The sequence below is a fragment of the Vigna unguiculata genome, chromosome 8, assembly GCF_037176805.1.
Source record: "Vigna unguiculata cultivar grain cowpea cultivar isolate G323 ecotype 2 chromosome 8, ASM3717680v1, whole genome shotgun sequence".
Taxonomy (NCBI): Eukaryota; Viridiplantae; Streptophyta; class Magnoliopsida; order Fabales; family Fabaceae; genus Vigna; species Vigna unguiculata.
The window spans coordinates 39586702-39690312 of NC_140799.1; the positions used below are offsets into that span (position 1 = coordinate 39586702).

The following is a 103611-nucleotide window of genomic DNA, read 5'->3' on the forward strand; positions in this document are numbered from 1 at the left end:
CATAAACACCTAATTCAAGATTTTTGTAGGTTACGATTACAAATTCTTGCTAAGGCAAAGAGGGAAATAAATTACTAAACAATGATGTTTTGATAGTTAAATTCTTCGCGATATATATGAAATAAACGTTTGATGTTACAAATAACAACTATTAAATATTTTATATACCTTAATCATTACATATTCTCCGCACACATTAATTGCATGTGGGAAACAAAATATTAAGAGCTAAAAAAATTTATTCTACTAATTTTTAAATAGTGAACTTTGAATGTAACTTTAACCTTATAAAATTTACTTGTAAAGTAAAATTTACATTAATTTATATACTTTAAATTCATTTTTTTAGTTGATGTTGGATTTCTAACACATCTTCTAATGCTAAAACATACACATCTCAAGTGTGATTGTGGTATTAAACATTAAACATTAATAGATGATCCGATAGGTCTTTTAAATGATAAATATCATTATAATAGACTTTGAATCTTATACTATATTGAAGACCTAACCATAAAATCTTTACTCTTAAATAACTATATTATTTATTTTATTCTTGTCTAAACAAAATTAAGACTTAAAGAAACTTAGAATTTAACTCCATGATCAAATTCATTTATCAAAAGAAATGTTTTGTATTCTATCTCGATACAGTCTCAACATTGGAAAACAAAACGAGTAATATTTATGGAATATTGTGATTAAGTAAAATAAAAATAATTATAAAAAACTTATATTAATTAAAAAAATATTGGTTATTATATATATTATATATAGATATATTAATTTTTCTTTTTGAAAAATACTCTGAAGATAAGAAAAAAAAGATAGAATAAGATAAGATTGATTTAAGGAATTTAATCATGACTTAAAAGATAATTAATTAATTAATTAATAACATAGAGAAAGGGAGAGAGAAAGAAAGAAAAAAAAAAGAGAAAGAGAGAAAGAAAATTTGGAGGAATGGTTCCAAGAAATTTTATCTAAAGTATTGTGGGTATCTTACAGTAATCAACCAGGTAATTGAGAATGAGATTAAACTCTTCTAATATTAATTTTAATAAATTTGTATGTGTTTTATTAAAGTTTTTTATTTTAAAATATATATTATTTTTTTTACTTTCAATTAATTTATGTTTAATTTTATTTTTTATTTATTTATACTTCTATTATTCAATTTATCTCTAAATGCATAACAAGAACTGTCTTTTATAATATCTCTTCGATATATAATATATATGGCAAGTTTATTAAGTAAATATAACCGGACCTATCTGTTAACAGTTGTATTATTGTTAATTAAAATTTTAGAAAGTAATAAATCTATTAATTTCTTTCTTGATATATTTAATTTAGTCATTAATGTAAGATTCTTAATTATCCAATAAAATTATTTTAGTAAGAATTAATATTTTGAAATCATTAATTTTAGTAAGAATTGGTTTTGAAATTGTGCGTACGCACGTTTTTTCCTATTATTAATATTATTTTATTAAATTTTAAAATATTTAAATTATATTTATAACATTATTAATAAATGATTTTAGTAATTTATTTACATATTGTTTTTTTTTTAATTTTACTAATAATTGTTTTAATTGATATGTATATAATATGAAAAATAGTTTTAAAAAAAATATATAGCAATCATTGGTATATTAATTGCACAATTTAATGTCCATAGACTAATTGTAGTTATTATTCAGTTATATTATATGTGTTTGTACATTAATATATTTGCAAAATAGGTTGAGTTTGACCACAGTTTGTAAACTCGTCCAAAATAGAATGAATCTCCTAATTCACACATTTCATACCATAAGTGTAAAACTTTTTTTACCATCTTTTGAGAACCTATGAGTTAATTGTTGAGATCCTAATAATAAATTTATAATCATAAGTCACTTATATAATAGATCTATTTTTAGTTAACAATTTTAAAAAGTAATACATTTATTAAGTTTTTCCTTTAAAATTTATTTTTCTTTTAAAAAAATCATTCATCTCATAAGACAATGTTAAAAAAACCATTTATTAATTTTTTCTTTATATGTTTAATTCAGTCATTAATGTAAAATTCTATCTAAATTTGGAAGAAGGGTTCTATGGAATTTTAATTATCTAAAGTATTGAGCTGGTATGTTATCTATAAATTTTTTATATCGTAATTTTATTTTAAAGAAACCATTTTTTATAGAAAATGTTTTCATGAGTTAAGAATTGAGTAACTAATAATAAATTTAAAATCACAAGTTACTTGCATATAAGAGATTTTGGTATTATTTCTATTTAAAATTTTAAAAAGTAATAAATTTATTATTATTTTTTCTTTGTATATTTAATTTTTCTTTAAAAGAATCAATTATCTAAGTGAAAAACACTATAAATATAACATTTTTAGTGTGTTTTATCCATCCAAATCAAAATATCAATAAATCATTGAGATAAAACAAAGTGTGAAAATGAAGAGAGTGTCTACATCAGTTTTTGGTTTGGTAATTGTGTTACTCCTCACAGTTGCAGCCATGAAACCAGTGAATGGGTTCAGCTGTGTGCGGGCAAAACTCTCATTGCTCTCATGCTTACCTTTTCTCACTACGAATCAAGAGAGCCCATCAAGTGCTTGTTGTAATGGGGTGAGGAATGTGAGAGCTTCAGCACCTACAAAACCTGAACTCCGTGAGGCATGTAAGTGTCTTAAGGCAACTGTCAATGAAACTCTTAACCTAAACAAAGACAAAGCTGTTCAACTTCCTAAATTATGCAATGTTGATGTTGGTTTTCCCATCTCCAAGGACATTGATTGTAACACGTAAGAATTTATTTATATATATATATATATATATATATATATATATATATTAATTTATACATACTCATAGCCCTCCTTCATTTATATATATTTGTTCACATTATTTTTTTCAGGATCTCTCTTTGAGCTAAAGTTTAAGGATGAAATGGGACATTGAAAATGGTTGATTATGCTTGGAAATTCCTTTCTTTTTCATGAAAAAAAAAGATTGTTTATTCAATTCGTGTGGAATAGACTTTTGTATTGAAAGTAATTATTACTGAATAAATATATCGATTGATGGTAGTCTTCGTTGTTTTAATGTTTGAGATATTCCAAACAAAATAATAAAAACTATATGCAATAAATTTATTAAATAAGTTTTTGTTAAGTATTACTGTGAGTTTTAATAGCTAAGCCGAAAGCTTAAAATTCATTATTCATTAGTTATTATTTGAAATTTTATTAAAATATAAAAATTCAAAGTATGATACAAAACTTATGATAAAATATATATTTTATGAAATATAATGAAACTTATCTATTATGAAATATAGGGAAGATGTGAAATCAGCTGATGAAGATGTTATTAGGTTACATGATTATGAAAGAAAAAAAAAATCTTAAAACAAATTAGTTAGTAAATAAATGTGATAGGCGATTTTGAACAATAACAAAAAAATGAGTATACCCGCAAATTAAGAATACATTGAAAACTTAACTTGGATATATGTAATTTTACTTTTTATTCTTTTAATCATTGTGATGATAAAGTTAGAGTGCTACTTTAAACCCGGATATAGCCTACTTCTCATTCATAACACATTTATGTTAACGTGATCTCATTAATTATGGCTCTATCGTTTCCATTAACATGTTTTCAGAAATTTTCATGGATTAAATTTTTTTATTGTAAGAATTAAATATGTTTTTAGTTTTTTAACTTTTAATAAAATTTAAAATTATTTTTTTTTGAAAATCTAAAAACAATTTAGTTCTGTTTTAATAATTTATACATCCGATCTAAACATATATAAAAATAATAATACTTCTTATGAATAACTTTATTTTAACCAAATTTATTGAATTAAAAATATATTTACTTTTACTTCTCTCTTTATTGTTTTTATTATTTTATATGTATTTCTTTAAATTATAAAAAGAAGAGTGTTTAAAATAATATAAAATAAAACGAAGTAAGATAAACATTTAAATTTTTTTTAATAAATATATAGTAAGCTAGTATATTTAAAAAGAATAAGACTTATAAATAGTTTAACCTAACATTTTCATGAAATGAAAATTCATTTCACTTCTATATATTTATTTAGATTTTTTTTAATAATTGATATAGCTTATTTATATTTTGTAAAGTGTAATTTTGTTTTTATGAATTTCACTACTAAATAGATAAAGAAAAAAAAAAGGAGAAATCTCTCGGTTCAATCTAAATTTTATAAACGTAAATGGTAGATTTATATCTTGTTATGTTATATTACACAGATATAATTATTTGTGGTTTTCTAATGTTTTATGAAAAAAAAAAATCTAAATGCAAATAAGGTCTTTGGAAACTTCAAAAAACATTTTCTATTTTTTTTATCTAATGGATAAAATTATTAGCAAGACGATATAAAATAATTTTGTCAATGTATTTACTCCTTATTCCATATAATACTTTGTTATCACTACTTAAAGATGAATTTGATCTATAAAGTGTATCATAATTCAGATAAATAACATAATAATTTGAATAGCTAACTTTTTAAGTAATGATTATTATTTTACTTAATCTTCTAATTTAACTTGATTATATATATATATATATATATATATATATATATATATATATATATATATTAATAAAATTTCATGTAATGATAAAGAACATAACATGATAGAGATGCAAAAGTTGATAACGATATAAGCTTATTTTGAATGCATGAAACAAACACAAATTGTAGAAGTGACAATTAAAACTTATGAAAGCAAAATTACAAGTTTAAATAAAAACAGTTCATGTCAAGGTTAAAATTTGCCGAGTACTATATCAATATATCAATATATCAATATATATATATATATATATATATATATATATATATATATATATATATATATATATATATATATATATATATCAATTGTTATCTTTTTATTTATTTACACTTATATTACTCGATTGGGTTAAGTATCTTTTTATTATTTAGATTTTAACGTGAATTTGAAATTCATTAAATTTTGATATGTTTTATTTTTTAAATTTTAAAAATGAATGAATGTAATCATTTTAATTGATATTGAAGCAAAAAATGATGTAAATAACTCAAATGTTAGCAAGGACATTAAAATGTAATATAATTAGGTTAAAAAAACTATATCCACTTATTTTTTAAAATTTAAAGTTTGAACATTAAAAACATATCAAAATTTCGAAAGCAGACAAATTTCGATTCCATATCAAAGTTCATGGAGTATAAAGATAGTTAACCCTATTCACTTTATTTTTAGTTCCACACTCATCCTAATTATCTATTTCAATTAATTTATCTCTAATTGCACACAAATTTTATTCTCTTATTTTATTTTATATATCTTTAGTTATCCACGAAGTCCTTTCTTTGAATTTATATTTTTATTATTGTATTGGTCGATGACATTCTAATCATACCTAATTTTTATTTAAGGTTCTCACTCTAATTTATTTATTTATTTTAAACATTGTTCTCTTATAATTCAAAAAATACATAAAAAATAACAAAAGTAAAGTAAATGTAATTTTTTTTATTCGGTGAACTTAATTAAAAGAAATTTGACTATATATTCTATTATTATTTTATAAGCTTCATATTTGTTTTGGTGGTGTATAAATTATTAATAAAAGAAAATCACATGTATTTATAATCATCACATTTTGTGATTATTGAAAATCACATCCTCAATTTTGTTGGTAAATTATTTCAAAAAAATTAACTTTCTTATATTCTTTTTATTTAATTATATTTTAAATAAATTTTACTCCAAAAATCGTAATTTTATTCTAAAAGAACCATCTTTTATGCAAAATTGTTAGAAGTGGATTTTAAGCTTAACTTAATCCCACAAAAGTCTACCATGTTAGAAGTAGGCTTTAAGTCTAACTCAACCTTAGCAAACCGACTTGTAAAGTGAGGTTTGCATCTCACTTATATATTGTGAATTGACCTTATCTCTAGTCGATGTGGGACTTCCAACAAAAATGGTTGTCTTCATTGGCGGAAGTATGAAGGGACGGGGGGAGCCGTGGCTCCCCCAACCATTTTTTTTTAATTTTATTTTCTATGTATTTAAAAAATAATTTTTATAAATTTTTATTTTATTTATATTAATTGTTTTTTATTTTATTTTATTTTTTATATATTTAAAAAAATATATTTATATATTATTACTTTATTTATATATTATTACTTTATTTATATATTATTACTTATTTATATATTAATTTAGTTTGAAAAATCTTTTTTAAAATTTAAAAATTATGTTTTTTTTTCTAATATAATTTTTTAAACTTTTTTATTTAGTTTCTCTCTTCCGTGCCTTCATCTCTTTCTCCCGTTTTATTTTCATTTGAATTTTCACCATCAATTCTTTATTATTTTCAAAATCAAATTGCACTACAACAAAATTGAAGAGTTAAGGAACATTTTGGACCGAACAATTTCTTCTTTTGAGTAAGTTCATCTTTTCCTTTTTATTTTTGAAGCAATATGTTTCTCTATTGTATGTGACTTTTCTACGCTCTAGACATATCTCTATCTGTTAGAGATTATAAAATCATGCTTTAATTGTTGATCAAACTCTTCTTTATGTAGATAGAGCTATTTTAGGCTTTGAAGTTGTGTAAGGGAAGAACAATATTAGGAATCCACTCTAAGATAAGGGAAGCTAATCATTTAGAAGTTATTAGTTTTCTTAAAATATTGAGTCTTGCTTTTAAGATTTAATTTGGAGTATTCATAATTTTATCTTTTTGTAAATAGGTGAGAGGTGAAAATTTTATATTAAAAAAAAATATGATAAAGAGTAAAAGAATTGATTCTTTTTCAAGAGGAATGGTTGTGATGAAGATGAAAAAAAATGCATCTACGTCATCTAAAATTGAGAAACTTCATGAGAATCCAAATATTGAAGAAAACGAAAAACAACTCTCTAAGGTTCCTAAAGTTACATATAATGAATTTGAAAATACTTTAGAACGTGATCCGGGAAAGCGTCTTCAAATTTGGCAATACCCACCAAATTTAATTGATGATGTACAAATGACTTATCTAAAATGGGGTTCATATCAAATGCGTCTAGAAAATTATTCATTGTTATATTGTTTAGATTCTATTGTGATGAGTGCTTATTTTGAATAAAAAAATGATGTAAAGAAATTGATTTTTTTAATTAAAAGAAATTGATTTTTTTAATTAAAAGAAATTATTTTTTTAATTAAAAAAATAATTTATATATAACAAATATAATTTGGCTCTCCTAGAATTTTTGGTCAAGTTCCGTCACTGATTGTCTTAGGATCTCTTTTTCAAAATATATATGATAAGTTTCTCAAAGTAGATCTACGCAACCTATATATGTTAAGAGTTGAGATACTAATAATTTTGAAATCAGAAGTCACTTAAATATAAGAGATCTTGGTATTATTTTTAATTAACAAATTTTAAAATTAATAATTTTTTTTTCTTTATATATTTAATTTTTTTTCAAAAAAACTCATTTATCTCATAAGACAAGGTTAAAAACAATCATTTATTTATTTTTTCTTTATATGTTTAATTTAGTCATTAATGTAAGATTGTTATCGAAATTTGGAAGAAGGATTGTATGATATTTTAATTATCTAAAGTATTGCGTTACCCTCTAAACTTTTGTTATCGTGATTTTATTTTAAAGGAACCATCTTTTATAAAAAAAAATTGTCTTATAAATTCATAATATCATATCATTTTTGAAAAACACATTCTGAGTTTTGTTGGTAAATAATTTCAAAAAATTAGTTATTTTATATTCATTTTATTTAATTAATTTCAAATAAATTTAGCTTAAAATTTTGTTTAATTTTACTTGAAAATTTGTAATTTTATTTTAAAGAAACCATATTTCATGGAAAATGTTTTCTTATAATATCTCCCGGATAATATATATGGTAAGTTTGTTAAGTAGATAGATCAGACGAATGAGGTAAGAGTTGGGACACTAATAATAAATATGAAATCATTTGTCACTAGCATATAAGAGATTTGGGTATTCTTTCAAATTAAATTTTTTTAAATGTAATAAATTCCTTAATTTTTTTCTTTGTATATTTAATTTTTTTAAAAGAATAATTTATCTAAGTGAACAACGTTCATGTAAACAAAACTCACAACACTATAAATATAACATCTTCTAGTGTGTTCTATCATCCAACTCCAAATCAAGAAGAGGAGCGAGTCATTGAGATAAAACAGAGTGTGAAAATGAAGAGAGTGTCTACATTAGTTTTTGGTTTGGCAATTGTGTTACTTGTTACAGTTCCAACCATGAAACCAGTGAATGGGTTCAGTTGTGTGCAAACAAAGCTCTCATTGCTAACATGCTTACCTTTTCTCACCACGAATTAACAAAGCCCATCAAGTGCTTGTTGTAATGGGGTGAGTGCTGTGAGAGCTAGCACCTACAAAACCTGAACTTCGTGAGGCATGTGAATGTCTTAAGGCAACCGCAAATGAAAATCCTAACCTAAACAAAGACAAAGCTGTTCAACTTCCTAAATTATGTAACGTTGATGTTGGTTTTCCCATCTCGAAGGACATTGATACGTAAGAATTCTTTTTTACATTTATATTTTTATTAATTTATACATACTCATAGCCCTCCTTCATTTATATATATATATATATATATATATATATATATATTTGTTCACATTTTTTTTTCAGGATCTCTCTTTGAGCAAGAATTTGAAGATGAAATGAGACATTGAAAATGCTGGATTATGCTTGAAACTTTCTTTCTTTTTCTTAAAAAACTTAGATTGTTTACTCAACTTATTTCACACAGGCATTTGTATTGAAAGTGATGATTGTTGAATAAATATACCTTGTGTTGGTATTCTTCATTGTTTTAATTTTATAACTTTACAATTTTATCATTATATCGTCATATATAAAGATGACAAATAAATTCGTTCTCGTAAGTATTGTCCAAATCCGTTTCCGTTTTGATTGGGAAAACTCGCATTAACTAAGTATAGGTACGACAAATGTCTGGCGTTTTCAATTGGATACAGGGATGGGGATATACATATATATCTACTACTACTACTACACACTTTTTAATTTTTATTTCTTCTTATTATTTGATTTGTCATGAAATTTATCCGCATCTCCAACATATTTTCTGTCTTATCTCAAGTTGTATACAATTCAAATGATGTATGTCAATTAAATATTTTTTGTCTCACATTTGAATATTTTTACTCATTTTTAATATTTTTATTTATTTTATATATTTTTTTCACATAAGAATGTTTAAAATTGTCAATTTAAGATTTCAATAGCATAAACCCTTCATTTACTAGGTAATATAGAACATTTATCTTATTTATTCTATTATTATTAATTGTTATTTCAGTTGGAACACTCTTTTTATTTCGTTAAAACAAATTTCGTTACCAATCAATCATTGACTAAATTGATATATGAAAATTTTTCTTAGATCTCTAAGGTATACCCTTAATTATACAATTATTTTCCTTTGTGCGGTTTCATTCAATGGTCTCTCAAATGGTTTTTCAAACACACATTTGATCATTTTTTTTAATATTTTTATTTGTTGTTAATTTTTATAATGTAGAATATTATTTTGATATTTTTTATATAATTAACTTTATTTTCTACTCATTATCATATGTGTTATTTTATCACTATAATTGTATAAATAAATTTAATTTATTATATTATAATAATTTAATGTAAACGCCATGAGTTTTTTTATCACCATCCAACACATATTAAAATTCAAAAGATGAAAGATTTATGTTAAAATTTTATTATTATCAGTTCAATCTTCTTCTTTTTTGTGTGATTTTGATAAAGTGATGTAATATAATTTTTATTTGTGTATGAAAAGAGTGATTTTTTTAGAATTTAACAAATTGAAGTAATAAACATTTAAAATAATTTTTAATTTTAATTTTAACTTTCCTTTTATATTTTTAAAAAATATTTGTATATTTTATCAAATAGGTTTCATTAATGTTTGCAACTTTAATAATTTTTTTTTGATTCTGATAAAAAAAATTTGGTTTTCTAATTTGAAATATATATAATTATATTATAATTTGTTTCTAAATATTTGATATTTAAAATAAAACATTTCTTTTAATATTGAATATTAATAATATTATGTTTCTTTTACCGTAATCTTTATTATTTTATAAAAATTAATTAATTGATATTGAAACAATAAGAAAGTGAGTATGGGTACGAGTACGGACATATAGCTGTTTTTCGGTGATGATGAGGATGAGACAAAAATTTGATACTCATTGGGTTTGAGAATAAAGATGATTTTTTTTTTCTGAGGATGAGTATAGGATAATGAAACTGGTCCATGTCCTGTCCTATTGTCATCCTTAATCATATTGTTATATTGTTATCGTCATATTATTATATTGTCATAATATCATATTGTCATATCATCACAACGATATTTTATCATATTGTTATATAATCATGTTGTCATATCGTTATAATGTCATATCATTATATCGTCATATTGTTATATTATTATATTGTCATATTGATTGTTATATTGTCATATTTTTATATTATTATATCGTCATATCGTTATATCGTCATATCATTATATTTTTATAAAATCATATAAAATTTTAAAATTATAAATAATAAATTATAAACTATAATTTATAAAATTTTAAAATAACAATTATATGTGACAACAATTGAGCAAGTTGATATGATAAGATAATAACCATGTCAGTTACTTAACAATCACATCATTGATCTATCAAAAGAAGTTAACAACCGACATTCAATTAACAAACTTAAATTTATTGACTACTCATTATACTATACATATTTATTAGGGAATTAAAAGAACTATATTCATTCATTGTTAAAGTGTAGAGAACTATATTCATTCATTCATTCATTGTTAAGTGTAGAGATCAAAATATATGAAACTTTATGCACAATCGAATATCAATTTCATGTCAAATTTTAGGACATAAAAGATATTTAATCCTATATTCAATTTATCTCTAGTTCCACAAACATCTCGAAGATTTATTTTATTTAATTCATCTTTAATTACGCATTAATATTTTAATTTATCTATATACATTCTGATTCAATCTAATTTTTTATTTAAAATTCTTACTTTCATCTATTTTATTATATTATTTTTAACATCGTTCTTTAATAATTCAAAGAAATATATAAAAAATAACAGAAGTAAAGTAAAAGTAATTTTTTTGGGTGACTTGATAAAAGAAAGTCAACTATATATTATATTGTTATTTTATAATTTTTATATTTCTTTGGGAGGTGTATAGATTATTTGTATAGGAAAAATCACATGTATGGATAGTTATCACATTTTTGTGATTCTCGAAAAATACATCCTCAGTTTTATGTGTAAATAATTTTAAAGAATTAGCTTTTTTATATATCTTTATTTAATTACGTTTTAAACAAATATTACTTGCAAAAATATTTAATTTTATTTGAGAAATAAAAAATTTATTTTAAAGGAACCAACTTTTATGGAAAAAGATTGCCTTATAATATCTCTAAGATAATATATATAATAAGTTCCTCAAGTAGATGTATCCGAACCTACGAGTTAATTGTTGAGATCCTAATAATAAATTTAAAATCATAAGTCACTTATATAATAGATCTTGAAATTATTTTTAATTAAAATTTTTAAAAAGTAATAAATTTATTAAGTTATTTCTTTATATATTTCTTTTCTTTTGAAAAGATCATTTATCTCATAAGACAATGTTGAAAAAACCATTTATTAATTTTTTTTCTTTATATATTTAATTCAGTCATTAATGTAAGATTCTTATCCAAATTTGGAAGAAGGATTCTATGAAATTTTAATTATCTAAAGTATTGCTGGTATGTTATCTATAAACTTTTGTTATCGTAATTTTATTTTAAAGAAATCATCTTTAATAAAAAAAAAAAAAAAGTTGTCTTATGCGTTCATAATATCATATCATTTTTTAAAAATACATCCTGAGTTTTGTTGACAAATATTTTGGAAAAATTAGCTTTTTTATATATTTTTTTCAATTATTTTTATATAACTTTTTCTTAAAAATCTGATTAATTTTACTTGAAAAACCGTAATTTTATTTTAAAGAAACCATTTTTTATGGAAAATGTTTTCTTATAATATCTCCCAAATAATATATATGGTAAGTTTGTAAAGTAGATATATCCGGACAAATGAGGTAAGAGTTGGGACACTAATAATAAATTTGAAATCATTTGTCAATTGCATATAAGAGATTTGGATATTGTTTCAAATTAAAATTTTTAAAATGTAATAAATTTCTTAATTTTTTTTCTGTATATTTAAATTTTCTTTAAAAGAATCATTTATCTAAGTGAGCAATGCTAATGTAAACAGAGCCTCCAACACTATAAATACAATATCTTTGAACGTGTTCTATCCATCCAAATCATAATATCAGCGAATCATTGAGATAAAACAGAGTGTGAAGATGAAAAGAGTGTCTACATCAGTTTTTTGTTTGGCAATTGTGTTACTCCTCACAGTTGCAGCCATGAAACCAGTGAATGGGTTCAGCTGTGTGCAGGCAAAGCTCTCATTGCTCACATGCTTACCTTTTCTCACCACGAATCAAGAGAGTCCATCAAGTACTTGTTGTAATGCAGTGAGCAATGTGAGAGCTTCAGCACCTACAAAACCTGAACTTCGTGAGGCATGTGAGTGTCTTAAGGCAACTGCCAATGAAATTCCTAACCTAAACAAAGACAAAGTTGCTCAACTTCCTAAATTATGTAACGTTGATGTTGGTTTTCCCATCTCCACGGACATTGATTGTAGCACGTAAGAATTCTTTTTTACATATATATTTTTGTTAATTTATACATATTCCTAGCCCTCCTTCATTTATATATATTTGTGCACTTTTTTTTTTTTTCAGGATCTCCCTTTGAGCAAGAGTTTGAGGATGAAATGGGACATTAAAAATGCTGGATTATGCTTGAAACTTCCTTTTTTTCTCATAAAAAAATAAGATTGTTTACTCAACTTGTTCCACACAGGTATTTTGTATTGAAACCAAGGATTATTGAATAGATATTTGTTTTGTTGGTATTCTTCATTGATTTAATGTCTGAGATTCCCCCGCCTAAATAAAACAATCAAAATTAAACTATTTGCAGTTAAGTTTATGATAGGTATTATTATAGATTTTGATAATTATGTTTAAAATGTAAGGTTAAAAATATAAAATATAAAAAATAACACTAAATTCATGATATAAATTATATTTTATGGAAGATTGTTTACTAAACTTGTGTGGAACAGGTATTTGTATCAAAAGTAAATGATTATTGAATACATATTGTTTTTGTTAGTATTCTTTACTGTTTTGTTGTTTGAGATTCGTCCCCTAAATAAAATAATCGAAATTAAACTATTTACACTTAAGTATATATTAAATATTATTATAAATTTTAATAATTATGCTTTAAATTTAAAGTTCATTAAAAATAAAAATATAAAAAATCATACCAAACTCTTAAACACTCAAAATCGGTAAGAATTGTGTATTATTGTATGCAAGTGATAATATATGCAAGTTGAGCCGAGAATGCACACTTATTATTATGAATTTGAATATCTATGCTAATAGTTTAAAATTCATTAATCATTGTTATTATTTAAAAACTGATTAAAATATAAAAAATTCAAAGTATTAAAATCATTCCAAATTCCCGATAAAAAATATATTTTATGAAATATAAAGAAACGTATCTATTATAAAAAAAAAAAACTAAATAAATATATGGTAAAGTGAAATCAGCTTATCAAGATGTTATTAGGTTACAAATGATCATGAAAGAAAAATCAAGAGGTTTAATTTTCTTAAAACAAATTAGTTAGAACACCGATAAAAAGTGAGTACACCTGTAAAATAATAATAACTTCAAAACTTAACTTAACTCGGTAACATCCGATTTTAGTTTGGAGAATGCTAACGGGTGTCCTTAATATATTGGTTAAGGAATAACTAATGTGTTTTAATTTTTTTTTTTTATATTGAAAGTGAAAATAATTAAATATATTAATTAAAATAGTATAAATACATATAACAAAATTTATAAAGACTAAAATACTTAAATTTTTAGACAATAATTTTATGACACAAAATAATGACTTTAAAATTTTTAAGGTCTTTACTAAAAAATAAAAAATATATATCTACTTTAGTTATTTTTTTATGTAAATTTTTAGATGTTTAACGCTATTGTTTTACTGATTTTTCTTTTAATTAAAATTTAATTATGTTTAATTATATTTAATTTTTAGCAACATTAAAATATAGTTATTTTATTATTTAATTATTTTTTTAATTTTTATTGGTGAGTATTAAATAAAACATTAAACACACTGTAAAATATTTATGGACATTTTTTCTTTTAAATAAAATAAAATAAAATTGAATGAATGAATGATTATTAGGTCAGATTTTATTTAATATTACACTTAAATATATAATTTTATAAAATTCGATGCATATTAATCATTCTTAACTAGAATACACCATTGTGATAGATAAACCACCGAAAACTAAGAGTGCCACTTTAAACCCAAATATTGCCTATTCTCATACACAACACCTTTATGTTAACATCATCCCAACTCATTAATTATGACTCCTTCTTGGTTCACTAACATGTTTTTAGACATTTTCAGGGTTAATTCTCTTTGATCATTGAAAATTTAGAATACTACTATTTCAAATTTATGGTGTCAATGATCAAACTTTGATAAAAATATTTGTGATATTGAACTTTGTTATAAAAGACCATCACAAAATCCATCAATTACATCATACTATCAATTTATTTATCACATCATTAATAACACTTAGAATTGTTATAAAAGAATATTAATAATTGAGTTAAAAGAATTATATCTCTTATTTTTAAGTTTAAGAATTGTTCTTATGAGGTCAAAGTAGTCTGGTGGTCATGAACAAAAGAGGGGGAAGATGTCTTCAAAAGACACTTCAATACCAAAGTCAATATGAGGTATTATGAATTAATGTCAGAAAGAATGTAATGTGTCATTTGTAAATAAAGTGTGTCCTTTATATTAGAGTTCATGAGCCTAACTTAGTTGGGCTTTGGTTCAATTGACCTAATTACCTACTCATCAGACTGAGTTAATTAACCTTGAATTTATCTTTTTTGGGATGATGATTATACTGACTTGACATATAGATATGATCCGAATACGTGCCATCCTTCAGGGTCGACATGTATTCGGTTGGGCTGTGTATATTAAAGGATACCTTGGTCGTGTAACCCCACTAGCCCTCAAGATGTGTACTCTTGGGATATTTGTCTGTGTATATCTATTTATTTTTAAAGTTTAGAAATTAAAATATATGAAATTTTGGATAAGAATGAATTTCAATTTCATACAAAAGTTAAAAGAATAAAAACATTTATAACCCTACTCAATTTATCTCTACTTTCACACTCATCGTAATTATTTATTTCATATAATTTATCTCAAATTACTCGATAGTACTTTAATTTATCTCCAATTAAATATAACTCATATTTATTTATTTTATTTCATTTATCACGCACGCACGAATCTTTCTTGATATTTACATTTTTATTAGGGTTAAATATGTTTTTGGTCCCTTAACTTTCAGTGGATTTTGGAATTTGTCAATTTCGAAACTATGGACCAATTTAGTCCTTCATCTTTCGAAATATGTAAATTTAGTCCTTTTAATCAAATTTCATTATATTTATTTGATGTTTCGTACGCATTTCATGATTGTATTTGAGTTGTTTATACTGTTTGACACATTTTTGTTTTAATGTTAAGTCAAATACTATATTGAAACGCGCTTGAAATGTCAAATAAACTTAACAAAATTTGATTAAAATGACTAAATTCACGTATTTCAAAAAATGAAGGACTACATTGGTTCAAAGTTTCGAAATAAACTAATTCCAAAATTAACTAAAAGTTAAGGGAACAAAAACATATTTAACCCTTTTTATTATTATATTGAATTATAACATTCTAATTCATATATGATCATTTTAAAATTCTTGCTCTGATTTTTTTTAACATCGTCCTTTTATAATCCAAATAAATATAAAATATAAAAAAATAAAGTAAAATTAATTTTTTAGTATTATTTTATACTCTTTATATTTGTTTGGGTGGTATATAAATTATCATTGAAAAACACATCTCAGTTTTGTTGGCAAATAATTTTTAAAAAATAGCTTTTTTATATTGGTTTTATTTAATTTATATTTTAAATAAATTTTACTTAAAATTTTGTTTAATTTTACTTGAAAAATCGTAATTTTATTGTAAAGAACCATCTTTTATGAAAACATTGTCTTATAATATCTCTTAGATAATATATATATATATATATATATATATATATATATATATATATATATATATATATATATATATATATATATATATATCAGAGATTTTTGTATTCTTTTCAATTAAAATATTTTAAAAGTAATAAAGTAGTTAAGCTTTTTCTTTAAAAAATTATTTCTCTCATATGACAATGTTAAAAAAATCATTTATTAATTTTTTTCTTTATATTTTAACCCGGTCATTAATGTAAGATTCTTAGTCATTAATGTAAGATTCTTATCTAAATTTGGTAGAGGGTTCTATGAAATTTTAATTATCTAAAGTATTGCTGGTATTTTATCTATAAATTTTTGTTATCGTAATTTTATTTTAAAGAACCATTTTTTAAAAAAAATAGTTGTCTTATAATTTCATAATATCATATTTAAAAATACATCCTGACTTTTATTGATAAATAATTTCTAAAAATTAGCTTTTTATATTCTTTTTATTTAATTGTAATATAAATAAGTTTTACTTAAAATTTATTTAGTTTTACTTGAAAAATCGTAATTTTATTTTAAAGGAACCATTTTTATGAAAAAAAGTTGTCTTATAATATCTCTTTGATAATATATGATAAGCTTCTCAAGTATATCTACTCGACCAATAAGTTAAGAGCTGAGATACTAATAATAAATTTGAAATCAAAAATTACCTGTATATAAGAGATTTTGGTATTATTTTTAATTAAAGATTTTAAAAAATAAAAATGTATTAATTTGTTTCTTTACATATTTAATTTTTCTTTAAGAGAATAATTTATATTAGTGAACAATACTATCATGAATAAAGCTCACAACACTATAAATATAACATCTTTCAAAGTGTTCCATCATCCAAATCAAAAATAACAGTGAATCATTGAGATAAAATACATTGTGACAATGAAGAGAGTGTCTACATCAGTTTTTGGTTTGGCAATTATGTTACTCATGACAGTTGCAGCCATGAAACCAGTGAATGGGTTTAGCTGTGTGCAGGCAAAGCTCTCATTGCTAACATGCTTACCTTTTCTCACCACGAATCAGCAGAGCCCATCAAGTGCTTGTTGTAATGGGGTGAGTGTTGTGAGAGCTTCAGCACGTACAAAACCTGAACTTCGTGAGGCATGTGAGTGTCTTAAGGCAACCGCCAATAAAACTCCTAACCTAAACAAAGACAAAGCTGTTCAACTTCCTAAATTATGTAACGTTGATGTGGGTTTTCCCATTTCCAAGGACATCGACTTTAACACGTAAGAATTCTTTTTTTATATATTTTTTTCTTAATTTATACATACTCATATCGCTTATTCATTTATATATATATTTGTTCACATTTTTTTTAGGATCTCTCTTTGAGCAAGAGTTTGAGGATGACATGGGACATTGAAAATGTTGGATTATGTTTAGAACTTACTTTCTTTTTCATGAGAAAAATAAGATTATTTACTGAACTTGTTCCACAAAGGCATTTGTATCGAAAGCAATGATTATTGAATAGATATTTCTTTTGTTGGTATTCCTTATTATTTTAATGTTTGAGATTCATCCATCTAAACAAAATAATCAAAATTAGTTGGCTTATCAACTTTCAAAAAAAGATCATAACGGTAATAACAATGCATTATATATTGAGGACCTGCGGTAAAACTTTCAACTTGATCTAACGATTAATGAAGCAGGAATTCAAATGTTTTCGAGATGACTCAGAGTTGAAAAATTCACAAATTTCAAGTCATCCCAATGTACCAATTTATCAAATTTTACTATTAACATGTTTTATACAACTTAGCCACTCAACTTAAAGAAACAATGCAATTTGAGGTTCAAAAACACAAATTTATTACACAACCAAAAATTAAAAACAAAAATCAACATAAAATAGCTAAAATTAGCTCTCATCACTTTAAAGAAAAAAGTTCTTTCACACCTTCCCACGTATTCCTACAAAACCTAATTACACCTACAAGAATACCATTTTCAAGTTGTAATTCTTGAAAAAAGAGGTAGAATGGAAACTTGCTCTACTCATGAAGTTCATCGGATAGAATGGAATAGCTTTTCGAGATGACTCCAAAGGTTTACTCTAATCAAATAAGAGATGAAAATAGAGGTGAGATTGGAAGAAGGAGATTTAGATGAACCGGAACAAGGAAAAAGAGTTTTGAGCATGTGTACAAGAGGAGGGGATTCTGTTTTAATTTTAAAAGGAGTTTTACAATATATATATATATATATGTATATATATATATATATATATATGAACCTTTTATAATAAGTGTGATTGTTATTAATGATGTGACGAATAAATTGATAGTATGATGTAATTCATGGATTTTGTAAAGTAAATGCTATTTGTAAAAGCTAAAGTCCTTCTTAAAATATGTGTTATACAAACAATTATTTTATAACAGGAGTTTATGTGAATCGTGTGCATATTATCAGAAAGAATCCAATGTTTCCTAGTGTAACTTCAATGTTGTTCCGTTGCTACCTCCTCGTTCGTGTTAAGAAATAGTGAAAAATATGTACTAATTTTGACTAGGTAGTTTGTTGTATAGTTTTGTAATATATTTTAGCAGTTAAATAAAAAGTGTCATTTATTAAAAAAAAAAAAAGTGATTATGATTGTGGAATTAGAAACGATACTTCCTAAATTTAATTATGTAATTGTAGAGATTAAGCGGTCTTAGTTCATAAAAGTAAATGTTTAAAATCTGATGTTGCGACTAAATTACACTAAAAAAACATAATTATTTTTAATCGGAGTTATTTTTAGCATTTCTGATAATTTTAACTCGGAGAAATAACTTTACCTAAGAATTTTCCTAAAATAATCATCGTGGTTAACATATTATTTGAGATTTCTAACAACTTTGGAACTAGCGCAGTTTATTTGGGATTTACAAAACCCTAATATGATTTGGGTGTTTCAGAAACCTGGGGGTTTCATTGCTAAGTATTCTAATCAAACACAATCTGACATTAGTTGATTAGTTAAAAATATAATTATGTTTATTTGTTTTTTTTAACTATTTTTTTTATTTTATCTTTATTTAATTTTGTATTCATGTACATATGTTGTAGGTCATTTTGATATTTATTACAAATAACTAAATATTAATAATTAAGGTAAGAGAATAAAAGAGGGGAAGTGTCTCATCCCAAACTCAGTCCGAGATATTAAGAATCAATGTTAGAAAGAAAAAATGTAACATGTATTTCTTAAAGTGTATTATTTATATTAAGATTCATGGGTCTTATCTAGTTGGACTTTGGTTCAGTTTACCTAATTACCTGTTAATCGGAATGAGTTAATTAATTTTGGATTTACTTTTTTTGAATGATGGTTATACTAACTTGGCGTACTAGTATGATATCAGCATGTGTCATCCTAATGGGTTCACATATACTCAAATGGGTTGTGTATGTTAAGGGGTACCTTAGTGGTGTAATCCCACTAGCTTTCAGGCTGGGGTATTTTGTTCATCTTTTAAATTTATGAATTAAAATATATGAAAGTTATGAATAAAGACGAATTTCAATTTCGTATAAAAGTTTGAGGAGTAAAAACTAATTTATCTTTAATTACTAGTACTTTAATTTATCTCTAATTACATATAACTTATTTATTTCTTTGATTTCATTTACTTATGCACATATCCTTTCTTTAAATTTATATTTTATTTCATTTATCTCAAGCTATGCACAAATCTTTTCTTTAAATTTATATTTTATTATTATATTGGTTTATCACATTCTAATTCATATATATATATATATATATATATATATATATATATATATATATATATATATGATAAGTTTCTCAAGAAGATGTACTACAAGAAAATGTCTCATTAGTAATCAATTTAAGTGACCAAAAGTTGTCAGTTACTATAATGACTAATTTAGATACCAATTTACAAAGTAAAAATTATTGATTACTAAAATAGTTACTATTATGAATAAATATTATAATCGATCACTAAATTGGTTTTTAAAATTAGTTACCATGGTTTTAGTTACTAAAGGAAATTGGTTAATAAACATTAGCTACCTAGGTTTTGGCTAACAAAATGACTTAGTTACTAAATTAGTCTCTAATTAATTAGTGACTAATTTAGTGACCAATTATAATTTTTTATTTATAATATTAACTATTTTAATAACCAATAATTTTTAATTTTATAAATTGGTATCTAAATTTGTCACTATAGTAAGTAACAACTTTTGATTACTAAAATGGGTTATTAATGAGATATTTTATTAAAGTGATGTATAAGGACCTATGAGATAAGAGTCGAGATTTCAATAATAAATTTTAAATCATAGGTCACTCGTATAAGAGATTTTGGTATTATTTTTAATTAATTTTTTTTAAAAGTAATAAATTTATTGAGTTTTTTCTTTAAATAATTAATTTTCTTTTAAAAAAATTATTTCTCTCATTAAACAATGTTAAAAAAATCATTTATTAATTTTGTTTCTTTATATGTTTAATTCAGTCGTTAATGTAAGATTCTTATCTAAATTTGGAAGAAGGGTTTTATGAAATTTTAATTATCTAAAATATTGCTGGTATGTTATCTATAAATTTTGTTATCGTAATTTTATTTTAAAGAAACCATCTTTAAAAAAATGGTTGTCCTATAATTTCATAATATCATATCATATTTTAAAAATACATCCTGAGTTTTGTTGATAAATAATTTCGAAAGATTAGCTTATTTTTGTTCAATTATTTTTTAAATAAATTTTACTTAAAAATCTAATTAATTTCACTTGAAAAATCGTAATTTTATTTTAAAGAAACCATCTTTTATGGAAAATGTTTTCTTATAATATCTCCCAGATAATATATATGGTAAGTTTGTTAAGTAGATATATTCGGATGAATGAGTGAGGTAAGAGTTGGGACACTAATAATAAATTTGAAATCACTTGTCACTTGAATATAAGAGATTTGGGTATTATTTCTAATTAAAAAAATTTATAAGTAATAATTTTTTTTAAGAGAATCATTTATTTGAGTGAATAATGGTAATGTAAACAGAGTTCACAACACTATAAATATAACATCTTCCCTTGTGTTTCATCATCCAATTCCAAATCAAAAACAACAGTGAATCATTGAGAAAAAAACAGAGTGTGAAAATGAAGAGAGTATCTACATCAGTTTTAGGTTTGGCAGTTGTGCTACTCGTCACAATTGCAGCCATGAAACCAGTGAGTGGGTTCAGCTGTGTGCAGGCAAAACTCTCATTGCTGACATGCTTACCTTTTCTCACCACGAATCAAGAAAGTCCATCAAGTGTTTGTTGTAATGCGGTGAGGAATGTGAGAGCTTCCGCATCTACAAAACCTGAACTTCGTGAGGCATGTGACTGTCTTAAGGCAACCGCCAATGAAACTCCTAACCTAAACAAAGACAAAGCTGTTCAACTTCCTAAATTATGTAACGTTGATGTGGGTTTTTCCATCTCCAAAGACATTGATTGTAGCAAGTAAGAATTCTTTATATATATATATATATATATATATATATATATATATATATATATATATATATATATATATATATATATATATATTTATTTATTAATTTATACAAACTCATAGCCCTCATTCATTTATAAATATTTGTTTATATCTTTTTTCAGGATCTCTTCTTTAGCAAGAATTTCAGGATGAAATGGGACATTGAAAATGTTGGATTTATGCTTGGAACTTCCTTTCTTTCTCATGAAAAAAAATAAGATTGTTTACTTAACTTGTTCCACAGATGCATTTGTATCGAAAGTAAATGATTATTGAATAGATATTTATTTTGTTGGTATTCATTTCTTCATAGAGTCTCTTGGTATTTAATTATGATGTATGGTTTTACCACTTGATATCTCCAACACATTTACTAATTTGTTGTATGATATACATCTTGAGCATAAGTCTATAATATTAATCAATGGTCTTATACGTTATTCAAACAACAAATTTCGATAGATTTTGTAGAAACTTTGATACTATTTTAAGGAGTGAACTTTAATTCTAACATTTTTATTTTTAAATAATTATATTATTTTACCTATACCTCATCAAAACAAGAGTTAGAAAATATTAGACTTTAACTTTGTGATTAAATTCATATATCAAAATAAATGTTTTGTATTTTGTCTAGATAAAGTCTTAATATTGAAAAGCAAATAGAGTAATTTTTAAGAAATATTGTGAATAAGTAAAATTAAATAATGATAAACATAAATAAGAAGAAAACAAAATTTAAAAAAGGATATATTAATCAAAAAAGTTAATTGACTAAAAAAATACTAATATTAATATATATATATATATATATATATATATATATATATATATTTAAAAATGTATTTTTAAGGTATCTTCTGAAGATAAGAAGAAAAAAAAATCAGATAAGATAAAATTGCAATTAATGAGTGTAATCATAACTATACTAATTAATTAATTAACTTATTCATTAATTAACTAATTAATTAATTAACTTATTTATTAATTAACTAATTAGTTAATTAACTTATTCATTAATTAACTAATTAATTAATTAATAAGAGAGAAAGATGGAGAGGGGGAGAGAGAAAGAAAAAAAATGTAAGAGAAAGAGAAAGAGCAAAAGAAAATTTAGAGGAAGGTTCTAAGAAATTTTAATTATCTAATGTATTGTTGGTGTGTTACCCTAATCAACGAGAAAAACATTAAATAACAACTAACTTTTGATATTACAAATAATCGATCATTATAAATACTAATTTATAAAATAAAAATTATTAATATCTAAAGTTGTTTGTATTATGTATAAACAAATATAATTATTGTGTGAATTAGATTTTAATTTAGTCTCTAATATTAGTTATCTAAATTTTAACTTTTACAGAAATTAATATATAAATTGATCTTATTGATTTGAAAAACACATCCTTAGTTTTGTTGGTAAATAATTTCAACAAATTAGCTTTTTCAAACAATTATTTTTATTAATTGTATTTTAAATAAAGTTTACTTAAAAATTTGTTTGATTTTGGTTGAAAAGTCATCATCTTATTCTAGAGGAAGAAAAATGTCATCTTATAATATCTCTTAGATAATATATATGATAAGTTTCTAAAGTAGATGTATCCGAACATGAGTTAAGAGTTGAAATACTAATAACAAATTTGGAATCATAAGTCATTTAATCTTATATAATTTATTAATTTTAATATTATTTTTAATTATAAATTTATTAATTATATATATATATATATATATATATATATATTTAATTCAGTTATTAACGTAAACATAGGTCACAAATTACTATAAATGTAACATCTTGGAGAGCATTACATCCATCCAAATCAAGATCAAAAATAGAAGTGAATCATAGAGGTAAAGCAGAGTGTGAAAATGAAGAGGGTATCTGCATCAGTTTTTTGTTTGACAGTTGTGTTACTTCTCATAGTTGGAGCCATGAAGCCAGTAAATGGCTTTAGCTGTTTGAAGGCAAAACTCTCACTGATAACATGCTTACCTTTTCTCACCTTGAATGAAAATAGCCCTTCAACTGCTTGTTGTAATGCGGTGAGCAATGTAAAAGTTTCAGCACCTACGAAACCTGAACTTCGTGAGGCATGTGAGTGTCTCAAGGCATCGTCTGATGAAATTCCTAACCTAGACAAAGATAAAGCCATTCAACTTCCAAAACTATGTAAAGTTGATGTGGGTTTTCCCATCTCCAAAGACATCAATTGTACCAAGTAAGAATATCTTTTTTTATATATTTTCTTAATTTATACATACTCACCAACATAATTCATTTGTTTTTACTGACATTTTTTTTCTCAGCATCTCTCTCTGAATAAGAGTTTGAGGATGAAATGAGACATTGAATATGGTGGATTATGCTTGGAACTTCCTTTTATTTTCATGAAAAAAATAAGATTATTTACTCAACTTGTGTGGAAGAGACATTTGTATTGAAAGTAATGATTATTGAATACATTTATATATGTTGTTGGTGGTATCCATTTCTTCCCAGTCTCTTTGAATTTAATTATGATGTATGATTTTAATGTTTTGATATTTTTTTAAGACAAATTAGTTAATAGATAAATAAGCGAAACGATTTTCAACGGTAATAAAAAACGATTCCAACGGAAAGATGTAATTCCACTTTTTATTCTTTTAACCGCTTTGATAGATAGACCACCGAAAACAAAATGCAACGTATATGTGGACCACACTCCAATTGAAAAATAAGAAGTCATTAATATTCATATACAAATAATTAATTTAATAAGAAAAACTTCACTAAAGATTATCGGTTATTTTGATCTAAAAAAATTATTCTTAAATAACCGAATTATATCCTACAAAGACTTTCAAAAGAACTTACAACACTCAAAGCCTTCAATTTCAAGGATATTCGTCCTTTCTTAATCAAATAAAAGTTGTGTCTACAAAAGATATTTTGATGCTAAAATTAGTCAAGTGCGTCAGTAAATAGTAAGTACGATAATTAATAAACTAATTAACATATCTCGTAAAATGTGTTAATTATATTCTTGTTCATAGGTCCTTACCTAAATGGGTTTGGGTCACGTGACCTAATTTCCTGTTAATCTTGAATTATCATAATTGATTGTGGATCATTGTGACTAATATATTTAGTGCGATGTCATCTTGGTTGAATAGGTAGAGAGTGGGTTCATGTTGGCTTAGTAGTCTGACATGTATTCGACTAGGGAAAGGTCCCTTGTTGTCATGGTCGAGAATAACTTGGACTTGTACATTACACTAGTCTCGGAGCTTTAACATGCTACATGTTGACTTACTTGCAATGAACTTTGTGATGTTATGTAGGAAAATTATAGGACAAAAAATAAATTCGCTTGGTTTTAAACTTAGTATAACTCAAAGTCATGATTCTATTTGGTTTCTACAACCAACAATATACTTTGAGAATATACAAGAAGATAAAAGAACTTCAGATTGGATATAAAATTTTATAAAAAAATTAGAAGAATATTCTCGGATGTCAATGGAATTGGAGAGATAAAGATTAAAAAAAATCGATCTAATTTAAGTCAAAATATATATGGGATTTCCAAAGTTATTAATAGAAAGTACAATAGTCGGTCGTTAATCCTAGCCTCACTGGATACTCGGTTCATTTCTTATTTGTAAAAAAAATTGTATTTTTCTTTTTGTTGTATGACTCTATAAGTATAAAACTTAATATATTTTATACAATAATATAATTAGTGAAGCTATATCAACTTTTTTTTTTATGAATAAATAAATAAATGTTTGATATCCACAAATGCTTAAAAAACGAGAAAGTAATTAATTAAAAAATATTACATATATATATATATATATATATATGATGTGTGTCTGTGTTTTTGTGTGTGTTAATTTTTATGATCTTCTTTATTTATCTACATTTATATTATCTAACTTGTTTATAATTAAGGAATCCCATTTTTCTTTTTTAATGTTAGAATTTATGATTGTTTTAATTTTTTAACTTCTCACATTTATTGTTATTAAATTTGTAAACGTGGTGAAGACGAAGTAAAGTGAAAATAATAACAAAAAAGTAAATAATTTTGAAAAAAATAATTAAAAATATAAATATTAATTATTTGTTAATGTAAGTGTTAAAAAGTTTCACTAAAAGATTTTTCTGATTTTACCTTTTATGTAAGAGATGAGAAAAATTAAGATAACGAGAAAATGTTTTGTGTTTGGATTATATGATGAATTTACTTGTCCTTTTTGTATTTTAATTTTAATTATTTATTTATGTAATAGAAAACATATAATAATGAAATATTAAATTAAAATACTTGATTTTATTCATTATTTTCATATTTTTATTTTATTAAAATATAAAAACATACTAATAAAATATTAGTGATATAATAATTTAAAATTATTAAATGTTTTTTACATTTTATATTTGTAACCATAGGTATTAAAAAATCATAATTGATTATAGATTTTTATATAATTGATTAATTTATGTTTTTTTAATCGATTGTAAAAGAAATATATAGTTGAATTACATATTTTTCTTCACAAATATGCTCGACATATCGTGGAAAGTATTATTAATATATACTAATGTAATCATGTAATAAAGCCTAACTAGTCATCAATAAAATGACAGTTTATTTAGATTGGATTTATTTGGATTAGGCTCATGAATTATTAGAAGTAAGTTTTAAGCCTAACTTACTTAGACTTAAAAGTTATTTCTATTATGGTATTAGAGTTAAATTAGAGTCTATTATAACGAGTTTTGTTGGATATTTTGTTTCATCCGATATCGGGCCACTAATGGACCGCCCACTAATTTTTTGTTCACGTCACGAGATGAATATACCTTAGCGTATGGGGGGTGTGTTGGAAGTCGACTAGAAATAAGACCAGTTTTGTGGGATTGAATTATACTTAAAACTTACTTGTAACATGAATCTCGAATATTAAATAGAAATGGTTCACATAATTAAATGGAAATAAATTATATAAAAAAACTGAATAAAAAATACCAAGAACATATATAAAAAGCACATTTATTAATCACCAATTCCAACATAAATGTTTGTTGAGAGAAGTTCAACAAACAATCTAATTATTCTGTTACAAAAATAGAAAAATCGAAGCATAATCCACCGTTGCTACCATTGAATGTTGTGGCTTAAAGTCTGAAAGAAGAAAAGAAAGGAAAAGCAATGTGAAGAAAAGCAAATGAATGAAAATATTAAGATGAACTATGTATAGGTGAAAAAAGAAGTCTTACTTTTCGCACTCCAAGTCCTTGGAGAAGAGAAAATCGACAGTGATTTTACAAGTTTTGCAAAGATTATTGACTCTGTCTTTGTCTAGGTTAGGAACCTGAGATGCTCCTTCCTTAAGGCACTTACATGCAGCTTTTTTTTCTTCCTTCTATGAGTTTGGTCAATCCTTGGCAGCAAGGAGTTGAAGGAGTATCAGTTTTCTTGGTCAGAAAATCTAAGCATGGCGCCACTAAGGATTTTTCCTGGTCACAGGTTAAGCCCTTCGATGCCTCTTTGGCCGCAACTGTGAAAACTAACACAACTAGTAGAGTGAAGAATGATACAAACACAGACTTCATTTTGACACAAAGGGTTATCTTAATGATTCACTCGTGTTTTGATTTTGGATGGATGAAACGTTGAGGGAGATGTTGCATATTTATAGTCACATACATGGTACATTTTGAGCTTTTATCACGTGACCATTGTTTATGACTATTAATCACTTCTTGTTCTTTTCCTTTCTTGTTCTTGGAATATGGTCCACAAAATCACAAAATAATATGACAAAGTATGAGTTACGTTTTGTTACTTGTTTTATGGTTAAAGTATTACTTTGGTCCTTGATTTTGTTAAGAAATATGAAATGGGTCCTCCAATTGATTTTTGTCTCAATTTGGTTTCAATTTTTTAAATTTAATTTGATCTTTTTCGGTTAGTTTTCCATAAACGGTATTAAATTCTAAAAAATCACAAATTGACATGTGATACTGACTTTAACATAGTTTATGAACAACTAATGGCAATACCCAAATAGAATCACTTTTAAAAAATCATGATCAAATTGAGACAAAAATTAAACTAAAAGATCAATTTTACACTTATTGACATTTTATTAATTTTTTTATTTGTTTCAATGGTTTTGACATGTAATAATTTTGTTGTCATTAACTTTTTCTTTTGTTTTCTCTGGATGTGGTAAAGATCAATGGCGGATCTTCGTCAAGATTTATGGAAGAGTCAAAATAATACATTCAAAATTTATATATTTAATATTATTGTTACTAATTTAATAAAAATGAATATATAATTTAGTAAACTATAATTATGAAAGAAATTACACATATATAAAGGATTGCACATCGTTTTTTCATATTCTTGAACTCATTAATAATTGAATCATAATTAAATTTTTCAGTTATATTCTTTTCAATGTAAATAACCATATTATCTGCAACATATTCATCTTCCATTTTTATTAATGTGCATAGATAGATTCAAAAAGCTCTCACAAGCTTTTGTTTCATTGTTATACGATGAGTAATCATATTGTCTTGTTTTCATTTTCACCGGTAATTTCTCTTTTATCATTTTTAAAAAATAAATTTATTCACTTGTTTTTCATCAATATACCTATTTAAAAAAGAATTTATCATAATCTAATCAAAAATTGATAGACATAATTACTAAAAAAACTATGATAATCAAGTTATAACTAAAAACCAGTTACAAAAAATCACATAATACATTACTTGTTCTTCTATATTCATAAGAAATGAATATAAAAAGGGTCATGAGATAAAAAATAATGTTAAATATTAAAAAAATATTTCACTATCAAGTGAGACAAGAGAGTTACTTTTGTTTTCTTTAAGAATATATAAAAAATGAGAATAAAAAATAATGAGTTTTGGTCTAACTTTTCTTTTTTTCAATAACAAAGTAACAAAAACACGTGTCTAAACGTGAAAGATGAATACAAAATGTAAAAAACTTAAAAGATAATAAAAGAGAAAATAAAAAATATCTTAATAATATTTTTCTTTATTATATTTGATTTTGTTTATTTACTAAATTAAACATTTATAATTTACAAAGTTTGAGGGGATTGTGGTGCACACCTACTCCTTCTAGAAGTACCCACAAAACAAGATAAATAATTAAAAATCAATAAAATAATAAATATAATAAAATCATATTAAATTATTATATTTTGTAAATTAATTAATTTTAATATATTTTTATTTTGAAAATAACTTTTTTTATAATAAATTTTATAATTTTTAAAACAACTTTATTTTATCATGTCAAAGAAATCATTTACAAATTTTCAAAAAATTTTCTTATTTCTCTTCATCTTTCCTTCCATCCAAATAACCATACTTTCTCCGCTCATTTTTACTCTCTTCAATTCATCCTACAACAAGCTAAATAAAATGTTTTCTCTCATATCTTAATTTTTAAAATCTCTTACATAGAAGATAAAATTAGAAAATTCTTTTAGTTAAAATTTTAATACTTATATTAAGAAATAATAAATATTTGTATTGTTAATTATATTTTAAAAATTTATTTCTTTTCTTTGTTATTCTTTTCACTTTATAAATTAACAATAAATGTTAGAAATTAAAAATAAAAATAAAAAACCACAAATAATTCTAACCTCATGAAAGCAAAATGAGATACAAACATAATACATTCATTCATTATCTTGTCTTGTCTTGTTTTGAACATCTAGAACTCCTTCCAAGAAAACAAACAAAAAAGTTTGAAACATAAAAAAGAGAGAATTATATTTTAACTCTCATTTTTTATTCTCTGATGTAATATAGTATGGATCATTGATTTCTTTGAAGAAAATGGTAGTAATACATTAAGGACAATAATACTTTAATTCATTTTTTTATTCATTTTTAACTCACCATTAGGTCATCATATCACATCATTACAAATAATCAAAATAGATGATCTAATAGTGATTGAAGTAGTGAGTTAAAAATGAGTCAAAAAAGTGGGGTTAAAATATCATAATACGAACATTAATCAATGACTTACACTAAATCACATCAGAACATAAAAAATAAAAGTCAAAAAATAAGAATTTTGGATCAAGCGTAACTCATACTTCATCTGTGGACCATACTCCAAGAAAAAGAAAAGAACAAAACGTGATTAATAGTCATAAATAGGTGACGTGATGAAAGCTCCAAATGCACCATGCATGTGGCTATAAATGTAACATCTCCCTCACTGTTCCATCCATCCAAAACCATTAACACAAGAGTGAATCAGTGAGATAAACCTGTGTATCAAAATGAAGCCTGTGTTTGTATCATTCTTCACTTTACTTGTGTTAGTCTTCACAGTTGCAGCGAAAGAGCCATCGAAGGGCTTAACCTGTGACCAGGAGAAAACCTTAGTGGCGCCATGCGTAGATTTTCTGACCAAGAAAACTGATACCCCTGCAACTCCTTGCTGTGAAGGGTTGAAGAAAATCATAGAATCTTCACCTACAAAGAAAGAGAAAAAAGCTGCATGTAAGTGCCTTAAGGAAGCAGCATCTCAGGTTCCTAACCTAGACAAAGACAGAGCCAATAATCTTTGCAAAACTTGTAAAATCACTGTCGATTTTCTCTTCTCCAAGAACTTTGAGTGCGAAAAGTAAGACTTCTTTTTTCACCTATACATAGTTCATCTTAATATTTTCATTCATTTGCTTTTCTTCACATTGCTTTTCCTTTCTTTTCTTCTTTCAGACTTTAAGCCACAACATTCAATGGTAGCAACGGTGGATTATGCTTCGATTTTTCTATTTTTGTAGCTGAATAATAAGATTGTTTGTTGAACTTCTGTCAACAAACATTTATGTTGGAATTGGTGATTAATAAATATGCTTTTTATATGTTATTGGTATCTTCTATTCATTTTAATATATGTTCTTGGTATCTTCTATTCATTTTTTTTATATAATTTCTTTCCATTTGATTAATAAATTAAATTATTGGAATATAAATTAAAATAATACATTAATCACTGATAAATTAGATAATATAAATATAGATTAAGAAAGAGGTTCAGAATTAAAATTTAGTTTATTATGTAAATATAATTAACTGAATTTTAAAAGCATCAAAATAGAAGAATGCGTGGGTCAAAATGAATAAAGTATTAATGAAAAATATGTAATTCTATTGAGATTATAAAATATATGTCTATTAAGATTAATATAAGAACTGTTTAACTTTACTCCTCTTAAATTACTTATTGGATTGACATGCTATAAATAAAGCGTGCTTTTGGAAAATTAAAATTTTCTATAACTGTGTATCTTACATTTTCGTCATTTTTTTCTCACAATTTTTTAAATTATAAATTTATTTATAAGTCAAATTTGTTCTTTTTTTTTTTTTTAAGTTATGATTGCAAACATTAAAAGGTTGTGTTTGTATCTTTTGAAATACTACTTAAGCACACATATATGTAAGAAATACACACACAAAAATAACGAAATAAAAAATGGAAAACGAGTTTAGTTTTACACAAAATACTTTTCACACAATATCAAGCAAATTCGTGAAGAAAGATATGTAATTCAATTATATTTTTTTTATAATCGATATAAACATAAATATTAATCAATTATAGAAAATCTATAATCAGTTATGATTTTTTAATACCTATGCTTACAAATATAAATTAGTAAATACATTTATAAATTCTAAATAATTATATCATTATTATTTTAGTATATTTTTATTTTATAAAAATAATAAAAATAATAAAGTATTTTAATTTAATATTTCATTACTATAAGTTTTATATTACATAAATAAATAATTAAAATTACGATACAAAATTGACAAATAAAATAAAATGATTAATTTATTATTTTATTGATATTTATATTTTATATTATAATTAAAATTCAATAAAATATTTCATATTTTATTGATACTTTATTTATTTCTCTAATTTTCTTAGGGAAAATTTGTAAAAATGCAAGTAGAATCAATTCTCAATCTTTTAAAAACACGAGGAGAAGAGTAAACTAAGAACACATATTCAAAACTTAAGCAAAAATCTTGGAGATAAAATCATGCCACACAATCCCAACAATTATTGTTTCATTATATAAAATAAACTTAATATTGTTTTTTATTTCTTTAACTATTGTGTTTGCGTAATTCTGGTATGAAAATTTTCAATTGCAAAAATTGTTGTAAATTATATTTCTTTTATTAACTGTATTCTTATTTTCCCTTAAAATTTAATTATTTTAAATTATATATATATATATATATTGTTACAAAAAAAAAAATATATATATATATATATATATATATATTGTTACAAAAATATTTGTAAAGACATACAGAATAGTTAAGAGAATAAGTGGTTTATAATCTATTCCTTGAATATTTTATTATTAAAATAGAAAGTTTATAAATAGAATTTTTGATTATTCAAATAAATGATCATCTCACTAAATTTTTCTCTCATTTTTTCTCACTTCTCTATAAGTTTTGTGAAACATCCTTTTATTTTTCTAAAGATTCGAGCTTGCCATAGAAATTTTGGCTTTGAGCAGAACAATTCTATCTAATAAGAGTTCCATATGAGTGGTTTAATCTTTAATCATTCCCTTGAGTTAATTTTGAAAAGTTTTGCATGCATCATTTGACCAATTTGAGATCAAGATGAATGTTTTGTTTGTCTAGAATTATGAAAGTATATGCTCAAATCATTGATATGAATTTTTTGTATCCATGTATTTTATCTTGTGAGAGTAAGAGTTTTTGAAGCTTAGGTGAGTTAAGAGCTTTGATTCACATAAAAAAATATTATGACATGAGAAATATTAAACACTTATTTTGTTATTGTAATATGATTAAATTAATGAATGAATTGTTGAATGGCATCCATTAGATTGAATGGATGAGAGACGAAAATGTACCTTTGAGTGGATGTTAAATATGTATGAGTTTTTGGAGTTAAATAAAATAAGTATAAATTTAGGATAATATGTTTATAATAATGTAAGAATTTATTATGGTTTTGTCTTGAATATGTAAATTTTTTTGGTCATGTATAGGATATACTATGAACTTTTTTAATTAGAAATATGAAAGAAAATATTGGTTAACAAAACTGTTATGATGTTTTTTTAGTAGTTATTTTAATTTTATGAAAAAAAAAGATTTATTAAAATATGAGATTATAAAATATTTAAAATAAGTGGAAAAAATGTTTCTTGTCCCTCAAGTTTAACCTCAATTTGGAAATGGTCCATAGTCAAAACTTGGTCATTGTTTAGTTCTTGTACTTTCAAAATCATTATTTTTAGTTCCTAGTTTTAGACAACGTTAAAAGTAACAAACGGCGTGCCAAGTGTTATTTAATTTCTTTTATATAAAAAAAAGAAAAACTAGCGTATGCTAGACTGACACTTTTCACACAAATTGGAAAAAATATTATTGTTGTTATTATTATATAATAATAATATTATTAATATATTACTATTATTATTATTCCATGTGTAGAAACTAAACTGTGACCAAATTTCAATCAGGAATCATTTTCAAATTAAGTTTAAATTTCAGAGATCAAAAACATATTTTTTCTAGTTTTTGTAAAATAGCTTTTCTTTGTATAAAAGATTAAATAACTTGTGGCACACTATTTATTATTTTTAGTGCCGTCTAAAAATAAGATTAAAAATAATAATTTTATAAATAGAAAGGACCAACGATCAAATTTCGAATATAGACCATTTCAAAATTTGAGTCGAATTTGAGGGAAAAAAAATCATATTTTTTCCTAATTTTATATTTAAATTACGTCCGTTGAATGCTATCTTATATCTTAGGATAGCCACTATCATAACGTTTGCAAGGGCAGCTTTTTACATTAAAATTGTTTTTAAAAAACATATTACTACAATTTTAACGTTTATTATTTACAACTTTTAAACATTGTTTTATATAGTATATTAAATGGTAACTGTTGTGACAGTTCAAATAAAACTACCATATTATATACTATATTTTGTAGTGTCAAGATTTAAAGTGATATGTGAACCTGCCATATAAATAAAAGATTACGTTTATAAACATCACTATACAAATAAATAATCATTACTATATACACGATTTTTTTTTTTAATATACATTACAAGGGCGCAAAGGATGTTTGGTAATGAGTGCTAAGAAGACATAAAAAGAAAGAATTTTATATATTGTTACATAATTTTATTTCTTGCTATGTTTTGTATAAAAATATAGATATGTATGTTCAAATTTCTTACAAAGAAAAGAGTATAACTATTTTGAAAAATTATTTCAGGAGAAATGTAAATATATTTTATAATGCTTTTGGGAATTAATAATAGTAATTTAACTTTAATTTATTTAATTTAAATATATATATATATATATATATATATATATTTAATGAGATGAAAAATATTGATTATGATTTTATTATTTATATTATTATTTTCCGTTAAAATTTAATTAATTTAAATATGCGTATATGTTTATGCGTCTACTTAAGACATGTAATTTTTTAATATGTATTTTTAACTACTATATTATAAAGCTATTAATATATATATATATATATATATATATATATATATATATATATATATATATTAAGATAACATGAGATTAAATAAATGTAATACCTTATAAATCCGAAAAAGATGACTTTTAAAGAGAGAAGATAGTAAGGACAGATTAGAGAAGTTATATATATATATATATATATATATATATATATATAGAAATCAAATAGATTGATTATAAATGAATAAAAATAATTAATCATTATTTTTTTATAAAGAAAATTATAATTTATTAAATGAGGTTTTAACTCATTAATTATCATTTTTAATATCAATAAATATTAATAGACACAATAATATTTTAATTAAAATTTATTCTAAAACATAAACTTATAATTAATTTAATAGAACTATATTAGTAATAAAATATTTTTTGGAGGTATTTTTTTAAACATAATTTTATAACTAATTTAATAAAGATATATTAGTAGTAAAAAAAATTGAAACCTGTTTTCTTAAACATGATTTTATAAGACCTAAAACGAGGACTTTACTTGCTTTATGTTTGAGTCAAACGTGAGTAATAAATTATAAAACAAACCACAAATTCAAACATCAAGAAAGCAAAATGAGATACAAACATAATACATTCATATTTTATCTTGGGACAAGGATATTTTGACTACTAATTTTTGACAACTTTTTCTTACAACATGAGATGTCATCTTCTAAGTGGTTTCAAGAGATTGAGAATGAAAAAATGGAAAATCACTTAGAAGATGCCACCTCATGTTGTAAGAGAAAGTTGTCAAAATTTAGTAGTCAAAAAATCATTTTCCTTGTTTATCTTGTTTTATCTTAGCATCTAGAACACCTTCCAAGAAAACAAACAAATAAAAAAGTTGAAACAAATAAAAAAGTGAAGAAAATGTAACTCATACTTTATCTTGTTTTATCTTAGCATCTAGAACACCTTCCACGAAAACAAACAAAAAATAGTTGAAACAAATAAAAAAAGCAATGATACTATGACTTTCATTTTTTGACTCTCATATCTTATTCTTTGATGGGACTTAGTGTGGGTCATTGATTAATGTATCACTATATTTTCTTTTGAAATAATCAATGATTCACACTAAGTCAGGTCAGAGAATAAAAAATGAGAGTTAAAAAATGGGATTCATAGTATAATTTTCCTAGAAAATAAAGAAAATATAACTCATACTTCATCATATTATTTTGTGGACCATACTCCAAGAAAAGGAAAACAACAAGAAGTGATTAATAGTCATAAATAATGGTAACATGATTAAAGCTCCAAATGCAGCATGCTCGTGGCTATAAATGTAACATCTCCCTCAGAGTTCCATTCATCCAAAATCAAATCACAAGAATTGTTAACGTTGTTCTATAAGTTATACATACATCTAGAAAATAATATATTCTTATGCATTTGAAAAATAATATATTCTTTTTATAAAATTAAGAATATCAATTACTGTATCATTTTTCAAACCTATCATTTTTCTTAAGATATTTAATTCTAAAAATAAATCAGATCCATTAATATCCAACACGTTCTCATGTTTTAAAGATTTTTCAAGATTTAAACATTTTTGTTTCAGAAATGTACAATTTAGTGACTTTAATTTTTTTAAACTAAATAAAAAACTAAAAATATATTCATATATTTTAAATTGTTCAAATCCACTTTGAAGTGTGACAATTGATTTATCTACAATATACAAAAAATAATCAATTCTAAATAATTTTTTATCTATTTTTATAATTTGATTTATAACTCTTTTTTGTGATGCAATTAAAGCCTTAGTTATTCTCTTTTAGATTTTTGAATACACTGATTCAAATTTTCTAGTTGACATATCTATATATTTTTATTTTAAATAAAAAATTATAATATATAAAACACTACTAAAAATAATTATATTAAACTAATGAACTAAAACACTAAAACATGTGTGATAATTGTTTTATCTACAATATACAACAAATAATTAATTCTAAATAATTTCTTCTCTACTTTCATAAATTTATTCATAACTCTTTCTTGTGATGCAATTAAAGCATTGATTATTTTTTTGTTTTGAATTTTTGAATAAACTAATTCAGTTTTTCTAGTTAACATACCTACATATTTTTATATGAAATAAAAAATTATAATATATAAAACACTATTAAAATATATATATATATAACGATTGAATTGAAATAATATAACTTGGTTTATTTTAAAGTCTCCCGTCTAAACTTTATTACAAACAAACTGGAGAGTATATTTTAAGATTAATCGTTAATAACAATAAAAAAATTGTTGTTCTTCTCAATAATAATTAAAAAATATATATTTTTCTTTTCAACTCGAGGGTAAGATTTTTTTTCCTAAACTTTAATTATTTATCTACACAAAAATTTAACTTTGAATCATGCTCATCTATTATACACTCAAAGACTAAATCATAATATAATTAATAGTTTTGTAGAAATTTTTTTATTCCTCGTCAAGATATATGCAAAAAAAAAAAATCACAAACTCGTAAATTAAAATATACCGAAAAACAAAATTGGAAAAAAGAGATGCAATTATAATTCTAATACAAATCAAAAGCAGAATAAAAATAACAGTAACACAAATAGAAAGACAAAACATACTATGATGAAAAAATTGTTATATTCGGACAACATAAGATTAAATGAATGTAATATGTAAAAATCCTAACAAAAACTGACTTTGAGAAAGAGGAAAGTAATGATAGGTAAGAGAAGTTACAGATAGATAAAGAAGAAAATAGAATTCAAATATATTAATTATAAGCGAATAAAGATAACTAATCATTATTTCTTTATAAAAAAAATTATGATTTAATAAATAAGATATTAACTCATTAATTATCATTTTTAATACTAATAAATATTAATAAACATTAATAATAATTAAATTAAATTTTATTCTAAAACATAAATGTATAATTAATTTAACAAAACTAGTAATAAAATAAATTTTGAGACTTTTTTTAAATATAATTTTATAACTAATTTAATAAAGTACTAACAAAATTTGAAGTCTTTTTTTAACATAATTTTATAAGACCTAAAACGAAAACTTTATTTGTTTTACCTTTCCGTCAGTCTTGAGTAATAAAATATAAAACAAACCACATATTCAAACATCAAGAAAGCAAAATGAGATACAAACATAATACATTCATACTTTATCTTAGCATCTAGAACCTTCCAAGAAAACAAAAAGAAAAACAAAAAACAAATAAAAAAAGAATGTTAATCGATGTCCTAAGAAATAATTAATATGCATGAGTTTCATCATTTTTACATTAAAAATTGAAATAATTAAGTACATTAATTAAAATATTATAAATGTATATAACATATTTTATAAAGACAAAAATATCTTTTTAAAAATTTAGACAATAATTTTTTGATATAAAACAAGGACTTTGAAATTTTTAAAATCTCTACTTTAGTTGTTTTTTTGTATTGGTATTTTCTTTTAGATGTTCAACATTATACTTTGAGTTAAATATGTTTTTGGTCCTTCAAGTTTCAACGAATTTTGGAATTAGTCCCTCATCAAAACTTTTGACCAATTTAGTCCTTCATCTTTTAAAATGCATGAATTTAGTCATTTTAACCAAATTTTGTTAAGTTTATCTAAAGTTTCAAGCGCATTTCATGATAATATTTAAATTATTTATATACTGTTTGACACATTTTTGCTTCAATGTTAACTTAAATACTATCATGAAATGTGTTTGAAACGTCAGATAAACTTAACAAAATTTGGTTAAAAGGACTAAATTCACGCATTTTGAAAGATGAATGACTAAATTGGTATAAAGTTTTGATGAGGGACTAATTCTAAAATTCACTGAAACTTGAGGGACCAAAAACATATTTAACCCTTATACTTTTGTTGATTTTTCTATTAATTTAAACTTTATTATCTTTAATTATATTTAATTTTTAGCAACATTAAAATATAGTTATTTTATTATTTAACTGTTTTTTTAATTTTTATTAGTGAGCATTCAATAAAATATTACATACTATACCACACTTATAAGTATTTTTGTATTAATGATTATTAGGTCATATTTTATTTAATATCACAGTTAACTATATCTTCTTATAAAATTTAATGTATATTAATTATTCTTAACGAGTGACTTAAATATATTAGTCAGCAAGATACATAAATACATAAAAGTAACTCATACTTCATCGTATTATATTATGAGCAATTATCCAAGAAAGGAAAAAAAAGGAAAACAACAAAAAGTGATTAATAGTCATAAATAACGGTGACATGATGAAACCTCCAAACGCAGCATGCATCTGACTATAAATATAACATCTCCCTCAGTGTTCCATCCATCCAAAATCAGAACACAAGAGTGAATCAGTGAGATAAAGCTGTGTATGAAAATGAAGATTGTGTTTGTAACATTCTTCACTCTACTAGTTGTGTTTGCTGCGGCTCAAGAGTCATCAAATGGCTTAACCTGTGACCAGGAAAAATCCTTATTCGCACCATGCTTTGATTTTCTGACCAAGAAAACTGATGCACCTGCAACTTCTTGCTGCCAAGGCTTGAAACAAATCATATCTTCAGCATCCACAAAGGAAGAAAAACAAGCTGCATGCTCGTGCCTTAAGGACGCAGCCTCTAAATTTCTTCCTAACATAGACAAAGACAGAGCCAATCATATCTGCCAAACGTGCAAAAGCTCAACGGACTTGGGTTGCCAAAAGTAACACTTTTTTTTTTCTTTCTCATAATTCATGATAATGTTTTTATTCATTTGCTTTTCTTCACACTGTTTTTCTTTTCTGTTTTCTTTTTTTCTCAGACTTCATTAATCTGGAGGCTTGAGCGGGATACGTGGTTTTAGAAGCGATGGATTATGCATTGAATTTGGTACTTTTGTAAAATAATAAGATTGTTCCGTGTCCTTCGCTCAACGGACATTATTATGTTCGAATTGATGATTAATAAATATGTTTTATATATGTTGTTGGTATTTTTTTTTTTCTTTTATAGAATTTCTTTCCATCTAATTATGAGTCATCTGTGTTTGATATGTTCGAGACTCATCGCGTAATCCAAAATCAATCCAATGGAAATAAGTCATCGTTCTACATATGAAACTCTTCCTAAGGATCCTGATATACGGATTTGGATCGGATCGGAATAGTGCAGGCATACGTGGGAATCACAACTCCTCTCATTTTTTGTTAGAGTGTTTGTTCCGTCACATCCAATAAGTTTTACATCATTGAGAAATCGAGTTCAAATACAATTTAAATATTTTTTCCTCCTTTTAATCTTTCAGATATATTTTAAAAACAAAATCATAATAGAATTTCAAACTCCAAAACGGACGATACCTCGTAAACATAGTAGTTGTTCCTAACAATGACATTAACATAAATTAATAAAAAAAGTCACTAATTAATTGAAATTAAATTAAATTATTGAAATATAAATTAAAATAATACATTAATGACTGATAAATTTGATAATATAGATTAATAAAGAGGTTCATAATTACACATTTATATTGTATAAAAATCTGAATTTTAAAATAATCAAAATAGAACGATACGTGGGTCAAAATGAATAAAGTATTAATGAAAAATATATAATTCTATTAAAAGTATAAAATGTATGTCTATTAATATTAATATAAGAGTTGTTTATCTTTACTTCCTCTTAATTTACTTATTGGATTGACATGCTATAAATAAAGCGTGCTTTTGGAAAATTAAAATTTTCTATAATCTTTGTATCTTACATTTTCTTCATTTTTTTTCTCACAATTTTTTAAATTAAATTTATTTACAAGTCAAATTTGTTCTATTTTATTTTTAAGTTATGATTGCAAACGTTAAAAAGTTGTGTTTGTATCTTTTGAAATACTACTGAAGCACACATATATGTAAGAAATACAAAAAAAAAAAAAAAAACAAAATCAAAACACATGGAAAACGAGGTTAGTTTTATACAAAATACTTTCCACACTATATCGAGCAAATTCGTGAAGAAAGATATGTAATTCAATTATATTTTTTTGTAATCTATATAAACATAAATATTAATCAATTATAGAAAAGCTATAATCAATTATGATTTTAATACCTCTGGTTACAAAAATAAATTAGTAAATACATTTATAAATTGAAATAATTATATAATTAATATTTATAGTATATTTTTATTTTATTAATCAAATAAAAATATTAAAATAATAAAAAATAAAGTATTTTAATTAAATATTTCATTACTATATGTTTTTGTCATGCACATTAATGAATTTTTTCACAGACTTTTACGATTTCTTTTTATTTTTTCATCATCTTTTTCTAAATTAATTTCCGTCTTGAGACATTTATGTTGGAAATGATGATCAATGAATATGGTTTATATATCTTGATGTATCTTTTTCTAAATTACTATTATTTTTTTTTTCTTTGGCTCTTATCTTAGGAAACTACTTAAAGAATAATTATTATGGATTGAATCTAGTAAAATTTCATAATTAATTGTAATATTAAATGAAATTTGATATAATTATCATTGGTGCAGTTTTATTTTAATTAAAGAACAAAAATATTTAAATGTTATACAATTGTGTTTACTATTTTATTTAATGTTCGCCAATAAAATTTAAAAAATATTTAAATAATAAAATAATTATATTCTAATGTTGCTAAATAACATTAAAATATAATTAAATATAAAAAAAATTAATAGAAAAATAAACAAAAAATAATATTAAACATTTAAAAAGGTTTAAAAAAAATTAAAATGTGAATTTGAGACTTAATTAAATTTCTTTCTCTCTCTCTTGTATTAAAGAAATAGACATATTTGTTTATGAAATTATTAATTATAAATACATTTATAATTAGTAGTAATTAATTATTATTTTTTACTAAAATTGATAATTATTAAAAGAATTCTTGTAACGAAGAAAAATAAAAAGAAATACATTTATATTTACCTTATTAGGTATGATCATATGGACCACTTTCCAAGAAAAAAAAAAGTCATTACATATTTCCGATAAGATCATCACATACGAAAACCGTTGAAACAAATAAAAAAAATAACAAAATGTAACTCATACTTCATCATATTATCTTGTGAATCATAATACTCTTAGAAAAAGGAAAATAACAAAAAAATATTAATTGTCATAAATAATAGTCACATGATAAAAGCTCAAAATGCACCATGAATGTGGCTATAAATGTAACATCTCCCTCAATGTTTCATCAATCCAAAGTCAAAAACACAAAAAGTGAATCACTAAGATAAACCATTGTGTCAGAAATGAAGAGTGTGTTTGTATCATTCTTGAGTATTCTAAGTGTGTTACTCGTCACAGTTGTTCCCACACAGGCATTAACCTGTGTGCAGGAACAATTCTTAGTGTCACCATGCTTGAAATTTCTGACCAAGGTAACCGATCATCCTTCACGTTATTGTTGCCAAGGATTGTACGAAATCATATTATGGACACCTACAAAGGAAGAACAACAAGCTGCATGCACCTGCCTTAATAAAGCATTCTCTTATGTTCCTAACCTGGACATGAACAGAGCCAACAGTCTTTCCAAAGATTGTAAATTCAACGTTCATCATCCCAACTCCGATGATGACTTAGATTGCAAATTTTCTCCATCATCATGAATAATTTTTCATTTAATGATCCAGATTCATTAATAAATTTGGATTCTCTGCTGATTTTTTTGTGTTGTTTCTCTATCATGTTTCTATACTATATTGATTATCACTAATTTTGATGTTTTAAAATACCAATACAGTATATTTTTAATGCTCAACAGAGGATAATATCCAAAAAAAAATCAATAAAAATTCTGGACTCTTTGTTAGTCTAATCCAAAATAAATCCAATGAAAATAAGCTGAGTCTATGTACGAAACCAACCAACTAAGCTTTTTTACATGATGACATGAGTATAGATTAATAGAGAGGGTCACTGTATAATTGAAACTAAATTAAATTGTATAAATATAAATTAAAATAATACATCAATTATAGATAAATTAGATAATATAAATATAAATTAATAAAGAAGATAATATAAATTTAAATAATTCAATATTTTTTATGCTTCAATTTCATCTTTGGTTAAGAGGTACCACAAATAAATGTGCATTCACACCTTTTATTCTTCTACCTTAGAACTATGTCTATATTGATTCACATTTGAGTTTGAAGTCGTGTTTTCATCATGGAATGGCGTAAAAGGACGAAGTAAGGAAGAAATTTAGGATAAAGTGTTTATTAATGTAGAAATTTATATTATGCGGTTTACATCCATTTATATAATATAAACTTGCATTATCTTTAGTCGATGTGAGACTTCCAATACACATTCCTCATGTCGGTATATATCTTGTGCGTTGAACTATACATGATCAGGTGGTCGGATAGTGGGTGAAACAATATGTCTAACTAATCTCGCAAGGATAGACTCTAAAAAGGGCTAAGATACCATTTTAAAAAGACTTTACACATAACTCAACGCACAAAAACTGACTTGTAGGATGTTAACTCGTCTTATCTCTAGTTGATGTTAAATCTCCAACACACTCCCTCGTGTCAAGATATACACATCTTGTGCGTGAGACTAGACATTATAGGATGGTTTGATAGCGACTCGATAGCGGATGAAACATTATTCCAAAAAAATAACAAATTTCCTGATAAACAATTAACACAATAGACTCAACAAACAACAAAATTTGTTAGGATAGACTTTAACTCATGACTCTAATACCATGTTAGATGGTGGACTTTAAATCTAACAGTGAAATTTGCGTCCACTAATAAACTACTAACTCTCTCTCTCTCTCTCTCTCACACACACACACACACATATATATATATATATATATATATATATATATAAATTAGTAGCATATGTCATATATATCCTATATCTATAATTTTAATATATATCAATAATTTAAAATTAAAACAGTTTTATTAATTTTATACTATATCTATGTGGTAACGTCTACAAATTCATTACAAATAAATGCGAGAAGTTAAAAAACTAAAACAACGATAAATTATAACAGCAAAAAAGCAAAAAGAGATAAAAAAAGTACATTCATATTTATATATTTTGTGGGAGCATCTCTGGACCACCTTTCAAGAAACATAATAAAAAATCATTATATATTTCCAATAAGATTATAACATATGAAAACCGTCCAAACAAATAAAAATAAAGGAGGATGTTATTCAATGTCACAAGTTACCCGGTCAAAGAATAATTAATATATATTTATTTTATCATTTTCGCATCGAAAGTTGAAATAATTAACTATTTTAAACTAAATAATGTAAATGGTATATATAAGATTTTATAAACACAAAAATATCTTTTAAAATTTGTAAACAATAATTTTATCATACAAAATAAGTATTTTAAAATTTTTAAAGTCTCTATTATAAAGTAATAAAAAATATTTCTTAAACATACTACTAGTTTATGTATTTATAATTAATAATTTCAGATATTAAAATATTATCTATTTCTTTAACACAAAAATTTTGTTGAGTTAAGAGAAATGTTACAAAAGATTATTGAGAAGTTAGAAAAAGAAAACTCAATGAAGTTTCAAATTGATATTTTACTTTCTTTTTAAACTTTTTTAGATATTTAACACTATTTTTTGTTGATTTTTCTGTTAATTTAAACTTTTTTAATGTTTAATTATATTTAATTTTTAACAACATTGAAATATAGTTATTTCATTATTTTCAAGTTTGATTAATGAGCATTAAATAAAATATTAAACACAATCGTACAATCAAATAAAGGGTGTGGTTAAATATATTTTTGGTCCATCAAGTTTCAATGAGATTTGGAATTGGTACATTTTTGAAATTTTTGACCAATTTAGTTTTTATTTTTAGAAATGTACGAATTTAGTCTTTTTAACCAGATTTTGTTAAATTTATCCAACGTTTCAAGCGCATCTCATAATAGTATTTGAATTGTTTACACCGTTTGACCCATTTTTGTTTAAATGCTAACTCAAATATTATCATAAAAAGCCTTTGAAACTTTAAACAAACTTAACAAAATTTGATTAAAATGACTAAATCCACGCATTTGAAAGATGAAGGACTAAATTGGTCAAAAGTTCTGATGAGAGACTAATTCCAAATTTCACTGAAACTTGAAGGACCAAAAACATATTTAACCCTAAAATAAAACTACATTAATGGTTATTATGTTAAATTTCTTTTAACATCTCAATTAAATATAATTTTTTACAAAATTTAATACATATTAATTATCTTTGACCATGTCTGAGGATATTGGTTAGCAAGCCCCAACAAATGAACAAAATGTAATTCATACTTCATTGTATTATTTTGTAGATTATACTGCAAGACAAAGGAAAACAAAAAATAATTAGTAGTCATATAATGGTCACGTGATGAAAGCTCAGAATGCACACCATGTATGTGGCTATAAATGTAACATCTTTCTCAGTGTTTCATCCATCCAAAATCAAAACCACAAGAGTGAATAACTAAGATAAACCATTGTCTCAAAATGAAGACTGTGTTTTGCATCATTCTTCGCCATTGTAGTTGTGTTAGTCGTCACAGTTGTTGCTGCACAACCATTAACCTGTGAGCAAGAAAAAACCTCAGTGGCACCATGCTTAGATTTTCTCACCAACAAATCTAATTTCCCTTCAATTCCTTGCTGCCAAGGATTGCACAAAATCATAAAATCGTCACCTACAAAGGGAGAAAAAAATGCTGCTTGTAAGTGCCTTAAGGATGCAGCTTCTCAGATTCCTAACCTAGACAAAGACAGAGCCAATAATCTTAGCAAAACTTGCAAATTCCATGACGATTCCAATGACTTGGATTGCGAAAAGTAAGTTTTTTTTTATACATTCAATTTGTTCCGATACATCAAATAAGTTCACCGTAACGAAACTCAACGTTCTAAAATGGACAATACCTCCAAAACGCGATGATTGTTCCTAGCGATGACTATCGGACGAACTTGATTCGAAATCCGAACACAATTCATGTTAATAGTTTTCATTCCTTTGTTTTTCTTCACAATACTTTTCCTTTTTTTTTCTTCTTTCAGGTTTGTTTAAGCTAGAGGCTTCAGCATGATATGTGGTTTTAGAAGCGATGGATTATGCATTGAATTTGCTACTTTTGTGAAAGAATAAGATTGTTCGGTGTACTTCGCTCAACGAACATTTATGTTGGAATTGATGATTAATGAATATGCTTTATATATGTTGTTGGTATCTTCCATTCAATTTTATTTTTTATTTTTTATTTTCTTTCCTTTCAATTATCATAAATAATTTTTGTTTAATGTTGGAGATTCATGAGCCTAATCCAAAATAAATCCAATGGAAATAAGCTATCATTTTGTGAAATCACTTAGGCTTTTTTACGTTATGTATCGAAGAAAACTTCAATTAAAACTCTAATTTTCTTAGAGCAAATTGGTAAAAGTACAGGTAGACTCAATTCTCAAACATGTTAAAAAACGAGAAGAGTAAAATAAGTAGACATACTCAAAACTTAAACAACTTTTCGAGATAAAATCATGCCACACCATCCAAAAATTATTCATGAAATTAAAACAATGATGCCTTTATTAACTTTATAAAAGTATTTTTATTAAACTTAATTATAAAATTAAACAATTTTTATAGTTTTAGTATGAATAATTCTTTTAAATAATAATTATTTAAAGAATAAAATAAAAAAATTTGTATATATCAAAATGATACATCCTTTTTATTAATGATATAGATATTCAAATTTCTTATAAAGAAAGGGGAATAACTATTTTGAAAAATTATTTCAACAGAAATGTAAAAATAACATATATATAATGTTTTTTTTTTAAATTAATAGTAGTAATGTAACTGAATTTTATTCAATTTAAATGTATGTATATCTATATTTAATGAGATGCTATAATGCACATATATGACATGTGTATCGAATCCAACACGTGTCGGATACATCGATATGTTTATTTTTAAAATAATATGATACGATATGTGATAGATACGTAGAATATGAATATTGAAAAGTGTACAATGATTTTTATAAACATACTAAATATATGATTGTTAATGAGTGATTCCAAATTTCCTAATTAGTTTGGTAATCAAAACCTAATAACTAATATTAGTGACTGATTTAAAAATTAAATCATAATTGAAACTATTTTAATTATCAATTTAGAGACCAAATATAAATTTGTTAAACTATTTTAGTTGTTAATTTGATCACTATATAGAGTAATTATTTTTTGTTACTAAAATTGGTCACAATTCAAATATTTTATTGTAACGACTTTATAAATTAGATACTTCATTGATAAATATCATTAAAATATTCTAAAGTATCGAATATGATACGTGTCGGATACGTAACCCAAATTGAAGAATGGTGCATCATAGATAAGATGAAAAATATTGATTATTATTTTATTATTTATATTATTATTTTTCGTTAAAACTGAATTAATTTAAATATATGTTTATATGTTTAGGTGTCTAGTCTAAGACATGAAATGTTTTAATGGATAATGATATTTTGACAACTAAATTTTAAGAATTTCTTCTTACAATCTGGAATGATATCTTTTAAGTGGTTTTGAAATATAGAGAAATGAAAAAAATAGAAAAAATGAAAAGTCACTTCAAAAATGTTATATGAAGTTGTAAGAGAAAATTATCAAAATTTAGTTAATTAGTCGTTAAAAATCATTTTTCTTTTAATATATATATATAATTACTATATTATCAAACGATTAATAAATACTTAAAATTAAAGTAAATTCAAACAGTTTCAGAATCACAAAAAGCGAAATAAAGATATACGAAATCGAATCGGGGTGGGGTTATAATTATGCATTTTAGATGATTTTTATATGTTGAAGAGTTGTATAATTAAACTTCTAAAAATTTGTTTAATGAATTTATCATGTATTTTTTAGAAAAGACGTGTGTTAAACATCTCACATTAACTAAAGAAAAAATTATATAAATAAATCAAAACCTCATTTTAAAAGTTGAATTTCTAGGTTGAATTAAATATAAAATTTACGATGGAGTATTCAATAAATCATAACTTAATTGAAAGTTCTAATATCTATTAAAAATTTAAAACAATTAAATTTTATGAAAAAAAAAATTATTTATTGATTTAGAAATAAAAACAAAAACTTTTCCACGCTCAACCTTGGCAAATTTTCCAAACATGAGAGTTAAATAATTAAAACAACCATTCATTTTAACTTAAAAATGGAAAATAAGATACAACAACATACATTTGTACTTCACATTGTTTTGTTAAAGCATCTAGACCACCCTCAAAGAAAAAAATAAGTCATTAAATATTCGCAACAAGATCGTTACATATCCAAACTAACTGTTAATAGAAATGGTTAATATTAATATTAATACATTTTTTTTAATTTAAATATTTTTCCTATTATTATTGCACTTTACTTCATTATTATAACGTTTACAAAATTATTAAAAAATAAGTGTGGGAAGTTAAAAAACTAAAACAACCATAAATTATAAAACCAAAATGAGATAAAAAAAGCGTTAAATATGTTTTTGGTCTTTCAAGTTTGAGTGAATTTTGAAATTAGTCCCTCTTCCAAACTTTATACCAATCTAGTCTTTCATATATGCGTGAATTTAGTCTTTCTTACCAAATTTTGTCAAGTTTATTTGACATTTTAAACACATTTTATGATAATATTTGACTTAATATTAAAGCGAAAATGTGTCAAACGGTGTAAACAATTCAAATACTATCCTGAAATGTGCTTGAAACGTCAGATAAACTTAACAAAATTTTGTTAAAAGGACTAAATTCACGCATTTTTAAAGATGAAGGACTGAATTGGTCAAATTTTTTGAAGAGGGACTAATTCCAAATTTCACTAAAACTTAAGGGATCAAAAACATATTTAACCAAAAAAAAGGCACACAGACATTCATGTTTATCTTGTTTTGTGAGAGCATCTGGTCCACCTTCCAAGAAAATAAAATTAAATATCCCCAATAAAATCATTACATATGAAAACGGTTGAAACAAGTAAAAAAATTGAACAAAATGTAACTCATACTTCATTATTCTATTTTGTAGACATGCACTTTAAGGTAAATAATAAAATTATTAATTATTATAAGTATAATGATATTTTGACTACTAAATTTTGATAACTTTCTCTTCCAACATGATGTGTCATCTTCTAAGTGGTTTTTGAATATTAAGAATGAGAGAAAGAAAAAATGGAAAACCACACCTAAGGTTGTAAGAGAAAGTTGTCAAAATTTAGTAGTCAAAAAATCATTTTCCTTATTATAAACAATGGTCACGTGACGAAAGCTCAGAATGCACACAATACAGAAATAAGACCCATATCGGATAAAAATAAATAAATATAACATCATATAAGGATAAAAATTTATAAAATTATTGTCTTAAGATTTTGAGTTGAGAATAATGTTAATGTTTTATGTGGTTGAACTCATATCTCATTACTATTGTATCTCTTTGGTGAACCTTCTCCTCTGTAAACCTAGCATCATGTGGCTATAAATGTAACATCTCCCTCAGTGTTTCATCCATCCAAAATCAAAAACACACAATAGTGAATCACTAAGATAAAACATTGTGTCAAAATGAAGACTGGGTTCGTATCATTCTTCACTATTGTAGCAGTGTTAGTCGTCACAGTTGTTGCCACAGAGGCATTAACCTGTGAGCAAGAACAATCCTTAGTGGCACCATGCTTAGAGTTTGTGACAAAGAAAACTATTGCCCCTTCACCTCTTTGTTGCCAAGGATTGAACAAAATCATAACTTCGACACCTACAAAGGAAGAAAAACAAGCTGCATGTAAGTGCCTTAAGGAAGCAGCCTCTCATATTCCTAACCTAGACAAAGACAGAGCCAATAATCTTCCCAAAGATTGTAAACTCAATGGCTTTGATTGCGATTTGTAAGATTTCTTTTTTCTACATGTACGATTCATATTAATAGTTTTCATTCATTTGCTTTTCTTCACATTGATTTTCCTTTCTTTTTTTTGTTTCAGAGTTGTTTAAGGTAGAGGCTTGAGCAGAAATTAAGGTGATGGAAATGGTGGATTATGCTTCAAATTTGCTATTTTTATAAAAAATAAGATTGTTTGTTGAACTTCCGTGAACAAACATTTATGTTGGAAGTGATGATTAATAAATATGGTTTATATATGTTGCTGGTATCTTCTACTCATTTCTTCTATAGAATTTATTTCCGACTATAATGAATCCTTTCTGTTTAATGTTCGTCACTCATGAGCCTATTCTAAAATAAATCCAATGAAAACAACCTAGCATTTTATATATGAAACATGATTCGAACATTAAAAAAGTCTCACATTATTTAAAAATCGATGTTAAACGTTTAAATACTTTTTTTTTCCTCCATCTTCTTAAATATCCTTTCAGAACAAAAACATGATAGAAATTTACACATTTTAAATGTTATCGGACGACTTAGATCGAATTGGATCAAAATCATTTAAAATATTTTACATGATAAGCGAAGAAAACTTCAATTAAAACTCTAATTTTCTTAGGACAAATTGGTCAAAATACAAACAGAACCGATTCTCATTAAAAAATGAGAAGACTAAAATAAGTACACATTCAAAACTTGAACAAGTTTTGAAGATAAAATCATGCCACACAATCGGAAAATTATTATTTCATTATGTAAAATAAACTTAATATCGTTTTTATTTCTTTAACTATTGTGTCTGGATAATTTTGGTAAATAAAATTAGTAAAATAGTTATTTTAATTTAAAAAAAAAATTAAGAGTAAAATGGAAAAACTAAAACACCGAAATAAAAAATCTCTTCTATATATAAATATAGATGTTATATATATATATATATATATATATATATATATATATATATATATATATATATATATATATATATATATATTTGTTATAAAAATATTTGTAAAGAACTAAAAAAATAGTTAAGAGAATAATTTGTTTATTATGGATTTTTTTTAGTGTGTAACTGATTTTTTTTTCTTACGGTAGCTATTTGAATTTGAAAAAGTGATTAAAATTGAAAATAAAAATATCAAGAGAATAATTCTTTATCAACTCTATAAAACTATTTTTATAAACAAATAATTATGAAATTAAATACTTTTTATAATTTTATTATGGATAATTCTTTTAAAAAGTAATTATTTAAAGAATAAAATTGAAAAAAAATTATATATCAAAGAGAAAAATCCTTTTTATTAATGACGTATATTTTTTATATTCTTTACAATTTAATTAATTAAAATGTATATATAAATAAATGAGATGAAAAATATTGATTGTTCTTCTATTGATTAAACTTTTATTTTCCCTATGTATATATATTTAATGTGATGAAAAATGAAAATCGGAAAAATAATAGATGTCACAACCGTTTTATTTTATATTTCTTAGGTGTCTGCTTTGAAGACATATAATTATTTTAATATAATTTATTATCACCAAACTATCATTAAATCCTTGAAGCAAACCTAAATTCTAACGCATTCATAAAAGCAAAACAAAGATATCGAAACTAATAGGTGGTGGGGTTCCTCAGGGCGGGTCCATGCCTATTCTAATAGAAATAAGTGAATTAATTAGTTGATTTCTATTTTTTTTATTATATATATATATACGGTTTTATTTCTAGAAGGTGTCTCAAAGAGGAAAAAAATAATGAATATTTAAACTGAGTTTAATATCAACTCTTATGTAATATGATATCTATGCTTAGAGATGTCAAAATAGGTTTCAACTCATGAATCAATTCGGCTCATTACGGGTTCAAATCAGGTTGGGTTGAGAAAAATTTAATTTTTTCAAAGATGGGTTGAACTCAACCCGGCTTACTTAACCCACGGGTTCGAGCCGGGTTGAAGGTGAGTTGGCTCACTTAACCCACTAACATTTTTTTAATTTTTTTAATAATTATTTACTACTTCTATTATACATGTTCACAATTTTATATTTTTAAATGTTATAATGTTGCTCAATAATATTTAAATAGTTTGAATGTTTAATTAATTTGATTGTCAAATTATATATGTTGATACTTTAATCTTTAACTATAATCTTTATAGTAAATTATTCAAGCAACCCTCTTATAATTTTTTTTTTTATAAATTAGCATGACAAAAAATATATATATATATATATATATATTTATTTATTTATATTTTGTTGAATAACATGACAGAAAATGTGTAATATTAGTCATGTTTTCTTAGACTATATGGATATTTTATAAGAAATAATTCATCATATATTGGCTGTGAGCATGATCAAGACATTGATTCTTAATTTTATTATAATTGTCATCGCATGGATTACTTAAAAATTTATTTAAATATTTGAATATTAAAAAATATATATATATATTTTTTATGTGGGTTACCCACTTAACTCACCAACTGGTGGGTTGAGCCGGATTACAAAATTTCTGGCTCACCATAAAGTGAGCCGAGTTAGATTCACTCATTTTCAACCGAACTCGTGGTAAACCAACCCGTTTTGACATATATATATATATATATATATATATATATATATGTTTAATCTCGACTCTCATATCGATATGAGATTTATTAGATATACCGGAAGATACATCATATATGTTAAAATAAATTATCTGTATATTTCATTCAAATTCATATGGTATAATCACATGTATGGTGCATTTTAACTTCTCATATTTGTTGTTTAAGAAAACCGTAAACGTTAAGCATTTTAAATTTCTTAAACAATCAATTAACATATTTTTGTAATTTTTTTATTGATATAAGCATGAGTGTAAAATAACCTATTTTTAAAGTTTATTCGTTAGATCAAATTACGTTATTATATGGTCAACATTGATATGGGTGATGAAAAAGATTATTCTACTTTTACTTGAAAAATATTATGTTTTAACTTTTCTTGTTAAATTCATATTTTAAAAATATTTTTGTGTTTTATCTAAATGGAGCGTGAACATTACAAATATGAATTAAATAATTTTCAAGAAGGATTATGATAAAGTAAAATGAAAATAATAATAATAATAATAAATAAGAAGAAGAAAAAAACAAATTCAAAAGAATAATTAAAAAAATTAAAAATTAAATATATTAATATATATATATATATATATATATATATATATATATATATATATATATATATATATATGTGTGTGTGTGTGTGTGTATGTATATTGATTATTAACAAATTTAACTAAAAGATATTTTTAATTTTTTCTTTTATGTAAGATATAAAAAGGAATAAGAAGAGATAAAAATCAATTAATGTTCCTGAGAAAAAAAATCGAAGTAAATAATTGAAAATTTTGTAACCTTTAAAAAAAATATTTTAATTGTAGTGTGTCACTCTCCAGGATAAGAGAGAGTATACAATTCAATACTTTTTGCATTAGTCATAATAAACTTATACTTACATTAATATTAATCTTAACGTATTTTATTAATCTTATATTTATATTGGACCACATATTATTTTAATTCTCTTTTCTTTTAACTTTTTTATTATTTAATTTATTATGGTGATATACTAATTCATTTATTAATTTATATGTATCTTATTTAGTTTATTTTATTTTCAGTTACGGTTCTGTTAATTTATATTTGTGTTAATTTATTTATTTTCAGTTATTAATTTTCTTTTCTAATTTATATGTATAATATTTAATTTAATTTTGAATCATGTATCCACTTTATTAATCCAAATTTATATCACCATTTGATGTTCTTCCGACATCCCACACGTCTTTTTCTTTCTGCACCCCCAAACTTTACATAATATCCCATTTTCTCTTTTATTATTTTGATTTTAAAATATGTGTAATCATTTCACCGAATTGTCATTCTAGAACATAACCATATTTACTCGATTGGTCATTCCGGTTAGTTTTTAGAATGATTGTTTCGATTATAATGATATTTTGAATTATTATTATTTATTTATTTTTAACTCATTCTTCTATTATCATATCATACCATTAAAAATAATAAAAATAAATAATTGAAACATTTTTTCTTTTGCAATAAATGAATTTAATTTAAAATAAAATTAGTAGTTAATACCATTGTAACACACATCATATGCAAAACTCAATTCAAAGAAATTTTATAATTCACCTGTATAATATAGTCAATTGATAAGAGTATTTAATTCATTACATCTTAAATAATAATTTATCAGACAAACTCAATAATATTTAAGTTCAAACAACTTCTCGATTAATCACAATCTTGCATATAAACTAAAATCCAGTGATAAAGTCACTTACTCACAACTTAGGGATTTAGAATAAAACATCCAAACATAATATAAATTTAGTATTTGTTAAAACAAATTGAGAAAATAATTTTTTTTTCAATTTATCTACTAAGATTGATGACAAAATTATACAAAAGATAAGAAAGAATATATAAAATAAATAAAAGCTTAGTTTATTTAAAAATTTGATCAGATAAAGATCTTCTCTACTTCCTCAATTACAATAAGGGGTGGTCGGATTTTAAAGTATATGAGATATGGAAGATAAATTTGTGAAATGTTATGTGTTTTCATTAACGCACTATTTTTAATTTTTAATTGTGTTACATTCATGTTAATAACAGGCCAACAATTTTTAATGTGTTTTTATGTTAATAACACAGTTAACATACTATTTTTAATTTTTAATGTGTTACATTCAATGTTTTAATTTTTTTAAACAATTAAATTTAATTCGAGTCCTAGTTTTTTCTTGACACATAAATGTATATATATATATATATATATATATATATATATATATATATATATATATATATATATATATATGTGTGTGTGTGTGTGTGTGTGTTTAATTTAATCTTAAGTAGATTTCAGTTTCTTAACTTTGTCCTTCTCTCTTTGTTGAAATGCCATTTATTGATTTGGTTTTCTATTTAAAAACTAAGGTGCTATAAATATTTTGAAGATGAAATTGAAGGAATGTTGTAATTAACAAAAACTGTTTATCTTCATTTAAAGCTTTATTTCCAAAAGAAAATGCTAAATAAGTATTAATGAATATATAGACATAATTGAATATAATAAGATAACCATATTTGCAAATTTTATGTAGAAAAAATACATAATTGCTGAGTTGTACAAGTCACTATGATTGAATTTGAATGATTTTTCACTTCCATTTATAAAACACTGAACTTTTAGTTATATTTTTCTGCCAAATACACTGATTTTTTTATTAGAACTCAAAATCAGTGAGAGACAGTAAAAATATTCAACCGTGAATAAAAATTGTAAGAAAAAGAATAGTACATTTGATAACATTGATAATAACAAAAAAAGAAAAATTACAAAAATACACAGAAAAAAATTGAAATTCATGAAAACATAAATATTTTTAACTTTTTTAATCACGAGACTATCCTTTTGCAAAACCTCATAATACTTTTGTTTTGAAAATATTATACTACTTCTCAAAAGTTTTTTTTTCAAGATTCAGATTTACTCTAATTTTAAGAATTAAATATGTTTTTTGTCTTAATTTTCAGTAAATTTTGAAATTAGTCTATTTTGAAATTTTATACCAATTTGACAATTTGATTTCTCATTTTTCGAAATATGTGAATTTAGTTTTTTTAATCAAATTTTGTTAGATTTATTTGATATTTCGTACACACATTTCAGGATTGTATTTGAGTTGTTTATACCATTTGACACATTTTTATTTTAATATTAAGTCAAATATTATTATAAAACACAATAAACTTAACAAAATTTAATTAAAAAAGATTAAATACACGTATTTCAAAAAATAAAAATTAAACTAGTTTAAAATTTTAAAAATAAATTAATTCAAAAATTTACTGGAAATTTAAGATACAAAATATATTTAACCATGATTTTAATAAACGTTTCAAGTTTAAAACATTTGTTTAACATAATCTTCTGACATTTCTTTATAATATTAAAGAAAAATATTTATTAAAAAAATTCTGAACAATATAAAAATTAATGAAGCATGTTTTGGTAGTAAAAAACAGAAGTTGGTGTTGGCAACTGCAAGTAAAACCAAATTTGGGAAGTTCTGGGTTGATAGTAGTATCCAATGAGTATCTATCTACGTATCGTAGAAAAGTTCCGTATTTTCCGTCGTCGTTACCATTTCGTATAGTAGCCATGGATCAATTATTACCAGTCACTGTGCATTATTGTTGTTGAGTAACAACATAGCCATTACTCGTTTCTCTTTCTCTTTCTCTCTCTCTCACACACACAAATCGCATTCTCTGCTTCTTCTACTGAAATCCACATGAATGTCACTCTCACTTCACTCGCCTCTCTCCTTCACTCTCTCTAATTCCACTGTTCACATTCCTTTTTGTGAGATCTGCCAAGCTAGGGTTTCAGCTTCAGCTTCCAAATTAGGGTTGGATTTGGGCGTGTTATGAGAACCAGGAGGTTCGGGTGTTGCATTGGAAGTGGCTTCGGGTGATGGGGTTCTGTGGGTGCTGTTAATTTTTGGTGGGTGGGTGGGTGGACTATGACTTAGGACCATTTTTTATTCACAGGGACATGCAAAATTTGCGTGCATAATAATAACAACAATAATGATGATTTTGTTCAACTTGGGGTGCTTGGGTTTTTAGTAGTTTTCGGAACCTCACCTGTTGTTATAGCTCCAAGCATGAAGCTTTCTTCTTCTGGATTTAATCAACCGGGGGAAGAAGAAGGTAGTGGTAGCTTCTTTAATTCTTTCGTTTTTGTGCAAATTGCTTTGTATGTGTTCTGCGCTGTCCACCACTTTTTGAGAATTTCTCTTGTCTTGACGTTTGTTTTGTGTTTTTTGTGTGGGTGGTTCTTTTTGTCTTTGCATGGGTTTGGAGGGAGAGGACAGGGATGCACTAGAAGTACACTACTTGTAGGTTTTGTTTGTCATTATTACATGGCATCGAGTGAGGTTTAACAAGTTGCCGTGGTCTGTTTTTGTTTGTTTTTAATATTTATGTACAGGTCAGGGTCAACTTCTTAGTGTCATGTCGATTTGATTTGTGTTTATTTGTTTCGACTCTTAAGTGTCGGTGGTGCTTAGTCTGCTGGTGTGTGCAGTTTATGATTTTAAGTTTGAGGTGACAAGGTTGTGTTTTGTTACTATTTATGTGTGGTTATTCTGTTTGCCTGTTTGTTTGTGCGGTTGGAGTTTGGATTGTGGTATGTTGTTTTTTTTTTTTTGGTAAATATGCAGTGGACTTAATGTGTTGATTACTGACATGCCACTTGTAGACTGGACTATAGGTCCTTTCTGACTCGTGTGAAATGATTTACTTCATGTGTAATCATGTTAGCCTGATATTGCAGGGGAGAAAAAATGTTTGAATTCTGAGCTTTGGCATGCATGTGCTGGCCCTCTGGTTTCTCTGCCTCCTGTTGGAAGTCGTGTAGTCTACTTTCCCCAAGGTCACAGTGAGCAGGTCAGTAATGCTGCTTCTATCTGTTTGTTGGATTTATTGAACTATCCTTCAATATTTTACATTTTGTGAATATTTGGTGAAGCTGCTTTGCTCGTGTAAAGTACATAAAGTTGTATAGAAAATTAGAACCTCACTTAGTATGTCCTTACTATCTCAGTGAGCAGGGCAGTTGTAATATTTCATCTATCTTCTGAGGTCAGTGGAGTAGACTTCAACTTATTGTTTATTGTGTATGAATGGTAAAATCAGTTATGTTTGTGCCGGTTCAAGCTTGTGACATTAAAATAAGATAAAATTGGTATTTGATCTGATAGGACTGGGGACTCAACTTTTCAGTAATACTGTGAAAGTATGAAGTGCTGTAAGCTGTGAATTACATGTTATCAGACTTCACGGATTAGTGTTTAAGTCATTGTGCCTGGAAGGAGGAGGACGGGCTAATTCAGTGATGAGAAAATAAAAAGATCCTTCATTAATCCTTTGATTTCATGCTTTCAGTTGTTTCTACCACTCTAGCTTATAAGCAAAGTCCCTCGTAACATATGTTATATTTCTTTATTCTTGAAATGAACAACGCTTTGTTGAATTTATGGTTTCAGTTCTGGAATAGTCTGAACGTTGGTTATCCTGAATATTATGGTATGAATCTCTTCTATAATTGCTATGCTAAAAATGAGTGACCGACAGATAGAGAAATCTTTGGTGTACCATCATGATTAATTTCAGTTTATATTTTTTCCTGAGGTGGAAGGGGTTCCAGCCAAAAGGTTGTCTTTTCTAAACTATTGTTGCATTTAAAATTTCCAAAAAACTGATTGCCGTTCATGTATTTCATTTATATCTGTTTCTTTAGTCATTTGACAAATATAGATGTTGATATAACAGGTTGCTGCTTCAACCAATAGGGAAGTAGATGCACATATTCCTAATTACCCTAACTTGCCACCGCAACTTATCTGTCAGCTTCACAATGTAACGATGCATGTAAGGATAACATTTATAGTTCTGAACTTCAGGTTAAATATACTTCAGAATGCATATTTATCGGCTTGCACTCTGAACCTTTTAAGCATGCATCTTGCAGGCGGATGCTGAAACAGATGAAGTATATGCACAAATGACTCTGCAACCTCTAAGTCCAGTACTTTTCTCTTATTTTCTACCTTTTTTTTTTTGTATGTATATTTTGATAGCAAATCTTGACATTATTAATTTTGTAGCAAGAGCAAAAGGAGGTGTATCTTATGCCTGCTGAATTGGGCACTCCTAGCAAGCAACCAACCAACTACTTCTGCAAAACATTAACTGCAAGTGATACCAGCACTCATGGAGGATTTTCTGTTCCTCGAAGAGCAGCTGAAAAAGTCTTCCCTCCTCTTGTAAGTCATATTAACTTTGTGATATACTTGATTCTCAGTAGTTAGTTTGTCAGTTCTTGATCTGACTATCATGTTTCTTGAACAGGATTACTCACAGCAGCCTCCTGCTCAAGAACTAATTGCCAGAGATCTTCATGATAATGAATGGAAGTTTAGACACATATTTCGAGGTTTACTTTTTTAAGCTTTTGGTATAAAATTATGTGGTCTCCAGATCTACTTTTTTCTGTCCACTTTATGCTGTTCCACTACTGGTAGTAAACAGCTCTTATGTACTTGCATATTCAATGTACTCAAATCTGCGATCTTACTTTTTATTATGAAAAACATAGTTTGAGTAGCATTGGAAGCAGGACATAGGTTTCTAAGGAGTAATCTATTTGCATATGATATGACTAAATTAGCTGTACTATTTCTATTTCTGTCGTATTGCATACTCATTCCATCCTTATTTGGTTGGCTGCTTGGCTTGCTGGTCCAATTTGTTTCTTGTCTTAAGCTTAGCATTACAACTTGTAAATAACATTGCTTTTTGTAATATTAAAATTTAACTCAACCTTGGTCAGTCTAATTTTGTATTTATCAAGAACAGTATGAAGGCTTTGTTTGTTAAGGATCATTATAAATGTTGAGTGTATAGTCCTTGATCATATACAACTTATCTTCTCTGGCTCTTCCACTTCTCCTGAACATCCTTTTCCTTGTCAAAATTGACAATTGTGTATGTGAAACCAAGGCAAGATTAGCTCATAAACATTACTTAAATTGTTTCTTAAATGTTTTCACTTCTAACTACTTTATATCTTCACTTTCAGGTCAGCCCAAACGACATCTTCTTACTACTGGTTGGAGTGTCTTTGTCAGTGCCAAGAGACTTGTTGCGGGTGATTCAGTCCTTTTCATCTGGTAAGTATAATTCTAATATTTCCAATGACTGATCCAATTGGAGGTTCGTCTTGTCTTCTCTCCCTCCATCTTGAATACAGTTTTAGTTATAGATGTATTCTAAACTGAAAGGAAATTATTAGAGAGATTAGACTAGAAATCATGCTTATTTGTATTCTTTCCTCATTATTTTAAAATTATGTCCGTCTTTGGGAGCTTTATAATCTGGTAAATTTGTTTATCTTGTTAGCCTGCTCGTAGAACAATATCACCAGTAGTTGCATTTATATAGATCATGGGTACATGACCAAAATCTATTACAAGGAATTATTAAGATATTATTGTAACCATTCTTCCTGTACTTTTTATCAGGAATGAAAAAAATCAATTACTCTTGGGCATACGGCGAGCGAATCGTCCACAGACTATCATGCCGTCATCAGTTCTGTCAAGTGATAGCATGCACATTGGTCTTCTTGCTGCTGCAGCTCACGCAGCTGCTACAAACAGCCGCTTTACTATATTCTATAATCCTAGGTATGTAACTTTAATTCAAATGATAAGAATTATTACCCTAAAAATCATACTGAACTTGCTTTTCTTTTGTTAATAGGGCAAGCCCATCTGAGTTTGTCATTCCTTTGGCCAAGTATGTTAAAGCAGTATATCATACACGAGTTTCTGTTGGCATGCGATTTAGGATGCTGTTTGAGACGGAAGAATCAAGTGTTCGTCGGTAGGTATTTCTTGTCTTATATTTTCCCCTCTCCGGTGTGAAAAATAGTGTTCACATTATGTTTTTGTCTTTCTACTTAAGCGAGAGAGTTTATTTGGCTAAATTACTTCTTGGGTCCATGTACTTTATGGACAAATTCAAAATTTTCTCTGATAGTTTGAAATTAAAGTTTAATTTTTAAAATGGTTCATATAACCCTCTAATGGTAGGGTGGTGGATTACGGGACTATTTTTTTCAAACTATAGGGGATATCTGAATTCTCTCAGGAAGTATAAGAATCCAATGATGTAATTTAGCCTAAAATTTTACTTTCCCGATTTTATTTATGTTCTTTTTTTGTGGTTCATCTACGATCGTGTGCAGTCTCCTGTGTAATGAATAAAGAACAAATATACTGCTATTCACAGAATACTGTAGTTTCCCAATCAGCCTTGCAGGTAACTGCACATGATTCCACCCCATTTTTAACAGTGAAATTATTAGCTGGACCCCGTTATGTGGGACTTTGACTTCAACAATTGTGTCAGTTGCAAATGTGCTGTGGATTTTTGATCCTATTAAACACTGCCCACTTTTCTCTTTAACTTTCCTTGATTTCGGATCTTGCCTTTTTATGTTACTGATTTGTTGATTTGTAGACATTATTCTTGCAATAGTAGTTTTCTGTATGTCATTTGATGCTTGCCACACTGTGCTCTGCACTCCTGTTCCTGACTGTTGACGCATTATTATGTGCTTCTATATATGATAAAGATCAAAATTTTTGTTGAGTGATTAGCCGTGGCAATATATGCATGTATCCTTCCAAAAGACAAAAGCTTTGAATGATTAGCCACAACAATATTTGCTTTTCTTCAGAACAACAGTCTTTTCTAAGTTTTTTTTTCTTAAACATTTGAACCTATACTTACTGTAACATGTTATTGTCCAGATACATGGGTACCATAACTGGTATTAGTGATTTAGATCCTGTCCGCTGGCCAAATTCACACTGGCGTTCTGTGAAGGTTTGTCATGATTGTTTGATTCATATAGCAACTATATGTTGTTGTCATGATATAATTTAGCACTATTATAGAAATATCTGAGATTGTGTTTACAGATGAACCGGATGAAGTATAATTTGTTTTCTTAACTTTTGTTTACTGGTGTAGGTTGGCTGGGATGAGTCCACCGCAGGGGAGAGGCAACCAAGAGTTTCCTTGTGGGAGATTGAACCTTTGACTACATTCCCCATGTATCCATCTCCATTCCCCTTAAGGTTGAGGCGTCCTTGGCCAACGGGCCTACCTTCTTTGTATGGTATGTGGTGGTTCTGTTAATAAAATTTGTCTCATGTAATTCTCAGGGGTCTGTTGCCTATATGCTTTATCTTATTGTCTTGTGATGTACACAGCATCTTCATTTTAATTTATTTCTGTCTTCCATTTGTGTAAGTCAGGTCTCAAAGATGGAGACATGGGCATTGGTTCTCCGTTCATGTGGCTCCAAGGTGGACTTGGGGATCAAGGAATGCAATCTTTAAATTTCCAGGGGCTTGGTGTTACACCATGGATGCAACCTAAACTGGACTCTTCTATGCCAGGTCTCCAACCAGAGTTATACCAAGCAATGGCTTCTTCTGCATTCCAGGAAATGAGGACAATGGATCCTTCAAAATCTTCCCAATCTCTGTTGCAGTTTCAGCAGACTGCAAATGTTCCCAGTGCTCATACCTCTGAGGTACAGAGGCAAGTATTACCACAGTCTCAGCCTCAAAGCACCCTTCTACAGAATTTTCAAGAAAACCAAGTGCCTGCTCAGTCACAACTTCTGCAACAGCAGTTGCATCGCTACCATCCATATGGTGATCAGCGGCAACAGCAGCAGCAACTTAAAAATTTGCCTGTTCAGCAGCAGTTACCAAATGTCATATCTCCCTTGTCTAATTTTGCATCAGGTACCCAGTCTCAATCTCCTCCCATGCAAGCTCTTGCTACGCATTGCCAGCAGCAGAGTTTTCTTGAACCTATCAGGAATCATATATCTGGTTCTGATGTTTCCCCTATCCAGAGTCTACTTGGAACGTTCTCCCAGGATGGAGCATCCCAGTTACTTAACTTGAGTGGATCCAATTCCGTTATATCTTCATCCATCCTACCCAAGCAAATGACAGTTGAACCTCAGCTTCCCTCTGCTGCTGCTCAGTGCGTGTTGCCTCAGGTGGAAAACTTGGGAACATCACAATCAAATGTGTCTGAGCTTGCTGCTTTGCCTCCCTTTCCTGGAAGAGAACATTCTGCATACCATGGTGCTGCTGATCCTCAGAGCAATCTATTATTTGGGATTAACATTGATCCCTCTTCTCTTATGCTGCAAAATGGCATGTCAAACCTGAGAAATATGGGCAATGTGAATGATGCATTATCATTGCCATTTTCTGCTTCAAATTGTGGTGGTACCACAGGCACTGATTTTCCCTTAAGTTCAAACATGACAACTTCAAGTTGTGTGGATGAATCAGGCTTCTTGCAGTCTTCTGAAAATGTAGACCAAGCAAACACACCAACTGGAACCTTTGTTAAGGTAATAGCTAATGTATTTTTTGTTTGTAGATGGTATGCCTTCGTTTATATATTTTATATGCAGCCATTTTTTATTATAATTTACCAAAATTAAGCAACAGTTTATCAGTTGAAGTATTGGTTCAAATTACAAGTTAAATATATTTATATAATGTATTTATGATCAATGTTGAATTGGATCTACTCTACAGTGATATTGGGACCCTATATATGCAAACAGTAGTCTGTGGTTTTGTTAGAAATGTTTCATATTGCAGCTCTATTTTTATTTTTGTTTCCTCTTGTTTTTTAAGACTTCTATTTTCTACAATTAGTATGTGGATGTTATCAATTGGCAAGGACTAATATTACTCTAAATTTATTTATGGTGGATGCGGTGTAACTTACAGGTTCACAAGTCAGGGTCCTTTGGCAGGTCACTGGACATTTCTAAGTTCAGCAGCTATGACGAGCTGCGTAGTGAGCTTGCTCGCATGTTTGGCCTTGAAGGCCAACTAGGGGACCCTAAGACTCAGAGATCAGGCTGGCAGCTTGTATTTGTTGACCGGGAGAATGATGTTCTTCTTCTTGGTGATGATCCTTGGCAGTAAGTTGCTTTATGCCAGTTGTTACTTATGTTCAAGTTATAGTATATTATCTTATGAATTGCTACGTCCTTCATTGATGCTAATGCCGTAGGTGCTATAGGTATAGTTAGCGATGTTTCTTGTGTATTTGACACTTCAACATGTTGACGATTAGCAAAGTTAATTTTTGTGGATCTGAATAATCTTTTTCTGTATTTTTTCTTGTTCCTTGTAATAATTTTTTATTATCATTAACTTTGAGGACATGGTTTATGCTCTGAGACTACTACAATTGTATTCGTGTTTCGTTACTTGCATGTAATCCCTAATAGCAGGACGTTAGAAGAAATGTGTTGATTAAAAGTTGAATACTTAAGCACTTCATTTTTAGACTTAGTTGATTCCTGATTCTGCACAGAAACATTTACATTTGATAATTTTGCAGGGAGTTTGTGAACAATGTGTGGTACATAAAAATCCTATCTCCACTAGAAGTGCAGCAAATGGGCAAAGGTGGTAGTCCTTCTACTTCTGCCCCAGGTCACAAACTTTCTACCTCTGGCAACTCTTGTGATAATTATGCAAGTCAACAGGAGTTGAGAAGTTCCAGAAATGGCATGGCATCAATGGGGTCTTTTCACTACTAGCACATTCTCCCGTGTAAGAAATGTTAGTTCAAAAATTATGGTGGCAGAATTCTATGTTACAGAGTTTCTTATGTATGGATTGGTCCAGCATTCTTATACTTCACATTAATGGTTGAGATGTAGTGATTTTGCAAGGTCTTTTATATAGATCAACAGCAAATGACTGTAAATTATAATAGGTGACCTTGTTTCTGTAATGGTTAGTTGCTTATAGCAAGTATTAATTTAGTTATTGCAATCGAAATAGTGTCATTTCCACTCATTTTACATTCTGACAACATTTTGTGAAGTGAGTTTCAAAATTTTCTGATAAATTATTTTGATGAAGAAATATTTTCATTGAAGCAATATTAATTGATGCAATCAAGAACATTTAAAATGATTTTTTTTGGAGTTGTCGGATACAATTCGTCGTAGGTTTTGCAGTTGAAGTTAAGTTAACTAATAATTTGCAATGCTTATCGTAAAAGGTTGATTTTAACTGCAATATGTTTTCTAGTTGAAAAGTAAAACTTACGGTTAGATGTTTGTTTGTGGGAGTTTTTTAATTTTTTTATTTTTCCTTTTACAAGTAATATTTAAATATTGTTTAAGTGTATTATACCCTCTATTCACTTTTTTAAAGTAAAATGGATTCTAATTTTTTCCTATGATTACGTTTTTCAGAAAATATAATTTTTAATTCACAATACTATTTATTTGAGCGAATGGGTGATAACTCGATTTTAAGGATATGGTTATGGTTTTAGAGGATTTCAGTCACAAGAAAGTCGTCAAGTAGAAAACTGAGCTTCTCATGCTTGTTAAAAAATTAATAGTATATATTTGGAAGAATAAAATATATAAGAAGTTTTTTATGTTATAATGTGAATTTTTTATTTTGATAAAAAATTAAGAATTATTTAAAAAATAAAAAAATGCTTTTAGGAATTATTAGCTAGTAAATGCATATTTAGAAGTTATTCATATTTTAATATAATCACATGTTTGATCTCAATCTTATACATTAATCAATTAATTTTACTTTCTATTCTAATAAAATAACTAATTTTAATTTTAAAATTACTTTATTTATAATTATTTTTATAAAATTATTTTAACTATAGTTTTCTTTGTCAACTATCTTAAATCAACATATTTTTTTATCTTTACCTATGTAATTGATTTTCTAAATCAATTATTTTTTGTTTACTTTTTATAATTTATGCCTAAATTTAATTTTAGTTTTTGTGTTCATATGAATAATTTTAAAAAAAATGAGTAATATAATATATGTAATCGATTGTAAATTTCAAAACAAATTGATAAAAAAAAGAAAAAAACTTTTGAATTCGCGAGGGTTACGTTTTCTGCTTCTAAACGTGGAACTAAACCCTGTCTCTCGGTATCTCTCTCACCGTGATTCGTAACAAACGCTGCATCATCAGAATCGTTATACGTCGCGGTGGCTCCATTGGGGTTAGTTTCTTCCCTTCAATCTCTCACCTTCATGTTGAAAACATTCAAATCCCCAACCAATGTGAGTAGGGTCACGCTAATTCGCTTCAAAATCCCTTTTTTCCCACTTTGCACAACTGCCCCGGGCAGCAATTTGAATGATAATGAATGTGAGAGTAGTGATGCTGAGACAGAATGGGAGAGATTGCTCAAACCCTTTGACCTCAAACAGCTTAGAAGGTCACTCGCCCCAATTAGCCCTTTTCAGCTTTGTAAATTGCTGGTGCTTCCTCTTGACATTCCCACTTCAATGGAGCTGTTTCAAAGGGCTGGTGCCCAAAAGGGGTATTGCCACACCTTTGATGCCTACTATCTCTTAATTGATAAGCTTGGGGCTGTTGGGGACTTCAAAATTGTTGAAAACTTGTTGAAGCAAATGAAAGATGAAGGAGTTGTGTTTAAGGAATCACTCTTTATTTTGATCATGAAGCATTATGGGAAGGCAGGGTTGCCTGGCCAGGCAACTAGGCTTTTGTTGGACATGTGGGGTGTTTATTCCTGTGACCCCACTTTTAAGTCCTATAATGTTGTGTTGCAGATTCTTGTTGATGGGAATTGTCCTAGGGTGGCACCTAATGTTTTTTATGACATGTTGAGTAGAGGTGTTTCTCCCACCGTGCATACCTTTGGTTTGGTCATGAAAGCCTTGTGTGTGGTTAATGAAGTTGATTCGGCTTGCTCGCTTCTCAGGGACATGGCGAAGCACGGGTGTGTTCCAAATTCGGTCATTTATCAGACCCTGATTCATGCTCTTTGTGAAAACAATAGAGTGAGTGAAGCGATGCGGCTTTTGGAGGACATGTTTCTGATGTGCTGTGAGCCTGATGTTCAGACCTTCAATGATGTCATCCGTGGCCTTTGCAGGGCTGGTCGGATTCACGAGGCAGCAAAGTTGCTTGATCGAATGCTTCTTCGAGGTTTCGGCGCCGATGCTCTCACTTATGGATATTTAATGCATGGGTTGTGCAGAATGGGGCAAGTTGATGAAGCAAGGACCTTACTGAACAAAATTCCCAGTCCCAACACTGTGCTCTATAATACATTAATCAATGGATATGTTTCTAGTGGAAGGTTTGAAGAAGCCAAGGATGTTCTGTACAATAGCATGGTAACTGCGGGTTATGAACCTGATGCTTACACGTTTAACATAATGATAGATGGACTATGCAAGAAAGGGTATTTGGTTTCGGCCCTTGAATTTTTATCTGAGGTGGTAGCAAAAGGCTTTGAGCCCAATGTGATCACGTACACCATATTGATAAATGGTTTCTGCAAGCAAGGCAGATTAGAGGAAGTGGCTGAAATTTTGAATAGCATGTCTGCCAAGGGTCTGAGTCTGACTACAGTAGGGTACAATTGCTTGATCTGTGCACTGTCAAAGGATGGGAAGATTAAAGAAGCTTTGCAACTGTTTTGCGAAATGTCAACCAAAGGATGTAAACCTGACATTTATACATTTAATTCTTTAATACATGGACTGTGCATGAATGATAAGATGGAACAGGCCTTGAGTTTGTATCATGACATGTTCTTGGAGGGTGTCATTGCTAACACAGTAACGTACAATACGTTGATTAGTGCTCTTCTTATGAGAGATTCAGTTCAACAAGCATTTAAGCTTGTTGATGAAATGCTATTTAGAGGGTGTCCTCTAGACAGTATTACGTATAATGGCCTTATTAAAGTTCTCTGTAAAACTGGGTCAGTTGAAAAAGGATTGGGATTGTTTGAAGAAATGCTTGGGAAAGGAATTTTTCCAACCATTATAACTTGCAATATTTTGATCAGTGCCTTGTGTAAAACTGGAAAAGTAAATGATGCTCTTAAATTTCTTCGGGATATGATTCATCGTGGTTTGACGCCAAATATAGTCAGTTATAACTGCCTGATCAATGGTCTTTGTAAGATGGGTCATGTTCAAGAGGCACTAAACATTTTTAATAGGTTACAAGGTGAAGGAATTTGTCCTGATGATATTACATATAACACACTTATCAGTAGACACTGTCATGAGGATATGTTTAATGAGGCGTGTCTGCTTTTATATAGAGGTGTAGATAATGGGTTCATTCCCAATGAAATCACTTGGTCAATACTGATAAACTATTTTGTAAAAAAAATACCACGGGGAGCAAGACTTTCTAAGGATTACATGGTAGAATTTGGAGCTTCTTCTTCTTGAAGCCAACATATTGTATCGAGTATTGATCTCATTTGATTTGTCTTTTGGCATTCTGATGTCTCTTAATTTTGGTCCATTTTCTACTCTCATGGGAAATTGGGAGTCCAGCATTTTTGAGTTTGCACAAGTGCAGAATGGGGAAAGACTATTTTGAGTTATCTCATCAAACATATCGAAGTTTTCTGTAGCTGAAGCATAAACATTCACTTTTTATGAAGTATCAGTAGAAAGAGAGATAGTTGGCTGGTTCCTCCGCTGGTTAAGAGGTATATGTTAAAGATATGATTTGCTTTTTACATCAAATAGGAAAATATGTTAGCAGATATTTCTCATTAATTATTGATTGTGTTTCTTATTATCGTATGTATTTTTCATTATAAACAGAGACACACTTGTGCGTGTACTGATTACAAGCAATTCTTTCAATAGTATCCAATTGTTTCCATGACACCCTGTCACATGTCTAACTATCTCCCCTCAGATTGATTGATATGATATTTTTTGCTTTAAAAAACTAGACCTGTTTGTTGTCTGTCCTTTGATTATTCGAATTTAACTTATTTATCCTTTCTCTGATTACTTGGTTGAATTGATATGATTGTGAAACTTAGCTTTTAGATTTAACAGTGGTTTTGGGTTAGTGGTGTTTTTTGTTTCTAGTTTGTGCTATGGCTAGTAGATCTTGTTGTAGTGAACTGGTTTGAGCATTGGTGTTTTTCTTGTAGGAACACTTCCTGGTGGGGGTGAATTTCAGGGTTGGTGGTTGGTTGTTCCCATGGACTAGCTTGAATTATAGGGACAAGGGAAGTGGCGCGGTAGAAGGAACAGTCACAGGCTCTTAGTTGGACTTTTGAAAGAAATGAAATTTTTAACTAAGCTTTCACTTAAGAAGAAATCAACTGACTGGTTGGTGTTTGGTCAGAGTGCTGAAAAATCTTATAATCTGTTACCAAAAGTTTGAGTTTGGGACATTTGATTTTCCAGAGGAGAATGAAGCACCAACAGATGTTGAAGGTGAGGTGTTTTGATTAAAACAAAGACAACATTCCACAATGAAGCACATAGACTTCCATGTAACAATACATCACACCATTATATCAACAATTAGTTTGATTTTATACTGATGAAGGTTAGCTCCGTGACATAAAGGAAGTAAAAGTTGCTATCAACCCAGTCATCAGGGCTCGGTAGAAGGACCACTCTGTGAGTTCCTCTGTATCTCCTTATCTTTTGTCTGTCAGTATCTTAGTTTCTCTTTGAAAGAACTCATTGCTTTTATCTTTACAAACAAGCATGCCATGTTCAACAAAGAAATTTTATCCTAACAAGTATGTCATGTTCAACAAAGAAATTATATATATATATATATATATATATATATATATATATATATATATATATATATATATATATATATATATATATATATAATCTAAAGAGGAGTGCCTTCTAGCTATATACTTAACTGATTCCTGATTCTGCGCAGAAACATTTACATTTGACAATTTTACAGGGAGTTTGAGAGCAATATGTGGTCACAGACTTTCTACATCTGGCAATTCCTGCGATAATTATGTGAGCCAAGAAGAGTTGGGAAGTTCCAGAAATAGCATGGCATCAATGGGGGATTTTTCAATAGTAGGACATTCTTCCTTGTAAGGAATTTTGATGAAAAGTTATGGCGGCAGAATTTTCTGTTGCATATTGCAGGTTTCTTATATATGGATTGATGTAACATTTTACACATTGTTTAGTTTGAGAAGGGAGTGAAAATGGAAAGAGAGGAAGAGAAAAAGTGTAGAAAGTAAGGTTAGTAAGATTAAGGAGAAGAGACTCAAAAGTGAAAGAAAGTAGATAAAAGTTTGTAGTTGGTTAACTTGATTAATGTGATAATAAAAAAATTAAATTAGTTGAATAAAAGAACAAAAGAGTAAAATACACTTATTAAAATTTAATAAGGATAAGTATAAATTAAAATTGAAAGATAATTAATTATGGAGTATTTTTCTTAATAAAATTAAAAGTAATATTAAAAAATTATTTAACAATTGAAATTTAATTTATGTAAATAATTAATTACGAATCATGGACAAATATTTTTCCACCTACCAATTTAAAAAAAAATTGAAAAAGGAAAATGGGAACTATACACTAGACAGATAAATATAAAGTAATCTACCCTCCAATTGGAGTATATTTAAGTCCATTATAAGTAATGTTTAAAAACAACTTGAACTTTATTAAAAAGAAAAACATAATTTACATAATATTTAATTGAATATGAGTACAAAATTAATGTATATCTACCAATTTTTAAAATGTATAAAAAGGTAAGTATGTCAATTTCATTGATCTAAGTAATAAAAAAAAGTAAGAAATATGAATAAATATATCACAATACACATATAATACTTGTTTTTAATCCTTATCTAAAATTGGAAATAAAAATTAAATGTCTTTATGGTCATTATTTCATTTTAGTTATTTACAATGAAAGTTGTCAAGTATTGCCTGTAAATATATTATTATTAGATTGTAATTAGGTAAAAAAAATTATTTTACTTTTGTATCGATCAAAGTTTTCATTTCTGTTTACAAATATTTTATTATACTTTAACCTTTTTAAAATTGATATGTGAAATTCTGTTACGTGCTTTATAATTAATTATTTAAAGAAATTAAAATTAAACTTTAATAATATTTTTTTAATTTTATAAAGTAATTACTTTAGAATCAAACATATTTCAATTTTAATTCAAACTTATATATGTTAAATTTTAATAAAAGGTATTTTTATAACTTATTATATTATTCAATTAATTTATTTTTTTTATTTTATCACATGGAACAAAATAATTATAAACTTTTTTATCGTTTTTTTTTTTACTTTTTCCTCTTTTAATGTAATATCTTCTTATTTCTTAGTTTTTTAAACTGAAACTTTAAAGCCTATTTAAGCACTTAGAAAATAATTCAAGAGTAATAATAGTAATTTTAATACTGGCACTTAATTATTTTATCTATAAAAAATTTAATTATGAGTAGATTTGACTCTAATCAAAAGTTTATTTTAACTTAATTAATTATTTTTATTTTACAATTAAAAACCATATATTTTATTCATCATCTTTCTCGTACCATTCTCACAGCCAAAGCCAGAATAGACAGAAAACCAAAGAGGCATAAAGTTTTTCCACTTTTAATGGTAGAACCAAACCCTCTCTCTGTATAGACATTGAAAACATCGATTATCCTGAATCCATGTGAGAAGCACCCTTCTTCTTCTTCTTCTTCTTGATTTTGAGATGAATCGTGCACTGCTTCCGAAGCACGTTGCGGCGGTGGTGAAAGCCCAAAAGGACCCTCTGAAAGCGCTGGAAATGTTCAACTCGGCGAAAAAGGAGTCTGGCTTCAAGCACACGCTGCTAACGTACAAGTGCATGGTACAGAAGCTGGGCCATCACGGCGAGTTCGAGAAGATGGAGAAGGTGCTTTCGGAAATGAGAGAGTGCGTCAACAACGCGCTTCTGGAAGGCGCGTACATCGAGGCCATGAAAAACTACGGTAGGAAGGGGAAGGTTCAGGAAGCAGTGGACACCTTCGAACGCATGGACTTCTACAACTGCGACCCCTCCGTTCACTCCTACAACGCCATCATGAACATTCTGGTGGAGTACGGTTACCATGAGCAAGCCCACAAAGTGTACATGAGGATGAGGGACAGAGGGGTGGAATCTGATGTGTACACCTACACCGTAAGGATCAAGTCCTTCTGCAGAACTTCCAGGCCTCACGCTGCTCTCAGACTCCTTCGTAACATGCCTGAACTTGGGTGTGATTCCAATGCTGTCGCCTACTGCACTGTCGTTGCTGGGCTGTATGATTCTGGTGACCATGCTCATGCGCGTGTTCTGTTTGATGAAATGCTTGCGCGGTGTTTGTGTCCCGATGTTGTCACGTTTAATAAGCTTTTGCATGTGCTTTGTAAAAAGGGTCTTGTTTCTGAAAGTGAGCAGCTTCTCGGCAAGGCTTTGAAGAGGGGAGTTTGTCCTAATTTGTTCACCTTTAATATTTTTGTTCAAGGGCTTTGTAGGGAAGGGGCTGTTGACCGTGCTGTTAGGTTGTTGGATAGTGTGTTGAGGGAGGGATTGAGTCTTGATGTCGTCACTTATAATATATTGATATGTGGTCTGTGTAGGAATTCGTGGGTTGTGGAGGCAGAGGGTTACTTGCGGAAAATGGTGAATGATGGATTTGAGCCTGATGCTTTTACTTATAATAGTATTATTGATGGGTACTGCAAGAAGGGGATGGTGCAATGTGCGAATAGGGTACTGAAGGATGCAATTTTTAGGGGTTTTAAACCTGATGAGTTTACTTATTGTTCCCTAATTAATGGGTTTTGCCGGGACGATGATCCTGATCAAGCCATGGCGGTCTTTAAGGATGGACTGGGAAAAGGTTTGAGGCCGAGCGTTGTTGTTTACAATACCTTGATTAAAGGGTTGTCTCAGCAGGGTCTTATTTTGCCAGCTTTGCAATTGATGAATGAGATGTCGGAAAATGGTTGTCAACCCAATATATGGACTTATAATTTAGTTATAAATGGCTTGTGCAAGATGGGTTGTGTGTCTGATGCTAATCATCTTGTAGATGATGCTATTGCCAAAGGGTGCCTCCCGGACATATTTACCTATAATACTTTGATCGATGGCTATTGTAAACAGATGAAGTTAGACAATGCAACTGAGGTAGTAAATAGAATGTGGAGTCTGGGCATGACTCCCGATGTTATCACATACAACACTTTGCTGAATGGGCTTTGCAAGGCTGGAAAATCTGAAGAAGTAATGGAGATTTTCAAAGCTATGGAGGAGAAGGGATGTGCTCCTAACATAGTTACGTATAACATTATTGTAGAGAGCCTTTGTAAAGCTAAGAAAGTATTTGAAGCTGTAGATTTGCTTGGGGAAATGAAAAGCAAGGGTTTGAAACCTGATGTTGTTAGTTTTGGCACATTGATCACTGGGTTCTGTAAGATTGGGGATCTAGATGGTGCTTACAGGTTATTTAGAAGGATGGAGAAACAATACGATGTTTGCCATACAACAGCAACATATAACATCATAGTCAGTGCATTTTCTGAACAACTCAACATGAATATGGCCATGAAGCTCTTCTCTAAGATGAAGGGCAATGGCTGTGACCCAGACAACTATACCTATCGGGTTATCATAGATGGCTTTTGCAAAATGGGAAATATTTCTCTAGGATACAATTTTCTTTTGGAAAATATTGAAAAGGGGTTTATACCGTCATTGACAACATTTGGACGGGTTTTAAATTGTCTGTGTGCAGAGGACAAGGTTCCAGAAGCAGTTAGTATCATCCACTGTATGTTACAAAAGGGCATCATTCCAAATACTGTAAATACAATTTTTGAAGCTGATAAAAAGGTGGTAGCGGCGCCTAAGATTCTTGTAGAAGATTTGTTGAAAAAGGGTCACATAACTTATCACACTTACGAACTACTCTATGATGGTATTAGAGATAAAAAGATACCCAAGAAAAGACTCAAAACTGCGAATTCTCTTCATCAAGGGGCCAGGTGACCAGCTGTTGATTTGAAGATAATATCTTTTGAAAGTAATCATTCATGACTCTGCCCATGGATAATATCTTTGGGAAGTAATCATTCATGACCCTCTGCTCAGTTCTAACTTGCAAAGGTATTTAGAGCTTCCAGTATAGTTGCTATGCTAAAAGTTAACGTGACAAACAGACAGAACTCTGGTGTATCATCTCATGATTAGTTTTAGTTTATATTTTTTCCCCCGCGGAGGAGGAGGGGATTCCAGCCTAATAGTTGTCTTTTCTAAACTATTGTTGCATTTAAAATTTCCAAATAACTGATTGCTTCTCGTGTATTTCATTTATATTTGTTTTTTTAATCATTTGACAAATGTAGATGTTGATTTTGCAGGTTGCCGCTTCAACCAACAGGGAAGTAGATGCACATATTCCTAATTACTCTAACTTACCACGGCAACTTATCTGTTTGCTTGAATAAGTGGCAGTGGATAAAATAAATAGTTCAGAACTTCAGATTAAATCTACATCTGGAACATTTTTATGGACTTGCACTCCGAACCTTTAAATCATGCATCTTAATGCTGAAGCAGAAGTATATGTGCAAGTGACTGCAACCTCTAAGTCCTGTACTTTTCTATTATTTGCCACCTTGATCTATTTTTATTTTTAATTTTTGTAGCATATGTTGACATTATTGATTTTGTAGCAAGAGCAAAAGGTTTCTGCATGCCGAATTGAGCAATCCCGGCAAACAACCAACCGATACTCATGCAAAGCATTTTCCTCGAAGAGCTTCTGAAAAAGTCTTCCCCTCCTTATGTAAGTCATATTAACTTAGTGATATTGTCTGTTATATGTTTCTTTAATTTGTTTCTCAGGATTACTCACAGCAGCCTCCTGCTCGAGAACTAATAGCCAGAGATGTTCATGATAATGAATGGAAATTTGCACATATTTCAAGGTTCGTTGATGTGAAGTTTTCAATATAAAATGTTGATGGTCCCTGTATCTACATTTTTACGTCCACTTTATGCTGTTGCACATAGTTACTGGTAAAGAAACACTGCTCTGATGATGGTCTTGCATATTCGACTTACTCAAATCTGTGATCTTTCTTTATATCATGCAAAGCATTAATTGGAGGAGTAGCATTGGCAGCAGGGCATAGGTTTCTTTATACAAATTATCCTCTCTGGCTCTTCTACTCTTCCTGAAGATCCTTATCCGTATGACGTTTGACATTGTTTATAGCAAACGAAAATTGCATAAATTGTTACTGAAATGTTTTCACTTCGATCAACATTTAGCCAATGAATGAGTTGATTCCTGACTAAAAAGTTTAATACTTCAATTTAGATTTATCTGATTCCTGATTCTGCACAGTAGCATTTACATTTGATAATTTTGCAGGGGTTGTGAACAATGTGTGGCACATAAAATACTATTTCCACTAGAAGTGCAAATTGGGAAAGGTGTTGGTCCTTCTACTTCTGTCCCAGGTCACAAACTTTCTACCTCTGGCAACTCTTGTGATAATTATGTGAGTCAACAAGAGTTGAGAAGTTCTAGAAATGGCATGGCATCAATGGAGTCTTTTCACTACTAGGACATTCTCCCGTGTAAGGAATGTTAGTTGAAAAATTGTGGTGGTAGAATTCTATGCTACAAAGTTTATTGTGTATGAATTTGTCCAGCAATCTTGTACTTCACATTAATGGTTGAGATATAGTGATTTTGCAAGGTCTTTATATAGATCAACAGCAAATGACTGTAAATTATAATAGGTGACTTTGTTTCTGTAATGGTTTGTTGCTTATAGCAAGTATTAATTATCATCTCTTATTTAGTTCTTGCAATCCATATTTGGGAGCTTAGTTGGTGCTCCATTTTCTTGTATACGCACGCCGCACCAGAGTCATTTCCATCGTATGACAGACTGGGCAACGGGAAGTTTTCGTCAACTTGAGTTCTAAACGATAAACAATAATTTTTTAATATATTTCTTATGGCCAAATAATTTCATTGATATTTATTATTGTAATAAAGGACGTTTCCAATGATTTTATTTTAGTTGTCAAATATAAGATGCAGTACTTTTTTACCTCACTACGCATAGTTTTTTAGTTTGAGTATTTATTTTAATTTTTGTATTTTCCCCATTTACTTGTGTTTTCTTTGTTTTTCAACTCACCTGACAAGTCTTTTCATGGAACACAATATAATGATAGCTGGTCGGGTTTAAGAGGCAATGCCTCCGTAAAAACACAAAATCCATTATTTCTCACGTTAATATACGCACTATCAATTCCAGACAATGAGTTGCAATATTTATTGGAATGAAAATCTTACAGATTGCATTTACAATACAGAAATCACTCCTGATTTTGTGTTTCTACATTTATCCTTATATATTTTAATTTCTCTCTTTATATCAATCTTTCTTGAATTCATCTTGTAACAAAATTAGTTTCTTTGATTTTTTTAATATTCTTATATTTCACTTTACATCAAATTTTCCATCTCAATACACAACCCTGACATCTTGTATTAAACAAAAAATCCAAATCACAAAGGCTAATGTTATTTATCTTGGAAAGAAGCTCGAAATACAAAGATTTTTGTGTGTAATGGCGACGATAAAATTACAATGTAAGAATTCATATAAATTACTAAATTTTCTACTGTTAGACTGATTCTAATAGTTTCATTCTAATTACATAACGGATCATTGTACATTTCTCATTAGTGTAGTAAAATAATATAATTACCTCTCATAGCAAAAATGTCATAAACTAAAACGGAGTGGGTTGATTGCGTTGTCACCAGTAGCCTTTACATGAGCAGGATCCGTTTCTGAAATGATGGAAGCGACTTGAATCTCTCAGTATGATCTCATTTTCAATAATCTTGGATATGTAGGTTATGGCAGTGTGGCAATCACCACAGATGCGTAAATTCTTGGTTATTCGAATGGGTGCAGCTGGTGGTAACGTTAGAACGGCATAGGCAAGAGCCAACTTCTCACTATGTTCAAAAAGCAGGTCACCCTTTTCTTCATCATCAACATCATGGAGAGCAAAACTTGTCTGAGGAACATACCCAATGGCTTTAATGCGGTGAATCAAGTCTGCAAGTGTTTCATATATCTGTTGAGACTGTGAGTGAGATCTGTCTCCCACAAAAAAGGTTGCAACGCCTTTCCTTCCTTGCACCCAGCTGCAACCAGGTCTTTTCTTGATTCCACTTCGTTTCATCATATATCTAATCCTAGCTACGTCTTTCCAGCGACTGGCATTGGCGTATATGTTTGAAAGCAACGTGTATGATCCATCATTCCCTGATTCCAATTCTGACAAACGCTTTGCCGCAAGTTCCCCAACTTCCACATTTGAATGTAACCGACAGGCACTGAGCAAGGCCACCCACACTACTGGGGTTGGTTCCATTGGCATTTCATCAATGAGCTTCATAGCTTCTCCTAACCGACCAGCGCGACCCCAGAGATCAACCATGCAAGCATAATGCTCTGGTCCAGGTTCTACCCCAAATTCCTTCCTCATTCTATTAAAGAAATCAATACCCTGATCCACCATTCCCGAATGACTACAAGCATAAAGCAAAACAAGAAAGGTTATGCCGTCAGGCACTAGAGACACTTTCCTCATCTCATCAAAAACCCGGACAGCATCATCACCACGCCCATGCATGCCGTATCCAGTCATTAAAGACGTCCAAGAGACAGCATTTCTATGTGCCATGTTGTCAAAAACCATCTGAGCGGTATCCACATCTCCACATTTGGAATACATGTCTATAAGACAATTAGCCACAAACAGCATAACAGAACCACAGCAATTGCGCAACACATAAGCATGGATTTGCCTTCCAAACCTCAATGCTGCCAAACGAGCACAGGCCACAAGGCCACATGATAAAGTGAAATCATTAGGCTTTATATACTCATAAAACATCTCGGAGAAAAGCTGTAGAGCATGATTGGCATCACCATGTTGGGCATACCCACCAATCATCACAGTCCAGGTAACCACATCTCTATCTTTTGAAGACACGGAATCAAACATTTTTCTAGCCACCTCTGTGTTTTGGCATTTAGCATACATGTCAATGAGACCATTAAACACCTTCAAATCATCGTCCCCAGTATCATGTCCATCTAAGCCCAGAATAAATTTGATTGCATAACAATGAGTTTCTTTCCCATGGAGCAATGCCCCAACAGAGGCACAAGCTGAAAGTAAGGAGACTAGAGTGACCGCATTCGGACGAGAACCACAACTGCACATCTGCCTAAACACATCCAAAGCTTCACAACCCTGTCCTCGCTGAGCATAACCTGTGATAACAGCCGTCCATGTCACAACATCTAGCTCAATGTCTTCCTCCCGCATCCTCTCAAACAAAGAAAGAGCATGTTCCAATCTGCCAGCTTGAGAATACCCAGTCACCATGGCGTTCCAAGAAACAACATCTTTAAACACCATCCTCTGGAAAACCTTATTGGCCTCCTCCACCTCCCCACACTTAGCATACATATCAACCACAGCATTTCCCACAAAAACATCATCCACCAACCCGCTTCTGATAGCAAACCCATGAACCTCTCTACCATGCAGCAAGGCAGCCAGGGAAGCACAAGCAGGAAGTACGTTAACGAGGCTGATCACGTCTGGGGACATCAAATTCAGTCTAGTCATTTTACGAAACAACAAAAGTGAAGTCTTTGAATCGGACGCCCCCATATAAGCAGACACAATAGAATTCCACGACACCAAGTCCTGAACACCCCGCTGACACAAATCATCGAACACGTGCTGTGCGTGGGTGACGGCGCCGCACTTGCCATACATTGAGACCAGCGCATTGCAAACGAACACATTGGAGGCAAAGCCAGATCGTGCGACGGTAGCATGGAGGGAAGCACCGAGGGAGAGAAAGGGACAAGCTTTGAAGACAAAAGGGAAGGTATAGTGGTCAGGGGTCCACCCCAGTGACTTCATCCGACGGAAAAGAGCGAAAACTTGGCGAGGGGTTCCGAGATGAAGGGCGCGCCTTATGAGTTGGTTCCACCAGAAAACGGAAGACGGCGACGGAGGGAGGCGCTGTAGAAGCTGAATGGCGGCGGCAGGGGAATTGCAGGCCATGTATGCTCCGATTAGGTCCGTCACCAAATGCAGAAGACCCTGCACGATGCTCTGCTGATGCCACACTTTGGCGTGGGTTAAGGAGTTGCATTGTTTCAAGATTGAAGGTATGATTGTGATGGTTGCAGTTGAAGAAGCCGCAGAAGAGAAGAAGCGAGTGCTGTTGGAGAATGGTGACAGTGACAGTGACAGCAACACCTTCGTCTTCAATGGTTGCTTACACATGAATCTCTCACGACACAAACTTCTCAACCTAAGATCCAACAAAACATAGAATCATGTGTATTATATGAATAACCATTCAAGTTTTTCATTTTGATAAATTATTTATTAATATAAAATAAAATTATCAAAAAAATGATAAGAAATCTTTTACCAAATTTTTATTTACCAATTTCAATTACAATTTAGATGAAATGACTTATCATATACTTAATTTTACTTTATATACATAACATCATACTCAAAAAAAAAAATCATCCTCTAGTAAATTAATTATAAAAGCTATTCTGAATTTAAATGTTCCTTTTTAACCATCTTCCATCCCCCAAAATTATTTAATTTTATTTCAGTTTAAATTTGATATTTCTTTTTCACCTTTCCTGCAAAATTGCACGATTAATATTTTATTCAAATGCATCATATTTGGTGTAACTTTCACAACTTTTAATCATTATAATCAATACAAGTATCAAACAAAGAATATAATTTCGTTGTTATCGTATTATAAATATGATTTTTTATTTAGTCACAACCATTTCATTGGATAAATTTTAAATATCTAATTTATTAATTAGACAATAATTCACTTAATTGAAAAAAAATAAAGTGAGTTATTATAAAGATATTTATGATCAGTCGTGAGTTGAATTTCTATAGATGACAAAAATTAATATTATGATAACATTTTAAAAAATAAATTAAAATCAACATATTAAACACATTTTATTAGACTTACAAAATAGTAAGACCTGTTCAACAGAAAAGAAGAATTAAAATTATCGATTTTGTAATTTATTTTCTTGAACATGCTTTTTTTATTCATTTTTTGTTCAATGCCCAAACTGAATGAATATTTTTGTTTTTCTTTATTAAGATTTAAATTTAAACGTAAATTTCTCTGTTTTTTTGTTTTTTCTTGTATTTTTAATTGAAACCCAAAAATTCACATTAATAAGGGTGAATAGTTCAACTCTGCAGATTCAATATTGAAGCAGTATAACACTCTCGGCTATGGGGTTTAGGGTTTACTTCACCACCGTCACAACCGTCACCGCCGTCACCGACTCTTAACGTGGTTCATTGCATTTCACTGCATTGCGAATATGACATTGTCAATGAATCGAGATGAGACGCTGAAATCTGGTTGCACAAATCCCTGTTGTTACAAGGTAGTACCTCTTCCTTTAACGCATGTCCAATTTTTAGCGCTACACTTTCGATTTTAACCATACGTTTTCTTTCCCTCTTTATACGCAGTTGAAGGAGAAATACTTGAAGGGGGTAGAAGCGCGTAAGGCTCTGCGACAAGCCGTCGAGATTCTGCAAAAGGAAATCCAGTCCCGCAGTACCAATGGTAACTAATATTTTAAATTTCTAAGATTTGGGGTATCAGGCATTATCTGGTTATTATTGGCTTAGTATGCATAAGCAATTGGCTTAGTTTGTTTGAGTGAATGTTGAATATGGTATTAATGTGATGTGATGTTATTCTCTGCAGCATGTGGGGTCAAAGTGGAAAGAGAGGATAAATTGGGGGAATTTACTCCTGCTAAGGTACCCTTAGGGAGTGAAACTTCCAGTTTTGAGCCTCAGATTGATACTCCCACAACACAGCAGGGGTGCAGTGGCCGTGGGGATGAGAGCGGGATCTTACAAACTGATAGGGAAAAGGAAATTGGTAGATTGAAGGAGCTGCTAGAGGAGGAAAAGCGAAGGGCTGATTCGGAGAAGAAGAAAGCTGCCGAAGCTTGCAAATTGCTGGAAGATGAAAAGAATAAGGCTGCTGAAAAGGACAAGGAAATCGGTAGGTTGAAAGGGCTTTTAGATGTGGAGAAGAGAAGGGCTGATTCTGAGAGTAAGAAAGCTGCTGAAGAGAAGAATAAGGTTTCTGAAAAGGAAAAGGAGATTAGTAGATTTAAGGAGTTTATCGAGGCAGAGAAGAGAAGGGATGAGTCTGAGAGGAAGAAATTAAATGAACTTTCCAAGTTACTTGAAGAAAAAACAAATAAGGTTGCTGAAAACGAAAAGGAAATAGGTAGATTGAAGGAGTTTATTGAGGCAGAGAAGAGAAGGGATGATTCTGAGAGGAAGAAAGTCAATGAAGTTTGCAACTTACTTGAAGAAGAGAAGAATAAGGTTGCTGAAAAGGAAAAGGAGATTAGTGGATTGAAGGAGTTTATTGAGGCAGAGAAGAGAAAGGATGATTCTGCGAGGAAGCAAGACAATGAACTTTGCAAGATGCTTGGAGAAGAAAGGAATAAGGTTGCTGAAAAGGAAAAGGAAATAGGTAAATTGAAGGAGTTTATCGAGGTAGAGAAGAGAAGGGACGATTCTGAAAGGAAGAAAGACAATGAAGTTTGCAAGCTACTTGGAGAAGAGAAAAATAAGATTGCTGAAATGGAAAAGGAAATCTGTAGATTGAAGGAGCTTGTAGAGGAGAAGGAGAGAAGGGCTGATTCTGAGAGGAAGAAAGTCAATGAAGTTTGCAACTTACTTGGAGAAGAGAAGAATAAGGTTGCTGAAAAGGAAAAGGAGATTAGTGGATTGAAGGAGTTTATCGAGGCAGAGAAGAGAAAGGATGATTCTGCGAGGAAGAAAGACAATGAACTTTGCAAGATGCTTGGAGAAGAAAGGAATAAGGTTGCTGAAAAGGAAAAGGAAATAGGTAAATTGAAGGAGTTTATGGAGGCAGAGAAGAGAAGGGATGATTTTGAAAGGAAGAAAGACAATGAAGTTTGCAAGCTACTTGGAGAAGAGAAAAATAAGACTGCTGAAATGGAAAAGGAAATCTGTAGATTGAAGGAGCTTGTAGAGGAGAAGAAGAGAAGGGCTGATTCTGATAAGAAGAAAGCTTCTGCAGCTTGCAAGTTACTAGAAGAAGTAAAGAAGAAGGCTGCTGAAAAGGGGGAGATTGCCCGAGTTGAGGCGGAGAAGTATAGGACTCAAATTGGACAATTGGAGAAACAGGTTAATGACGCAAAAACAAAGTTGGTGTCTGAGATATCTATGTTTAAAGAGGCAACCAAAAAGTTTGAAGCTGATAAGAGCAAACTATTAGCAGAAAAAAGAAAGGCTGATTCAGCATTGGCAAGAGCAAATGAAATATTAGAGGTAGAAAAACAAAAGGTTGACGAGGAAAAAAGGCGTGCAGATGCAGAGATGGTTAAACTGGAGGAGCAGAAGGCACTTGCTGAGGATAACTGGAACAAGTTCATGAAAGAGAAATGTCTTGCTGATCAGATGTCTCAGCAGTTAGAAGAGAATAAGAAGACAATTGAGGATTTCAAACAGAAGATCCATGAACTCTCATCCTTGACAAAGCCTGTTGAAATGGCTACTCACAAGGTTAAAGCTGAAAGTACAAAAATGAAGCTTTTGAAAAACAAACTAAAGCTTGAAATGCTACGAGCAAAGCATACCAAGCAAAAATACAAGTTAGAAGCAAGTCGGTATGACATTTTACGGAATGAATTAGGCCGTCTAAAGATTGATTTCATTCAATTTCTACATCGTGTTGATATGCTTGATGCATCCTTTTCACCTGTTGCTGGATCTAGGCGCGAACAAACAAAGGTTGGTTTCAGTGACAAACTGTTTACGGTTATGTATAATGTTTGAGTATTTTTGTTTTCTGCCAAATTTTTATCTCATCTACTGGTTGAAATCATGCACACTTTTGAAGCCAATGATCTCATACTGGATACTCTCATATGCAGATTAAAGTGTGGGACTACTTATGTTATGGACAATTGGTTATGAACTTATTGGTTGGTTGTCCCCTAAATTTTGCAATCTTTGATTTTATGATCATATAACAGTAGCACTAACAGACTGGTTAACTTTGGGAAATGGGGGTTTTCAGTATACATAATTATTTGAGTTGTTATATTATATAAGCGATAATAGTTGTGTAGTTGTTATGGATGGTACTTGGTTACATGTCTGAATTCATATAATTAGGTATTTGTTTTAAATTTCTTTTGTCGGCTCCCTTTTTTACTCTATTTCTTCTTTTGTATATGCCCGTCTTAACTATTTTTATCTTTGTTGGATATCACTTTTGCAGCATGAAAATATACTAGACAAGCAGAATTCAAATGTCATTAGACAAATTGGCAAGCAAAATTTGTCTGAGATGCGTAGCCAATTTGATAGTGAGGTTCTGGAGCCTTGCTGCACAACGGTGGATGTAAGTGATCCATTGAGGAAGAATAGCACTCCACGCCTCACTCCTGGTGGAAATTGCTCCGAATCTATCACAGGTATTGGTTTTAAATTGGAGTCTCTTGTTAGAGGATCCAACCAAACAAAGTTACAGAGTTCTGCTGTAAATTCCAGTACAGAATCTTTTTCTGATGGACAGTTGATGGGCTCACAGGATGCAAGCATTTTTCCGGTTATTGCCTCAGGACAGTTGACTCAGGAGATCTTTAATACTAAACAAAACATGTGCAACCCATCTGATAAATCTATTGATGTGCACCACAAGAAGAGAAAAAGAATGCATGATACAGTTGAATATATTGCAAATTTGTCTTCTGAGAGACTCGCTGATTTTCATGGTTTGTTGTATAGAAAACATGGTGAATGCTTAGGAAGAAAAGCAGCGCTTCAGAATCCTAATAATGTACAGGAAGAGAATAAAAGGGCCCACAAGAAGAGAAAGAAATCTCGAAGGGAAAAAGTGGACATGATACCTTGGATTAAGAGTGATGAGAAAAAAACAATAGCAGAGACCAACAGTGAGGTCTATGATGATGCAAATGTCTGTAGACACACTTCCTGCCCTCCTCCACGTACTTTAGAAACCACTCAAGCATGTGGGGAAAGAATATGTGATGTTGCAAATAATTTTGATTCCATAATTAATATTGATAAGGTGCCTGATGAAAATTATATGAAATTATTAGAATTAGAAAATGCTTTCAGTGAAGAATGCTATAGAAAAGCAATGGATTTTCCCTTGTCTCCATCCCTTCCTGAAATTGAATTTCATGAAATATTTGACGAGGATAATTTGATGATTCCCTCTCAATATAAATCTCTTCCAGAGAACGTGTTGAGTTCAAGAACAGACCTGTTCATTTCACCTTCCTCTGATGTAATTAATGTTGAATTAATTTCTAGTGCACAAAAATATGATGATTGTGGAGTTACTTGTAATTCACATGTGCTCACCACAGAAAATTCAAGGACTGCTTTTCCGGTGGAGGATGGAATTGGATCTTTAAACAATAAGCTTCCTGAATTTTGTGTTGTCTTTTCAAATGTTATGGACAATAATATCATATCAAGGATACTTACTGCTACAAAAAATTGTATAGCTCAGTGCAATTTGTCTACTCAAACAGGCTGGGCGGTTAGTAACATATTAACTGCACTTAAAATGGAAGAAAAGCTCTCACAGAAGTAAGTGTCTCGTTCTCTTTTTGATAGTATGAGGTCAATGCTGTTGAACACCTTCTATAGTTTTTGTTTCACTATTTTGCTTTCCTTGTTGAGACAAAAAAATCAGTTCATGATAGTATTTAACTGTAGACAAATGGTTGTGTTGATATTAATTTTATTATTACTTTTTAATTTCTCAGGGAGAGGGTTTCAGTGCTGTTAACACTTATGCTGTTCAATTTTTCCACAACGACAACAAAGACATTTGGGAGACTCTGGGATGGGAAATCAGTCCAGTGCTTGCGATCATATTCTGAACATATTTACACAGGTTTTCTAATCTATTTTATGATCAACATTAAAATAATCTTTTAATATATTAATTAATATCATGTTATTTGCGCTTCATTAAACTTGAATTTAATTTGACGAAGTTCACGTCTTTTTCCTCAGTTATGAATGATGCAGAGACAAGAATCCTATTTGTAGAGAATTATTCTTTGTATGAGCTGCTTCACCTCATTGAAGATTTTCTTATAGAGGGAAAAGTTATAGTAAACAATAGAGTAGATGCTGAAACTCTGTCTTCTGATTTGAGAACCACTGATTTTCTGAGTTGTGTTAATGAGGAGGTATCATCTGATGCAGCTTCAAGTGAACAATTGGTGGCAGCAAGTATTATATTATCATCAGTATGTGCTGCAACTGATTATGTTGGATTTATCTGTGATGCTTCTTATCATATTCTTCGATCGGGCAAGTTGGATTCTCTGATGGTGTTGACCATTCTCCATATTTTTTCTTATCTGGGTGGAGAGAAGGTTTTTAACAAAAATAATTTTGGTTTAATGGTGACTGTTTTGAAGTCTCTAATTATGTTTCTTGAGGATGGGAGCCTATCTGTTGCTACTGCCTGTCTTCCTTCAATAAATCAGCTGCATGCTGAATTGTGTATGGATGCTAAATGCCCATTCTTGGAAGGTGCCGAATCCATTGATGCAGTTGCAAGCTTGCTCTTGGAAGAGATAAAACGAGTACATTCGTCCGAATCTAGATTCATGTCGGTTCAATGTGCAATTGACAAGCCCTGTTCGGAAAAATGCCTGATTTCTGCACCTCAACCTGATACCCTTAAAACTGTCGACTGTTGTTGCCTGAGTGATGTTCTTTCACTGGTGGAATTGGTAGCAAATAAAATGGTATTATTCTCATTATTGACCCTTGATCTATAAATTCTTTTTCATCAAGTTCTAAATTTATGGAGAAATTCACCTTCCTGAAATTAGTGACAATCTCTTCTTTTAGAATTGATGCCATACTGAAATTAATAGAATTATACAATGTGAAATTGACCATGAAAATGTTTCATGAATGTGATGTAACTCATGTTATTCACTATCATTTGCTGAAATAAGTGACTTGTTGCCAAGGCCTAATTTTTTGCGTGGTGGAGAGCTATACTGTTCTCGACTTCTCATATTATTATTTAGGTGATTTCATCATTATCAATCCCCCTGATTTCATGTTTCTTTTCCTAATACAGAGCTGGCACTGGGCTGACATGAAACTTGTTCCTCAGTTGCTGAATATACTCGACTCATGTGTAGATGAGAACTTCGCTATTCGTATAATTGTTCTTCTAGGTCAGCTTGGAAGGTAAATTGATCAATTTTGCTCTGATATTATTATTGTGACTAATCATTCATGCATAATGTGATACATATTTTGTATGAATAGAGGATATATGTATGTTTCATAAGAGTGAGAAATTGAGAGGATATATGCATGGCTTATCAAGTTAAACAGAGCCTCTTACAAATAAGATAATTTAGAGTTGTCTAAACGAAATAATGATTTTTTATTGTTGAACACTAAATCCCACTTTCTGGGTATCAGCTTATTGTGTTTTGGATGAAGTAATTTAAGAGAGTAAATGTACATTATTTGGTGAATTTAAAATTCATTGGAGTAAAATCTGTTATTTCATTGGAGTAATATAGGAAATTAAAATAAAATTGAAATTTAGGAATTTTTAGAGAGTATTTTTGAATGGAATTTTATCTTAAAAGAAAATTTTAATTACTTTATCCAAATAAAAGAAATTGTAATGCTAGATATTTAATTACTCTATATAAACAAAAGATTTAGAAAACTAAGATAATTCAATCAGAAGGAATTCAATTGGCATGCATTTCAATTTCTTGAAATTTTAAAAATCCCTTGTCCATACACAATGTTAGGCTTTAAGCTACAAATTAATTGATTTCTCTTGATATTGAACATTAAAATATTATTTGATCGTATTTGCTTTAACAAAGAAGGGTGCTTTCACATAATTATTGTTTGTGTTTTAACAAAGTGATAAATGTTATAAATTTCAGGACTGGAGTTGATGTTGGTGGATTTGAAGATGAAGGTGTTAAGAACTTGAGATGTTATTTGTTTACTTATTTTTGTCGCGCCTCTTCCATGAAAGCAGACCTTTCTCTTCAATTTGCCACTGCCAGTGCTCTGTTTGGCCTTCTTCCTCTTGATTTTGAAACCCTTTTTCATGCCAACATCAATCTTTCAGCTTATTCTAAATCTGTTTGTGACAACGCTGAAACTCTGAGGAAGTGGTTCTCTGGGCTGGGTAAAGATCAACAGAAATTGCTATTTGATGTATATAACAAGTAAAAATTTTATCAGCAGTTTTGACATGAATTGAAATAGGATTTCCGAGCCAATTGATTCAATATTTTTGAGAGCCTTCAACTTGGCTTGTATGTCGTCGTTCTGCTTGTTTCTGAAATGTTGTACATAATTTCTCTTTTTAGCTGTAAACTTGTAAATTTCTTGTCATTATATTTATAGTGAAACTGGTTGGCCTCTTGCAAGCATGAATCTTATAAATTTGATGATTCTTATGTTAAACATAGAACGGAATGGATTTATCTTATGTAAGGACAGGAAATTTTATGTGGATATTCAAATACAATGATCCTTAGATGGTTTTATTTTAAATTATTTTTTTCTTCAATGTTTTGCTGGATAAAACAATTTAAATTTATTAAATTTAATGTTTTTTCTTTAAATGAAGTATTTTATCTGATGATAATTTATTCTTTTGACTGTAGGTTTCATGGCTCATATAGAAAAGAGCAAGTCATTTAAATTAATTACACATTTTATTCCATTTCTGTCTTGTTTGGAAAGTGTAAGATTGCATTGGAGAAAGTTTAAATTTATAATTAACAAAAAAGTTTTCAAAGAATTTTACACACTATTAAAGCATCAAAGAATAAGAGAAAAAGGTTTACACATTTATTTCGGAAAAAAAAAACGAAAAACTTAAAATGAAACAGACAGGTGTCAAAATGATAAATAAGAGTGGTTGGTCATTTTAGTGGACATTGTTTTTCTTATATTGTTATAGATTAGAAGCCCATTTAATCTTTATAACAATTAAGTTTCTACTTAATACAAGTTTTTGGCCATTACTTCCTGCAACCTTTGTTTTCTCTTATTCTTTTGTTCACCCCACTAATAGTTTCATCATCATGTCCAAACAAAAGCGTCTTGATTTTCTTAGAAACAGAAGGCAAGGAGGAGAAAGCGGCCAAAGGAGAACACTTTCAGGAAAAGTGATATCATCGGAGACAAATGAATCTCATATCCCAGGACTTGAGATTCCAGTTGAAAGAAAACCAGTGTGGATGTCAGAGTATGAAGAAAGAGAAAGCTTATCAGTTACAAGTGCAATGTGAGTGACTAAAATTGATCAGTGACATTTGAAGAAGCGATTAAAAAGCAAAAAGTGGATAGATGCAATGGTAAACGAAATGGAGGCAATTGAAAAAAATCAAACGTGGGAATTGATTGATGTGCCCAAAGGAGTAAAGCCAATTGGAGTTCAATGGATTTTCAAAACTAAACTCAAAGGAAAATGGAGAAATTGACAAATTTAAAGAGACCAATAGAAAAAGGGTATGCACAATACTATGAGGTGGACTACATTGAAGTTATTTCACCAATTGCTAAATTGGAAACCATACACGTCATACTTTCAATGGCTGTAAGTTTGGCTAGGTCATATTTCAACTAGATGTGAAAAGCACATTTCTTTATGGAGAGTTTAAGAAAATAATATATGTACAACAACCAAGAGCTTGGTACAACAAAATAGAAGGATATTTCTAGCGACGTGATTTTGAAAGATATTTTTGTGAGCATACATTATTCACAAAGTCAATAGAGAGAGGTAAAATTTTGATTGAGTCTATATGTAAATGATTTAATATACACTAGAAATGATGAGATCGTGTATGATGACTTTAAAACCTCCATGATATAAGACTCATTTTGGAAAGATAGGTATTTTCTTGGAGGTGAAACTTTGCAGAATGCACATGAAATTTTTATGTGTCAAAGAAAACATGCTCAGGAGGTTTTATCTCAGTTTGACATCATGGATTGTAATGCACTCAAGAATTTAATTGTTCCAAAAACATAGCTGTCTAGAAATGATTCATGGCCTAAAATGGATGCTACTATATTCAAACAAATGGTTGGGAGTCTTATTTACTTAATGCAACCAGACCATACTTAATATATGGAGTTAGTCTAATTAGCCAATTCATGGCCAATCCCATGGAAACTCGCTGGTTTATAGCCATGAGAATTTTAAGGTACTTAAATGGGACAACTGATCTCAACATTTTTTACAAGAAAGGAGAAAACACAACATTGGTGGCTTATACAAATAATGATTTTGCCAGAGAAATATATGATTGGAAAAGCATGTCTGGATTTGTTTTTTCATTAGGATCTGGGGCAATTTCATGGTCTTTCAAGAAACAGCCAGCGATAACACTATTTACAACATAAGCATAGTACAAAACTACAACATCATGTGCATGTTGATGTATCTAGATCAAGAAAATATTGGAGACCATAGGTTTTAAAGAATAGAAGCATATTATGATTTTGTGTGATAATATAGTTATTCAACTATCTGAGAATCCTTTCTTTCATGGAAGAAGTAAACATATAAATATTAGGTTTCATTTCTTAGAAGATCTTGTTAACTTAATTGTGTTCACATAACTCAAGATGAGCTTTGACTTCAGGAATCATGTAAATAAGAAATATATTCTCAGATTTAGAAGTATATTTCGAACTGTAGGATTCAAAATATATTAATTTTTGAAATACATTTTAGATGGTGTAATTTAGAATATTTTTAAGTTATACCATACAAAATATTTTTTAAAAATAATAATTTCAAATTATATAATTTGAAATATATTTTCAGACCCATAAATAATTTAAGTTTTTATTAATTTATATTAAAGGTAAAATGGTCATTTCATCGCCCAAGTTTTTTTATATTATTTTTATTATTATTAAAAATCAAATGAAGTAATATAAAGAATATATTGTTTTATTGTTAACAATTATGTTTTAAAATGTATAAAAATAAATGATGGAAGTAAGTTAATAAATAAAAATAATAAATTCTGCAAATATCTTGCACAGTGTTAACAGAACATTTATTTTTTGTAAAAGCAATGGCAACACATGATAATGTAATATTCATGCATCTAACACTAATTGGCATTACAAACATTATTGTAATACACTTAACTTTTCCTTTTAAAGGAAAAAGACAAAACCTTAACCCCCTCCAAACACAGCCCACGTTAAATGTACATTATTAAAGTGAAAGTTTTTATTACTGTCAACAAATTAAAAATATTATATATAATTTCTCAAGATATTTATTTTGAAAGTTAGTAAATTTAATATATATACATATATATATATATATGTGTATATATATATATATATATATATATATATATATATATATATATATATATGTATATATATATAATGCAATGATGCTGTAGAAAGAAACTTTGCATTTAATTATAGGAGGTGAGAAGGAAGTCTAAAAAGTATCTTTTATTCATACCATTTTGAAGAGAAAAAAAATGATGAAAATGGAATGATTTTTTTAACATTTTCTTTCTTTTTTACTTGTTTTCTGTTCTTCTGATTCTAACAGTCCATTGAAGACTTTCAGCTGCTTCATGACGGAATGTCAGTTCTTCTCATTTTGAACAAATCACATTTTCTGTTAACTTTCTGTACATATTTTCAAGTGTCAGCCTACCAATCTTTCAAAAGGGTAGAAAATTGTTTTTTTTTTTTTGTTTTATTACTACATTGGAGAGAGACATCTAATTATTTATCGTGTTGTCATTATAAAGATTCCATTTTTTGATGTACAAATAAATAGATACCATATGCAAGCACGTGGACACAACTGCAACACAACATGTTGGAAGGTTAGCTGCATAATCTTTGGTGAACAAATAACTTTTCCACATGCATAAATAACTGCTTATTTGTGATGCATCACTCCATGCACTCAAACTGTTTGTGATTTGTACAGTAGTGCAACACAATAACCATGGGCTCCGTGGACTTCAGTGACACTTTGGAGCACCAACCCTTGCTAGTAGGGCTTGACTCACAGACACAGATTAAAAATTTGTCATCTGAGGCCATTGAAGAGTTCTTGGAACATAGGCCTATTGCATTGAGATGGTGGTCAAAGCTTGTTGTGTGGGAGTCAAGACTCTTATGGCTCCTCTCTGGGTCTTCTATTGTTGTGTCCATTTTCAATTACATGCTTAGTTTTGTGACGTTGATGTTCACTGGCCATTTGGGGTCTCTAGAACTTGCTGGGGCATCTCTAGCCAGTGTTGGTATTCAGGGTCTTGCTTATGGTATTATGGTATGGACACTACTACTTAACATACTCTTCTGAACATATTTTTAACTGGTACAAAATTAGATGCAATGTTTTTGACATTATTCTCTGAGCAGAAGAAGTTTGACTCAACAATAGAATAGAATCAATGTTTTCTTCTTACTTTTTACTTAACATCACTGATGTTTGTGTGGTTTTAAGACATTTAAACTATACAAAGTGTATTGCAGAGTAAGAGTATGATACTAGTATTGATTGAATATTTGTGATGATTGCATATATTTTGCTTAAACAGTTGGGAATGGCAAGTGCAGTGCAAACTGTGTGTGGACAAGCATATGGAGCAAAAAAGCTTGGAGCAATGAGCATCATATTGCAAAGAGCAGTGATCTTACACATTGGAGCAGCAGTGATTCTTTCATTTCTGTACTGGTTTTCTGGGGATTTTCTGAAAGCCATAGGACAGTCAGAGAGCATAGCAGAGAGAGGCCAAGTGTTTTCCAGGGGACTCATTCCCCAACTCTATGCATTTACTATAAGCTGTCCAATGCAGAGGTTCCTTCAAGCTCAGAACATTGTGAATCCTCTTGCATATATGTCAATTGGGGTGTTCCTTGTTCACATTCTTCTCACTTGGGTAGTTGTCTATGTTTTGGACTATGGTCTTCTAGGGGCAGCCCTTTGTCTCAGTTTTTCTTGGTGGCTTCTTGTCTTGTTGAATGCCTTCTACATCATATTTAGCCCATTATGCAAGGAAACTTGGACTGGTTTCAGTGTAAAAGCCTTCAGAGGAATTTGGCCTTATTTCAAGCTCACAGTTGCTTCTGCTGTCATGTTATGGTATGTATGACTTTATCACTATATATCAATCTCTCCCCAGTTTTTACTTTTTACATAAATTCTTTTATACATAAATGAGTCTTGATTTCTATACACCATTTACAATTGCTAACCACTCAAGATTGAGGTGGCTATAACTTTTAAAGTACTGTATCTGTTACATTGTAACTCAAGAACTTTTGAAAGATATTTTTTCTACTGACTATATTGATTACCTTTCTTTTATCATTTATATTCTTACTTTTCACTTAATTTTTAAGTAATTCACTTTTATACATTTATTGTACTATAAAAATGAAAAGGACAAAAAACTTATAAATATTTTCTTCAATTCATGAAAATTTATTATATTTTCTAGTTTCTCCAAAATAGTCACAAAGGAAACTTAAAAAGAAATTGATAAAGTAGCTTTTGAAATTAGTGTATGAACTATTTAGTAAATGTGTAGATTTCAGTTAAAGAAACTCAAGTATTTTTTCACTCAGCATTAAAATCTTCATTCCTTATTTTATACATAATAAATTCTCTAAATATCTTTCAACTTCTATCTCAACATAGTGTTACTCGGCATAGATACACACACACACATGATTATTTACATCAATTTGTTCTATTAATCTAATCTTAAAAGGGTATCTTAATGCAGTTTGGAGATATGGTACAGCCAAGGACTAGTGCTTATATCAGGACTTCTCTCCAATCCCACAATCTCACTGGACTCAATTTCAATTTGGTATGTCAATAAATATAGTCTTGGAATATTTCTTCTTGTATTGTGCCAAAGAGTTATATATATTTTCTCATTTTCTCACTTCTATGTGGGACCTAGCACTTTGATTATTTCCAACAACCATAACATCTGTCTTAATGTGGTTTCAGTATGAACTATTTGAACTGGGATATGCAATTCATGTTAGGCCTTAGTACAGCAGCCAGGTTAGCAACAAAACAATGTGTTTTTTCATTCCAAAAACCTTCTCAAAAGTTTGCTAATGGAATGATCCATCATTGCAGTATCAGAATCAGCAATGAATTAGGAGCATCCCATCCAAGGATAGCAAAATTCTCTGTCTTCGTAGTTAGTGGAACCAGCATCCTCGTTAGTGTGATTTTCTGCTCCATTATTTTGATATTCCGGGTTACTCTGAGCAAACTTTTCACTTCTGACTCTGAAGTCATTGAGGCTGTGTCTCATTTGACTCCCTTGCTTGCCATTTCTGTTTTCCTGAATGGCATTCAACCAATACTTTCAGGTAACAAAGCCATAAAAATTACACAAGCACAAGCACCAACTTTGGTTTATCCCAATTATGGTTAAATTTTCTTGGAAATATTTCAGGGGTGGCAATTGGTAGTGGATGGCAAGCAGTAGTGGCTTATGTAAACTTGGGATCTTACTATTTTGTTGGTCTTACTGTTGGATGTGTTCTTGGCTTTAAAACTTCTTTAGGAGTTGATGTAAGTTTGGAACATTTCTGTCACTGATTCTATCCAGCTCTCACTTGTTAAGTTTGTGAAGAACAAATTTCATGCAATGTATTTGTAATTTTCATAGGGTATTTGGTGGGGAATGATCCTTGGAGTTCTTATACAGACAGCAACTCTAATAGTTCTGACTGCAAGAACAAATTGGCAAGCAGAGGTATTCAAAATCAAAACTTTACTCTGCTAACATCTTATATATGTTACATTACATCACATTATGGTTTGTCATATGTGAAGTTGTGATTTTGTGAACCGAATTTGAATTCCTTTTAGGTTGAAAAGGCTGTTGTTCGCATCAAAAGATCCGCAGAAAACGACACCTTGGATCAACTTGTTGCTGACTCATAGGGATTCATCTTTTTAATTCATGGCTTGGTAGTAGGAATGCATCTTAGCTGCATAGGAATGTAGTGTAGGAGTACCCAAGGGGACGTTGTTGAGGACTTTCTTCTCTCTATCTATCTCTGTTCACATAATTTTGAGAATCTAATATGCAATAATGAAAACCTAAATTTCACTTTCAGCACAACTATGTCATGCAGTTTTGTTTCAAGAATTGATCTTGAATCAACAAGATTTTATGAAAGTAATGTTAAATAAACACGAGTTTGTTGTAACCTGACTTTAGTTTGGATAACAAATATTAGAACATTGATTTTGATTCGATGTTTTTCCCAAAATGGCTTGACTTAACATATCAATTCTAACATGTATAGGTTTCTCTTTAAAAAAAAAAAACTGTATATCTTAATAAAATAGTATCATTTTTAATCTTTCTAAAATAATAAATAATATTCTTTTTCTAAAAACGAATTTAGACTAAACTAGTTTAAATCTATTTGGTAACCAATTAAATGGATCGAATCAAAATTAGTGAGACTTAATTTAAAATACTACTTTTTCCAATTGGATGAATCCATTTTGTTATTTGGATCGACCAATCGGATTAATACTATTTTTTTCATCCCTATCCTAATTATTTTGATAATGCCATTGAAGAATTAATAACGCATAGGCCTGTGACACAAAAACTTGTTTTTGGTGGCCAATGTTTCTTTCAATTATTTCCTTACTTTTGGTGACCTTCATGTTTAGTATGGCCAAGGTTTAGAATATGAAAAAGTTCTGCTTGTCTCTGAAATATGCACACTGATAGTTAAATAAATTGTTTTTTTATAAGTACACGTAAGATAAGAAAAAATAAAGTTTTTTAAAAATTTAAATTAATTTTCGTATATCAATTTTAAATTTTGGAAATTTTCTTTTAAAAATCTTGATCAACTAATTAATCTTCACAACTAGCTGGAGTTTCTACTTCAATCACGTCCATCACCAAGTCTACACAGTTCCATACATTCGACATTACTTGTGGGTAGTGTGATAATCACGTAATTAATTTCTACAAAAATAACAAAATGTAAAGTAGTTCTTCCGCGATAAAACAAGGCCTAAAAAGAATAGAGCGTTGAGACAGTAAAGTAAGCAGCAATGTGTGAGCATTACAACTACAACTAAATGTTGACGCGTATTCATGAGATTTATGAAAGTCTAGGTTTACACATCAAGGGTTCAACACAACATTTGACAAGAGATGCGATGCAGAAGGGGGTCCTGAGATTACAAACGAGAGATCAGGAGTGGTATCACTGAAGCATCCTCTCCCATTACCGGTTGGAACAAATCTAGCTCCCCATATCGCTCCAGGACACGCATTCTGCAGTCCTCAGCAGCCATCATACCAGTAGAGAATGCACCATGCACAGACCCCGTATACAGCATACTTGTTGCTTCCCCCGCAAAGAATAAATTATCTACAGGAACCCGTAGCCTCTCATACAGATCGTGTGGTTTTCCAACTGCATCATAGCTATACGAACCTAATGTATTAATATCTGTACCCCATCGAGACACAAGATACTGAATCTGCATAATTCAAACAAATTATATCTTAAAAACACCAATAGGTCTGGCGCCTAAACAAATATGGATTGTAGCTTTTACTTCTCTTGCATAGCAAAAGGTAATATAAAACATAAGAATTATCATGGTTACCGGTGAAGAAGCATCTGGAAGGATCTTTCTGAGCTGCATGAAAGCAAAGTTAGCAGCTGCTTCATCAGACATTTTCTCAATGTCTTTGGCCAGCTGCCCAGCAGGCATGTAAACAAGGACATGGCGACCTGTAGCCTTGTGGAGATTAAGAAAGTAGCTGCATCCATATGATGTCTCTGCAACTACTCCTAAGAATTCAACATTGGGCCAAAAAACATTTTTAAAGTGTAAAATTATTTTATTTTCAATCCCAACTCCAATATCAGAAATGGCAGCTTCTTTCCAGTCTGGTAGCTTTGGCTCAAATTGTATGCCCTTTGACTTCAGCACCCCAAGAGGCACAGCAATAATAGCAGCGTCTGCAACAAATGTTTTCCCATTTTCCACTGTCACCTTTACTTCATTATATTGCCTAACTATTTTTGTTACCCTGAGAAGATGTATTATCGATGCCATTAAATTTAGTTAAGGAACATAACTGGGGACACAGATTTCCAAAACCCAACTTGAATTAATACATACCTGTGTCCAAGGCGAATGTCAAGACCCTTGGCTAGGGTATTTATAACGGGCTGGTAACCCCTGACCATAAGACCATGACCACCAGGTAGCAATACTTCCTGTGGGCAGAAAAAATGGAAGAATAAGTCAAAGACAAAAAAAGGTTAATGCGAGTGGTAATTAACAGTTAACTGGCACAAGTGACTAGAATCAAATATGATCCATCTCGTAATGCGTCCTTTAATCTAATATCTAATATACTAAACAAAAACAAGTATAAATGGCACGGCTTGCAACGTAACCTCAAACTCAAACCTTTAGGCATAACTGTGGGTTTGAAACTTTACAATCAACACTTTATTCTCCAACTATAAACACACACACACACACACACATATAACAATTATTACAATAGACAGCTGAAAGAGAAAAAGTTTCCCATTCACTTCAGGCCACCACCTATCAATGATTTGTCGACAAATTCAAATTTCAGTGGCATAAGCCTATAACAGAACCGAAACATCTCTAACTGGGTTTTGTCAAATTACCTGATCCCAACATTTCAGCGATATGGCATCAGCATCCGCAGCAAACCAGCCCTCCAATCTGCACAAATACCATTGCAGCACTTTGTGGGAAAGCCCTTCCAACCTACATACAATAGATAAAATTAAATTATATATTACTTGAGCTTCAAGAAAATAAATAACAGTGATCAAAGGACTTTATATGCCATAATGACCTCAATTCTGGTTTTCTTTCAAAAACAATTTTAAGTGCACGAAGTATGGACATGTCTTCACTGAATTCATCTCTTACTTTGTTGGCCTGCATTAGACAGGGTCAATATTAAGAGGTGATGCTCATAATAAGAAGAATCATTGACAGAATGAATCAGAAAAGCAATGTAATCCACAAAAGTTCTCTTTTTGATAATGAAAATTCAATATATCAGATAAACCATATAATTAGAAATATTAACATACTTGCCTCTTGTAAAATCACTTCAAATGTTTCACCAATTTTTGTTACCAACTCCTGGGGAACTTGATTCCCATCCATATCAAAAAGTGCATAGCTGCAAGAAGTCGATTGTATTCAACAATGTATATTATTCAGTATAAGCAGAGATTAAATTGAAGCATACTCTAAAGTAGTCAATTAATCATGGAAGTACACAGCAGAAATAGATATCTTATCATTTAAATATAAAAAAGATACACTCTTTACCTTTCCAAATCATGGTCATAAAGGACAGAATTATCTTCGCTTGTACGGTAAAGAGGTAGTCCCAGCTTCCCAATCAATGGAGCCAGTGGATTCTCCTTGCAAACTCCATGCAACCTGAATCATTGTCTGCCACTTTTAATAATAGTAAAGGGAGAAATGCCACATTCTTGTTAATGTATGAAAAGAAAAAGGAGAACAAAGAGTGTAAGTATTACCATGATGCACCCAGGTCAACAGGAAAGCCAAATGAGTAATCAGTGTGAATTCGGCCACCAAGTCTTTCCCTAGATTCTAAAAGAACCACCTGATAGAAAAGTATAACAAGTAAAAAAGTATGTATGATCAAGAGAGGAAATTAAAAAATTAAAGGAGAGATTGCCTCTCTTCATTTGCTAAATATATGCTCGCTTGTTTTTGTCACTTCCTGGAGTTTTTAATTTTCACCCAGGATAGTTTCCCAGCTATTATAAAATGTTTTCATGTAAACAACCTTACCTAGACAGCGTCCCTAAATTGAGCCAGAACATAACAAACACCATAATAGAACAGTTCAACATTTTTTTTTCCAGTGAAAGAAATAGATTGCAATTAACTTTAAACTTCTGGGGGATACAGAACGAGGTTCAACACAGAAGAATTCATTTTTAATAGTATTTATTATTCAATCAGTATATATTACTTGCAATCTCACAGATATGGATCATTGCAGCCATGTAGGTAGCCGCAAGCACAACTTGGATAAAGTATCAATAATTGTGGATTAGAGTAGCATGCAAAACCAATAAACTAAAAAATTTATGTGAAAGATAGCCAAAAAAATTATTTGCCTGAATACCTGAAATGAGGCATCATGAAGCGCACGTGCAGCAGCAATCCCAGCCATGCCACCTCCTATTACAATAACAGAAGGTGACCTCCCCTGCTGTTTGTGAACATTTGCACAGCAAAGGTCTACAAGGAAGGAGAGGGAATCTAAGTCCATTTTATCAGATACAAAGAAATAGATACAAAACTTGAGAAAAAAAAAATAACTCTCAGATGCACAAGCTGGTACAGGCAATGCTCAGTTTGACTTTATGCACTTATAATTCGGTGGAAAGGCCCGAGAGGTTGTTTCCCTTTCCAAATCACACTCAATATTCAGCACTAAAAACACCATCATGATCGTAATCTTTATTTCTATGCACTTAACCCAGGTATTGTCTGAAAAACAGTCCACAACCAAGGGTTCCACAACCCAGGTTCTGTATCATCCGCAACTTCCACAACATCAAGGAACACGACTTAACCGTGACTAGAACAACAGTTTAAAACCTTGCAATTGAGAGTAAAACCCGCCAAAATATCAGTCACCTCCACGCCTAGACTCGAAGAGATTGCAATCTTATTCTTCCAAATATATAAGATAACTTTTGAAAGTTCAATTGCTAGACCCACTCTACCAGCCTAACCCTAGATCTATTAGAAAGTTCAAACTAAGCATGCACGCAAACATTTACCCTTTCATTCTACAAAATGAATTTGGTTAAAACACATGATTACTGTATCGTAATAAAACACAAGATCACTGTATCGTAATAAAACACATGATCACTGTATCGTAAAACAAGTTGCCATGCAAATGCACTTATATCTACAGACACGACAAATAAACAAAGGCATAAAAACACTTGAAAAAAACAGCATGCGGTGAAGAATTAAGAAACCTCTGCGTAATTGATGATTACTCTTGAATGTGGAGTTCATGGTGAAACGGTATGAGGAAATTACGATGGAAATTGGTTTTAGCGTTGGAATTGAATAGAGAAAAAGAAGATTGAGGTGAGAAATGGAGGGTAAAAATTAAGAGAGAAGTGATGAAGTGAAAGGAATTGAAATTAGCGAATAAACGAAGCTTCCCAAACCAGCTCATGCAGCTAATTTTGCAGAGGCCAAAGGAGCGCTCTCAGCCGAATCGGATCGCCACGAGGAGAAAGAAGAAGAACCAAAGGGTTGGTGAGGGTTTGGTTTGGGAGAAAACGGAGAGAAGCAAAAATCGAAAATGAAAACAAAGTTTATATCATAATAATTTAATTTAATGACCATCGTGCCCTTGTCACGCGTCGCATGCTCCTTACCTTTTAATGGAAAATATAAAAGACATTAAATTTACAAAATTTTAAATAAATTTTTGGTAAATATTACTATATATATTTATATAAAGTTTGATATCTATCTAAATTACATCAACACTGAAAAATTCATGAATCAAAATTTACTCTATTTGAGTTGGAAGATTATTACAAATGTACCATTTATGATGATATAAGTTGGTGTCAAAGTTTTAAAGAACATGTTATGTTGTTTTTTTTATGTTGTTTTTGGTAGATGAAGCTTCCACACAATCATTTCCGTATCTACTATTCTTTTGTAAATTAAGTGTCCATATTCTGCCCACTCTCAATTGCTTCTGTGGGGAAACTTCCATCTGCTAAATACTTATTATTCAACTTAAAAGACATAAATAAATAAATAATAATAATAATAATAATAATAATAATAATAATAATAATAATAGTAGTGATAGTGTTGAATGGTTAAACGTATAGATTACCAAATTGGTAAGTTTGTAATAATAGTTATACAAAATTTGTTAGTAAAATTAATACTATTGCTATTTAAGTTCTTATATTCACAACTTTGTATAAATTGGTTTTATCTGGTTAAACTTATGATAAAAAAACTATTAAAATTTGTATGAGTATATGTTATAATAAATTAAAACTTGAATGCATAATAGATACTTAAAAACAAGAAATATGGATAATATAAATTGAACTCTGGCTTAATTTTGAAGTCCATTATAAATTAACTTGCTTTATTTCATAGAGATTTTTTAAGTTTATAAACTTGTTGCATATGCGAAATAAAAAAATTAAGAGGAGAATGCAATTTTTTTTAAGGATCGTCATTAAAAAAATTATCCACATGTAACTTATAAACAATCGTCAAAATGAAGAATCGAACTATAATTAATTGAAGTAAAAAATCTTAAATACTCAAGTTCTTTCAACTTTGACCTATTACAACTAAGTGAATTTTAAAACTACCAATAAAGTTATCAAGTACATTTTAGTTATGTAAATTCATTTATGTTTTCCTTAGGAAATGTAAAATCCATTTATGTAAGTACCATTGTGCTCAACAATGGTTAAGAACTTTATTTTCAAAACAATCATGTTTTTAAAGGCTTTTTTAAATAATGTAAGCTCTCAAATAGAATAAATATTAGAACAAAAAATAAATATACTTAAGAGAACAATTATAATAAGAAAGCTAATTTTGAAAAGATATTTAGTACATCAAGAATGATTAGTAACATCTTTAAGAAAAAAAAAATTAAGTATGATAGTACTAGTGCAAGGAAAAAATTATGTCGCAGTTATTTTGGTCTTTTGACTTCGATTTTACACCCGATATATATGTTTGGCGAGGTAAAAAAAAAGATATGTTTATACTTCGGTTATGAACTGAGGCATGTGTAAGGGCTACTGCCTTGGTTCTAGAGGGAACTTAGGCCTAATGTGTATCACAAAATTTTAAAAAAAGTACTTTATGACCCAATAATAACATGACACGTAGCCATGATCCTTATACACACACCTACACCAACCACAGTGTGCCACATCATCATCTTCAACCTTCTCCCAAATCAGAAGCCCTAGCAACCATTCAAATCCTAAATGTCGCAGTGTGTCGTCACCACCATCTTTGACCATCGCATCACGTCGGAACAACTTCATGACGCCTTCATTCATCTCACCAGCGACGCAGAACAACCTCTCTTCACCATCTGAACGAAAATGTGAAACATCCCACGACTAAACCACTGTGAGCCATATCACGACTTCGATGCACGCATCGACGTTCGAAACCCAGAGGAGAGTTTTACGATTAGAAAAAGGAAAAACACATACTTACAAGCGGGATTGAATGACGACAATGGAGGTAACTTCACAACCTCTGCGACGACAACAATGGAGGAGGTCCGTGCGATGGAGGAGGCATGCTCGATGGTAGACCAATGGTGGAGAGACGAAACTACAGTTGTGTGGAAGAAGGATCCTTTGCATTTTGCAACAATGACATTCAGAAATGGAAGAAAGAAAAATGGTTGCTACTCCACACGAAGAAGACGAATAGTGGGGCAATTTCTTTTAAACCTTAAGAAAGCTTATTACCTCGGTTGATTTTAAACCGAGGCATAAACATCTATATGCCTTAGTTAGATGTGACTCAAGACATATTTCACTCGAAAAACAATCAAATATGCCTCAATTAGATATGACCCGATACATAAAAGTCTGTCACCAATTTAAAAATATAAAAGTAGCAATCAAAATAAAAATTTTAGGGGATTTATGCTTCGGTTCTAAGTACAACCGAGGCATAAAAGTTTGAAAAAATTACAAAAGTGTCATTGCGTCTTCATATGCCTCGTTTGCAGGTGAATTAGAACACATAGAACGCTGTAAAAAAACTCATTATGCACTACTATAGTAAAAAAAAAAAGTAAATTTAAAATTAATTAATTTTAATCCATTAGTATTTTTTTATAAATTTCTAAAATTCCATTTGTTTTTAAACCCTCGATCAAAGCAACATATTTCTTCATAAAATTAAAAGATACATAAGAGGGTAATCCGGGAAAATAAATAAAAAAGTAAATGAATAAATAAAATTGAAGAAAAACATGTTACTTGAGTTAAAATGATGTCCACATCGGAAGCTCCTCCACCCTTCTTTTTCAGCTAGAAGAAGATAGCTGTCATAGAATTTTTCACTGATCAATGACCCCTAAGAAACTTATAGAAGTTATGAGATTTTTTTTTTTAAATAATTTATTTTCATTTTTCTAGAGACAACTTTTAATAAATTTTATTGACCAAAAATTAACATTGTTATAATACTGATTTGACCTGTATTTAAAAACTCATCCTTCATCACTATTGCTCCAACAGCAAAACTATCTAAAAAAAAGAGAAAAAAGTCAATGATTAGAGTATTCAATTATATTTAATCCTTTAATTGCAATTAATTAATTAATTAATTACAGTTAGATATTTTAGTCATGTCATGTGACAATATGAATATTCCATGTTTTGACTTTAAAGTTCATCTTTGTGGGTACAATTATTATAAACACCACCATGAAAAAACCTTTTTTCACCAAACAATGGGGAAAAAGTAGTTTTAGTGAGTTGATATCAATCTTTTCCCAACGTGAAACTTGAAGAAAGAAAAGACCCCAAAGGAAGAAAATAATGCACAAAGCACCAAGTTGAATGAAAAAATTAATCATTCACCTATCTCTATTGTGTTCTAGTTATTACACTTCAACTCATGTGGGTCTCATTTTTGCCTTCTATCTTTGTCATTTTCAATCTCTGTGTTTCACACATTTTTGATTCATAATCAATTTGATTGATTAAAAAAGAAAAAATCATGATTTTCATTGATGATCTTATCCCAAAATTTGACACTGTTTCAGAAAAAAAAAAATAGTACGATTTTGGTGGTGAAAGATGATGGTGATGGATGAGAAATGTGAGAATGGAATGAATGAAAGGGAGAATATGATAAAAACATATGAAAGTGGAATTTGATGCCATTTTTCAACATTTCAAGTACAAGCACACAGTGACAAAGGAAAAATAATAGAATTTAACAATTATGTATTAATAATGTAAAATAATTTTATATTATTATCTAGAATTAAATATGTTTTTGGTCTCTCAAGTTTCAATGAATGTTAGGATTAGTCCTTCTTCAAAACTTTATACCAATTTAGTCCTTCATCTTTAGAAATACGTAAATTTAGTCTTTCGTACCAAATTTTGTTAAGTTTATTTGACATTTTGAATGTATTTTATGATAATATTTGAATTAATATTGAAGCGAAAATGTGTTAAACGGTGTAAACAATTTAAATACTATCATGAAATACGCTTGAAACGTCAGATAAACTTAACAAAATTTGGTAAGAAAGACTAAATCTACGTATTTCTAAAGATAAAAGACTAAATTGGTATAAAGTTTCAAAAGATAGACTAATTCAAAAATTTACTAAAAATTTACTAAAATTTGAGGGAAAAAAACATATGTAACCCTATTATCTACTTAGTTATTGCTCATACTATATTGTTCTATAAAATAACTGGTGTAAAATTACAAATTTATACAAATATATAATAATTTCTTATTAAATGACTTTTACTTTTTAAAATTGAAGAACATATTATTGTAAAAAAATTCAGTGGAGTTTCCTGTTTCAAAAGATACTTATGCTGATGTTTACTTTAACTTTGGATGGATTAAGGAATGTCATGTCATGTCATGAACTCAAAAAGATTCTAAGTCGGATTTTTATTTATTTTTTATATAATGGAAATTAATGTGTAAAAATATTAAAGGAATACTTTTATTTTTTATAGTCGGGTTTAACTTACTATAATTTTCATAAAGATGAACATTTTTTCTTTTTGTAAAGAAATATCTTTCAGATTTTTTTCAATTTGTTTTTGGGATATTCATATTCATTTCATATCCATAATAGTAAGTCATTATTATTTTTTAG

At 28.8% G+C, this 103611-nt stretch overlaps 11 protein-coding genes, 2 long non-coding RNA genes and 5 pseudogenes across 17 annotated transcripts; 15 read left to right on the top strand and 3 right to left on the bottom strand.

Annotated features, from left to right (window-relative positions):
• Positions 1-2436: 2436 nt before the first annotated feature.
• On the top strand, positions 2437-2816 carry LOC146884477 (non-specific lipid-transfer protein A pseudogene; annotated as a pseudogene).
• Positions 2817-8289: 5473 nt separating this feature from the next.
• On the top strand, positions 8290-8635 carry LOC146884478 (non-specific lipid-transfer protein A pseudogene; annotated as a pseudogene).
• A 3915-nt stretch (positions 8636-12550) lies between these two features.
• On the top strand, positions 12551-12929 carry LOC114195164 (non-specific lipid-transfer protein A pseudogene; annotated as a pseudogene).
• A 4477-nt stretch (positions 12930-17406) lies between these two features.
• On the top strand, positions 17407-17760 carry LOC114195165 (non-specific lipid-transfer protein A pseudogene; annotated as a pseudogene).
• A 3866-nt stretch (positions 17761-21626) lies between these two features.
• On the top strand, positions 21627-22306 carry LOC114195166 (non-specific lipid-transfer protein A-like). Its single transcript, XM_028085556.2, has 2 exons — positions 21627-22010; positions 22167-22306. Exons 1-2 carry the CDS (start codon positions 21661-21663, stop codon positions 22195-22197), a joined length of 381 nt encoding a protein of 126 aa, XP_027941357.1. The 5' UTR covers positions 21627-21660; the 3' UTR covers positions 22198-22306.
• A 1579-nt stretch (positions 22307-23885) lies between these two features.
• On the top strand, positions 23886-24529 carry LOC114193180 (non-specific lipid-transfer protein A-like). The gene is made up of 2 exons (XM_028082893.2): positions 23886-24272; positions 24361-24529. Exons 1-2 carry the CDS (start codon positions 23923-23925, stop codon positions 24371-24373), a joined length of 363 nt encoding a protein of 120 aa, XP_027938694.2. The 5' UTR covers positions 23886-23922; the 3' UTR covers positions 24374-24529.
• A 2550-nt stretch (positions 24530-27079) lies between these two features.
• LOC114195551 (uncharacterized) lies at positions 27080-27723 on the bottom strand. Its single transcript, XR_014983964.1, has 2 exons — positions 27323-27723; positions 27080-27227 (listed from the first exon to the last, which is right to left on the bottom strand). It is a non-coding gene; the product is annotated as an uncharacterized LOC114195551 (long non-coding RNA).
• Positions 27724-30326: 2603 nt separating this feature from the next.
• On the top strand, positions 30327-30982 carry LOC114195501 (non-specific lipid-transfer protein A-like). Its single transcript, XM_028085992.2, has 2 exons — positions 30327-30740; positions 30836-30982. The coding sequence occupies exons 1-2, from the start codon at positions 30394-30396 to the stop codon at positions 30840-30842; spliced, it is 354 nt and encodes a 117-aa protein (XP_027941793.1). The 5' UTR covers positions 30327-30393; the 3' UTR covers positions 30843-30982.
• Positions 30983-39036: 8054 nt separating this feature from the next.
• LOC114195495 (non-specific lipid-transfer protein A-like) lies at positions 39037-39435 on the top strand. The gene has a single exon (XM_085665544.1). It carries the CDS (start codon positions 39100-39102, stop codon positions 39433-39435), a length of 336 nt encoding a protein of 111 aa, XP_085521670.1. The 5' UTR covers positions 39037-39099.
• A 5746-nt stretch (positions 39436-45181) lies between these two features.
• Positions 45182-45982, top strand: LOC146884479 (non-specific lipid-transfer protein A pseudogene; annotated as a pseudogene).
• A 3402-nt stretch (positions 45983-49384) lies between these two features.
• On the top strand, positions 49385-50015 carry LOC114193079 (uncharacterized). The gene is made up of 2 exons (XR_014983975.1): positions 49385-49751; positions 49848-50015. It is a non-coding gene; the product is annotated as an uncharacterized LOC114193079 (long non-coding RNA).
• Positions 50016-56016: 6001 nt separating this feature from the next.
• On the top strand, positions 56017-64328 carry LOC114193879 (auxin response factor 6-like). The gene is made up of 14 exons (XM_028083848.2): positions 56017-56568; positions 57194-57306; positions 58192-58290; positions 58391-58447; positions 58527-58685; positions 58771-58855; positions 59501-59591; positions 59943-60107; positions 60184-60306; positions 61239-61314; positions 61462-61609; positions 61749-62872; positions 63261-63457; positions 63883-64328. The coding sequence occupies exons 1-14, from the start codon at positions 56523-56525 to the stop codon at positions 64082-64084; spliced, it is 2685 nt and encodes an 894-aa protein (XP_027939649.1). The 5' UTR covers positions 56017-56522; the 3' UTR covers positions 64085-64328.
• A 1069-nt stretch (positions 64329-65397) lies between these two features.
• Positions 65398-69507, top strand: LOC146884480 (Pentatricopeptide repeat (PPR) superfamily protein). Of its 3 annotated transcripts, none has more exons than XM_085665327.1 (4): positions 65398-68029; positions 68489-68777; positions 68893-68966; positions 69277-69507. In XM_085665327.1, the coding sequence occupies exon 1, from the start codon at positions 65574-65576 to the stop codon at positions 67761-67763; it is 2190 nt and encodes a 729-aa protein (XP_085521453.1). In that variant the 5' UTR covers positions 65398-65573; the 3' UTR covers positions 67764-68029; positions 68489-68777; positions 68893-68966; positions 69277-69507. The 3 variants fall into 3 exon arrangements, with proteins under 3 accessions (XP_085521453.1, XP_085521454.1, XP_085521452.1); XM_085665328.1 differs by having other exon boundaries at positions 68898-68966; XM_085665326.1 differs by having other exon boundaries at positions 68489-68966.
• Positions 69508-70908: 1401 nt separating this feature from the next.
• On the top strand, positions 70909-75197 carry LOC114195167 (Pentatricopeptide repeat (PPR) superfamily protein). The gene is made up of 4 exons (XM_085665708.1): positions 70909-73492; positions 73747-73981; positions 74062-74316; positions 74766-75197. The coding sequence occupies exon 1, from the start codon at positions 71069-71071 to the stop codon at positions 73373-73375; it is 2307 nt and encodes a 768-aa protein (XP_085521834.1). The 5' UTR covers positions 70909-71068; the 3' UTR covers positions 73376-73492; positions 73747-73981; positions 74062-74316; positions 74766-75197.
• Positions 75198-75905: 708 nt separating this feature from the next.
• LOC114193698 (Tetratricopeptide repeat (TPR)-like superfamily protein) lies at positions 75906-78785 on the bottom strand. Its single transcript, XM_028083588.2, has one exon. The coding sequence runs from the start codon at positions 78740-78742 to the stop codon at positions 76175-76177; it is 2568 nt and encodes an 855-aa protein (XP_027939389.1). The 5' UTR covers positions 78743-78785; the 3' UTR covers positions 75906-76174.
• Positions 78786-79682: 897 nt separating this feature from the next.
• MEE22 (maternal effect embryo arrest 22) lies at positions 79683-87047 on the top strand. 2 transcript variants are annotated; one of them, XM_085665707.1, is made up of 9 exons: positions 79683-79908; positions 79997-80093; positions 80238-82312; positions 82456-82506; positions 82806-84148; positions 84328-84458; positions 84581-85326; positions 85671-85783; positions 86509-87047. In XM_085665707.1, exons 1-9 carry the CDS (start codon positions 79843-79845, stop codon positions 86801-86803), a joined length of 4917 nt encoding a protein of 1638 aa, XP_085521833.1. In that variant the 5' UTR covers positions 79683-79842; the 3' UTR covers positions 86804-87047. The 2 variants fall into 2 exon arrangements, with proteins under 2 accessions (XP_085521833.1, XP_027939696.1); XM_028083895.2 differs by lacking the exon at positions 82456-82506.
• A 3483-nt stretch (positions 87048-90530) lies between these two features.
• LOC114193881 (protein DETOXIFICATION 41-like) lies at positions 90531-93735 on the top strand. Of its 2 annotated transcripts, XM_028083852.2 has the most exons (8): positions 90532-90911; positions 91183-91727; positions 92374-92460; positions 92607-92663; positions 92742-92980; positions 93067-93185; positions 93283-93369; positions 93486-93735. In XM_028083852.2, exons 1-8 carry the CDS (start codon positions 90585-90587, stop codon positions 93558-93560), a joined length of 1536 nt encoding a protein of 511 aa, XP_027939653.1. In that variant the 5' UTR covers positions 90532-90584; the 3' UTR covers positions 93561-93735. The 2 variants fall into 2 exon arrangements, with proteins under 2 accessions (XP_085521591.1, XP_027939653.1); XM_085665465.1 differs by having other exon boundaries at positions 90531-90911; positions 92607-92980.
• A 926-nt stretch (positions 93736-94661) lies between these two features.
• LOC114194688 (polyamine oxidase 2-like) lies at positions 94662-99027 on the bottom strand. Its single transcript, XM_028085054.2, has 10 exons — positions 98702-99027; positions 97831-97946; positions 97211-97299; positions 96996-97109; positions 96756-96843; positions 96508-96593; positions 96314-96416; positions 95787-95884; positions 95265-95694; positions 94662-95135 (listed from the first exon to the last, which is right to left on the bottom strand). Exons 1-10 carry the CDS (start codon positions 98739-98741, stop codon positions 94830-94832), a joined length of 1470 nt encoding a protein of 489 aa, XP_027940855.1. The 5' UTR covers positions 98742-99027; the 3' UTR covers positions 94662-94829.
• Positions 99028-103611: the final 4584 nt, after the last annotated feature.

Coding starts and splice junctions, on each gene's coding strand:
- LOC114195167 (XM_085665708.1), top strand. CDS start 71,069: ATGAATCGTGCACTGCTTCCGAAGCACGTTGCGGCGGTGGTGAAAGCC.
- LOC114195501 (XM_028085992.2), top strand. CDS start 30,394: ATGAAGCCTGTGTTTGTATCATTCTTCACTTTACTTGTGTTAGTCTTC.
- LOC114195166 (XM_028085556.2), top strand. CDS start 21,661: ATGAAGAGAGTATCTACATCAGTTTTAGGTTTGGCAGTTGTGCTACTC. Junction 22,011..22,166: donor AAAGACATTGATTGTAGCAA/GTAAGAATTCTT, acceptor ATCTTTTTTCAG/GATCTCTTCTTTAGCAAGAA.
- LOC146884480 (XM_085665326.1), top strand. CDS start 65,574: ATGTTGAAAACATTCAAATCCCCAACCAATGTGAGTAGGGTCACGCTA.
- MEE22 (XM_085665707.1), top strand. CDS start 79,843: ATGACATTGTCAATGAATCGAGATGAGACGCTGAAATCTGGTTGCACA. Junction 84,149..84,327: donor GAAGAAAAGCTCTCACAGAA/GTAAGTGTCTCG, acceptor TTAATTTCTCAG/GGAGAGGGTTTCAGTGCTGT. Junction 85,784..86,508: donor CTTCTAGGTCAGCTTGGAAG/GTAAATTGATCA, acceptor TATAAATTTCAG/GACTGGAGTTGATGTTGGTG.
- LOC114194688 (XM_028085054.2), bottom strand. CDS start 98,741: ATGAACTCCACATTCAAGAGTAATCATCAATTACGCAGAG. Junction 97,947..98,701: donor TAATCATCAATTACGCAGAG/GTTTCTTAATTC, acceptor CCTTCCTTGTAG/ACCTTTGCTGTGCAAATGTT. Junction 96,417..96,507: donor GAAAGAAAACCAGAATTGAG/GTCATTATGGCA, acceptor TATTGTATGTAG/GTTGGAAGGGCTTTCCCACA.
- LOC114193879 (XM_028083848.2), top strand. CDS start 56,523: ATGAAGCTTTCTTCTTCTGGATTTAATCAACCGGGGGAAGAAGAAG. Junction 56,569..57,193: donor TCAACCGGGGGAAGAAGAAG/GTAGTGGTAGCT, acceptor CTGATATTGCAG/GGGAGAAAAAATGTTTGAAT. Junction 61,315..61,461: donor CACACTGGCGTTCTGTGAAG/GTTTGTCATGAT, acceptor TTACTGGTGTAG/GTTGGCTGGGATGAGTCCAC.
- LOC114193881 (XM_085665465.1), top strand. CDS start 90,585: ATGGGCTCCGTGGACTTCAGTGACACTTTGGAGCACCAACCCTTGCTA. Junction 90,912..91,182: donor GTCTTGCTTATGGTATTATG/GTATGGACACTA, acceptor TTGCTTAAACAG/TTGGGAATGGCAAGTGCAGT. Junction 93,370..93,485: donor GAACAAATTGGCAAGCAGAG/GTATTCAAAATC, acceptor AATTCCTTTTAG/GTTGAAAAGGCTGTTGTTCG.
- LOC114195495 (XM_085665544.1), top strand. CDS start 39,100: ATGAAAATGAAGATTGTGTTTGTAACATTCTTCACTCTACTAGTTGTG.
- LOC114193698 (XM_028083588.2), bottom strand. CDS start 78,742: ATGTGTAAGCAACCATTGAAGACGAAGGTGTTGCTGTCACTGTCACTG.
- LOC114193180 (XM_028082893.2), top strand. CDS start 23,923: ATGAAGAGGGTATCTGCATCAGTTTTTTGTTTGACAGTTGTGTTACTT.